The 144,179-nt window shown below is 34.3% G+C and overlaps 1 protein-coding gene across 1 annotated transcript; it reads right to left on the reverse strand.

Moving 5' to 3' along the window:
* Nucleotides 1-27,941: 27,941 nt before the first annotated feature.
* On the reverse strand, nt 27,942-81,431 carry LOC101887838 (leucine-rich repeat-containing protein 15). The gene is made up of 12 exons (XM_011292476.3): nt 81,296-81,431; nt 77,741-77,938; nt 70,967-71,094; nt 63,171-63,314; nt 62,966-63,070; nt 62,737-62,863; nt 59,446-59,642; nt 55,851-56,006; nt 41,626-41,772; nt 40,465-40,627; nt 35,205-35,336; nt 27,942-29,427 (listed from the first exon to the last, which is right to left on the reverse strand). The coding sequence occupies exons 1-12, from the start codon at nt 81,429-81,431 to the stop codon at nt 28,667-28,669; spliced, it is 2,394 nt and encodes a 797-aa protein (XP_011290778.1). The 3' UTR covers nt 27,942-28,666.
* Nucleotides 81,432-144,179: the final 62,748 nt, after the last annotated feature.

Genomic DNA, 144,179 nt, shown 5'->3' on the forward strand with positions numbered 1-144,179 from the left:
GTCCATATAACGATTTTCGGTATTTTGATGATTTTAGCCACATTTTTCAACGGAATTGTCTGAAATTCTTCACAAAGAATTCTTTGTAAGTACTTTACCCCTAGACAGAGCTTTGTCTATATAGGTCCACAATATTGTATATCCCCCCACATATCGGCATCTTCCGATATTAGGTATTTTAAAAATTTTAACAGAATTTTTTAAGGATTTTATTTTTTTGAAAATTTTATAATTCTTTCCAAATGGTGGAGGGTATTGAAAGTTCGGACCGGCCGAACTTACTCATTTTTTACTTGTTAATATGACCTTTGATATTTATTATTTATGTTTTTGCTCTTAGCCCTGTATAGTTGAGTCCATAACAATGTATTATTGTGTTGCTATTTGCCATTAACCTGGATCCTCTTATCCGTAACATTTTTTCAAATATACTTGAGCGTAGGATGTCCAAGGTTTGGATAGATGTGTAAGTAAGACCTCCTATGCATAATATTAATTATGTTTTTTTTAAAATACAAATGAGAATTAGTTTTTGATTTTCCAAAATAAAATAAATATAAGTAAGTAGGGTTTTTGATACTTTTATTTTTAATATTTTCCAAATGACCAATCGATCTTTAATTGTGGATTTTTAAAATATTTTTAATAGTACTAATCTTGTTTTTTTTTTTTTTTTTGAGATTTTAAGTACTGGTAGAGCTAAAATTCGAGCTTTGCCTGTTTATAAAATATCACGGCACACATTACATTTAGCACATTTAATTACTTTTAGTACCACATCAATAACAATTTTCAAACATGCTACCGTATTTCATTCCTACTCAATAAGATCGATCGAGTCAGTGTTTAAGTCCCTCAAATTCGCAATATGCACTCCGAAACAATGGTAGAGCCCAGAAATACCTCACTCAAATGTTATAGAGATCTCTTTAGATCAGAATATAGCTTTCAATATATCTTCAACCGTATATGTATAATCAGCCCCAATTGTGTGGATTTTTGCACATTCAACCTAATTTTTCCATTCAAAATTTTTTCCAGAAGTGACCTGTATTCCGAATTTCAAAATTTCTGCTCTAGCTTTATGCAAAATAGCACTGCACATCACCATTACTTTCGAATTGCGAAAAATATAAAAAAGAGTGACCAGGTCTCCGTATTTCCGAATCCTATCTAAATACCATGACACAGGATTTGGTACATTTTGGTACTGGATCACCGTTTTTGAGTACCTCAACCCTACACACCAGCAATTACGTACCTAATGAATTCAAGAAAAACAAGTTTTAAAGAATCGTTGACTTGTTTCGCAAGTTATGACAGATAAAAGTATTGAAAATTGTGACCCTTGATAGGTGAGGTACCAGAAGAGGTTCACATCATCTGCACAACAGATTTTGTGTTGGCTAGAATGTTTGTATGTGTTAAATCGCTTTCTTTGAGCGTTTTGTTTTTGTAAATTTTGAACCCCATTGGGGAAAGGTACCAGAAGAAATGGTCCGATCTCCAATATATTTAGATATTGCTTTGATGGAAATATTTAGATGTACCAAGTCTTAATGGCATCGGATGTTAATTTTGCATTTTATAAGCTTCATGCATACTCAAAATTTTGACTCTTTGTGGGGGGTTTTGTATAGGTACCAAAAGGTGTGGATTGATATATTCCATCTGCACAGCAGATTTTGTGTTGGTAAAAATAATGGGATGTGTGAAATATAAAAAACACCGGATTCTTATTTCGGACTTTATAAACGTTGTGGTTATTCAAAACATTGACGACGTACCAGAAATAATGGTCCGATTTCTACCATCTTTATACTAGACCTTGTATTGATATAAATATTGGCAAAGTTTGAATGTAATCAGGTATTAATTTCGCGTTTTGTGAAATTTATGGATACTCAAAATTTTGACCCTTTGTGCGGTGGTTATCAGAAAGAGTGGGCCGATGTATTCCATCTTAACACCAGATCTTGAATTTATAAAAATATTGGGATGTGTGAAATCGGATTTTTACATCACATTTTATAAGTGTTGTAATTATTCAAAATTTTGACCATTTGTGGGGGAGGTACTTGATGGAGTGGATCAATATTATCAATTTTTGCACCTGTCCTAGAACTGACGCAGGTATTAGGGTTTGTAAAGTTGGGACAATATCGGATTATCCTTTTTCTTTCTGTGCAAAAAATTATTTTCTTTTAAAATGTTGACATTTTGTGTGGTAGGTACCAGAAGAAGTGGACCAATGTATTCCATTTTCACACCAGACCTTGGGTTAATAAAATTATTCTGATGTGTAAAAATTAAAGACAATCGGACTCTTACATCACATTTTATAAGAGTTGTAATTATTCAAAATGTTGACCCTTTGTGGGGGAGGTACCTGATGGAGTGGACCGATATTGTCCATTTTCGCACCTGACCCATTACTGATAATAATATTAGGATTCGCAAAGTTGGAGCAAAATCGGATTATTCTTTCTCTTTCTATGCAATAAATTATTTTCTTTGAAAATTTTGACATTTTGTGTGGGATTTACCAGAAGGAATAGACCGATTTTACCCATCTTCTAAGTCGATCTAAGTTTGACAATAATATTACGATGTACCAATTTTGGATCAAATCGGATACTCCCTTCGAGAGTTATCGTGCGAAACAGACAGCATGACAGGTGGACGGAGGGACACCCCTAGATCGATTCCAAATATCCTGAAACGGATTTGTTCCAAAGAGACCAAGGGTTTAAAATTCTTATTTCGATGAGTCACGTTTTGGCCGTTTCAAATGATTTATACCTACTGTGGCCATATGCCGGAGGGTATAACAAATCGTTTCTAACTCTTACCTATACATTAAGAATGAGCCACTTTTAAGATTTATATATGTCCACTTTCCTAAGTTTTATGGAACATTATTAAGTATGTTTTACTTTTCACAACCTTTTAGTGCGAATTTCCGAAAATATTTCCTATGAAATTCCTAACACTTCGTGGATTTTTTAAAGATTTTTTTCTACATTTATCCTAGACTCCTACATGGCCTAAGGCGTGGAATTTTGAAAGATTTTTTCTAGACTCCTACAAATGTCCAAGGCTTGGATTTTTAAAGCTGTTTTCTACACTCCTGCAAGAGCCGAAGACACGGATTCGAATTTGAAATTTCTATCCTTACCCGTCAGCTATATTCCATGACACAACATCTTGTACTTTTTCGTATTCTTTTTGTACGGAACTCCAAAAATACTGCCATATTTAACAACTTTGGACCTAAAGTCACCCTCACTCCATATTTCAGAATTTTATCTTCAACAATTTACTGTGTTACAGTTTTTGGTACATTTTAGTACTTTTCGTATCCATATTTGGCATAATCCTCATAAAACGACAACATTTAATTTTCGGTTATTTTAAATGTCCTTCACCCTACATTTACAACATATAGTTCATCTACATTGTGTTGGCCATCAAGTCAGTCAAATCGCGTAACCCTTTCCACTCTGCAAAGGATTTAAACGTTTCAAATATATTACCCAAACGGAAACAATGCTTAAATTCTTCTCATCTATTCCAAGCATGTTATAATGCACAGAGTACATTTCCAGCAGAACGTGTACATGCTTCGATCTCCGAATATGCTAGTTACACTAACAACAACAACAGAAGTACACTGTGATAAGTCACCTCTTGCTACATCCTTTATTTATTCATTTCATTGGATGTGGGGAGCCGTGGCATGCATCTCAATGCAGGATATTTGCACTGAGCGTACAAGGGAATTTGAAATTGTTGTTGCTGTCGCTGTGCGCTTTTGTTTTATTCGCTATTTCATAGCTGATTCTAGCTGCAATCGTGTTTGGTCTTATTACCAAGTCATTCTTCTTTGGCTGTTGTTGCTTCTTTTTCCATTTCGCTCGTTTTCCTAAGACTTTGCTTGTTGAACGTGTCAATTTGCATGTGGCTTTTAGCTTTTGGCTTTTCCCCTCTGAGACAGCTACAGATGTACGTACAATTGTGTGTGTGTGTGATGTGTTTGTACATATGTGACCTGTCATTGTCGATATGTCATGAATGCTTAGTTCACATCTTTATTTTCGCCGTCTTTATCAATGTTTATTTTCCAATTTCCAAAAAGGGAGATCCATTGATTGTCATAAACAAGAATTTAGTCTTAAGAAGGAGCTACGAAATGCGAACAAGGAATGGAGCAATTTCTGGCAAGAATCAAACAAAGAAAAGGATTTGTGAAGAAATTGCTCAGGCAATTGGAAGACATTCACATTCTTTTTCCCAAAAAAATAAAAATGCATGCTTTGATGTCAACTGAAAGGAGTTATTCGGAAAAAATTACAGTTCAAGTGGTCTATTTTTTGGAAGAGAATTTTATTCTTACTATAAATCTGGCTAAATATTTCCCATGAAATTTCTTAGCAAAGAATGCCTTGACTTATCTTTGATTTTTATATCAAGTAATCCTTGGGAAAATATCATCTACCATTCCCTTGTGGACCATCAGTTATAACATAATACCCTGTGATATCCTGGCATGAGAGCTTATCTCCGTCCCTCCCCCCTTTCTCAATATCACCCCTATAGAAAAGGAAAATACAGAAATGCATTCGATTTTTTCCCTTGTGTTTGCAATATTGGAAAAATTTATTTCAAGGATTTGTAAAAAAAATGAAAACTAACCCCATCATTTTGCGATTGGAATTCAAATGGCATGAATGAAATGCATTTTTAGAAATTCGATACGTACAGTTTTGGCTCTGTAAACCAACAACCACAATGGTTTTGTTAAGTACATAAAATTATTGCAGTTGTTGTTCTTGTTGTTAGCGTTCTGCTTTTTAATGTTACTGCAGCCCCAAAAACCAATAGTAAATTCTGTTTTATTTTTTCCCCATTTTTTTTTTCGAAAAAAAAGTAGAATGTGCGAAAAAAAACGTTTATATCCACAAAATTGCATCCACGAGGGTAGTTAGAGTTTTGAAGGAAAGTCGAAGATCGATTGGTTCGTTTTTAAATGCAATATCAACATGTTTTGAGAAAAATACATGTTAAAGTTCGGTTTGCATGGAGATGACTAAAAATTGTCGCATTTTTTTGATTTTTAAGAATATTAAGGGTCCGAAATTTAGATTTTAATACCCTACACCACAAGGTGGTCAGGGTATTATGTCTTTGTGCATTTGTTTGTAACAGGCAAAGGGAAACCAGATAGACCCATAGTTCCTTTTGATGATCTGCATAGAATCACTTTCTGAGTTGATTTATGCATGTCAGTCCGTCTGTCCGTCCGTCTGTCTGTCCGTCTTTCCATGTATTCTTGTGAACAAAATGCAGGTCGCATTTATTATACTATTGAGATGAAATTTTGCACAAATCATTTGTTTGGCCCAAGGACGAACCCTATTGAAATTGGAGATAATCGGTCAAAATTTAGATATAGCTCCCATATATATCTTCGTTCGATTTGTCTTTTATTGTGCACCAAACGTGTAATATCAGTCCGAATAGTATGGAATTTTGCACATACAACCAAATTAGTATGCCAAATTTGATCGAAATCGGTTCAGATATAGCTATAGTTCTCATATATATTGTTCATCCGATTTGTTATTTTTGTCCTCCGCAGCCGTAATATGCACTCTGTAGCAACAATATTTGGGGAAATATATCAAATGCAGCTCAGAAATACCTTTGCTAAATTTTATCGAGATCGGTTCAGATTTGGATATAGCTCCCATATATAACTTCGTTCGATTTACCTTTTATTGTGCACCAAACGTCTAATATTTGCCCAAATGGGATGGAATTTGGCACATGCGACCGAATTGAGTCTAGAAGCTAGTATGCCAAATTTGGTGAAGATCGGTTCAGATATAGCTATAGCTCCCACATATATTTTTCATCCGATTTGTTATATTTGTTACCGACAGCCGTAATATGCAGTCCGTAACAACGATATTCAGGGAAATATATAAAATACAGTTCAGAAATATCTTTGCCAAATTTTATCGAGATCGGTTCAGATTTGGATAGAGCTCCCATATATATCTTTATATGATTTCAAATTAATTTTTCACCAAATGGGCAATACAAGTCCGAATTTAAAAGATACAGATGCTTCGGCATATTTAGTCCTTTGAACTTTAAATTACAATTAGAGCGTGTATGATTGAATTCTACTATAAGAACTTTTAATTGCTATGCGGAGCTCTACTAAATTAGCAAAGTGGTGTAGGGTATCATAAAGTCGGCCCCGACCGGCTTTACGACTTTCTTTACTGGTTTTTAATTTACTTCATAAACGGCAACACTCAGCTCGTGGCTGATTTGAGAGACAATTAGTTGTATCCAACTCTTGAAGAAAGGCGTGAATTGTTGCGAATATGTGCGAAAATTGCGTAAGGGTTTTTAAAACGAGAAGTTCTACTAGTTTCTTATATAAAGAAGTGAAATTGTCGCATATGAGGAGCAGAAACTTGGCATGCATACAATGGAAATCCGATGCACCCACAACGACTGTTTTGTTTTGTATTTTGGTCTAGAAACGAATTTGGGCCACTTTCTTCGAAAATGAGCAATGAGTTGCCGTTACGTTATCGAGATATAATGAACGAATTTTCCGGTGAATATTTATGAAAAAATTAATATTTACAAAAAAAAAAAAAAAAAATACATTTTGAAGTTTTCTCTAGGCACCCTCTACAGGGTGAGATTAAAAATTAAAGCAATAAAGTGAAACGCCATAATTTCTACATTTTTTACATTTTTTTAATACATTTTGAAGTGTTCTCTCGCAGGAGACCATCTACAGGGTGACATTAAAAAAGCAACAAAGTGAAACGCCATAATTTCTACATTTGTTTTTTAATTTTATTGAATGGAAGCAAAAAATGTCGGAAATAGCATCAAATTTTAGAATGCATTTAGATTTGTTCGGATAGGTCACCTTTGGCATGAATTATGGCCTTCAAACAAACCGTCACACGCTGCTCGAACGTTGCTCTGCGGTATTTCGGCCCATTCCCGGCGAAGCGCTTGCTTGAGGTGATCGACACTTTGGTATTTTTTAGTGCCAAACTTGCTTTCCAAAATACTCCAGACACAATAGTCCAACGGATTGCTATCCGGAGATTTTGGTGGCCATTGTGCGCTGGAAATGAAGCGAGGAACCTCCTTTTGTAACCATTCTTGGATGGTGCGTGTTGAGTGCGATTGTGCTGAGTCCTGGTGGAATGTCCAAGGTCTGCGGCCAAAATGTTTGCGTACCCAAGGCTTTAATACTCCCTCCAGAATATTTTCGCGATACTATTTGGCATTTATTCTGATGCCACGGTCGATTAATAGGAGCGGAGAACGACCATCGGCTGTTTGGCGGCTTTTACCCTCACCATGGCCGGCGCTTGAGTTTTGGTGGCTAACCGAAGGTGCAAATTTTCAGCTGACCTCTTTTGTAAGTAAACACGATAATTTTGTTTGTTTACAAACTGCTGGACAACAAACTGCCGGAGATAAACCAAATTCGACAGTTTACCACTTTCGGCCAAGCGAAGCAACTCTTTAGCTATTTTGAGTCTATTTTCTTTCTGTAGCGGTGTAAGTTCTTGTACTTTTTGGAATTTCAATGGCTTTAACCCGAGCACATTTTTCAATATTTGCGGAATGGAATATTGCGATATATTCAGCTCACAAGCCATTTTTCGGCCTCTTCGACGCGGGTTTCGATCATGTCGCTTCTTTACTTTTCGAACCATTTCTGCTGATGTTGCTGTTTTCTTCCGTCCACTTCCTTGACGACGGGCTACGCTACCAGTATCACGATAACTAGCGATGGTACGAGACACAAAAGATTTATACACATTTAAATGCTGAAGTGTATAAATGAAATGAACTATCACGCTTGAATTCCATCACGAATAACTATTTTTGGAAAATTCTCACCAAAATCCTTTTTTACGCTTGTAAACAATATAATGAGCTGTCACTGGAATAATTTTAACAGCTGTCGGACGAGTAGCTTAGAAATGAAAGCAGTCTGAATAATTTGCAGTTTTTTCATTTCACCCTCTTTGTGCTAGTCTTGAAAACTTAGGTATATATCAGAAAACTGACTAAAAATGAAGTTAGAGCATGTCCAAAACCTTAGAAATTATCTTTATCTCAAAAAATCAAAAATTACGTATGAAGCCATGCATTGCATCGGCCATGTGTGGTATTGCATAGATTTGGAGTCAATATGGTTGGGGTCATTGAAAGGAAGAACATTCATAGGCGTGGATCAAAAGTCCGTCCTGCTTAACTGCAAAATACAAGCGGGTTTATTGGATGAGAGAGAGAGAGAGAGAGATAGAGGGAGAGGGAGATAGAAAGAAAGCGATTAAAACTAAGCCGTTTAAAAATAAGAGTAAGCGTCGAAATGTTCGAAGTGTTCGTAAGAGGTTTCTCTAAAAGTGAAATTGAGTGGTAAATGTATAGCAACGAACCGGTGGATTTTATGTACAACCGGGCAATTTTCAAAAAATAATAAAGAAATAAATCCGTTAAAAATTCTGTTAAAATTTAAAAAATAACCAATGTAGCCGTTATATAAGGGTCTATACGACGACGTGGACCTGCATAGGCAACTTTTGTCATAAGCCAATATTCAAATGCGAAACTTAAAAAAAATCGGTGAATAATGTAGCTAAAATCATCAATAAACCGAATGTCGGGAGGTACCGTTATATGGGGCTATACGAAGACGTGGGACTGCACAGACAATTTTTCGTCATACGCTGAAGTATCCATTACAAACTTGAAATACCAAATTTGAAACAATTCCGGCGAATAAAGTCTCTTAAATCATCAAAATACCGAATATGGGAAGGTACTGTTATATGGGTGCTATACGAATACGTGGACCTGAACAGACAATTTTCTGTTTAAGGCTGTAATATCCACTACGAAATTCAAATACCAAATTTGAAATAATTCCGGTAAATAATGTCGCTTATATCATCAAAATACCGAATATCGGGAGGTACCATTATATGGGGCTATACGCCGGGATTAAAAATATTCGTGGTTTAATGGAAAATTTGACTTTTTTTTAACACAAATGTTATGGCCTATTCCACCCACTAAATCTTACCCGATGACCATCAAAGTTTGAAGGCTTCTGGCCAGCCCTAAGCTCTAACCCCATGCTAACTTCTGCGTGGAGTGGCCCATAATTGCGACCTGTAGAGCAACTGCAAATTCAAGAAATTTTTAATTTTTTGGGACGAATATTTTGAGGTGTTACATAATTTTTGGCTCAATCAAACTTATAATAGCCCCAACAAATAATGTTGTAGGGTATAAAAATCTGTTATTTCCCATATTATGACAATTACCTTCGTTATCAACAACCGAAATCTAAATCGAAAATATATTGTAGAAAATTATATTTTGTTCTGATACCAAAGATGTACGTGCTTTAAATGCCACAACAAACTATTTTTATTATTGCACATACGGTTTTGCGCGGTTTTCAAATCTAAATGTTTTCCCCTCCTCCCATCCTTCTTGTTCACTAGAATTGGGAAAGACCCCCACCCAAACAGTATACTTGAAATAAGCTACATATCTTCACAGTAATGGTGGGTTTTGGGCTACCAATACCCCAATCCACATCATCATCATCATCATGATTTTGACCAGCCAACCAAGTAGCGAACAAACGAAGGAAGGAAACGCTAAATTATGGCAAATTCCACATTACATCCAGGCAACATTAGTGGCAAAGAATGAATTGCATGAAATAGCGCTCGTTCGAACTACCTCCCTCCCTTCCATTTGGCCAAGAAAAGGGTTAGCGTCTTGTTCTTCTTCCCTCTACTTTTAAAGAAGACCTTTGTGCCATTGCAAATGATGAAAGTGTACGTGGCGTTTTGTGGCGTTACCCGTGGCAAGTCCTTTAAAGTGGTCACTGTGTGGAGAACAAAACTAATGGTTTCTACACTTACAATCGCATTAAGAACAAGCTTATTGAAAATGAATGTTTCATATTATGTCCGTGGATGCCAAGGCAGCAACAGCCCAAGAGCTCAATAAGGCCAGCTGAGAGAGAGCGAGAGAGAGAGAGGAGAATAATGGCCACATGGTTTCATTTTCATCTATGGAATAAAAGGGAAACACACAATTTGGTCGAGGAAAACATACAAACAAACACACACAAACATTGGTACAGCAGCAGAATGACATTTAACAATTTTCGACAGGAGTTATTGCCAACAATCAAATTTATTGCCATCAATGTTTTCGAGCAAATAACCTAAGACGCGATAAATTAGTTTATAGCAAATACAATAATGCTGATCGTTTAAATTGTTTATAACTGGGGATTGAGAATTCGATATTGTGTTAAAAGGGTGAAGGGTTGTCCAACCATAATGGAAAAAATTAATTGATATCGTTTATATTAAAAGGATACCTTGCAGGGCCTTAAATGTTCTTGGATTAAAGGTCTAGGTATCTGTCTCTTCCAAAGATACAGCTACCGAGATATGGGTAAAATTCGAATTAACAAGCTGTTTTTTATACCCTCCACCTCCATATACCCTCCTTATATTAAATTTGTCATTCCGTTTGTAAATATTCGTCGTAGACCCCATAAAGTATATATATACATAATTAGCATAAAATTCTAAGTCGATTTAACGATGTCCTTCAGTCTGTCTGTTGAAATCACGATACAGACCACATTATTTGACGTAGAGCGCCAAAATTTAGCAGAGCAATTTGTATTGTGTCTAGGATAGTTGGTATTGAAAATGAGATATACCGGTCCACGTTTTGGTATAGTCCCCATAGAACGGTACCTCCCGATATTCGGTATTTTGATGACTTATGCCACATGTTTTCACGGATTTGCCTGAAAACGGGTTCCAGTTCTTGTGGCGAGACATTGCATGCGTAGGTCCACGCTTTGGTATAGCCCCCATATAAAGGTACCTCCCGATATTCGGTGTTTTGATTGTTTTTGCCACATTTTTTCACAGATTTGAAAATTGGTATTTGTTGGTCATAATGGGTTCCAGCTCCGGTGGCGAAACATTGCATGTATGGGTCCACGATTTGGTATAGCCCCCATATAACAGTACCTCCCGATATTCGGTATTTTGATGTTTTTTGACACATTTTTTCACGGATTTCTCTGAAAATTGGTAGTTGTAGGTCATAATGGGTCCCAGCTCGTGTGGGTCCACGTTTTGGTAAAGTCCCCATATAACGGTACCTCCCGATATTCGGCATTTTGATGATTTTTGTCATATTTTTCAGGGATTTGTCTGTAAATTGGTATTTGTAGGTAATAATGGGTTCTAGATCCTTTGGCGAAACATTGCATGTATAGGTCCACGATTTGGTATATCCCCCATATAACGGTACCTCCCGATATTCGGCAATGGTTTTTGCCACATTTCTTCGCGGATTTGTCTACAAATTGGTATTTATTGATCATAATGGGTTCTAGCTCTTTTGGCGAAACACTGTATGTATAGGTGCACGTTTTTGTTTGGCCTCATATAGTCGTATTTCTCGATATTCGGAATTTTGATGATTTTTGGCACATTTTCCCATGAATATGTCTAAAAATTTGTATATCTGGGTTATAATGGGATCTAATGTTTCCTTTACCCTAAGGTGGAGGGTATTAAAAGTTTGTCCCGGCCGAACTTAATGTTTTTTACTTGTTTTTATACCCTAAAACACTATTTGTTGGAGGTATTATAAGTTTGATTGGGTCAAAAATTATGTAACACCTCGAAATATTGGTTTCCCACAAAGGGAAGGGAAGATCGACTCGCCGAGCTGAGTCGATCTAGCTATGTATGTCCGTCTATCCGTCTGTCCATCTTAATTTGTAATCACTCTACAGGTCACAATTATGCCCAGATCTTCACGAAATTTAGAATGGAGGTGGGTCTAGGGCCAGAATAGAAGCCTATTGCTTTTGGAGATGTTCGCATAATATTGAAAATAGACCTAAAACTGAAAAATTTCCTGATTTTTCTTTTGCTCTACAGGCCACAATTATAGACCAATCGTCGCGGAAGTTAGCATGGGGCTAGAGCTTAGGGCTGGACAGAAGCCTTCCAATTTAGATGGTCATCGGGTAATATTTAGTGGGTGAAATAGACCATAACATTTGTGTTAAATAAAAGTCAAATTTCTCATTAAGCCGCGAAATATTTCTAATCCCGTCAAATAGACGAAATGGCCAATTCTGACCGTTACGTAGATGCCGATAGTAAATATATAGAAGGGGAATATTTTTCCACCTTACAACACAAAATTTTCATAAGGGTAGGGTTAGGCTCAGAACGGCTAGGCCTATTGACTTTAAAGATCTACACAATATATTTAAGGGTAGAAATGGACCAACAACTAAAAATGTTCCTGATTTTGCAGCCGTTATAAATGTCACAAATAAAAGCCAAGGGATACGAAATCTCGCATTAAGTTAGACTTTAGGAAAGCGAGTAAAATGGACCACTACTTCTGTGTGAAAAAAGTGCAAACATTTCCATTCTATCGAAACGCTGAAATTAACTTACAAGCGAACTCCGAAATACATAAAAGGTGAATATCTGGCTTTTTTATGCTTAATTTGTTGACGAATATAGCCAAATATTGTAGACAAGTAAATCATAGAAATGAGTCTACATTTGGAAATACAGATGGGCCTCTTGCATTTGGAGATGATCGCAAAATATTTAGGTTTTAAAATGAACAAAAAACAGAAAAATTTTCCTAATCACACAATTGAAACCAATCGACACCAAATGTTGCATGAGAAAATACTTAACATTTAGAAGTCAAGCATTTTGGATGATCATTGGATTATATTTAGCTGTAAAATGGACCACAGCAACTAACAGCACGACAGAATGCTAAATATTGGGCAATTTTTTCTGATCAAAAAGCTAAGGGAAATATCTGAGCAATCCTCTATGACATAATTTCAAAAGCGAAAATACAGGAAGAGGTGAAAAAACTGCAACCAACTTCAGACTGCTGTCATTTCTAAGCCACTATTCCGACGGCTGTTAAAATTATTCCAGTTACAGCTCAAGCGTACAAAAGCATTTTGGTGAGAATTTTGCAGAAAAAAAGTTATTCGTGATGGAATTCAAGCCTGATTTCTTTATATTTGGCTGGAAAACCACAAGTGGCTATCGTTGGAGCACTCCAGCATTTTATTGTGAATTAATCTTTTGTGTCTCGTACCATCGCCCGTTTACGTGATACTGGTAGCGTAGCCCGACGTCAAGGAAGTGGACGGAAGAAAATAGCAACATCAGAAGAAATGGCTCGAAAAGTAAAGAAGCGACTTAATCGAAGCATGTGTCGCAATGGCCGAAAAATGGTTCGCGAACTGAACATATCGCAATATTCCATTTGGAAAATATTGAAAAATGAGCTGGGTGTAAAGCCATTAAAATTCCAAAAAATGCAAGAACTTACACCGCAACAGAAAAAAACAGACGCAAAAGAGCTAAAGAGTGCCTCGCTTGGCCGAAAGTGATGAACTGCCGAATTTGGTTTTCTCCGATGAGAAAACATTCGTTGTCCAGCACTTTGTAAATAAACAAAATGATTGTGTTTTCTTGCCAAAGAGGTCAGCTAAATATGTGCATCTTCGGTTGGTCAACAGAACTCAAGCGCCGGCCCGGCCATGGTGATGGTGTGGGTCGCCATAACAGCCGATGTTCGTTATCCGCTCGTATTAATCGACCGTGGCCTCAGAATAAATGCCAAATATTATCGCGAAAATATTCTGGAGGATGTATTATAGCGTTGGCCATACAAACATTTTGGCCGCAGACCGTGGACATTCTAACAGGACACAGCACCATCGCACTCAGCACTCGCCACCCAAGAATGGTTACAAAATGAGGTTCCTCGCTTCATTTCCAGCGCACAATAGCCACCAAAGTCTCCGTATACTAATCCGTTGGATTATTGTGCCTGGAGTATTTTGGAAAGCAAGGTCGGCACTAAAAAATACCAAAGTGTCGATCACCTCAAGCGAGCGCTTCGTCGGGAGTGGGCCAAAATACCGCAGAGCAACCTTCGAGCAGCGTGTGACGGTTCAATTAATTGGCCGTTTGAAGGACATAATTCGTGCCAAAGGTGACCAATTCTAAACTTATTCTAAAATTGTATGCTATTTCCGACATATTGTGCTGTCATTCATTAAAATTAAACTAAGAATGTAAAAATTGTGGCGTTTGACTTTGTTTTAGTTTTTTTTTTTCATCTCACCCTGTATTTATTTTTTATCAGCATAAAATTCTATATCGATGTAGCGATGTCCCTCCGTCTGTGAAAATCATTCTAGCTTCCGAACGAAATGAAGTAGGTTGATAAAATTTTACTCAAATGTGTATTATGTCTGCAGGACTGTTGGTATTGTAGGTCCACGTATTGGTATAGCCCGCATATAAGGGTACCTCCTGATATTCGGTATTTTGATGATTTTAGCGACATCATTCAACGGAATTGTTTAAAATTTGGTATTTGAAGTTCGTAGTGGATACTACAGCCAACGACAGAAAATTGTCTGTGCAGGTCCACATCTTTGTATAGCCCCCATATAACGGTACTTCCCTATATTCGGTATTTTGACGATTTTTGCGACATTATTCACCGGGATTGTTTCAAATTTGGTACTTGAAGTTTGTAATGGATACTTCAGCCTAAGACAGAAAATTGTCTATGCGGTTCCACGTGTTCGTATAGCCCCCATATAACGGTACCTCCACATTTTCGGTATTTTGATGATTTTAGCGACATTATTCGCCGGAATTGTTTCAAATTTGGTATTTGAAGTATGTAAGGGATATTACAGCCTATGACAGAAAATTATCGGTGCAGGTCCACGTTTTCTTATAGCCCGCATATAACGGTACCCCCCGATATTCGGTACTTTTAATGATTTTATCGACATTATTCACCGGAATTGTTTCAAATGTGGTGTTTTAAGTTCGTAATGGATACTACAGCCTATGAAAGAAAATTGTCTGTGCAGCCTCAATATAACGGTACCTCCCTATATTCGGGATTTTGATGATTTTAGCTACATTATTCACCGAATTTTTAATCAAGTTTCGCTCTGAATATTTTAATGGTTTATAGTAATATAAGATTAAGATTTTAACAGAATTTTTAACGGATTTTATTTTTTTGAAAATTGCTTAAATCGTTTCAAATGGTGGAGGGTATTCAAAGATCGGCCCGGCAGAACTAACAGCTTTTTACTTGTTTTTTCTTGAAAATTGCCGCTCCAAATGGTGAAGGGTATTCAAAGTTCGGCCCGGCTGAACTTACAGCTTTTTTTACTTGTTTTTTTTTTTGTCTAGATTGCAAGCCGGCTCTACTCTGGCCTAACGTATAAAGGGTCGTATTACATAATCACATTTCTATATTTTCAAAATTTTGGAGCTTGAAATCAGGTATTTCCATGAACTTGTTGTTCCCACCAAAAATATTAAAATGTTTTGAAACACGAAAATGCAACTTTTCCAAAAATCATGGGAAAAAGAACTTTGAAAATTGTTCGGCATGGCACTTGGGACTTTTGATGTCACACCATTACCTCATTGTAATTTGTAAGTGTTGGTGAACGCCTGAGCTATAATGTGGCTGGCACGGTGCTGCAGTGATACCAACACTTGTTTTGTTCCTTCAGGAAGACTTTTGTGCCATGGTCTGCATTTTGTTTTAAGTATTCACTCATCGTCCGTTCATTTTTCTATTTGACGCTGAGCCGCTGTGCGGCACTTTGTCAATTAAAACTTTTCATAAGAACAGGGACTAAGACTGCCAAAAACAGTAACGAACGAACGAACAAACAAACAAGCTCACCAGCATCCAACATCCAGCATCGCCAGGCATCCGGCACAGGATGTATAAACTAAAAAAATGTTCCTGGTGTTTGGAAAAGTGTGTGAGTGTGTTTGAATATGTTCAGGGCTTTTTTCTCATTCTATTTTTTCGGGTTTGGTTTGCCATCTTAATTGAAGGCAGCACGAAAAAAAATGGAGAAACAAAAACCGAAACCATTCTGAAATGAGTCTCTTGAAATGAAAGTAGAAAATGTTAAATAAATGGCTGCCGCTGGAACAGCCGACACGGAAAACGGAAGTCATTTCAGCAAATAAAAGGAAATTGCACTTACGGCATTCAACGGCGACACACAAAATGAGAAAAAAAATTCTCCAAAGACTGGAACTCACTAACACACGCACATACACCCTCACACTAAGAGGAAAGTGGGAGCAAATGCTTGCTGCCATCCGAAATTGTAGGAGTTGCCCTGGGTGGAATGGTCACAACAAATGCAAGAAAATTTAGTAGTAAAAATTAATTTAATTTTAACATAACGATTATTTTTATTTGATTATCATATATTTGCCTTCTCAGCTGGAAGTCATTGAGTTTAGTAATGTCTTTCGGGTACTTATTAAATAAAATATATACAATAGAAGCATAAAAAGTTGACAAAGAGGAATAAATGCAAGTTAAGGTATATTTACATAAAAAATATAAAATTAACAAGTAAAAAAGCAGCTAAGTTCGGCCGGGTAGAACTTTTTATACCCTGCACCTCCACCGTTCTATATTGGCTATACGATATCGTGGACATATATAGGTAATTTTATTTCAGGGGGTAAAGTGCTCACATGGAACTCCTTGTGTAGAATTTCAAATAATTCCATTAAAAATGTGGCTAAAATCATAAAAATACCGAATATCGGTAGGTGTCGTTACATGGGGGATATACTATATCGTGAACCTATATAGATAATTCTCTTCGGGTGGTGAAATACTGACAAGGAACACCTGATGTGAATTTTAAGACAATTCCGTTAAAAAATGTGGGAAAGATCTTCAAAATACCGAATATTGGGGGGTACCGTTATATGGGGGCTATACGATATCGTGGACCTACCAAAAGTCCTGCAGACATAATATACATTCGAGTAAAATTTTATCAACCTATTTCATTTCGTTCGGATGCTAGAGTGATTTCCACAGACGGACATCTAATGGTAACCCCCTATTTTCGGTATTTTTTAGCGACATTATTCACCGGAATTGTTTTACATTTAGTATTTGATATTCGTAATGGATACTACAGCCTAAGGCGGAAAATGGTCTGTCAAGGTCCACGTCTTCGTATATCCCCTATATAACGGTACCTGCCGATATTCGGTATTTTGGTGAATTTAGCGACATTATTCACCGGAATTGTTTCAAATTTGGCATATGAAGTTCTATGACAGAAAATGTTCTGTGCAGGTCCACGGTTTGGTATATAATAGTACCTCCCTATTTTCGGTATTTTTGATGATTTTAATAAATAAAATAAAAGTTTACCCTTTACACCAAAAAGTTTTCAACATCTTTTCCGAGAAGGACATTTGTAAAACCATAGAACAGTTGAACCACATCCAATTTTTCTGTCCAAAACTATTTCAACGCCTGCATATTCAAGCCCTGGAAACCAACAGTGGTCTCAACATACAATTTCAGATTTTTAGTTCTATATCTTCACCCAGTGTCAAATTTAGTAAAATTTAGTAAGAATATTCAAAAAAAAAAACTACACCTCTCCATCCTAGAGTGATCTACATCTCTCCATCCTAGAGTGATCCAAATTTAATACCATTTAGTTCTTTTCGGATAAGTATAGTACGCATTTGCAGAATCACCACCAGATCTCGATACAAAATACCTACAGAGACCTTAATATCAAATTTCGCGATTCCAGTTCTATACATTTACTCAATGCCAAATTTAGTACCATTTAGTACTTTTCGTATAATTATAGCACTCATCGGAAAAACCGTTCCATATCTCAATCCCACCAACACCAACAGTTATCGCATTATAAATTTTCACGGTTTCAGCTCTATCCATTCACCCAATACCAAAAATTTAGTAGCATCAAGTACTTTTCGAACAAATATAGTACGTATTTTCAAAACAATCTCCACCTTAATATTATATTTCAACTCTTTTATCCCCCTTTACCAAATTTAGTATTTTCGCATTATTATAGTATTTCCAACACTTCCAAATCTGAATTAAAAATACCAAAAAAAAGTCCTCAAAATCCAGATTTTTTCCATTACTAAATTGGATTCCATTTAGCACAATTATAATACACAAATCCAACATCAGATCCTTCTCTCAACCACATACGCCAACAGTGACATCCATATCAAATACCAAATTTAGTTCTTTTCGAACAACTATAGTACACATTTCCAGAACCACCTCCTTAATATCAAATTTAAGGATTTCACCTCTTTTATTTCTCCCATTACCAAATTTGGTACCATCTAGCATAATTATAATACGAATATTGAACACCAGCTTCTTCTCTCAACCACAGAAAGCAACAGTGATACACACATTCAATTTCAGCATTTTAGCTCTAACCCTTCACCCAATACAAAAATTCGTACAATTTAGTACATTTCGCACAATTATAGTACATATTTCCAAAACCACCTCAATTTCTCAATTTCAGGATTCCAGCCTTGTAATTTCACCCAATATTAAATTTAGTACCATTAAGTACTTTTCGTACAAGTACACTAAATTTCAATATATTTAGTAATATGAATATCATTGTATCATTAAGTACTTTTTGAACAATTATAGTACAAATTTCCCAAACCCACTCCAGGCTACAGTTGAACAGCGGCCCCACTACCAAATTTCAGATTTCAAGCACCATCTGTTCACCCAATACGAGTATTGTACCAAATACTGTACTTTTCTCGCACTTCTAGCACACATTTCCAAAGACCACCTCTTGATTACAAACCTTCCATCAACGGGGACCCGTTTTAGTACTATCTAGTGATACCATTTTCAAAGTTTAGAACTTTGCGTAACCTTAAAATTTCCAAAAATCCTTTGATACAACGATTGTAGACCATAGGTCTCTTTGGACCAAATACGTTTTAGGACATTTGGAGTCGATCTAGGGGTGTCTGTCCGTCCGTCTATGTGTTTGTCTGCCTGGTGCGACGATAACTCTCGGACAGAGTCTCCAATTTGGGCCAAACTTGGGACATTGTTATATTATTGTTAAATTTAAAACAAGTTCGGAGGTGGATACTTCCACTCTTTCTGATACCTCCCCCACAAAAAGTAAAATTCCACAGAAAAAAATTACCGTATAGAAAAAGAAAGGGCCATTCGATTTTATGCAAACTTTGAATATTCTAATATTTTTATCAGTGTGAAAATGGACAATATAGGCCCACTCCATCAAGTACCTACCCACAACGGGTCAAAATTTGGAATAATTAAAACTCTTATAAAATATGAAATAAGTGTCCGATTCTCTTCAAATTTCGCACATCTCAATATCTCTGCAAACACAAGATCTGGCCCACCCCATCTGGTACCTCCCCAACAAATGGTCAAAATTTTCAACAGTTATGTCTCTCATAACTTCCGTAACAATTCAGTGATTTTTTCAAACTTGGTATGTCTAAATATTTCTCTTAACCAGAGATCTGATGTGAATATGGAATTTTTCGGTCCAGTCGAGTACTTCACCCCAAAAAAAATTTTTATCACAGCTCAATAGTCATCTTTATATTAAAAATTTCCCAACTAACTAAAGCATATGGATCATTAGATACATTTCGATACGTGCAATGAACTTGAATGTTCTTAAAAAGAAAACGTTATTTTCTTAATGTCCCTCCTTCTCTACTCGAATTGGACTTTAGAGAGCAATTAACTGCAATCCAAAAAATATTTCTGTATATGTGTGTGAACACTTCTCTCTAGTAATATGCTTGTTCTAATTTCCAGCAATTACAATTTAATCACATCACAACTTCCATAATTATCCACACCCTAGCCGCCATCCCCTTGCTATCACCCCATGTTACCAGGCAACAGAAAATACGTCACTCTCAGCATTATCGTCATTACTAAATTATAAGTAAAGTCAATGCAATCAAATCATAGACACCTCAAACTCTCTGTCAGCAGATACAGATTCTTCAGACGTCCACGATGTTGCTGATGATGATGAGGATGATGCCGACGATGACAAGCCATATTCCTAACTTTGACTGTCTGACTTTGGTCGATGACTATGTAGGTGGGATTTCAGCTACTATGGCTTTATTAATTGCTGCTGCCACATGCTTTCGATTGTAGAATATTTTGTGGTTTCGAATTCAACACACACACACACACTTGCACACACGACCCACCTACCACATTGATAAAGATGTTCAGGGCGCAAAATTAAGGCGAATCATCAGACAAATGCTAAAAGGGAAGATGATACCTCGTTACTCTTGAAATATTTATGTCTCTTCTGGTGCGGGAAGAGAGGGGGTTGAGGTTGGAAACGAAATCGTGGCCAAAATGGAAGTCAGCAAATGCCAAATACAAAATTTGTGTCAGTTCGCTAATGGCCATTAAGTGGTATTTACATCGAGGTTAGGATGAGTGGTAAATTAATACCTTTTAACTAAGAATCGCAGTGATGACGACGACAACAACAACAACCGCCGAAACAGCAACAGAAGTGGCAAGGACAACAACAACAAAATATATGGTTGATAATTTAACGTTAGCTAAACAGTCGAGTATATTTTTATGGGGTTACGAATGTAGTTAATAAAATGACAAATAAAAAATGTAAGTAGATGGACTATAAAAAATATGTATTTTTTAACTGTTTTAATTGAGATAATTGTTGATGAAAATTAAAAAAATAAGTGAGAAGAAAAAGGCATGTTTATAACTAAAATATTAACAACAATGTGAAAAATGACAAATTAAGAAAATAATGGATAATACATTAAGTTAAACAATTAAAAAGCTGTAAGTTCGGCCGGGCCGAACTTTTAATATCCTCCACCATTTAGTACAAATTTGGCAATTTCCAAAATATAAAATCCGTTAAAAATTCTGTTAAAATCTTAAAAATACCGAATGCTTATACGGATCTGCATAGGCAACTTTTGTCATAAGTTATTACAATATTTAAATGCGAAACTTGAAGAAAAATCTGTTTATAATGTAGCTAAAATAATCAAAATACCGAATATGGGGGGTACCGTTAGATGGGACCTGCACAGACAATTTTCTGGCATGGGCTGAAGTATCCATTACGAACTTCACATGCGAAATTTGAAACAATCCCAGTAAATAAAGTCGCTAAAATCATCAAAATACCGAATATCGGAGGGTACGGTATATGGGGGCTATATGAAGACGTGGACCTATATGGCCCATTTTCTGTTTTATGCTGCAGTATCTATTACGAAATAAAATACCAAATTTGAATCGATTCCAGTAAACAATGTCGCTAAAATCATCAAAATATCGAATATAGGGGGGTACCGTTATATGGGGGCTACACGCAGACGTGGACCTGCACAGATCATTTTCTGTCTTAGGCTGAAGTATTCATTACGAACTTCAAATGCTAAATTTGAAACAATTCCGGTGAATAATGTCGCTAAATTAATCAAAATACCGAATATCGGGAGGTACCGTTATATGGGGGCTATATGATAACTTGGACCTACATGGCCCATTTACAAACTTAACCTGCTTACTGGCAAAATATACATGTGTGCAAAATTTTAGCCTTCTATCTCAATTTGTTCGAAAGATAGCGTGATTACAACAGACGGACAGACAGACAGACGGACATGGCTAAATCGTCTTAGAATTTTACGCTGATCAAGAATATATATACTTTGTTGGGTCTGACATGAGTATTTCGAGGAGTTACAAACGGAATGACAAAATTAATATACCCTCCATAGTATGGTGGAGGGTATAAAAACAGGAATGTAGGTCTAAGTTAGAACGAGCCGGCTCTACATCTTCCCACACGGGCTAGACTAACGACAGATGTCTACCTTCAGCATATAATTATGTATGTGTATATATCACTTGCGGAGAGTTACCAAAAGAGGTGGAGCAACATATCCCGCCTTCACTTACGATGATTGGCAATTTTATCATAATTCATTTCCTATACCAGAATGGAAGATCATCAATAGTTCCTTTTGATGATCTGCATAGAATCACATTCGGAGACGATTTATGCATGTTAATCCGTTCGTCAGGTTGCATTTATTGCCAGGTCAAGATGAAAATTTGCATAAAACATTGGTTTGGTCCAAGGTCGAACCGTATTGAAATTGGAAATAAATCGGTCAAAATTTAGATATAGATAATACTAATTGCTCTGCTAATTTCCAAGGTGGCGGGGAAAAAATGTTTGCATGTTTCCAAATTTGTGAGAAAACAAATAGGTCCAGGTTTTGGTTGAATATTCTATTTAAAAGCTGTTTTGAGTTGTACATAGCCAGACAAAATGACGTTTTTAGATCGATATCAGATTCTCTGAAAGAAAAATAGGGTCTAGAATCATATTTTGAGCGTACTATATGATAGATATTAACTCTGAACGTGTGTTATGTGTTATGGTATTAACATTTACAGAATTCCCATGTTTGAAATCACAATCGAGTTCATGTGGCAACAATTCCTTCCTTAGCTAGAGAATATGTGCCTGAAAGTATGCTTTGAATTTTAATATGTGGGCAATTTGGTCCAGGAACGGATGTGCCAAGTTAAACATTTTTCACTCACATACTTTTGATCTTAACGTATACTTGTTATTAATTCTGTTTGCCTGGTATTTGTGTATTTTCAGTAAAACGACACTTTTTTCGGCGAGAAAAAAAATCAGCCATGCCAGACAGACGCCAGACGCTTTGTGGTTTAATACTGATTCGGAGTTAAATTTTTTAACATATCCCAAACTTTTTGGTATTGTATTGAATCTATTATATATATATTGTATTATAATTATATATATATATATATATATTTATTGTATTATAATTATTTATTATTTTATATTAAATATTAATTAATTAACTCTATTTAATATTTAAATACTTTTTTCTATGACAGCACATTTAGATATAAATAAACGGGTTAACCCGCTGGATTTGGATTATATTGTCATATCCATTATCTATACCTCATATAAATCCTCTTTAAGTAGGTTAACCCTACAAAAAGCTCTAACATATAAATATGGCATGAGATCATATTCAATGATATATATTTACACCCAATAGTGTTCTGGTATAAAAATACACAAAATTACCTAATCAGAGATCATAATCGAGTTAGTGTGGCATCATTTTTTCTGTATCAACTAAATATGCGCCTAAAAGTATGCTTTGAATTTTAATATGAAGTCAATTGAGTTCAGGGACGGAAGTGCCAAATTAAACATTTTTCACTTACATACTTTTGATCTTAACGTATACTTGTTATTAATTCTGTTTGCCTGGTATTTCTGTATTTTCAGTAAAACGACACTTTTTTCAACGAGAAAAAAAAATCAGCCAAGCCTAGACGAAGGAAGCCGTGTTTTGTGTGTGATTCGTACTTTATATTTGAAAAACTGCTTCGGAGCTAATTTTTTAACATATCCCAAACATTTTGGTATTGATATTTATTTGTTTTATTTAATATTATATTATTTATAATAAATTATTTATTATTTAATAATAAATAATTAAAACATTATTAAATATTTAATATTTAAAACAATTTCCAAATGTGGAAATCTTCTCCCTCCTTATTCATTTTATTCCCATTCTAATTTTTTATGTTTATATATATTTCTGGACCTTTAAATATTGTTGTAGTTCTATTAAAAAAAACTGTTTTTGCACAATTTTCCATTTGATTTTATCTAACTAACCATTAAAATTTTTAATTTCCATTTTTAAAAGATTAAAACTTCAGACCTCAATTTTTTGTAAATAAAACATTTGTTTTTTTATTTTTTATAAAATTTGATTTTATTGATTTCTTCTCTCCCCATTTGGGGGATTTCTGTTAGTTATTTATTACAAAATGAAATGGTTTAATATTATTAAGTAAACTATATAAATATGATTATTGATTACAAAACATATATATAAATTAATTGAAATTATCATCAAGTCATTGTAAATAACTTCATTAATAAACGATAAATAAAAGTCATACATGAAATTGTTTTATATATTTAATGGTGAAAATAATCGATATAATGTGAATAAAATTATTATATATTACGAACGGAGTTTTGTTTTTTTATATAATTATTTTAAATATGAAACCAATTAAGCCGTTTTTGTAATGACGACCGCCATTCGGGTTGTTGTGGGCTTTGGATTCTTTTAAATTGCCTTCAGTGTTTTTTTTTGTTTTTTATTTGTTTTGTACAATTTTATTGTAATTAATTTTTATTTTGTATTGAATATTATTTTTTTTTCTCTTCTGAAGTTTAACTAACTATATAAATTTAGGTATATAATTTTGTGTTTATATGTGTCTGTGTTGGTGTGAATTGTGTTAGTATGTATGTTTACATAAGAAGTCAATTATCTTATTTGGAATTATGCTACATATATATGCATATGTATTTGTGTTTATATATAAATTTTAATATAAATATTTATTATATATAATTGTTTGTATTTTTTTTCGTTTCAGTGTATCTATCTTGTTTATATAAATTAATTGTATCTTACATTTAATTTGTTGTGGGTTTTCATGTATACAGGGTGTCCCAAAGTGAATGTATAATTATGAAAATTCATGATAAATTTCACAGTGTGAAGAAAATGTAATTTATAAATAAATCCAATATTGTAATATTTTATTGTAATATTTATTTTTTAATTTAAATTTTCAAAAAAAAAAAAAATAAAAAAATTAATGAATAAATAGAAAAGTTATTTATTTCCATATCCATTTTTTAAACGGGATTTAAAAGAAATATATTTTTTTATAGTTTGAGGTTGAAAATAGTCTCCATCTACCATTGATGGAGTCATAAAGCCCGATGTTCGAAATTTTGAAAATTTTTGCAAAACTAATGTAGACATCAGCGTCTTACGCTCTTCATAAATTTCTTGCATTACCATTCACTTTTGCCACACTCTGTAACAATTCATTTACGTTAACCTATACTTAACCAAAATCGTTTACAATATCCTAATTCATATTTTTTTGAAAATATGCATATGTATTGTGATGTGAACGGTAGAAAAGAAAATAAATTGCAATAATTTATTTCTATATGTATAATTTTTGAACAGGTTAGCTTAATATCGAAAACAGAAATTTTGTTGTTGCCCACATAACTTATACAAATTTAATTTGCATAATGAACACTTGAGAGATTTTTTAAAGAAATAGTTTTACATTAACTCTATGTTTTTCAATTCGTTTTTTTATATTTTAGAAAATATTTACAGATTTTTTTTATTATTTTTTTTTTTTTTAATTTTTGTCTCGATTTTTTTTATCAAAATATCACATTGAGAAATGTGTTTGTGTGGGTATTTGACATATTTTTATTGCCAATTTGTTTAAAATAATGTTCAAAGTTATTTAATTATTATTTTTGTTATAAATACCACTGATGTAAAAATATCAAAAAAAAAAAAAATAATAAAATAAAAATAATTAATAAATATTTTTTTAATTAAAATAAAATTAATTGTTTATTTTTTTCTTTTGCAAAAAGAAGAAAAATTATATTTAATCGATATTACCAACGAAATTCCAATTTCCATGTATTTCACACAAATCTTTTCAGGGAATGTAAAACGTATGCAGTTTCTAAATAACAGAATACAAGTTTATATGCAGTTCGGGTACTTTCTTTCGCCACAATTTTTATACATTACTTCATCAAGTGGAAAGATTTTAATGTACCCATTAACGGCTCTGAATATCCAGCATGTCCGTATCACCAAAATACCGAAAATAGGGAGGTATCATTATATGGGGGCTATACCAAAACGTGGACCTACATGGCCCATTTTCAATACCAACAGTCCTGCAGATAATATACATTTGAGTACAATTTCATCAACCTTCATAAATCGACATTTTATGCTGATCATGCTGTTGGGTCTAAAATGTATGTTTCGAGGTGTTACAAACGAAATGACAAACTTAATATAGCCTCCATACTATGGTGAAAGGTATACAAATGTATTTGAAATAGATTGATGTAAATTCTGTTAAAACACAACTATGCTGAAGACTACGGATAATTTAATTTATATTGAGGTTAAAATGTGAAAAGTTCATTCTTACTAATTCCTTCCCCACAAAGGGCCAAGGTTTTAAATTATCAGAATTCTCATAAGACGCGAAAAATACATTTATTTCCTTCAAATTTCATATTCGACTCCGACTTTTGACTTTATTGTGGACTTTGTATTATATACGATTTAATTACCGAGTGGAGTCCAAGATTAAGTTCGATGTCAGCATATCCTAATATTTTTTGTCAAACTTGGATTAGTAGCTCTCCAATAATGGTTTACAATTTTGGAATGTTTTCCTACATTTCTTTAAACTTCTTTTATCCTAATAGATTTGACTCTAATACCTCCCTCGCTTACGGCTGAAAAGTTGAATCCCATGTAAGATGAAAACATTACCACGTTGATCAAAACAACAAAAGTAAGTTTTAGTCTGAAATAGGTCAATTTTTTAATGAAATACGTAGGCCTATTAGTTGTGATACCACCCCACGAAAAATTAGCATTATTTTCGTGTTATACTAACTAGGTCTCCGATATTTTGATAGTTTAACTTCGACCAGGTTTCTAGAGTAATTTTGAAGGTCTTCTTCACAAAAATTAGTCAATTTGTCAAAAGAAAATTTCAAGGTTTTCCAAGGCGAAAATCGTTGAATGCTATTTTTTTAATGTTTTTAGGATAATCCTTTTTTCAACAATATTTTTTTTTAATATATTCTGAACAAACTATTTGAATTTGCTAAGAAAATTTGGGAACTTCCTGCATAAAATACTGTATTTTTAAAATTTTTTACGACCTCAGACACAACCTAGTAAGAAAGCTAATTTCGGCCATGACTAACCTTTAATACCCTCCAAAATTTAAAGGAAATAACAAGATGTAAAAAAGGCCGTTGAAAAATAATATAAATATTGGGAGGTACTGTTTTATGGGTGTTATACGAAGACGTGGACGCGTACAAGCAGCTTTGTTAAAAAAAAAAACTTGAAGACGTGGATCTGCTTACGAAATTTTCTCATGTAATACCCATTATGAACTTCAAATACGAAATTTGAAACAGTTCCAGAGAATAATGTCGCTAAAATCTTTAAAATATCGAATATCGGGAGGTACCGTCATATGAGGGCTATACGAAGACGTGAACCTGCACAGACAATTTTCTGTCATAGGCTGTAGTATACATTACGAACTTTGAATACCATATACGAACTAAAAACGCAAAAATCATGAAAATACTAATTATCGGGACGCTCTTCTATTGAGTTTACGATCTTGTCACTTGAGTAAAAAAGATTTTTTTTTTGTGCGAGGAATATCGCAGACAAAAAACAAGGTATTCCCTGCCTTACCCTTGGTAAACATTACCATCGTTCTCCATTAATAAACAAACGTTGTTTTTATAAAAGGGATAAAGGTATTAAGCCTGACCATTTTGAAACAACAAAATACTATGGTATCCCGATCAAACATGCCAACACTGTTCTGTAGAATTAATTCAAATATATAGTTAATATTCGGATCACAACAGGGCCCAGGTAGCAAATCTTAAAAACCTTCTGTTTTAAGAAATGTGTGAGGATCTAAAACGGACAACTATTTGTTTTTCCTGTAATAATAATGGTTATTGGAATTTCGTTGGTAATATACATTTTTCGAAATCATATAAAAATTCGTTTCGATATTTAAATTAAAAATAATGTGTTTTTCTCATTTTACTAAAATTAAAATTTCATTTGAAATTTCATCCCTCTTCTTTTGGTTGTACCAAAAACTCATTTCAACATAATTACATTGCAATTATTTGATTGTTGTATGTATGTATGTGTAATGTTGCGGTTAGTTTAGTTAATTTGTGAGAATTTAATTTGAAATTTCTATTGACACTAGACCAACCGACATTTTAGTTTAATATCCCGGATTATAAACACTCACAGTAATTTACAGTAATGAAGAACAGCATCGATGGATGTATGTGGCTCCATGGGCCATGCCACATGTGCTGAAGTTGCGCGTTTCTGTTTTTTTTTTTTCGTTATATTCACATGTTATTAATGTTTTATGATAACGATGACGATGTGTAAGAGTGTGTTTGGGTGTGTTAGTGTTGTATATATGCTTTAATTGTATTATGGCTACAATGGTTGCAACGAAACATTTATACGAACCGTTGATGGCGATGATGATGATGACGATGTTACTCTTTGTACAATGTTATGATTTTTTGTTTGCTCTGTATCAGAGCTCAGAGAAAGTGTGTGTTGGTGTGAGAGGGAGAGAGAGTGAGAGTTTAAGTTGTAGCATCTCTTCCCATTGGGAAAAGTCTATTCATTATCTATGTATGTGAGATGGTGGTGTGTTGTTGTTGCTGTTGCTGCTGGTGTTGCGAATGATAATCTCCGCTTAAATGTGATGGCATCAGTGTCGTTGTTGCCATCAGTCCTGTTGTGTTGCGCATTGTATTGCCGGAGTGGCCCATAATGCCCTGGGGTCAGTTAACGCTGACCAATGGTTCAAGTGTGGTTAAGTGCAACAATTGCTGTTGTTGTTGCTGCGGCTGCTGACGTTGATGCTGTTGCTGTGGCAGTTGTTCGGATGATATTATTGTGGCGGTTGGTGGCGGCAGTACTACAACTATTGCCTCCGGTGGCATTGTCTTGCTGCTGCTGCTGCTGCTGCCACTGCTGAGCTGGTGATGCGCTGGTGTTAAGGGCGTACCCAGCATTGTGGTTGTCCCTCCAGCAGATGGTGCCCCCGGTGGTATAACTGTGGCGGCAGCAGCCACAGCAGCCTGAGCTGTGGTACTGCCACAGTTAAGAGGTGTTGCTAAGTATCTTAAATTTAAGTTACTACAACTTGAAGATTCCAATGCTGACATTGCAACTCCCGAGGGATTGGAGGAGTTGCCGCCAGTTGCAGATGACATCATCATCATTGTTTGTGGTGGTGGTTTTGTGCTGGGCAACTGTGGTGCCGTTGATGGTACAACTATCAGTTCATCAATGGTACAGACGCGATCATCAATGGGGAATTTGAAATTTATTTCATTTGCCTGGGCCTCCACGTTATCGTTGGTGCTCTTGCTGGGATTCAGTGGCTCCGAGGCCATACTTTCATAGCCGTTCCCGTTGGCATTTAGGGGAGTCTTTTTCATGGTGCCATTTGTGGGTGATGCTGTGGCCGAGCCATTGCTATGGGCAGTAATGGATGTAGTGGTCGTTTCCAGATTCTTTTCCAGGCATTTGTCTTCACCTAAAGGTTTCGGGAGAAAAGAAAAAGGAAGAGATGAAAAAAAAATAAAATCAGGAAATAAATGTTTTCTATTCTTTTTAGAAAAACAAAAAGTTTGCAATTTGTTTCATGAAGGGAAAACATACAAGAATTTCCTTCACTGGGTGGGTGTCGAATATTTGTATGGTATTCATTCTATTTTATTCCTAGAAAGAAGGTTAAACATCAACCAACACGTAAAACATTTCTTTGGGGAATTCCGACAAAACTCTATCCAAATTTTCAGTAAAATTAAGTTAACATCCTCCTGCTGGGAAATGCAACCAACGTGGCAACATAATATTTCTCTAAAGTTATTGCGATGATTCCACGTGTATGTGGATATTCCATGGAAATGTGGTTACTTTGATTGTGAAGATTTTTGTTCAACTTGTTGCGAGAACTTTTCAAATGAAAACATTTTCCGGGAAGTATGTATATGCACACATACGTATATACATATGCAGATGTATAAAAATATTTCCTCGAATTAAAATTTCAAAATATTTTCAGGAAGCCAATGCGTATGCATAACATACAGCATTTCATATTAATTATACGCCACCGTTCACATAACTTGAATTAGTCTTAGTGTGAATTTTCGGGGAAACGAGGTTTTGTAGAGTAACGTATTTTCCTGAGAAGAGAAGTAATTCATTTTAAGTTTTGAAAATTATGGCTCTAATACAATATTAGTTTGTTTGAGTAGAGTATTGGGGGTTGATTCGGATTTTTTTTTTTTTTTTTTTTGTGAAAATTTTGAGCGGCTTAACCAACGGCGAACACAATATATACTGTTTATACGTGGGACTTCGCTAGATTCCAATTATCAATGTAATCTCCTAAGTTCATTATTAGATCAACTCGAAAGAGAAAATTACGAAATTTAACAATGTTTGAGGAAGCTGTTGCGTATACATAATGCATATTATTTCATATAACTTATACGCCACAATTCACTCAAATTGAATTAGGCTTAGTACGAAAGTAAAAGTAAAACAAGTTAAATAGTATCAGTCGGTTTTGTCGACAGATGTACGAGTATACCCCCAGCCTTGAGGGGTTTCGAAGCAGTTGGCCAATATTGTCCAATTCGTATCTGATATAAGTCTGATGTAAATATTACAACGTGCCATATTATATATACTATACCGTCTACTTCCTATATATGAGATATGTGCAAATTTTTGGAAAATGTGGAAATATGCGTCAGATATGGCGGACCGAAATATTCCACTTTATCTAATACAGATAAAAATATTGGTGTGTGCAAAATTTGAAGGAAATCGAATATTTATATCCAATTTTATGCGAAATCACAAATTCCGATTAATTATTCATATCAGATTTCTGGCTAAGAGAAATATTTAAATATTGCAAGTTATATAGAATTGCCGACTTGTTTCGCAATTATAACCGATATTAGATTTGGAAATTGGGACCCTTTGAGGTTGAGCTACCAGAAAGGATTGGCAAATATTTATCATCTTCATCTTCGTTAGCAAAAATGTTTGTATGTGTGAAATTTGAAGAGAATTGAATGATTATGCCGCCTTTTATAAGCATTTCGTTTTTCAAAATTTTTAACCCTTTGTGGGGGGAAGTACCAGAAAGAGTGCGCCGATTTCCACAGCAGATCTTGTGTTAGTGAATATAATGACATGTTTGAAATTTGAAGAAAACCGGATACTTATTTTGGATTTTATGGCCGTTTTGATTATTCAAAACTTTGACCCTTTGTGGGGAAGTTTTCAGAAGAAATGGTCCGATCTCTAACATCTTTATAACAGATCTTGTGTTGATGGAAATATTGAGATGTATAAAGTCTGAATGGAATCGAACGTTATTTTCGCGTTTTATGAGCTTCATGGATACTCAAAATGTTGAACCTTTATGGGGGAGGTGCCAGAAGGAGTGGTCCTATTTATCCAATCTTCACACCCTACCTTGGATTAATACAACTATTGTGATGCGTGTACTTTGAAGACAATCGGACTCTCAATTCACATTTTATAAGAATTATAATTATTCAAAATATTGACCCTTTGTTGGGAAGATACTTGATGGAGTGGACCGATTTGTCCATTTTCGCACCTTGCCCAGTGCTGATGCAAATATTAGGAGTTGCAAAGTTGAAGCCAAATCGAATCATCCTTTCTCTGTGCAGTAAAATATTTGTTTATTTTTTGAAAATTTTCTGGGGGGGAGGTACGACTTTTATCATTTGTTAGAAAATATTGGAATATGTTAAATTTGTTATTGTTATTCAAAATGTTGACCCCTTTGTGGCGAGCTCCTAGAAGGAGTGCTCCGATATCTACCATATTCACAACATATCTTGTGTTGGTAGAAATAGTGGAATGTGCCGAGTTTAAAAGATATGGAATGGTCATATCGAGCTTTATGAGCTTCATGGATTTTAATAATTTTGACCCGTTGTGGGAAAAGGTACCAGAAGTAGTTCTTCAGACCAGATCTTGTGTTAGTAGATACATTAAGTTATACCAAACTTTATGACATTCAAACTCTTATTTCACATTTCATCCTTCTTGGGGGAGATATGAACGGAATTTGAAGATAGTCGCACTTTTATTTCATTTTTTTGCTCTTTTTTGTACCCTTCACCATAGTATGGAGAGTATATTAAGTTTGTCATTCCGTTTGTAACGCCACGAAATATACACTTTAGATCCCACGAAGTATATAATCTTGATCACATAAAATTCTATGTCGATATAGCTATGCCCGTCTGTCCGCCTGTGGAAATCACTCTAGCTTCCGGACGAAATGAAGTAAATTGATAAAATTTTACTTAACTGTATGTTATGTCTGCAGGCCTTTTTGTATTGAAAACGGGCCATGTAGGTTCACGTTTTGGTATAGCCCCCATATAATGGTACCTCCCTATTTTCGGTACTTTGTTAATTTTAGCGACATTATTTACCGGAATTGTTTCAAATTTGGTATTTGAAGTTCGTAACGAATACTGCAGCCTATGACAGAAGATTGTTCGTGCAGGTCCATGCCTTCGTATAATCCCCATATAACGGCACCTCCCGCTATTAGGTATTTTGATGATTTTACCGACATTATTATTCGGAATTGTTTCAAAGTTGGTATTTGAAGTTCGTAATGGATACTTTAGCCTAAGACAGAAAATTGTCTGTACAGGTCCAGGTCTTTGTATAGCCCCCATATAACGTTAAATCCCGATATTCGGTATTTTTATGATTTTAGCGACATTATTCACCGGAACTGTTTCAAAATTGGTATTTGAAGTTCGTAAGGGATACTTTAGCCTAAGACAGAAAATTGTCTGTGCAGATCCAGGTCTTTGTATAGCCCTTATATAACGGTACCTCCCGATATTCGGTATTTTGATGATTTTAGCGACATTATTCAGCGGAATTTTTTCAAATTTGGTACTTGAAGTTCTTAATGGATACGGAAGCCTATGACAGAGAATTTTCCTTGTAGGTCCTCATTTTGGTGTAGTCCTCATATAATGCTACCTCGCTATATTCGGTATTTTGATGATTTTAGCTACATAACACCAATTTTTTTTTTTAGTTTCGCATTTAAAAATTGTATTGGCTTATGACAAAAGTCCATGTCGTCGTGCAGACCCTAATATAACGGCTACATTCGGTAAATTTAAAATTTTAACAGAATTTTTAACGGATTTTATTTTTCTGAAAATTGTCAAATTCGTTCCAAATGGTGGAGGGTATTCGATGTTCGGCCCGGCTGAACTTACAGCCTTTTTTCTTGTTTAAATTACTTTGTATTGTCCGTCCGTCTGTCTGTGGAAATCACTCTAGCTTCCGAACGAAACGAAGTAGGTTAATAAAATTTTACTCGAACGTATATTATGTCTGCAGGACTTTTGGTATTGAAAATGGGCTAAATAGACCCATGTTTTTGGTTAAGCCACCATACAGCGGTACTTCCCTATATCCGCAATTTTGGTGATTTTACGACATTTTTCATCGAAGATTTTTCCAATTTCCTATTTGGATTTTGTAGTGGCTACTACAGCCTATCACAGAAAATTGCCTATGGAGGTCCACGTTTTTTTTAGGCCCAATATAACGGTAGCCAGCATTTTGATTATTTTAGTGAATTTATTAGCTGGAAAAAATTCAAATTTCGTTTTTAACAAATATATAAAAAAATTAGCTTAATTTAGAATATGAACTCTCTTCTGTAGAAATTAGTTACAGGTACAGGGTTGCCCATATTCGACGGATCCATGTTTTTTTCGATGACTCTTTGGGCCCATTCCAATCGACGAGGCTTGTCCGCAGGCAACATTCTGTATTGGTTTATGGTAAAAATCTGCTTGGACTGACGCTTCAAACGCGGTGTGACATCTCTGTCAAAAGTTATGGCGTTGCCAGATGGGTCTGTCGAATATGGGCAACCCTGTATATTACCTTTTTATACATTTCAGTTTATTTGAAATTAAAGCTTCTTTAAATTTATATCTACCACACGATAACAATAACATTTGGAACTAGACTTTTGTAATAACTACATCAAATTAATTTTAAATCATTTTTTATATATCGATTGTACTAAAAAGTAGTTTTCCCTTTCCTTAAATTACACATCAATTCCCCTGGAATGACATTATCAAATACCACTAACATGACCACACTTGCGTTGCGAAAAATGACAATAAATTTTATTTCATTTTCTTTTCAATTTTTTTGGTCTACACATTTACGCCATGAATTTCGTTGTAGTTTTTAATTGCTCCAGAATAAAAAAGACCAGCAATGAAACAAAAGAATGCCAAAAAAATCAGTAACTAACAACCACAAGCCATTCGTTCACTTTTACTTGCTTGCCGGCAAAAATGAGGAAAAAAAAATCGAAACTCTGCACCATAATTTCGCCAACAATATGTTGCGGAAGAGAAAAAACTTTGGCTTTTAAAAAAGTTTGGCCTTCCTCTTTGGGAACAGTTTTAAGTACCATTAAAAGTAAGAAAATAAATTTTGACGGTTTTGCTGGGTGGCTGGCTGGCTGTTTGTTTGTTTGTTTGCCGGCCAATTGTTTGTTGAGCGGAGTTTTGCTATAAAAATCACACCAAAATATAAAGCAGAGCAGCAGCAGGGCAATTCTTCAATTTATGCAATGCAATGGCATTGGGTTCGTCTCGGTTCGTTTCAGGGGAGGTTGGCTTGAAAGGGGTGTCATGTTCGATTCGATGCTTTGCCAAAATGAATTTCTTTCTCAGAATTGATTGTAGTGTTGCAGTAGTGGCAAAAGTTAACATGTTATGATGTACAGACACATACACACACACACACTTACACTACTACATAAGAAAACAAATTTAATTGAGGAAACAAACTGATGATATTATTTGACTAAAAACTTTCCCAAACAACTGGGTCAGGCTATTTATAACAACAAATATTTTGTATTATTGCCAATTTAATTTCCAATGCAATTCAAAGGGAAATTTTGGAAATAAATAAAAACCCTTAAGGCTTTTAGGCACGTCACAATGTCGGAGTGTTAGGTGAGAGTGGAAAAATTAGTATTTATTTCAAAATAAAATTTCCCATCATGCCTTTTTTGGAACCGCCTTCAGTGCTTTTATTAGCAGTTTCTGCCAATAAACAATAGTTGAATTAAAAACTTTTCTCTAAATCAAACTTTGTTTTCCCTTCATGATTCCTTTTTTTTGGCTTGGAATTCGACTGGAATTCCATGTTTGTTTTTATTACTCAAGTTTCGTAACTTACTTCCATTAAGATGATCCTCTCGTGTATAGTACCGTGCACGATTTCTCGAAAAACAGATTGCCACCGAGATTATTATGATGGCAATTAGAACAAATATAACACCGCCCAGAATGGCAAGAGTGTTGAGACCACCTGCAATAAAATTGAAGAAAAGAAACAGTTGAAGGGATTATTTTGTATTTTTTTATATTATGATATTTTTGAAAAAAGTAGGATACTTATTGTTGCTATGGATTAATTTGGGATATTTTTATACCCTACAACACTATGTGTTGGGGGTATTATAAGTTTGATTGGGCCAGAATTTATGTAACACCTCGAAATATTGATTTCCCATATAGGAAAGTATATATGGATCTTCCTAGCTCGCCGAGCTGAGTCGATCTAGCTATGTATGTCCGTCCGTCCGTCTGTCCGTCTGTCCATGTTAATTTGTAATCACTCTACAGGTCGCAATTATGGTCCGATCTTCACGAAATTTAGAATGTAGGTGGGGCTTGGACCAGAATAGAACCCTTTTGCTTTTGAAGAAATGTTTAGGGGTTGAAATGGACCAAATACTGAAAAAATGTCGGATTTTGCAGTAGCTATATAGGTCGCAATTATAGACCAATCGACGCGGAATTTCGCATGTAGCTGGAGTTTAGGGAGGGGAAGAAGCCCTCCAATTTGGGTGGTCATCGGATAATATTTAGCGGGTAAAATAGACCATATCTTTTGTGTTGAAAAAATTCAAAATTTTTCATTAAACCGCGAATATTTTAAATCCCGGCGAAATCATAAAGCCATGGCATGGTTACTTCTGATCTTTACATTGATGTTAACATCCAACAAATCGGATATTTAGCAAAATATGTGCGATATATATGTCTATCAAAGAAGATATGCTTGAAAGATCTCTTATATGTCGAGAACGGCTGAACTGATTTCGACAGTTCTCATTAATTCAGAATGGCCTCTTGGCAGGAAACAAAAAACGTCTAAAAAAATCGCATAAAAATATCTCTCTAAAGATGAAAATATTGATTTTGTAAAATTTTCTCATATTTTTTCAATTTTGTCATATTTTTGGCATATTTTAATTTTGAATTAAACATTTGGTAATATTTCTACAGCTAACAAAACTAAGTAGTTAGAATATCAGGATATCATATACAGATCGCATTTATGGCCCGATCCTTACGAAATTTTGCATGGGGATAAGATGAGGGTCAGAATAGAAGCCTACTCTTTTTGGAGATGATCGCCATATATTTAGGGGTTGAAATGGACCAAAAAACTGGAAAATTGACAAAATACGAAAATGTCCATTCCAGAGACTTTTTGGAGAATTCACAAATACAGGAAAGACGCACTTCTGACTATTTCGTTGAAGAATATAGTCAAATGTCTGTATCTCAGTCAAAAACCAATAATAAATGTTAATCTTTTGCCACTTCTGAGAGATTATAGGTCTTTGGGAAATAGTGGTTCCAGATCTAGGAAGACCATTTAAGTGCAATATCTACCAATAAATTGGAAATGAGCAAATTAGTTTAAGTTGTTATTTTTTCGAAAATTAGAGAACGAAACCTGATAGTTTCCTTTAATTATTTGTCACAATATCTTGTGGAATTCTGTCGAGTACTTCGCCTATATAAACTGTATGGTTTATTATAGTGTTGTAGGGTATTCAACGGTCGGCCCCGCTCGACTGTAGCCTTTGCTTACTTGTTTATGGATATTTTTGAAAAAAGTACTTATTGTTGCTATGGATAATGCGAGGATTTTAAATATTATTAAGTGTACATACAGAAAAAAAATTTAACGACGCATATTATAAATGTATGTTTTGATATACCCTACACCAATAAATCTGCATCGCGAATTAAAATATTTTGAGTTCTAAGTTTTTTTACTTTCATATAGCAGTACCTATCAATAGATTTTAACGTCAGCAAAACAAAAAAAGGAAAAAACCAATATTTTTATTCCCTCCATCATACTTTTCTTAATCAGTGTAAACTTTTAAGTCGTTTTAGCGATGTGCGTCTGTAATCGTAATTGTAATCACGCAGAAGGCTTAAATTTTTGCACACATGTACATTTTCCCAGAAGGCAGGTTAAGTTCGTAAATGGGCTATGTCGGTTGAGGTTTTCAGGTAGCCCTGATAGGTACTTCGTAATATTCCGTACCGGAATTGTTTCAAATTTCGTATTTAAAGGTCGATATAGATACATATAGTCCAGTCACTCGTTTTCGTATAGCCCCCATATAACGGTACATCCCGAAATTCGGTAACTTGATGAGAGAGAGTCTATGATAGAAAAGTTTTCAAGTTTCGCATTTTAATATTGTAATGGCTTATGACAAAAGTTGCCTATGCAGGTCCACGTCGTCGTATAAACCCTTATATAAAAGCTACATTCAATCTTTTTAGGATTTTAGCAGAATTTTTAACGGATTTTATTTATTTTTGAAAATTGCCAAATTCATTCCAAATGGTGGAGGGTTCGCTCGAACTTACAGCATTTTTAAAAGCTTTTTTTTATTAATATATATTTTTTTAAATCCATGTTAATCTATATATATTAATAAAATAGTAAAATTATTAAATATTCATTAAAGCCAAGACGAAACGGCTAAAGCCAGAATCTTATAATTTTGTATGAGGGTCACTCGTGGTTCGAAGGGGTCAGGTAAGGATTGTTTTTTGGAAACTTACGTACGAAAAGTTTTAAAATGTACTCTAAATATGGTAACCTCTGTATTTGAGGAAGCTGTAGTTAAAGCAGTGTTAAATTTTGGAATGAGGGTCACCGATGGAGCGTTTGATAGAAGTACTAATTTTTTTTTTAATTCGCACAACGAGTTTAGGAAAACTACAAAAATGTACTACATTTGGTACCATTTTTTTCGACGTGAACGGCTAGAGCTAAAAACTTGAAATTAAGATATGAGATTACCATTACATTTTAGTACTGAGGAATGTAGCTAGTATTGCAAATTCGTACTTATGTGTACTAAATGTTACAAAATTTGATACAATTTAAATTTTGGGAGAACCAAGAGAGTTGGAATCCTGAAATTTGAAAATAAAATTTGTATTGTCATTGTAGAACTAATTTATTAACGTATTTTTGGAAGTTCATATTTATGTGTGTTTTTAAATTTTGGGTGAATCGGTAGAGTTGAAATCATGAAATTTGAAAATAAGATTTCTTTTCAACTGTATGATGTAGGTAGTTATGGGTAGTTAATATGTCCTCTAGTGTACTAAATTTGATACAATTTGGATTTATGTGAACCGATAGAGACAGTCCTGGAATAGGATTGTGTTATGTAAGAAGTTTTGGAAGTTCGTACTTATCTGTACTATATGGAACTGAATTTGGTACAATTTGTACTTAGGCGAACCGATAGGGTTAGATCCTGAAATTTAGAATTGGGGTTTCTGTGGAGTGGAGGATTTTGGTATTTAAGTTGCTTTCAAAATTCGTAATTATGTGTACTAAATACTACTAAATTTGGAAAAATAAGGATTTAGGCTGGAACCCAGATTTCTATTGGATTGTATGATTATGGAAATGTGTACTAACGTATACTTATTTCTACAAATTGGAATTATGGTGAAACGATAGAGATGAAATTCTGAAATTTGGAAATGATATTTCTATGGGATTGTATGATTGAGGTATGGTGGTATTTTTGGAAATTTGCAGTGTAGTATTGGGGTATGTAGGAAATTTTGGAAATTCGTTCTTATGTGTACTATATTTGGTATAATTTGGGTTTGTGTGAACCGATAGGTCTGAAATCCTCAAATTTATAAAAAATACATATTGTTAAAATGCACTACATTTGGAATTATCAAAAAATCAATTCATATAATTGATGTTTATGTAAGGAGACGGTTTTAAAGAACTGTACTAAATTATACTAAATTCAGTAGCTGGTAATTTCAAATATTGGTATTGAGATCCCTTGATCATTGAAAAATAGTTCGGTTTAGAAAATATGTAGTACAAGTGCACGAAATGTACTAAATAGTACTATATTTTGTACAATTGGGTGAACTGATAGAGCTTAAAATCTGAAGTTTGATGGTCGCAGTTCATGTGTAATCTAAGCATATGGTGGTGGTTTCGGAAATGTGTACTATAATTGTACGAAACGTACTAAGTGGTAGAAAATTTGGTATTGCGTGAAGGGACAGAGATAAAATTCTTAAATTTGATATTTAGATTACTGATGGCATTTGCTTTTGAGGCTAGGGTCTGGTTTGGAAAAGCTGTTATGCTGTTACGAAAAGTACTACATTTTATTAAATTTGGTATTGAGTGGATGGATAGGGATGGAATATCCGAATTTGATACTGAGATCTCTGCTGGTATCTGGAATAGGAATATGGAGGTGTTTTTGAAAATGTTTAATATAATTGTAAGAAAAGTATTAAATTGTACTAATTTTTCTACAATTTGGTATTGGGTGAACAGATAGTGCTTGAAATCTGAAGTTTGGTGTTAAGGTCGCTGTTCATGTGTAGCCTGGACACATGGAGGTGGTTTGGGAAATGTGCAATATTATTGTACGAAAAGTACTGAATGGTACTCTATTTGGTATTGGGAGATAAAATTCTGAAATTTTATTTTTAGATTACTGATGGTATCTGTGTTTAAGAGTTGAAATGCGTCATAGATTTCTTCAAAAAGTACTAGATGACACTAAATTGGGTATTACTGAGGTCTCTGTTGGTATCTGGTGTTGAAGTCTAGTGGTGGTTTTGCAAACGCACACTATTATTGTTTGAAAAGATCTAAATAGTACTAATGTCGAATATGAGATTGTCTTGGATTAATGTTGCAAAATTTGTTATTGGTTGCAGGAATATTGCTGAAAGTCACTGTTGGTTTCTAGGGTTTACCTATAGAGACGTAAAAATATTCTTGGACAGAAAAATTGGATGTGGGTCCATTTTGCAATAGTTTTACTCATATCCTCCTCGGTAAATTCAAAATGAATGATTTTTAAAACTTTTTAGTGAAGAAAGTTAAATTTTACAAATTTATAATAAATAAATACCTAAATTTGTTACAGGTCAGTCAGGATCAGTCATTCCGGTCTTCATATTTGACGCCTTCAAAAGCATTAAGGCATACATATAAGATAATCTAATATTTTATACTTCCTATTTATTGTCTAGGCTTAAAAATAATGTATCCCAGCTACCTATATTCAAATAGACCCGCTTATTGAAATATCCTCCAACATTTCACTTACCCGCTTCAAGAAAATTGTGTGATGTACTGGCTGCATTCTGTTCCTCATCGGTAATGTATTCCAAACAGGAATCCAAGCCATTTGCATCCAAGTCCGTTATCTCGGCACCCCGTAAAGTTTTTGGTAGAAAACAAATCGGATATGTTTCCCATTTCCATTGTAACTGAAAAGAAAAAAAAAAAACAACAACACCAAAAAATATAACAAATTCTATGAGAAATGGCAAAAGGAACAAACACCGTGTACAATAACAATAAAAAACGACAAATTGTAAATCATAATAACTGCAAAAAAAATGGAAAACTATACAACTTAACTACAAAATATAAAAATGCTAAAGGAAACAAATGCACTGCAAACACTCCCATGAACTGTAAAGAAATATGTAAGAGTGCGGGGGAGAAAAAGAAAACTAATATTAGATAACTTCCATTCACAAAGTACTAGCACAACCCGCAACAATTGCATGGCAATGCAGTGCACGGCAACAGGAACAACTACTATGACAAATAACTGTTTTCCTTTGGATATTTTTCAAAAATTTATTTTGATCTCGCAAAACACAGGAAGCATCATTTGCATATGAATTTTATGTTTCTTCATTTTTCTTCAGCGTTTTTTCTTCTTCTTTTATTCTTTTTACCTTTATTCGATTTTCAAGTTGAAAAAAAAAAAAAATGCACAAGACAAATAGTATTAGTAGAAGAGAGAGAGAGAGGAAGAAAAGGGAATATCACCCCATAATGAATTGCAGATTTTTTGTGCGTGGTATGCAATTTCTTTGGAAAATGCATTTGAATTATAAGAACATTTTTGTAAATAATGGAAACGGAAAAAGGAAGTGCACACTTTTCCCCAGGGGATTTAGGAGAAATCACTTTGTATTATAAATCGCGGTTCATTGCAAAAAAACTAAATTTAATATTTTATAACTCAATTGCTTTGTAATCTAAAAAAAAAAAAAAAAATAATGAAGAAAAAGGTCAAAAACTTTAAATGAAATTAAAAAAAAAATAATAATACAATTAATATTTAATTATCATCAATTATTGTCGTTGTAATGGAAGCAGTTGATAATAAGCTTCTTAGAAGAAATTAAATTTCAATTTGTGTGTTTGTAATTAAGCACTCTAGAAAAATGAGAATTCTTTTTGAACTCACCTGTCGCACAACATCGATTAATTTGCCCATGTGACATTCATCACATATCAGAGGGTTGTTATCCAATCGAACATTGCGAATAGCTTTGATACGTAACACGAGCTCTTCATTAATTCCATGCAATTGATTGCGTGAGAGATCTAGGAACTGGAAATAAGAGGAAAAAAATATAAAAACGCATTAGAAAATATACGAGATTCTAGAAATATTTCTGAACAATGATATCATGTGAAATAATTTGATACAATTCAAGGTTAAAATAAGACAAAAGGCAAAAATCTGTTTCAAACTGTAAAGTTCAGGAAGGTTGTTAAAAATGGGAAATGTTTGACACATATTAAAAAAAACGAAAGGTCTATTATTTGTAAAATAGTTAAACATGTCGTATAAGTTTCATAAGCTAAAACGGACTGCAACGTTTGCACCCATAATTGCTTTGGGCTATTTGGAAATTGTATTTGAGATGTGATATTTAAAAGCTATAGGGAAGCTTTTCATAAAAAACACAAAAAAGTTCAGAACAAGTAAAAAAGCACTTGTTTTAGAACCTTCTACCATTTGGAAGAACCTAGAAAAACTAAAAAAAAAAACGTCGAAAAATACCGCTTAAAACCGATATTTAGGGGTTATACGACAACAAGGACCTTCAAATAATAAATTTAAAACAATTCCTTTGAATAATCTTGTTAATATTAAAATATCGAAAAAAAAAACGGAGGTACCTTTACATGTGGGGTATACGAAGACGTGGACCTGCATAAACAATTTTCTGCCATAGGTAGAATCATCCATTACAAATTTCAAATACGAAATGTGTAACAATTCCGGTGATTAAAGTCGCTTAATTCATCAAAATACCGAATATCGGGAGGATTTTTTATATGGTGGCTATAAGAAAGCGTTGACCTGCATAAGCAAATTTTTGGCAGAGGCTGTAGTATTAATTCCGAACTTCAAGTACGAAATTTGAAACAATTCCGGTTAATAATGTCGCTAATATCATCAATATACCGAATATTGGGAGATACCGTTATATGGGGGCTATACGAAGACGTGAACCTTCATATGTGATACAGGGTGAGATAAAAAACTGCCACAAAGTCAAACGCCATATTTTTTAAATTTTTTTAAATTTTATTGATTGGTCGTTTTGGCACGAGTTATGACCTTCAAGCGGCTAAAGAAACCGTCACACGCTGCCCTAATGTTGCTCTGCGATAGTTTGGTCCATTCCCGATGAAGCGCTTGCTTGAGGTGATCGACACTTTGGTATTTTTTAATGCCAACCTTGCTTTCAAAAATACTCCAGACACAATAGTCCAACGGATTGGTATCCGGAGATTTTGGTGACCATTGAGCGCTGGAAATGAAGCGAGGAACCTCATTTTGTAACCGCTCTTGGGTGGCGCGTGCTGAGTGCGACGGTGGTGATTCCTGTTGGAATGTCTAAGGTCTGCGGCCATTGTGTGCTGGAAATGAAGCGAGTAACCTCACTTTTTAACCATTATAGGGTGGCGCGTGCTGCGTGCGATGGCGATGAGTCTTGTTGGAATGTCCAAGGTAAAATGTTTGCGTGCCCAAACACCCTCCAGAATATTTTCGCGATAATATTCAGCATTTATTCTGATGGTCGATTAATACGAGCGGAGAGCGGCGGCCCACACCATCACCATGGCCGGCGCTTGAGTTCTGGTGGCCAATCGAAGGTGCACATTTTCCGCAGACCTCTTTGGCAAGTAAACGCGATCATTTTGTTTGTTTACAAACTGCTGGACAACGAATGTTTCCTCATCGGAGAAGACCAAATTCGGCAGTTCACCACTTTCGGCCAAGCCAAGCAACTCTTTAGCTCTTCTGAGTCTATTTTCTTTCTGTTGCGGCGTAAGTTTTTGTACTTTTTGGAATTTCAATGGCCTTACCCCGAGCTCATTTTTCAATATTTGCCGAATGGAATATTTCGATATGTTCAGCTCACGAGCCATATTTCGGCTACTGCGACACGAGTTTCGATCATCAAATGTTCTTCAAGCTTGCTGCGCATGCCAACACTGCCGCCCTAAAGGGGATTATCGAGAAAATAAAACCGCCGTGGGAAAAGGGCAGCCTCAAGTTGGTGAGGTGGAACGAAATTCCTCGCCTAACTAAAACGACGGTATACGTTAGAGGATTTGGTAGCAAATTCGGTACGGAACGTATGCTCGAAGTCTTTCACAGGGAGAAGAAGGAGGATGGCACACTCCTTGTGATTGGAATTGACGATCTCTCCATGGCCAGTTTTACAAAGATTAAGGGCATGGCATTCTATGTCTCGAACGCTGTCAGGTTCAAAAATAATAAGGTGAGGATCGGAGACGAGGGCACCAAGTATACGCTTGTAAGCAATATAATATGCTGTCACTGGAATAATTTTAACAGCTGTCGGACGAGTGGCTTAGAAATTACAGGAGTCTGAAGTTGGTTGCTTTTTTTTCGTCTCACCCTCTATATATTCCATTTAATCCAAACAACTTTTGATCTATCCACCAATACATGACCACAAGGATATCATTTTTATACTTCCTCTATGTTATTAAAAATACATTTCCAAATGCTCCGAACGCACTTCAAGCAACATAAAAATATGATTTATTACTTCTTCCCGGCACCAGATGGGAATTTATATTCTCAATTCCACAATGTCACTTACTTACTTAAGGCCCCCACTAAATTCAACTTCAATTACGTAATAGCTTTAAAGCAATAAAAATGTATTTTCTTTATATTTACTTCCTATTTTACGAAGAAAAATACTTTGAAATCCTTAAGAAAATAAAAAAAATTACAATTAGAAAAAAGCGAGAAAGTGCACGAGGAAAGAAAATATTTTTTATAGCCATTGCAGCAGCACAAGTAAATTTGTAATAAAAACTGGTCATTATCAGTCCGGTCAGCCAATGCAATATTACTTTGGCCGGCATCCTCCCCTGGGCAATGTTATAGTGGCAAACATTGTCGGAAAAGTTCCATGACCAACCAAACATACCAACCAATGCCTTGTGGCAATAACATCAGTGTCAGTTTCGCAGGAAGCTACTGACATCTTTGGTCATTCAATTTAGAGGACTTACCCCTTTACAGTAGCTGGACAGAGGCAAAAAACGGGAGCTTCTTCACATATTCGAACGTACATACGTGTGTCTGTATAGTTTCGGCCAGCGGAGATGTATTTGTATTCGTTTTTACTACTCATAAAATTTATTGCTTACTCCCACCCAGTGGTATTGGTTTAATAGTAACAACAACAGCAGCAAACGGACTTGTTCTACATTGGAGATATTTTATCCCAAGAGACTATAACGGAGGATTTTTTGCTTTGTTCGTATAACACAACATATCTTCGCTCTGTATCTTAACCCTACATATGATACTGGCTAGCAAGCAAGCAAACGAACAACAGCTGTAAGCACTTGTATTTCCTGTTGGTTGTACAGCTTTCAAACCGAACCAAAGATAGGAAAAGAAAAACAGAAAACTGCGGTAATACTGTCCGAGATGTTTTCAAGTTGAAATGTAAAACCACCAAACTGTAGTAGTGGGTTGCGATGCAAAAATTTTTGTTGATATATAGCATTGTTGCCAGAAAAATCGGATGATGTTGACATGCTCTGCAATAAGGCATATATATGTAAATAATAAGGCAAATTTCGGGTTCTTAAAAACCTTTTTTTGGAAATTTGTATTTTCAGATTTTGGAGAAAAATTAAAAATTATGAAATATAACAAGTAAAAAAGCGCCCAAGTTCAGCCAGGCAAAATTTCAATATCCTCTACCATTTCGAAGGAACTTAAAAAAAATATCGTGAAAAATACCGTTAGAATCATATTGCTAGAATCATTAAAAAAACGAATATTGGGAGGTAATATGGGTGCTATACGAAAACGTGGACCTGTATAGACGATTTTTTTGTCATAGGCCGAAGTACCTATTACGAACTATAAATACGAAATTTGGAAAAAATCCTGTAAATAACTCGTTCAAATACCGAATATCGGGAGGTATCGGTATTTGGGAGCTATACGAAAACGTTTTCGAAGTTAGCCTGCATAATGACAAAATACACATGTGTGTAAAATTTTGGTCTTCTGTCCCAATTCGTTCGGAAGATAGCGTAATTATAATAGACGGACATCGCTAAATCGACTTAAAATTTTACGCTTATCAAGGTTATATGTACTTTCTTGGGTCTGACATGAGAATCTCGACAGGAGTATTTGAAATTTTGCGCGCTGGTCTGTCTTGGTGTGTAGGCCTATGATAAGACTGCATTTTTGGAAATTCATACTAAAAGGGTACGTAAAGTATTAAAAATTTAATACGTTTTATTGGACAAACAGAACGTTTTAGAACTCTGAAATTTGGAGTGACTCTCATCATTGAGAGTGCGGTAAAGATGTACCAAAGAGTTTTTGAGAAATTCGAAGCCTGAAGTTACGAAAAGTTCTAAAATGGTACTAAACTTTTAGAATGGTACCATTTGCCATTATGTGAACGGATAGAGCTAGAAACTTGAAATGTGGTATGAGAATCAATGTTAGAAAGTAAGTTTGATAGATGAAGGTGGTTTTGAAAATTTGTACTAAGTGTGCGAACTGTACTTAATGATACTAAATTTGGAACAGTTTGGTTTAAGGTGAACGGATGAAGCTGGAATTTTAAAATTAAGTGTTGTTGTCCCTGTTGGTGGCATGGTTGTGATAAAGTGGTGGTTTTGGAAATGTGTACTGCAAGTGCACGAAAATGACTAAATTGTACTAAATTTGGTACAGTTCGATTTGAACTGAACCAACCGATAGAGCTGGAATACTCAAATTTAGAAATAGGATTAGTATTGCACTGTAGGACTGAGGTATTTAGGTAGTTTTGGAAATTCGTACTTATATTAAATGGTAGTAAATTTAGTACAATTTAAATTTTGGCAGAATCAATAGTGTCGGAATTCTGACAATGTATTGTAGGACAGAGGTATCTATGTAGCTTTGAAAATTCATACCTATGTTATGGTTAAATTTAAATTTAGGAAGAACCAATAGAGCAGGTATACTGTCGGAATGTAGGATTGTAGCTTATATTTAGTCTTGGAAATTTGTACTCATATGTACTAAATAAAGTACAAATCGGAATTGGCGCGAACGAACAGGGGTGGGATCCTAAAATTTGGAATTGGGATTATTGCGGGAGTGTAGGATTGGGATGTGTAGGAAGCTTTGGAAATTCGTACTTATGTGTAATAAGTGGTACTAAATTTAGTACAAATCGGATTTGTGATGAACCAAGGGAGCTGGAATTCTAAAATTTGGAATGAGAGGCACTGATGGAGAGCAGCATAGATGCATCAAAGGGTTATTAGAAATTCGAACTTTAAATTTAGGAAATATTAGGTTAAGCTAAAAACTTGAATTTTATATGAGAATCATGGTTGGATAAAATTCTGAAATTTGAGTTTTAGATTACTGATGGTATTTGTGTTTGAGATTTGGCGGTGGTTAGGAAATTCGTCCTGTAAAGCGCTATATTTGGTACAATTTGGTATTGGATAAACAGATAGTACTTGAGATCTGAAATTTGGCATTAGGATTGGTGTTCATGTGTAGCCTGGTCATATGGAGGTGGTTTTGGAAGTGTATACTGTAATTGTGCGAAAAGTACTTAACGGTATTGGGTGAAAAGATAGAGACACTACAGAAGGAAACTGTGTTTGAAATTTGGCGGTGGTTTGGAATTACGTCCTATACTTGTACGAAACGTACTAAACACTATTTAATTCATTATTGCTTGAAAGAATAGGACTGGAATCCTCAAAATTTATTTTGAGATCACTGCTGGTATATTAGGTTGTGATATGGAGGTGGTTTGGGAAACGTGTGCTATAATTGTACGAAAAGTACTAAATTTGATATTGGTTAGAATTTCAATATAGATGTCACTGTTAGTATCTGTAGGTAAAAGATATGGACGTGGTTTTGGAAAGGTGATCTATATTTGTACAAAAAGTACTAAATGGTACTGGTGTTGGTATTTGGGTGAAAGAATAGGTCTGGAATCCTCAAATTTGATATTGAGGTCTCTGTTGGAATCAGAAATTTAGATATGGAAATAGTTTTAAATTTGATATTAGAATAAAATTTTGAAATTTGATATTTAGATTAGGCGGAAATTTGGAAATGCGTCCTTTATTTGTACGAAAAGTACTGAATGGTACTAATTTTGTATAATATGGTATTGGGTGAATATATAGTGCTTGAAATCTGACATTTTTTATTAGGGTTGCTGTTCATGTGTAGTCTGGACATATGGAGGTGGTTTTGGAAGTGTTTACTATAATGGTACGAAAAATTACAAATGGTACAATATTTGGTATTGTGTGAAAAGATAGAAATACAATTCTGAAATTAGATTTTTAAAGGTATCTGTGTTTGAGATTTAGCGGTGGTTTAGAAATGTATACTATGTTTATGCGAAAATTACTTAATAGGTACTAAATCTTAAATTGGGTGAAGGAATCCTCAGATTTGACATTGAGGTCTCGGTTGGTATCTGAAATTGAGGTATGGAAGTGGTTTTGAAAATATGTTCTGTAATTGTACGAAAACTACTAAATAGTACTAAATTTGGCATTGGGTAAAGAGATAGAGCTAGAATCCTTAAATGTGGTATAGATGTCACTGTTGGTGACTGTAGTTAAGATATAGGGGTGGTTTTGCATATGTGTGCTATAATTTTTCAAAAAGTACTAAATGATACTGATATCCTCAAATTTGATTTAGATGTAACTGTTGGTGTCTGCAGTTACGATATGGAGGTGGATGGAAAATATGTCATATAGTTTTTCGAAAAGTACTACGGAATACACAATTTGGCATTGAGTGAACATACGTTCTGGACATACGAGCTAGAATATCGAAATTAGATATTTAGAGTTCTTTTGGTATCTGGTGTTCAGATGTCGTGGTGGTCTTTAAATGCATACTATATTTTTTTCGAAAAGAACTAAATAGTACTAATTTTGGATCCCTGTTGATGTCTAGGATGGAGAGATGTAGATTGTTGTGGATATACGTATTTAATGTTACTAAATTTGGTATTGGGTAACGGGAAAGAGCTGAATTACTCAAATTTGATTTTGAGTTCACTGTTGATTTTAAGGGTATACATATGTAGGCATTGAAATAGTTTTGGACAGAAAAATTGGATGTGGGTCCATTGTGCAATTGTTTTACTAATTTCCTCCTCGGTAAACTTCAAAATGAAAGATTTTGAAGACTTTTTGGTATAAAAACTAAACATTTTCCTATTATTCATTCCGAAAAAGGGAAAATATTAAAAACCTTAAAAGTCAGAAAATTTAATGCGCTGTATGAAGTTTTGATGAAAAAAATTGTCAAATTGAACAAATTGTAAATTTTGAGTACTAAAAAATCCGAACACGAACTTTTGGAATGAAGCTAAAATTTTAAAGTGATGGTTTCGCTGTCGAATTAGCGGACACTTGCTGGAAAGTACAGACTGTTGTTGGCATATATATACCCTCAGCATATTACCATTTGTTTATATATACTCTTTTTCGGTAAGGTACCCGAAAGGTATTCTAATAATGATAGCCAAGGACAGACAGGGTGACATTTTACGCTAATGTTTTAGAATTTTAGGTTGTTCAAAAACATATACTTTAAAGGGTCTTAAATAACTATTTCGAAAAAAAGGAATGCCAGACTCAATATACCATCTTCTGTGTGCATCGGAGATTTTATCAAAACAAGTAAGAAAGTTCAATCTGTTTGATCGTCTAAGCTATTAGCAAATAAACAACAAACAAAAGAACTTTTTCAATTTTTTTTTCTTTTACAAACTCTTCTCATTCCCCAGATATTTTCTTGTAATGAAGAAATCTTTCATATGATATACAGTATCACAAATTGCAAAAAAAAAAAAAAAAAATTTTTTTGAGCACACAATGTCTATGTAGATTTTATATCCAATTCATATTAAATTTTTTGGTTTCCAATATTTTTCGATGTCTGCATTTTCATTGTCGAGCCTTCTACTTGACACGTATATATGTCTGGATTTCAAATATTTATAAATTTTCTCAGAAAAAGTACACATTGTTTTATTTTGTCATTTACAACTGTCTGGCAGCACAAAACAACAACATTGGATCCCACAAGACCCCAAAGAAAGGCTGTTAAAAATTTTATATGACCCATGAGTTTTTTTTTAATATCCCATCAAAAAATGTCTTAAGTCAATGAACTTGGGAGTAAAAAACAAAGACACACACTGGCCGGAGGCACGTTTATTTCTTCAACAGTTAATACTTCATTCAGATGTTTCTTTTAAAGTCCGAATTCTTATAAATGTCAATATATTTTTGGTCCACATCTTTAATTTAATATTTTTTCCTTCGAAAACCAATTCACTCTTAAAACCTTGTCAAAGTTTTTTTTCCTTTTCATCTTTCAAGGTCCTACAACACACCGTCGTTCACACCAATGTCCTTTGTGTTGGTAAGTTTTTATGTATTTGTGGCTTGCATTCTTTAAGTATTTGTCGACAGTTTTTCAAATAATGTTGACAATTGCTTAAGTCCTGCCATTGTCCGACGCGTTGTGGCATTGCATTGTGTCGTGTCGTGTTTGGGATGTGAAAAGCTTTGTAGTCTTGGTCATTGAAAAAGGAACACAGACGATAGAATTGTAAACATCAAACAAATGCACACACACACATACACGCATCGGAGGACACAAAATCAATTTTCTAAAGTCGAACTGAAATTTATTTAATCTTGCTCACTGGATTTGTTTGTTCAACAAATCCCTTTAAATCAATGATAAGTCTAGTGGGTGGAATTAAATAAAAATGGAAGAGGTAGAATCTCTAGTCAACTTCGTGTGTGGAATAGTAAATGAATGGAGAGAATACGAGTTTTTAAATGATAAACCCCTTATCTCTTCGGACGTTTTAGATCCTTATCTGTTTGGACGACTTTAATTTTCGGATATTTTAAGATGATCCACTTTTGTCAGAAGTTTAACCCTTTTTAACTGGTTACCCCTTTACGAAATTTCCAGATTTGTAAATTGTTATATTTTGACAGATTCATATATAAAGATAAAAGTTCAAATTTTGTTCCTACTAAAAAATTACGAAAAGTTTTGAAATGGTACTAAACTTCTAAAATGGTACCATTTGGTATTATATGAATGTATAGATTTAAAAACTTTAAATCCGGTATAAGAATCAATGTTGGAAAGTAAGTTAGATATATGAATGTGTGCAAACTGTACTAAAAGGTGTTCAATTTGAAACAGTTCGGTTTAACGTGAACGGATGAAGCTGGAATTTTGAAATTTTTCATTGGGGTCCGTGGTTGTTGTGGTAGGTTTTGTGGTAAAGAGGTGGTTTGGGAGATGTGTACCAAAAGTGCACCAAAAGTATTAAATAGTACTATATTTGGTACAATTTTTTATTGTAGCTGAGTAGATTTATTGTGGGCGAGTAGATACTGTTTGAAATCTTAAATTTTGTATTAGGGTCACCGTTCATGTGCTGCCTGGACATACGAAGATGGTTTTTGGAAAGGTGTTCTATAATTGTACGAAAATTTGTAAATTGTACCACATTTGGTATCAGGTGAAGAAATGGCGATACAATTCTGAAATTTGATGTAGATGTCGATGTTAACATCTTCGATTAAAATATGGAGGTGGTTTTGGATGCGTCATATGTTTGTACAAAATGTACTAAAAGGTACTCAATTTGATATTAGGTGATGGGATAGGGCTGGAATCCTCAAATTTGATGTAGAGGTATCTGTTAGTATCTGAAATTGAAGGTGAACTGAAGGTGGTTTTGAAAATGTGTTCTATAATTGTACGAAAAGTACTAAATTTAATATTTGTTGAAATGATAGAGATACAATTCGGAAATTTAATATTTTGGTAAATGTGGGTAATATATGGAGGTGGTTTTCAAAATGCGTTCTGTATTCATATGAAAATACTAAATGGTACTTAAAATGGTATTGAGTGAAGGCATAGGGCTCAAATTTGAAATTAAAGTTGGTATCTGGAATTGAGATTGTACGGAAAGTACTAAATTTTGTATTGGGTAAAAGAATATAGTAAGAATCTTGATATTTAATATAAATGTCATTGTTGGTGGAAGTACCTGACAATTTTGAAATTTGGTATTGAAGTATTTGTGCCGGTTTTGCAAATGCGTTATGAAATGCTAAATGATTCCGAATTGGGTATTGGGTGAAAATTTTTTGGTGTGAAGGTAATTTTTTTCTTATTATTCTTTCCGAAAAGGGAAAAACTTGAATAATATATAAAATATTGTTAGTCTAAGAAATTATTATATAAAGTTTATATGAAAAATTTTTGTCAAACTGCATTTTATCAAAAAGACCTAACACGAATCGTTGGAACGATTATTAAATTTTAATGTGGACTTTTTGCTCACGAAGTTGTAGATATTTGCTAGTAATCGTATGTAGGAGGCATGAAAACAATATTATCGTGTAACATTGCGTTAAAAAGAATTTTGAAAATTCGCAACATGTTGGTCCGACAAGTAGAATTGTTTGCAAATTAAGTTACAATCTTGAACACTTGAATAGGTGGATTTGGGACTTTTAGAATAAAATATTGAATTGAAGAATATTGGTCCATTGGTTTTTGAGAAAAATTCTTTCAAAAATCCATTTTAGATGTCCTTGAAAAATTTCTTTAAAAACCCATATTTGATGTCCTTGAAAATTTTCCATAAAAAATCCAAGTATCCACTTTTGATGATTCTTGAAAAAATCCACTTTTAATGGTCTATTGGTCCTTAAAAAAAATTGAAAAATCTACGTTTAAAGTTCTATTGGTCCTCGAAAACAATTTTTGAAAAATCCACGTTTGATGGTCTCTTGGTCCTCGAAAAAAAAAAATTGAAAAATCCACGTTTGATGATCTATTGATCCTCGGAAAAAATTTTTGAAAATCTAAGTTTAATTGTCTATTGGTCCTCAACAAAAAAAAAAAAAAAAAAAAAAAAAAAAAAATATATATATATATATATATATATATATATATATATATATATATAAAAATAATATAAAAAAATAAAAAAAAATATAAAAAAATATATAAAAATCCACCTTGTATGGTCTACTGGTCCTCAAACAAAAAAAAAAAAAAAAAAAAAAAAAAAAAATAAATAAATCTATATATATAAAAGAAAGTTGTGTTAGTTACTACGCTTATAACTTAAGAACCGCTGGACTGATTTTAACGATTCATACAAATTCGGAATTGTCTTCTGTCCGAATAGGATAATATTCAAAAAAATCGCGTAAAAATGTGATATATTAACATTTTCATTTTGACTTTTGAAATGTACAATAGTAATGTTTTATTTTGCATGATTTTTTCCATTTTGACTTACTTTTTTCTAATGTACATTTGTAGTGTTTTTTATATTTTATTTTTGAATTCAAATATTAATACCAATTTATTAAATTGACTTGATTTCTTGAGAACTGAATTTGATGGCGGGTTACATGGAAGTGTAGTACCGAATTATGTGGTGGCGAAACGGAATAGAGGATATCGAAACAATTTAACGCGGTCACACCAAAGTTAAAAGATAATTACTTTTTCAAAATCGCTAAAAAATCACGAAAAAGAGATCTCATTGCAAAAATTCTCAAATCGGGAAAAAATCGAAAAAAATTTTCAATGGAATCGAATTTTAAAATAATAGTACATTCCATTGACAAACGTTGTAAGGATCTTTAAACATTTGCTGTAAAAAGTCAGCGAACAAGTTGAAGATTTTTTCAATTTGTTATTCTTCTTTTGTCAATTTGTTTTTCAATTTGTATTATCATATTGAATTCAATGAATTTTTTGTGAACAAAATAAAGAATAATTTTTCACTATATACAATTTTTTTACAAAAAAGTAAATAAGTGCGAAATAGGATGTTAACTGACATCTACCTTTCAACTCCAGGGCCTACATCGTGGTTCAGCTGGAAGATGCGAACACATTTAAACAATCAAAAATGACCGAATAAGCCTAATTGGGCTCATTTAAAAGCGTGGACCTACTTCTTTCATGTGACAATAATCCGTTCAATGAGAGCTCAAAATGCAAAATTCTTTGGGAGTACAATCAGTAAAATGCCAAATTTAAATGGTGCAAAATAGTAGAGCGAATGGGACTTTTAATAAGAAAAGGATTTCTATCCTTCCAGAAATTCTTTCCAAACATTCAAGATACCTTAAATCGCTCTTGCAGGTCATGATATCGATCATAACTCACGGAATAAGGTACAACCCGATTTCATATTTATATAACAATCGTATGATTAAAGCTATTTTTGGGGTCTTGGCCACTTTTTTTTCATATTTTGGCTCTTATTTGGCATTTTTGTTTCTAAGTGGGTAGAGAACCTCTTCGCATAAAATTTTAATTTTTCAGAGTAGGGCCCATTTTGGTCTTGACCACATTCATTTATTGATTTGGCTAAAAATTGTATTTATGCTACCCTGGAGTAGGGAACCATCATACAGATAATTGCCACATCGGAATTTATTTAAGTAAAGTCCCCACATTGGAGTATCCCCAAGTCCACTTTCACATCTAATGTGTGGTCAGAAAAGGAAATTTTGTATTCTATTGAATTTGTAACTCCCCAAGAGAATATTGGTTGGGTCATGTTTTGGTATAACCCTCATATGAATGTATCCCTGATTTCAGCTATGACCGTGGTCTTGGCCACGTTTTTCAACTAATTTGGCCTTTATTTGGCATCTTGGCTTTTCTACTTCGAGGGTCTTGACCACATTTTCCAATCTATTTTGCTGTATTTAGGCTACTTTGTGAGTAGAGGACCATCTTACAGAAAAATGTCAACATAGGTAAATATTTTGGTACAGTCCCCATATAGATCCCAGGGCCGCCGATCTATAGTAATTTTTACCGATTGGCGGACAACAACATGGACACTGTTGATTCGTCATTGAATTTTAGTATGAACAAGAACATAGACTTCTTCGGGACTCTAAAGCGCAATCTGAGGTGCTCTGGTAATGGGTGTAAAAGCGTAATTAACTTTGACTATTCAGAAATTATTTTGTCCTCCTTCCATAGGTATTTATTTCTATTTAGTCGGATAAATATTTATGTTAAAATTTGTTCACCTATATGAGCCAGATTTGTGAAAAATTATGCTATACAAAATTTGCATTAAAGGCTAAAACTACGGGCCGGCAACGCGGACCGGGCCAGCTAGTAAATAAATAAATAAAATTAAAAAGACTAAGCTTGATGGTCTATTGGTCCTCGAAAAAAAAAATTAAAAATCCAAGTTTGATGGTCTATTGGTCCTCGAAAAAAATTTTTAAAAATCCACGTTTGATGATCTATTGGAAAAAAAATTAAAAATCCACGTTTGATGGTCTATTGGTGCTTGAAAAAATTCCTTAAAATATGCATATGTTTGATGGTCTATTGATCCTTGCGATAAATTCTTTAAAAAAATCCACCTTTGGTGGTCTATTTCTAAATTTTACACAAAAAAAAAATCGAATAAAAACAACCTCAAATTGTGTGAAACCATCTCCCAAAAACAAATTGTTTTTATACGATTTTGAAATATATAATTTGCATATTATGGCTGTGATGCGATTTATGGCCATAACACTCAGCACTTCTGGTCTTGGTCTTTGGGTCACATTTACAATTTACAATATCAAGAAAATAAGTGACTTTAATGGCGGGAGAGGAATACACGATGTGCTGCTTGCAGAAAATGAGAAAAGATATCGGTTAAGTTGAGAAGGAGAACAGACAAAAAAAATGTTTGCACGTATCTCAAGTATTTTATGATTGCATTTTATTGTTTTCTCTCCATCTTCTACTTTTTCGTCCAAGGCCTTATGTTCGAATATTTTGTATCTGTGACGTACACGCACAGCCTCAGACAACGGCCATACAGATGAGTGTTGTGGGTGGATATTCATAAAGTTTGGGTTCTTTATATGCATGAGCACCTCCACCACAATCTCCGCCAGCATTCACCGTGACTTTATGATTATTCATATGGCTACCATTGCTGTCGAAGATGGTAATGGTGTGTGTTGTGGTGCTCTGGCTGCTCATGGCATTGTGCCTTCTGGCCATTAACTTACCTCCAGCTCCTGGCAGGGCTCAATAACTTGCAAGGACATAACATCCAAATGATTACCGGATATATTCAAATAACGTAAATGCTTAAATGGATTTAACAAACCAACCGGCAATATATTCATATCGGCAATCGAGAGATGTGTCAGGTGCGGCAAAAGCTGTAAAAAGACAAGAAAGACCACAAAAATGGCAGAGAGATGAGCAAATAAAGGAAAAATTGGTAAATATCCTTAAATAAAATAATAAAAAATATGTGAAAATATTGTGTAATGGATGATATCGTTTGGTTCGCTTAGGCTTACAAATCTTTGAAACCTTGCAAAGAGATTTAAAATAAAATGTTGGTATTTTTTAGGTTATGGGATTTTATTCCCTTGTTGGTGGGAGGGGTAGGTGTGTTTTTATGAATCCACATGGGCTTTTAAAAAAGTTTACATTCAGCTTTTCTCCCCACAATGTAGATTTTTTTTTATTTTATCCCAAAAAGGTTCATTTGTTTGTAGTTGTTTTGAACAGGGATAACATGTTTATGTTTCAATTGCTTAAACAATTTGAAATTAAATTGAGTCAATTTTTATTATTGCGACCACACACATACACACAAAAAAGGTCTTATGAACACTTTTGTGGTTTCAGCTTATCATTGTTGTTTCACACATATTTATTTAATTCGGTGGCGGTAATCAATTGGGATTTGGGGATGAAGGTATATTACAAAAAAATGGCTTATATAAATATTGTGTTTGTTATTTAAATGAATAGAATTAAATTTGACACCAAATCTTTCAAGAATTTAATTTCACGTCTACGCTGGCAATCGTGACAGGAATAGAATATTTTCACAAAATTTGCTACTGAAATAGAAAATTTTACCATGTCGTATTGTCATGAGATGGGTATGAGTAAAGATCGCACGCTTTTAATTAAATATGAACGTAAGTGTGAAATTTGATTCCTATAAATTCTTAAGAGAAGGAAGGTGAGGTCTACTTGAGATTTTGAAATAGAGAATATTGAATTAATAAAAATGATATTCTAATTTTCCAGCTTAAGATTGGACCCTTATTACGAAGTCAGGCGATTTTAACTCAGGTTTGAATAAAATTTCCGTCTATAGAAATTCATAAACTTTATTCTGTGTTATTATTTTTATTGGATATTCAAGAAAATTCACACTAAAGTTGTTGTCCATTTTACAGCTAAATACAACCCAATTGTCATCCAAAATTCTAGATTTCTTTCCTGTCCTTAACTCTCTTCTCATACAAAATTCCGTGTCGATTGATTTTCAATTATGACCTAAAGAACGACTGCAAAATCAGGAAAATTTTAATTTTAGATGTAATTTTTAAATTCAGAGGGTGAGATGAAAAAACTTCAGCCAACTTCAGACTGCTATAATTTCTAAGCCACTCGTCCGACAGCTGTTAAAATTATTCCAGTGACAGCTCAGTATATAGTTTACAAGCGTACAAAAGCATTTTGGTCAGAATTTATTCGTGATGGAATTCAAGCGTGATAGTGTGATTTCTTTATATTTGGCTGGAAAACCATATGTGGCTAACGTTAGAGCACTCCAATGTGAATAAATCATTTGTGTCTCGTACCAACGCTCGTTGCCGTGATACTGGTAGCGTAGTCCGACGTCAAGGAAGTGGACGGAAGAAAACAGCAACATCAGCAGAAATGGTTCGAAAAGTAAAGAAGCGACTTTATCTAAGCCCGCGTCGCAATGGCAGACAAATGGCTCTTGAGCTGAATATATCGCAAAATACCGAAGTGTCGATTACCTCAAGCAAGCGTTTCGCCGGAAATGGACCAAAATACCGCAAAGCAACATTTGGGCAGCGTGTGACGGCTTCATTGGCCGTTTGAAGGCCATAATTCGTACTAAAAATGACCCCAGCTACCCCATGTAATTTCGTGAGGATCGGACAAGCATAGTGTTGAGAGGTGTAAAAATTTAGAAAATTTTTAATTCAAAATTGTAAGTCAAATTGAAAAAATCGCATGCAATAAAAAATATGACATAAATTGAAAAAAATGGAACAAAAGATATTCAATCATTTATTGGTATATTTTTCCGCGATTTTCTTAGATTTTATCTTGTGAAAATCGGCCCGGCGGTTTTTGACTTTTAAGCAGAATAAATAAGATCTCTTTCTTTTAAATATATATTGTTCCTATTTAGCTATATATACAATTTCTTGGCTATCAGCATCGTTTAAATGGTCAGGAGTGACTTTTAATGTATTTGTAATTTGGCTGGGGTTTAAAATATTCGCGGTTTAATGGAAATTTTCCTATTTTCTTACATTAAAGTTAGGGTCTATTTTACCCGCTAAATATTGTCCGATGGCCGCCCAAATTGGTAGGCTTCTGTCCAGTCCTAAACTCTAACTCCATATAATTTACACGTCGTTTAGGGCATAATTGTGACCTACAGAGCAACTGCAAATCAGGATTTTTTTTGGTCTATTTCAACCCCTAAATATTATGCGGTTATCTCCAAATGCAATAGGCTTCTATTCTGGCCCTAGCACCACCTCCATATTCAATTTCGTGAAGATCGGGCTACAATTGCGACCTGTAGAGTGATTAAAAATTAACATGGACAGACGGACATATATAGCTAGATCGACTCAGTTCGGCGGGATAGGAAGATCCATATATACCTTCCTATGTGGGAAACCAATATTTCGAGGTGTTACATAATTTTTGGCCCAATCAAACTTATAATACCCCCAACACATAGTATTGTAGGGTATAAATACCAAATATCGGGTGGTAACATCCGACCAATATATTCTGACATCGGTAGTAGAACCCATTATGAACTGCAAATACCGAACAACAAATCCAATAGAAAAACGTCAAGACTTCGAATATCTGGAGGTGCTTTTATATGGACTCTATGGAAAACGCGGACCTATATAATGTTCTACCACAGGAACTACTAAATACGAAATAAATAATGTGACACACTTCGGGGTATATTATTGTATGATCAGCGTAACATTCTATGTCGATGTAGCAATGTCCTTATGTCTGTCAATCTATCGAAATTGATACATATGTTGATATTAGCCCTATTTCAAGTATATTTCAAATCAAGTCCACTTCTTTTGATATTTTCAAGCTGATGACAATCATCTTCATCAAGTTTATTTAAAATTTCCCCCAAACAAAAACCCCAACTGATAACCCAGAAATCATCAGCAAGTGTTTTCAACATTTAAATGACCACAAAAGTGCATCTCATATTTCTTGATTTCTAAGGATATTTTTTCCCCCCGAACAATAGTTCTCGAAAAATTTTTCCTTTTAATTTCTTTATTCCGGTGACATTAGATTTTTATATCGGATTTCTGGTTTTTCAACAACTGTCTCTTTGATTTGTTCTTTCTCTTCTCCAAGTCTTATGTTGACGCCGAAGGACAATGGGTGAAAGAAACGGTTTGTATGGTGATTTCTGTGTGTGTGTGTGTGAGTACATGGTAATGGTGAATCGGTGTGTGTGTGTGCAAAGTTACTTAGTGTGGCGTTGATATTTTGGCTCTTAACTTTTCATGTTTTTTTTTAGTTTTTTTTACTTACATCAAATGTTTCTCGTATTTCATGGAGATTCATGTGCACGTTGCCACTTATATTCAGAGTTTGCAAATGGCTAAGACGCCTCACTGACTGCGGTTCTAAACGCACCAATTTGTTATACGACAAATCCAGAAAAGTCAAATTAGTCAAACTTAGAAACGAATCGCTGGGAACTTTGGCCAACCGATTGTAGGACAAATCTGTAAATGAAGAGCAACAATGAGCGAAAAAATGAAAAGAAAAATAGAATTAGAATATGAATTGAATGTGGAGGGGGGAGAAAAGTGTGAAACAATGTAAGGAGGCAAAAAGTGAATTTTGCTAAGTAAATTTTGGGAGAAATTGTAAAAAGTGGCAGAACATGGTCGTGGAACAAGGCACAGTGGGCTTTAAATTGAAAAAAAAAAATGCATTTTTAGAAAATCAAAAAAAAAAAAAAAATAAATAAATAATAATAATAAAAACGGGTTAAAAGTGTCAGTCGGTTTTGCCGACAGTTGTATACCCTCAGCCAATGTTCGATTATTTAAATATATTTTGACTTCTGTTATGAGGTTCATTTCAGGTTTCTGGTTGAGAGAAATATTTAGACATAGCAAGTGGTGAAGAATCGCTGACTTGTTTCGCAAGTTATGACAGATAAAAATATTGAATGTTGTGACCCTTTGTGGGTGGGTTTCCTAAAGGGGTCCGCTGATATATATCATATTCACAACAGATCTTGTGTTAGCAAAAATCTTTGTGTGTGTGAAATTTGGATGCTTGGATGGATGCTTATTTCCATTTCTCTGAGCGTTTTGTTTCCAAAATCTTGAACCCTATGTGGGGAAGGTAGCAGAAGAAATGGCCCGATCTCTATCATCTTTATAGCAGATCTTGTGTTGATGGAAATATTAAGTGTACCAAGTCTGAATGGATTTGGATGTTAATTTCGCGTTTTATTAACTTCATGGATATTCAAAATGTTGACCCTTTCTGGGAGAGGTACCAGAAAGAGTAGACCTATATATCCCACCTTCAGTGGGATGTGTGTCATATGAAATGGATGCTTATATCGGATTTTATGTTCGTTTTGGTTATTCAAAACTTTGACCTTTTGTGGGGGAGGTACCAGAAGGAATGGTCCGATCTCTACCATATTTATAACAGATTTTATGTTGATGGAAATATCGAGGTGTACCAAGTCTGAATGGATTTGGATGTTAATTTCGCGTTTAATTAACTTCATGGATATTCAAAATGTTGACCCTTTCTGGGAGATGTATTAGGCAGGAGTGGACCGATATATCCCACCTTTACTGCATATATAATGTCAGTAAAACTAATGGGATGTGTGTCATAGGAAGGGTACCGGATGCTTATATCGGATTTTATGATAGTTTTGGTTATTCAAAACTTTGACCTTTTGTGGGGGAGGTACCAGAAGGATTGGTCCGATCTCTACCATCTTTATAACACATCTTGTGTTGATTGAAATATAGAGGTGTACCAAGTCTGAATGGAATCGGATGTTAATTTCGCGTTTTATGAGTTTCATGGTTAGCCAAAATATTCACCCTTTGTGGGGGAGATACCAGAAGAAATGGACCGATATATTCCATCTTCACACCAGACCTTGGGTTAAGAAAAATATTGTGATGTGTGTAATTTGAAAGTATCGGACATTCACATCATACTTTATAAAAATTATTATTATTCAAAATATTGACCCTTTGTGGGGGAGGTACTTGATAGAGTGGACCGATACTGTCCATTATCGCACCTGATGTAGCACTGATGTAAAGATAAGGATTCGCAAAGTTGGAGCTTTCTTTGCAGTAAATGGTTTTTTATTGGAAATTTTGACATTTTGTGTGAGAGGTACCAGAATCCGAACTTGATCTAAGTATGATAAGCATATTACGATGTACCAAGTTTGGACCAAATCGGATACTCCCTTCGAAAGTTATCGTGCGCACCAGCCAAAAAATACAGACAGACGGAGGGACATCGTTAGATCGACTACAAATGTCCTGAAACGAATTCCAAAGCGACCTAGGGTCTAAATCTGTTATTTCGATGAGGCAAGTTTTGGCTGTATGAAATGATATATACCCTCTCTAGCCATATGACGGAGGTATAAAAATTGTTCCAATTTCCAAAATTTCAACCTTTTTTATACCCTAGCTGTCAGCTTTTATGGGGGAAGTACACGAAGGAGAGGATCGATACTGTCCATCTCTGAACTCGATAAAAGCTAGATAATAATATTAAAATGTATAAAGTTTGGATCAAATCGGATACTCGCTTCGCGGCCAGGCGGATAGACAGACGGATGGACAATCCTAGATCGATTCCAAATATCCTGAAATGGATTTGGTTCAAAGAGACCGATGGTGTACAACCATTATTTCTATGAGGTATGATTTGGCCATATCAAATGATTTATACGATGTTTTAAGTTTGGACCAAATCAGATACTCCCTTCGAGAGTTATCGTGCGCACCAGCCAGCCAGGCGGACAGACAGATGGACGAACAGAGAATCCTAGATCGACTCAAAATGTCCTGAAATGGATTTGGTCCAAAGAGATCGATGGTGTACAACCATTAAATCTATTAGGCATTTTTTGGCTGTATCAAATGATATATGCCCTGTCTGGCTGAAGGTATAAAAAATCTGATTCTCAGTATTACAAGAGAGCCATACGACTGAGGTATAAAAATTGTTCGAATTTCCAAAACTTCAACCCATTTTTGAATCTATTAGACATTTTTGGCTGCGTCAAACTATGTCTGAGGGTATAAAAATTCAGATTCTCAGTATTACAAAAGAGAAATATTTTGAATCCACAATTTTTCTACTCAGAATATTACCATCTGCCAATCCTCCTTTATAATTTTTATTCTTTAAAACTAAAAAAAATTTGCATATCGTATTTAAGTGCCAAAAATTAAAATAAAATTAAATTTAAATTTTTTTTATAACATTTTTTTTTCATTTAAGGCCCACTGTGCACTGATGAATTGATGCCACAACCACAATCCTAAAACCCAATAACCAACCCAAAAACTAACCGAATATTTAGCAAAGCTAAGAAAAAAATTATTTAAAAGTTTCCCCTAAAAATCTCTTAAAATAATTTCTTATGCGAAAACTTTGTGTCAACATAAAAATTTTGTTGTTTCAATGTTGACTTGAGGAGGAGTCGGGGTAAAAATGGTTGGTTGGTTCTTGGGTCAAACAAATTGGTCATTGGGTTTTCAATATGTATGAGAGGGTGTGTGTGTGTGTGAATGTTCTCCAAAAACTTACCCAAATGCTGGAGATTTTTCTGTGAACGAAATAGTTCATCGACAACCACAGACAATTGATTACCATCCAATTGAAGTTTCCTCAAATGTTTGATGTCACGAAATTCATCTTTGTCAAGAAATTTAAACTGTTCAACCAAAAGGGAGAGCAAAAGAGACAAGAAAAAAGAGAATTGCAAAAAAATGTTCACATTAAAAATCCATCTAAATCTTTTCGTAACATTACATACCTCATTTCTTCCCAAATCGAGCTCAGTCAATTGCGGCAATAAATTGTATAGCTGAGGATTGATTTTCTTCAACTGACAGTTGCGGCATTTGAACACTTTCAGTTGCTTTAATAATAACGAGAAAAAAATGATGAGAAGAAATATTACATTGTCATTATTGTGGCATGGCGTTAAGAATTTTTGTGAGCGTTCTCCGAAAACTTACTGGCACATCGCGAAAGACATCTGGCGGCAGCTCTTGCAGGGGATTACCACTCAAATCTAAATATTTCAATTTGCTCAACATGAAAAATATGCGTTGAACCAATTCACCAATTGAATTGTCAGCCAAATTGAGACGTCGTAATTCCTGGAAAGATGGAGGAAAGAGTTTTTATAACAAATTGGTATTAAAGAAGAATTACAAAAATGTCATGAAAATCATTTAAAAAATATGTCGGATAAAATATATTAATAATTTAACCAAAGTATATATTTGGAGTTAAAATTGAGTGGCTTTAAAAATGTTTAATATTTCAGAGATATTTTTTGGAAATTAAAAATTAATCTATTACTGAATTTTGTTAAATGAACTAAAGTTGAAGAATATACTTTATACCCTTCACCATACACGGTATGGAGGGTATATTAAGGTTGTCACTCCGTTTGTAACTCATCGAAAGAATCGTTTAAGACCCAACAAAGCTTATATATTCCTGATCAGCGTAAAATTCTCTTAACCTAAAGAAATCCTTCCGTCAGTCTATTGCAATCACGCAAAAGTCCAAACGATAAGATGAGAATCTGAAATTGTGTACATAAGTGTCGTTGGTCTGCAGCAAGGTCAAGTTCGCGGATGGGCAATATTGGTTGCACCCCTACAACGGTATCTCCCAATATTGGGTATTTTGACGATTTTAGACACATTTTCTACGGAATTGCTTCAAATTATGTTCCCTATGTTCTTAATATACACCTGCAACAGAACATTGTCTATATATGTCTCCGTTTTTTATAGCCCCCTATACAACAATACCTCAGGATTTTTACGATTTAAGTCGTATTTTCTAGCGGATTTGTTTCAAAATCTGAACTTAAAGTTTTGTAATGGAAATTAGACCTAGTGACGGAACATTGTTTACATAAGTCAATTTTTATTTTAACTCAGCATAGCCGTACCTCCTAGGATTTTTAGGTCTTTACCCACATTTTCAACGGAATTTTTTAAAATTTTGAGTTAAAGTTTCACAATAGATAATATCCTTGTAGTAGAAAATTGTCTACAGAGTTTCACGTTTTTATGTTACACTTTCATAACTGTATAGTCTCACCCTGCAATAAAGTCAAAAGCCATAGTTTTTACATTTATTTCCTAAAATTTGTTGGCCCGAATTATGGCTTTCAAACGGAAAATGAAACTGTCACACGCTGCCCGAATGTTGCTCTGCGGTATTTTGGCCCATTCCCGGCGACACTTTGGTATTTTTTAGTGCCAAACTTGCTTTCCAAAATACTCCAGACACAATAGTCCAACGGATTGGTATCCGGAGATTTTGGTGGATATTGCGAGCTGGAAATGAAGCGAGGAACCTCATTTTGTAACCATTCTTGGGTGGCGCGTGCGCTGGTGCTGAGTCCTGTTGGAATGTCCAAGGTCCGCGGCCAAAATGTTTACGTGTCCAGAATATTTTCTCGATAATATTCGGCATTTATTCTGATGCCACGGTCGATTAGTACGAGCGGAGAGCTACCATCGACTGTTATAGTGGCCCACACCATCACCATGGCCGGCGCTTGAGTTCTGGTGGCGAATCGAAGGTGCACATTTTCAGCTGACCTCTTTGGCAAGTAAACACGATCATTTTGTTTGTTTACAAACTGTTGGACAACGAATGTTTTCTCATCGGAGAAAACCAAATTCGGCAATTCACCACTTTCGGCCAATCAAAGCAACTCTTTAGCTCTTTTGAGTCAATTTTCTTTTTATTGCGGTGTAAGTTCTTGCACTTTTTGGAATTTCAATGGCTTTACCCCGAGCTCATTTTTCGACATTTGCCGAATGAAATATTGCGATATGTTCAGCTCACGAGCCGTTTTTCGGCCACTGCGACGCGCGTTTCGATCAAGTCGCTTCTTTACTTTTCGAACCATTTCTGCTGATGTTGCTGTTTTCCTCCGTCCACTTCCTTGACGTCTGGATACGCTACCAATATCACGATAACGAGCGATGGTACGAGACACAAAAGATTTATTCATATTTAATGCTGGAGTGCTGTAACCATAGCCACTGGTGGTTAACCAGCCAAATATAAAGAAATCACACAATCACGCTTGAATTCCATCAGGAATAACTTTTTTCTGGAAAATGCTCACCATATGCTTTTGTACGCTTATATACAATATAATGAGCTGTCACTGAAATAATTTTAACAGCTACCGGATGAGTGGCTTAGAAATGACAGCAGTCTTAACCTACCTATAAAACTCTGTCGGAGTCCGTTGAATTCAGTTGAGTAACATATGGGTCCACACTTTGTCGTTACTACCTCGCATTTATAATTTGTGACAATATTCACAGATTTTCTTACAATTTTTCGATTGTCGAAAATAACAGTATTTGAAACGAAATTAAATAAAATGCGTCAAACCTTCAGAATGAAATAAATAAGATTGATAATCTTTTATAGAGGTCCACGTTTTGATATAGCACTCATGTGACTGTACTGGCAGTTTTAAGGTGCTTTGGAAGTTTTGGTCTCCATTTTATACCGAATTTACTGTAGTTTGGCAGATTGCATTACCAGTATATAAGAAACATCTTTGCAGAGAACTGTCCAATTTTTAGTATAGCCCCAAATAAAGCTGTACCTCTCGATATTCGGTATTTTCAAGACTTTCACCTGACTTATTTGAAATGTGGTTGTTGGAGATCATAATAGATGCCCATTTCTATGACAGAGAGCTGCCTGTACAAATCCAGATCTTCGTATAACCCCCCTATAATGGTGCCTTCCGATGTTCGTTATTATCACGATTTTAGCACATTTTCGTCGGCATTATTTTTAAATTGGTATTTGGTGTTGATAATAGGTCTATATTCCCTGACAGAAAACAATGCATATGAGCCAACCTTTTTATATAGCCCCTATCTGTGCAGGTCAACGTCTTTGTATAGACATTATTCACCGGAATTCTTTCAAATGTCGTATTTGAAGTCCCTAATGGGTACTACAACCTGTGTCAGAAAATTCTCTAAGCGGGTCCACGTCTTCGTATAGATTCCATTAAACAGCACCTCCCGATATTCGGTATTTTGATACTGATAAAATTTTGCTCAAATGTATGTTTTGTCTGCAGGACTTTTGGTATTGAAAATGGGCCATGTAGGTCCACCCCCCATATAAAGGTATAAAGGTACCTCCCAATAATCGGTATATTGATGATTTTAGCGACATTATTCACCGCATTAGTTTCAAATTTGGAATTTGAATTTCGTAATGGATACTAGAGCCTATGACAGAAAATTGTCTGTACAGATCCATGTCTTCGTATAGCCCCCATATAACGTTACCTCCCCATTTTCGGTATTTTGATGATTTTAGCGAATTTATTCGCCGAAATTGTTTCAAATTTTGTATTTGAAGTTTATAATAGATACTACAGCCTGTAACAGGAAATTGTCTGTGCAGGTCAACGTCTTCGTATAGTCCCCATATAACGGTACCTCCCGATATGCGGTATTTTGATTTTATCGACATTATAACCGATTTTTTTAAGTTTCGCATTTGAATATTGTAATGGATTATGACAAATATTACCTACGGAGGTTCATGTCGTCGTATGTACCCTAATATATAGCTACATTCGTTATTTTTAAGATTTTAACAGAATTTTTAAGGGATTTTATTGTTTTTGAGAATTGCCAAAATCGTTCCAAATGGTGGAGGGTATTCAAAGTTCGGCCGGGCCGAACTTACTGCTTTTTTACTTGTTTTTTTTTTTCTCTAAAATTATAAAATATTTTTTTCTGATCTTTCAACACAGTTCATTACTAGCTCCATTAGTTTTAACTTGTATATAACCCTAATATTCGCTGATACCATTATATGGCTTTCATCCTCAAAAGGAATTTTCAATTTCAGACTCCTTGTGTTACAAGATTTTGCATTTATCAAAGCAGCTTGGAAATCATAAATCATTATAAATGTTCTACGAAATGCCTAGGCCAGTGACCATCTTGTAAATGTAACAATCAAATTAAATTGTTTCCCTTAAATCACGTTGTTCGTTATCATCTCTTCATGTTTTCTCTTTCTTCACAAAATATATAAATATGTAGTTTAAATTTACCAAGTTTCCACACACACGAAGAAAAAATATATATTTTTTAAACTTCCACTTATGTACTTTAATTGGGTCATACATTTACCAAAAAAAAAAAAAAACTTGTTTGTGTGTGCGTGCAAAAAAACGAACAAAGCATCAACTACTTTCTTTCGTTTTTTTCTCCTCGACATTCCTGGTGCAAAGTGCACAACATAATCTGAACATTTTCCCCAGAAGCTTTACTCATAAATAACACAAAGAAAGAAGAAAATTGAAAAAATGCCCTTAATATACTTGAAAGTTTTCAACATACACACAATAACACACTCACACATGCTCATGCATGAAAACTTTTTTGTAAGGATTAAAATTTGTTTTCCACCTCCACGTCGCTCGACCCCCTTCCCAAAATAAAATTGAGACCATCCTTGCCGAGAGTGTGCGACAATGTTATGAAGATAAACGAGTATGATTTAATATTGTCAGTAAATTGAAAAAATCCCTTAGTAGTTGCATTAAATCTCATTTTCAGAAAACAATATCAAGATATTAAGGATATGCTGTTTTTATCTCTCTTAACCGCATTGAATTATTTTTATGCTACTGCAGCAAAGGACTCACATGTTGGTCTTGTTGGGTCCTGTTGTGGAATGCATCAAAGGACATGTGCATAAGAATATGAGTGTGGAATTTATATAGGTGGCGTGAAGTGATGTCATTGGCAAATAATACCCTCCCCGCGTTTGACCGACTCCAGGGACATGAAGAATGCAGTTGATATCATGTTGAGATTTTTTTTCTCTGATTGAATTTCGAAGATTAATGGAAGATTACGAAGGTTGTTGCGCAATGCATGCTTGCGAAGGGTGATTATTTGGGAAGATTTGTTTTTCATAAAATGCTGATTTATTCGTAACTAAGGAGGTGTTTCAAAATAACAACTATGAGCGGAACCTGTGCCAAAAATCTATATAAGACAGAACATCTTCTATAGGAGTTGTTATTCCAAAAGGCCTCCTATGGGTCTTGTTGAGAGAAAAGACCTTTTATGGAGCTTGCATATACCGAACACTTTAGATAGGTCTTCTTCTGGAGACAGAAGACCCCTAAGCCCCTTTCTGGATGGAAAAATTTGGAGGGTTAGTGTTTTTAAATATTTGGGAATTTTTTTTCATGAAATGCTGATTTATTCGGAACTAAGAGGGTGTTGAAAAATAACAACTATGAGCGGGACCTGTGCCAAAAATCTTCATAAGACAGAACACCTTCTATAGGAGTTGTTGTTCCAAAAGGCCTCCTATGGGTCTTGTTGAGAGAAAAGACCTTTCATGGGGCTTGCATATACCGAATACTTTTGATAGGTCTTCTTCTAGAGACTGAAGACCTCTGAGCCCCTTTCTGGATGGAAAAATTTGGAGGGTTAGTGTTTTTAAACCCTGAAAAATCGTATTTATAAAAATCACAAATTTACGGTTTTTATCATGGATACCTAAAAATCTACAACTTTTGATATATAGATCTCCTAAAAAAATTGGAAACAATCCCGCTTGAGGATATATTTTTATACCCTCTAAAATGGGTGATGTAGGCTTTCGGTATTTTTGTGATTTTAGCGACATTATTCAACAGAATTGTTTCAAATTCTGTATTTGAAGTTCGTAATGGATGCTACAGCCTATGACAGAAAATTGTCTGTGCAGGTCCACGTTCTTCTTATTTTGGAATTTTGGTTATTTAAGCGGCATTATTAAGTGGAATTGTTTCAAATTTTGTATTTGAAGTTTGTAAGGGATGCTGCAGCCTAAGATAGAAAATTGTCTGAGCAGGTCCACGTTTTGGTATAGCCGTCATATGATGGTACATTCCGATATTCGGTATTTTGATGATTTTATGTGCCGAAATTGTTTCAAATTTGGTATTTGAAGTTCGTAAGGGATACTACAGCCTAGGACATAAAATTGTCTGTGCAGGTCCACATTTTGGTATATTCGCATATAATGGTACCTCCCTTTATTCGGTATAGCTACATTATTCACCGATTTTTTTTTTTTAAGTTTCGCATTTGAGTATTGTAATGACTTATGCCTATACAGGTTCACGTCATCGTATAGCCCCAAATATAATGGCTATATTCGGTATTTTTAAGATTTAAACAGAATTTTTAACGGATTTAATTTTTTTCAAAATTACTAAATTCATTCCAAATGGTGGAGGGTATTCAAAGTTCGGCCCTAGATCGACTCCAAGTGTCCTGAAACGGATCTGGTTCACACAGATCAAGGGTTTAAAACAGTTATTTCGATGAGGCAGGTTTTGGCCGTGTACCCTCTGTAGCCATATGGTTAAGGGTGTAAAAACCAAGATTATTTGTCTGTTGATCATTGAAAAAATATTTTTAAAAAATCCGCTATTACAGGTCTAACTATTGGTCCTTGAAAAAATCCTTAAAAAAATATTCTTTCAAAAATTCACGATTATTGGCCAGTAGGACCTTGCAAAAATATTCTTTGTGAAATCCATGCCTTTTATGGTTCTAAAAAAATATTATTTCAAAAATCTACATTTATTGGTCAGTTTGTCCTTTTAAAAATAATCTTTCAAAAATTCACGATTATTGGGCAAATGGACCTCGCAAAAAAATGCTTAAAAAAATCTACGTATCTTATGGTCCTTGAAAAAATATTCTTTCAAAAATCCACCATTATTAGCCAGTTGAATCTCGCAAAAAAATCTTAAAAAAATTCAGGCCTCTTACAGTCTTCGAAAAATTATTCTTCTAAAAAAATATTCTTTGAAAAATCCACGCCTCTTATGGTCGTTGAAAAATATTCTTTCAAAAATCCACGACTTTTATGGTCCTTGAAAAAATATTCTTTCAACAATCCACACCTTTATGGTCCTTGAAAAATTTTTTTCAAAAATCTACGCCGCTTATGGTACATGAAAAAATATTCTTAAAGAAATCCACGCTTATATGATCCCTGAAAATATATTATTTAAAAAATCCAAGCCTCTTATGATCCTTAAAAAAGTATTATTTAAAAAATCCACGCCTCGCCTCTTATGGTCCTTGAAAAAATATTCTTCCGAAAATCCACACCTCTTATGGTCCTTGCAAAAATTTAATTTAAAAAATCTACACCTTTTATGGTCCTTGAAAAAATATTCTTTCAAAAATCCACGCCTCTTTTGGTCTTTGAAAAAATATTCTTTCAAAAATCCACACATCTTATGGTCCTTAAAAATATTCTTTCAAAAATCCACACATATTTTGGTCCTTGAAAAAATATTCTTTCAAAAATCCTCGCATCTTATGGTCCTTGACAAAATATTCTTTCAAAAATCCACGCATCTTATAGTGCTTGAAAAAATATTCTTTCAAAAATCCACACCTTTTATGGCCCTAAAAAAAAATATTCTTTAAAATTCTACGATTATCTGTCTGTTGGTTCTTAAAATATATTTTGGAATTTTTTGAGGTAAAATACTTTATAAAAATCCAAGACTATTCGTATTATGGTCCTTAAAAAATGTTCTTAAAAAATCTTTCCTTAAAATTTCTTAATTATTAGTTTGTAGTCCTTGTTTTTTTTTTTATCCCACGTTAAATTCCCTGCTTCTCTATTGTAATTTACAAAATTTTTACTCAGTTATTTTGTTGTTGCTGTTGTTATTTTGTTTCTTCATACCACTTACCGTTAAATTACAAAATACCGAACTGGCCATGGTAATTATTTTATTTTTCGATAAATCCAATTCCAGCAAGTTATTTTGTCCACGAAAATGACTCTGTTGTACCAGTGAAATGTTATTCCGGGAGAAATCTGCATTTTTTCAATTGTATGTTGTTGTTATTCGTCATTTCCAATGAGCAGCAGCAGAAGAAGAAGAATGGTAATCATGACAACAATGATGCCAACGGACACGTTAAATCAACGCCATACAAAACCACAGCAACCATAAAGATGATGAGGCGTTGATGAGGACGACAATGTTGGTGGTATTTTAAATAACGTCCAGGTCCAGAATGCCAACAACGACAACGATGATGACGACGACGATGATGGTAATGATAATGGTGTTGGTGAATGGAGATCATGAAGAAAATGTGCCACAGTTAACAACGACATTGACGGTTTGGTTTTCATTTATTTTAACGCACAAAAATAACAAACATTCAATTGTGTGTGTGTTTTTTTTTTCAGATTCCAATACAGATGTACAATTATAAATCGGCCACACATGTATGCGTTGAAATTATTCGTTCGTATGATTGCCAGATCCATAACCACATTTATATCCAATTGGGCGGCATTACATGAAAATAGAGAGGAAAAGGAAAAAGAAGAATAAAGAATATACGTTAATATCCATTGAGGAAATGTGGAAATACATATAATTTGTATTAAGTTAAAGAAAAGGGGATTTCCAAAGGATTGAATGTTTTTGTTTAAGCGATTTTATGTTAATGCAGTATTCATTAAAATTAATCTAAGTAAATATAAAAACTACTTTAAAAGACTCTACGATTATAGTTAAAAAAAATTCTAGAAATTGCATATGAACTGCATTATTACTCCTTGAAAAATAATTTTCCAAAATCCGAGTTTAATACCCTTATAGCCCTTGAAAATGTACTCTTTTAAACTTTGTGAGAATAGTCTTTTGAATATAAATTTTTAATGGTCCTAGAAAAACATTATTTAACAATACAGGATCATCCTTTTTATTGAGCTAAAAAATATCATAACAATTCTAAATTCAGTGAATCAAATATTGGTTCTTAAAAATATTTTTAAAAATCCGAATTATAGCGTTGATAGAAATTTATGTAGCCACAGTGTTCCTTAAAGAATACTCTGAACCAACGTAGGATTATACTTTTCATAGTCCTTAAAAAAAATCTTAGCAAATTCTAATAGCATATATTTGGTAGTTCACAAAAGTTAACAATTAACAAGTAAGCAAAGGCTACAGTCGAGCGGGGCCGACCGTTCAATACCCTACAACACTATAATAAACGATACAGTTTATATAGGCGAGATACTCGAAAGAATTGCACAAGATATTGTGACAAATAATAAAAGAAACCATTAGGTTTCGTTCTCTAATTTTCGAATAATAGCAACTTAAACTAAATTGCTCATTTCCAATTTATTGGTAGATGTTGCACGTAAATGGTCTTCCTAGATCTGGAACCAATATTTCCCAAAGACCTATAATCTCTCAGAAGTGGCAAAAGATTAACATTTATTATTGGTTTTTGACTGAAACGTATCTATATGAGATACAGACATTTGACTATATTCTTCAACGAAATCAGCCTTAACGAAATAGTCAGAAGTGCGTCTTTCCTGTATTTGTGAATTCTCCAAAAAGTCACTGGAATCGACATTTTCGTATTTTGTCTACAAAAGTTGGCAAACTCCTTCAGACATTGAATATTTTTGGATGGCCATCCAAAACTGCTTGGCTTTTGCAATGTCCGGTAATCCCTATCCAAATGTGCGTGAGGATCGGACGATAATTACGACCTGCTGACAATTTTGCAGTTTTTTGGTCAATTTCAACCCCTAAATATATGGCGATCATCTCCAAAAAGAGTAGGCTTCTATTCTGACCCTCATCTTATCCCTATGCAAAATTTCGTAAAGATCGGGCCATAAATGCGATCTGTATATGATATCCTGATATCCTAACTACTTAGTTTTGTTAGCTGTAGAAATATTACCAAATGTTTAATTCAAAATGAAAATATGCCAAAAATGTGACAAAATAGAAAAAATATGAGAAAATTTTACAAAATCAATATTTTCTTCTTTAGAGATATATTTTTATGCGATTTTTTAGACGTTTTTTCTTTCCTGCCAAGAGGCCATTCTGAATTAATGAGAACTGTCGAAATCAGTTCAGGCGTTCTCGACATATAAAAGATCTTTCAAGCATATCTTCTTTGATAGACATATATATCGCACATATTTTGCTATATATCCGATTTGTTGGATGTTAACATCAATGTAAAGATCAGAAGTAACCTTGACATGGCTTTGTGATTTCGCCGGGATTTAAAATATTCGCGGTTTAATGAAATTTTTTGAATTTTTTCAACATAAAAGATATGGTCTATTTTACCCTCTAAATATTATCCGATGACCACCCAAATTGGTAGACTTCTTCCCCGCCCTAAACTCTAGCTACTTGCGAAATTCCGCGTCGATTGGTCTATAATTGCGACCTGTATAGCTACTGCAAAATCAGACATTTTTTCAGTATTTGGTCCATTTCAACCCCTAAACATTTGGCGATCATCTCCAAAAGAAATAGGCTTCTATTCTAGCCCTAACCCCACCTTCGTGCAAAATTTCGTTAGGATCGGGCCATAATTGCGACCTGTAGCGTGATTACAAATTAACATGGACAGACGGACAGACAGACAGACGGACCGACGGACATACATAGCTAGATCCACTCAGCTCGGCGAGCTAGGAAGATCCATATATACTTTCCTATGTGGGAAACCAATATTTCGAGGTGTTACATAAATTCTGGCCCAATCAAACTTATAATACCCCCAACACATAGTGTTGTAGGGTATAAAAACCAGTAAAGAAAGTCTAGTCGGGCGGGGCCGACTTTATGATACCCTATACCACTTTGCTAATTTAGTAGAGCTCCACATAACAGTTAAAAGTTTTTATGGGAGAATTCACGCTATGATTATAATTATAATTTAATGTTCAAAGGACTAAATATGCCGAAGCATTTGTAACTTTTTAAAATGCCGAAGCATTAGTAACTTGAATATTTGGTGCACAATTAATTTGAAAACGGATAAAAATATTTATGGGAGCTATATCCAAATCTGAACCGATCTCGATAAAATTTGGCAAAGATATTTCTGAGCTGTATTTGATATATTTCCCTGAATATCGTTGTTACGGAGTGCATATTACGGCTGTGGGTAACAAATATAACAGATTGGATGAACAGTATATATGGGAGCTATAGCTATATCTGAACCGATCCTCACCAAATTTGACATACTAGCTTCTAGACTCAATTCGGCCGTAAGTGCCAAATTCCATCCCATTTGGTGAAATATTAGACTTTTGGTACACAATAAAAAGTAAATCGGACGAAGTTATATATGGGAGATATATACAAATCTGAACCAATATTCATAAAATTTAGCAAATGTATTTCTGAGCTGTATTTGATATATTTCCCCAAATATTGTTGTTACAGAGTGCATATTACAGCTGTGGAGGAAAAAAATAACAAAAAAAAAAAAAAAAAACAAATTCTATGAGGCTTCTATTCTGACCCCAATCTCACCTCCATGCTAGGATCGGGTCATAATTTCGACCTGTAAATTAACATGAACAGACGGACGGACATACATAGCTAGATAGACTCTGCTCGGCGAGATAGGAAGATCCATATATTCTTTCATATGTGGGAAACCAATATTTCGAGGTGTTACATAATTTTTGGCCCATTCAAACTTATAATACCCCCCACACATGGCGTTGTGGGGTATAAAAATCTTAATTGTAGCCTTAATTTGTTTATTTATTTTTTTTATTATTTTAAGAATTAAAAAATTCAGTCTTTTTGGATTTTAAAAAGTCTACGATAAAAATATTAAACAATTTACTAATATTTGTTAATTATTCCTTTAATATTTAAAAAGAATTTAACAGTCTTCTAAAAATTTTCCATTTTTTTATTTTTTTAGGTACAACAGATAATTGAATACACATGAACTACATATTGACGCACCCAACAATGTTTAAATGCAAATTGCAAACCATTTAGACGGCAACAGCCTTAATTCTAAAGAAATGCAAAATATGTAAACGTTGTTTTTTTTATTTTGTATTTCAATGATAACATTTTGGTATTTCAATAATCTAAATTCCAATCTGCAAATACAATCCTAGATGGAGAGCCAGAATTTTACTATATGATATCCAACAAATGTAATCAAGAATAGCAAAGTTTATGTCTATGAATAAAAACGACTCCCACCTAGACTAATCATTTCTGACAGTTTATTGACATTTCGAAATGACAAAACAAAATTTAGAAATTTAAAATCAAATTGACAATTTAGCCAAGAATGACAGCAAAGAGGCCGGCAGGTTGTAAACAAATGCAATAAATAGAAGAACAGTTTGTTTGTCTTGCCTCCCCTAAAATGCAGAAAAAAAGACGACAATGTTCCGATGATTGCCTTTAGATTGTAAAATGGCCTAGATTTGGATTATTTGTTTACTTTTCATTTTGTTTTTTTTTTCTTTTCTTAAAACGAGGAAGAACTTTAGCTAATACGGACTTGGTGATTGCTTTCTGAGAAAAAGAATAAATAAATTCTATGAAAATAATCGAAAGCAACAAAAGTTAAATAAATAAAAAACACCGTGAGCAAAATCAAATACCATAATATTTGATTTTTTTTTATTGCTGCCAAGCGAAAATAAATGGCAGGACCATAAAAAAGTTAGTAACTGTTTATAGTAGATAATAAAGCCATAATCAGTATAATAAACAGTAAATTCTGTTGTTATAGAATATTAGTTGGTAATGAAGTAGGAAAAAGATGACGATTGTCAGAGGAAACCTTTTTACAATGTCTGGAAAAAAATATAAATTAGGAAGCGAAATTATAAAATGAATGAATTTTTTGGTTGAGTGGATATAAATAATATATAGGGTGAGATAAAAAACTGCAACAAAGTCAAACGCCATAATTTTTAAATTTTATTGAATGAAAGCAAAAAACGTCGAAAATAGCATTTAGAATAAGTTTACACTGGTTCGAATTGGTCACCTTTGCCACGAATTATGGCCTTCAAACGGCCAATGAAACCGTCACACGCTGTCCTAATGTTGCTCTGCGGCATTTTGTCCCATTCCCTTGAAGCGCTTGCTTGAGGTGGTCGACACTTTGGTATTTTTTAATGCCAACCTTGCTCTCCAAAATACTCCAGACACAATAGTCCAATGGATTGGTATCCGGAGATTTTGGTGGCCATTGTGCGCTGGAAATGAAACGAGGAAGCTCATTTAGTAACCATTCTTGGGTGGCGCGTGCTGAGTGCAATGGTGCTGAGTCCTGTTGGAATGTTCAAGGTCTGCGGCCAAAATGTTTGCATGCCCAAGGTCTTAATACACCCTCCAGAATATTTTCGCGATAATATTCGGTATTTATTCTGATGCCACGGTCGATTAATACGAGCGGAGAACGACCATCGGCAATTATGGCGGCCCACACCATCACCATGGCCGGCCGGCGTTTGAGTTCTGGTGGCCAACCGAAGGTGCACATTTTCAGTTTACAGCTGATCTCTTTGGCAAGTAAACAGGATCATTCTGTTTCTTTACAAACTGCTGAACAACGAATGTTTTCTCATCGGAGCAAAAAACCAAATTCGGCAGTTCGCCACTTTCGGCCAAGCGAAGCAACTCTTTACCTCTTTTGAATCTATTTTCTTTCAGTTGCGATGTAAGTTCTTGCACTTTTTGAAATTTCAATGGCTTTACCCCGATGAAATTTTTCTATATTTACCGAATAGAATATTGCGATATGTTCAGCTCGCGAGCCATTTTTCGGCCACTGCGAGGCAGGTTTCGATCAAGTCGCTTCTTTACTTTTCGAACAATTTCTGCTGATGTTGCTGTTTTATTCCGTCCACTTCCACGACGTCGGACTTCGCTACCTGCCTCACGGTAACGAGATTTATCACAAAAGATTTATTCACATTTAAATGCTGGAGTGTGCTAACGATAGCCATTTGTGGCTTTCCAGCCAAATATAAAAAAATCACACTATCACGCTTGAATTCCATCACTAATAACTTTTTTTCTGGAAAATTCTCACCAAAATGCTTTTGTACGCTTGTAAAAAATATAATGAGCTATCACTGTAATAATTTTAACAGCTGTCGGACGAGTGGCTACGAAATGACAGAAGTCTGAAATTGGTTGCAGTTTTTTCATCTCTCGATGATCTATTACCGAATATGCCAAATTTGTATAAAAGAGATCGAAAATTTCCAAAAATATTTATTGAGTTCTAATTTCCTAGATCTACAGCTCCTTATTCATGCACAAAATACAGCCCTGACATAAAAGTAAATATTGCCAAAATTTGAAGCTTGATTTACAACTATTGCTTATTCTGAGATTTTTATAAAGGCTATGATATTTGTAGGTATACTTTTGAAAAAATCAGGTATAGCTGAGTTTGTCTTTGGATATTAATTTAAGAAAATCAATTTCAGCTGAATTCTTCGCACTTTGTTATTAGTTTAGTAATCATTTCCCATTTCAAACCAGCTTTTTAAAAAGTTTAAAATTCTTTGGGTTACATTAAAAATTTGAACCGGTCTTTATCGTTCGCAGTTAGTTTCGTATCGGCGACATATAGACATAGCTCATTAATATTTCCCTCTAAATATTACATACCCAGAATTTTCAAATGCTGCAGACCCCATAAACTTTCCGGTCCAATAACGGGTACATTGGAATCGGTTATACGCATTTCTTCCAACTTGAGAAAATTCCGCAAGAATTGACCAATCGTTACGGAATTTCTTGGTCCTTGGATAATAATGACCTGTACATCCTTGTCAATATTTTCGAAGGGAAAATGTGAAAGGCCACCTGCAAGAAAGGAAAAAAACATAAATGTTTAGTATCAGTTAAAAGTTAGTAAGATAATTAATGCAGGAAATATTAGGCAACTCAGTATCTACGTAGATATCACTCATTTACCAGAGAGTATCATAACCCTGTGTTTTTGAGTTAGCAGTATCTAATTGTTCTAGGAATTTTATTATGCCTTTCAACACTATGTGTTTGGAGTATTTTAAGTTTGATTGGGCTTATATTAGCCATAAACCTGATATGGCATAATGATAAGATCTGAACCGATCTTAACAAAGTTTTAAACACATTTTTTCTGAGCTGTATTTCACATCTGATAAGAAGCGATTGTGAGGGACTTAAAACCATAAATCGGATGAAACCGATTTTCTCCAAATTCAAAATACTTGCCAAAATTGAGGCCACTTGAGCTGATATTAGCCACTTTGTGCACAATAAACCTGACATCGGATAAATATATATATATGGCAGCTTTATCCTAATCTTTTGCGATTTCGATAAAACTTGACAGAGATATTTTTGAGCTCCATAAGTTATTTGGTACCAAATATTATTTTTGCGAAGGCATTATTATGTATGTGACGGACTTAAAACCACAAATCGGATGACACATATATATGGGAGCTATAGCTATATCTGAACCGATTTTCTCCAAATTTGATGTCTTTGCTTTTAGACTGAATTCGGTCGGATGTGAAAAATTCAGGTCATTTCAACTGATATTGGCCACTTAGTGCACAATTAACCCGAAATCGGTAGAAGATATACAGGGAGAGATGAAAAAACTGCAACCAACTTCAGACTAATGTCATTTCTAAGCCACTCGTCCGACAGCTGTTTAAATTATTCCAGTGACAGCTCATTATATTGTTTACAAGCGTAGAATAGCATTTTGGTGAGAATTTCCCAAAAAAAAAGTTTTTCGTGATGGAATTCAAGCGTGATAGTGTGATTTCTTTATATTTGGCTGGAAAACCACAAGTGCCTATCGTTAGAGCACTCCAGCATTTAAATGTGAATAAATTTTTTGCGTCTCGTACCATCTCTCGTTACCATTAAGTGGTCGGAAGAAAACAGCAACATCAGCAGAAATGGTTCGAAAAGAAAAGAATCGACTTAATCGATTGTGGCCGTCGCAGTGGCCGACAAATGGCTCGTGAGCTGAACATATCCATTCGGCAAATATCAAAAAAAAAGAGCTCAGAGTAACCCTATTGAAATTCCACAAAGTGCAAGAACTTGCACCGCAATAGAAAGGAAATAGACACAAAATAGCTAAAGAGTTGCTTCGGTTGGCCGAAAGTCTTGAACTGCTGAATTTGGTTTTCCACGATGAGAAAACCGTCGTTGCCCAGCAGTTTGTAAACAAACAAAATGATCGTCTTTACTTGCCAAAGAGGTCAACCGGCCATGGTGATGGTGTGGGCCGCCATAACAGCCGATGGTCGCTCTCCGCTCGTATTAATCAACCGTGGGATCAGAATAAATAAATGCGCCACCCAAGAATGTTTACAAAATCAGGTTCCTCGCTTTCTTTCCAGCGCACGTTGTTCACAAAAATCTCCGGTTACCAGTCCGTTGGACTATTGTGTCTGGAGTATTTTGAAGAGCAAGGTTAACACTAAAAAATACCAATGTGTCGATCACCTCAAGCAAACGCTTAGCGAGAATGTACCAAAATACCGCAGAGCTATATTCGGACAGCGTGTGACGGTTTTATTGTCCGTTTGAAGGCCATAATTTATGCCAAAGGTGACCAATTCGAACAAATATAAACTTATTCTAAAATTTGATGCTATTTCCGATATTTTTCTTTAATTTAATAAAATAAAAAATTAAAATGTAAACAATATGGCATTTGACATTGTTGCAGTTTTTTTATCTCACCCTGTATATGGGAGCTATAGCTATTTCTGAACCAATTTCCAATTTGGTCGGATGTTCCAAAATGCAGATCATTTAGAATAATATTGGCCATTTGGTGCACATGGGAACTATATATAAATTTGAACCGATTCTCACTAATTTCAATAGGGTTCGTCCTTCGGCCAAACAAATAAAATTTGGAAAATTTCATCTTAATCGGATAATAAATGCGACCTGCATCTTGGTCACAAAAATACATGGACAGAGGGACGGACGGACTGGCATGCATTAATCGACTCAGAAAGTGATTCTATGAAGATCCTCAAAAGTAACTATGGGTCTATCTCTTTTCCTTCTCAATTTTACAAACAAGTGCACAATAAAATTGCACCCTTTACCACAATGTGGAGTAGGGTATAAAAATCGTCCACACTCCTGACAAAAAGTCATGGCATGGATATGCAATTTCATAATTCCTGTCTATAAATTCATTGATGAATAAATTCCACAGCAATAAAACCAAGTTCCTTTTGAAGAACAGATCAAAACAATTTCCACGAAAATAAAAACATATAATGCCAGAGAACAAACATTGGCGCTGCAGGGGTTTCACTTAAAAAAAGTCCAAAAGGCTTTCCATGGAAAAAAACTACATCCATTTTTTGTCAAAAGCCAACAGTCTTCCTTTGAAAAAAATATTTTTTGTCGAGATTTACCCTGAACAACCCATCCATTTTTTATGAAACTCAAATGCTGGGAATGAGTTTTATGGTGGCATTGAGGATTTAAATTTATTTATTTATTTATTTTTTTTTTTTTTTTTTGTAAAAAAAATTTGATGCTTTGAATGATGTTGTGCCACTTTTTACATTATTTTACAAGCTAACACCTTCAATGTTAAATAGCTAAAAAAAGGAGATGCATAAAATTATCATTAGTTGTATTTGAAGACGGTCGGTGGGAACAAAAAACTTTGGATTTCCTTTTAAACATTGACGTGGCCCTTGTGATGGGTTTCAATTTTTTTCTAGGAATGTTTCTATGTTAAATAAAGTTTCTTGATGTACAGCCTTCTTCTTAAGCTAAATGGTCTCCTAATACACTCCTACCTCCTGACCATTGTTCCCTTGCTGTTTTATTTTCCCCCATCACTGTTCATTTTCCGTTTGCCATACAAATAATTATCCATTTAAAACGTTTTATATCCTCTGCTTTTCTCTTCTTCTTCTGCTTTCTATTTTACTTTTGTTTGTTCCGTTTCCGTTTGTAATTGCTTTATTTTAATGTCTTTATTTTACCAAGTTCTTTCATTCTCCTCCTACTTCTCTACTCTATGCCCTACATTATTTATAATCACATTTTCCTTTTACACTTTGTTGTTTTTGTTGTTGTTGTTGCTGCTTTCAAATATAAATTATTTGCTGGTAATTATGGCTAATATTGTAGATGTGGGCGGGTGAGTGTAAATGTATTGAAGGACTCGCTTACCTTTTGTGCAAACAGTTTGAAAGCGTTTCTCCTCATCCAGGCCACACGTACACTCCACCGGGCATTTTCTCTCACTTCCATGGGTCACTATTAATAGTATTGCGACGAGGCAAATCGTAAACCAATTTACCAGCATCTGAAACGGAACAAAATGGAAAACAAATTGATGAAGAAAACGTATTTAGCTACATATCAATGGGAGGTATTTTTAAGTGCTAAAACTAATAAAATAAAAAAATCAAGTTATAAAGTATAGGCCGGGTTTGCCGACAGATGTATATGCTCAGCCAAATGTCGATTATTTAAATATATTTTGACTTCTATTATGATTATTCAAAATTTTGACCCTCTATGAAGTAGGTTCCAAAGCAATGGGCCAATTTTGACCATTTCATATCAGACCTAAATAAATATGATATAAATATTGCGACGTGCCAGGTTTGGTCTATATTGGCTACTTCGTTCACTTTATATGAGATATGTGATCTTGAGGTACCAGATATTGTCGACCGGAGTGTTCCATTTTCATATTTCATCTAATGCAGATAAAAATATTGGTATTGGCGAAATTACAACGAACATTTATATATAATTCTATGCGAAATCATAAATTCCGACTAATTCCATATTCGTATCAGATATATGATTGGACAAATATTTAGATATAACAAGTTGTAAAGAATCGGTGACTTGTTTCACAAGTTAAGACAGATAAAACTATTGAAAATTGAGTGAGGTCCCAGAAGGAGGAGACCGACATATTCCATCTTCACAGCAGATCTTGAGTTAGCAACAATGTTTGGATGTGTGAAATTGGAAGAGAATTGGGTGTTTATTTCGTTTATTTCTTTGAGCGTTTTGTTTTTCAAAATCTTGAACCCTATGTGTGGGAGATACCAAACGAAATAGTCCGATCTCTACCATCTTTATAACAGATCTTGTGTTGATGAAAATATTGAGATGTGCCAAATCTGAACGGAATTGGGTTAATTTTGCGTTTTATGAACTTCGTGGGTATTCCACCTTTAATCTTTGTGGGAGAGGTACCAGAAGGAGTGGACCGATATATTCCATCTTCAGAGGAGATCTTGTGTTAGTGAAAGTAATGGGATGTGTGAAGTATGAATAGATCAGATGCTTGTTTCGGATTTTATAATAGTTTTGGTTATTCAAAACTTTGTGCCTTTGTGGGGGAGCTACCAGAAGGAAAGGTCCGATCTCTACCATATTATAAGAGAACTTGTGTTTTTGGAAATATTGAGACGTACCAAGTCGGAATGGAATCGGATATTAATTTCGCGCTTTACGAGTACAGGAGGTACTAGAAGAAGTGAACCGATTCCTTCACCCAGCACCAAATTTAATGCTATTTAGTACTTTTCGTACAATTGTAGTGTTTGAAATTTTTCAATTAATTTCTAAATGGTGGAGGGTGTTAAATGTTTGGCCCGGCAGAACGTATCTGCTTTTTTATTCGTTTTGGCTTTATCCGTTCACACAATACCAAATGGTACCATTTTTGTAGTTCCGTACCATTTTAGAAAATTTTGTAACATTAATTTCGAATTTCCAAAAACCCCCATGGTACATCTATCGTGCACTCCATCAACGACTCTCATTCCAAATTTCAGAATTCTAGCTCGTTCCGTTTGTCCGATACAAAATACTCAATTTTTAGTACATTATTCGTACGCGTTTATTACAAATCACATCCCTAAGCACAAACACTGGCAAAATTTTAAAATTCTAGGTTCAGCCGTTTTGTCTAGTCGTAGTCAGTCAGTCACTACCCATTTATATACAGGGTGGGATAAGAAACTCATTCTTCAATATTTGCTCACGAGCCATTTTTCGGCCACTGCGACGCCGATTTAGATCAAGTCGTTTCTTTATTTTCGAACCATTTCTACTGATGTTGCTGTTTTCTTCCATCCACTTCCTTGACGTCGAGATACGGTACCAGCATCACGGTAACGAGGGATGGTACGAGACACAAAATATTTATTCACATTTAAATGCTGGAGTGCTCTAACGATAGCCACTTATGGTTTTCCAGCCAAATATAAAGAAACCACTCTATCACGCTTGAATTCCATCACAAATAACTTTTCTCTGGAAAATTCTCACCAAAATGCTTTTGTACGCTTGTAAATAATATAATGAGCTGTCACTGGAATAACTTTAGCAGCTGTCGGACGAGTGGCTTAGAAATGACAGCAGTCTAAAATTGGTTGCAGTTTTTTCATATCACCCTGGATATAAGTTTTAATGTGAACTGTTTAAATTATTTTTGTAAAATATTTTTTCCTAATTTTCGCTTAATTTTTTAATAACTTATATTTAATTTTTTATTAACATTATCAGTAATCCATAATAATTGTTTTTGCCTGTTATTCTGCCATTATTCTGGCTTTGATTGTCATCGAGTTTATTCAAGAATTTTCATTTAATACATTTTTAATTAATATTAATAACATCATAATTTAATTTTGACCCTTTTTTATTTATTTGTGAGTGAGCTGTTGTTGTTGTTATTACTTGTAAATGACAGCCACGCTGTGTTAATGAATTAAAAATTTCTGTTATTGTCAAACATAAATCCAAAGATATCATAAATTTTGCGCGGCGTTAATGCAATAATAAATGGGTTGCTGGTTGTAAATTGTGAAAACAAATTGAAATCTGATAAATTTTAATTTAACGTAATAAAAAAGGTTATGGTATGGAAAATCTAAAACTTTAAGGGCAAGGAATAATTCGATTAAAAGGCAAGAAAAATTTTAATTTTGGTCTAATTCAGGCGATGCAAGAAAAATTTTAATTTTCGTCTAATTCAGGCGAGTTAAATTCGATAACTTAAGTGGAAATTTAAATGTTTCTTATAGTCTTAGTTTTTAAATAATATTTAAATTTGTGCCACCTTATCGATTTAATTAACGTTTTTTCTTTTTGGTTCCAGGAAACGTATACCTTATATGACAATTTTAAATTTAATTTTTTTCGTATTGGCCACCATTTCTATGACTCGTTTAAATACAGGGTGAGATGAAAAAACTGCAACCAACTTCAGACTGCTGTCATTTCCAAGCCACTCGTCCGACAGCTGTTAAAATTATTCCAGTGACAGCTCATTGCATTGTTTACAAGCGCACGAAAGCATTTTAGTGGGAATTTTCCAGAAAAAAATTATTCGTGATGGAATTCAAGCGTGATAGTGTGATTTCTTTATATTCGGCTGGAAAATCACAAGTGACTATCGTAGAGCACTCCAGCATTTAGATAAGAATAAATCTTTTGTGTTTCGTACCATCACTCATTACCGTGATACTGGTAGCGTAGCTCGACGTCAAGGAAGTGGTCGGAAGAAAACAGTAACATCAGCAGAAATGATTCGAAAAGTAAAGAAACGACTTGATCGAAACCCGCGTCGCAGTGGCCGAAAAATGGCTCGTGAGCTGAACATATCGCAATATTCCATTCGGCAAATATTAAAAATCAGCTCGGTGTTAAGCCATTGAAATTCCAAAAAGTGCAGAAAGAAAATAGACTCAAAAGAGCTTAAAAGTTGTTTCGCTTGGCCGAAAATGGGGAACTGCTGAATTTGTGTTTCTCGGATGAGAAAACATTCGTTGTCCTGCAGTTTGTAGACAAACAAAATGATCGTGTTTACTTGCAAGGGAGGTCAATGTGCACCTTCGGTTGGTCACCAGAACTCAAGTGCCGGACATGGTGATGGTGTGGGTTGCCATAACAGCCCACGGTCTTTTTCCGGTCGTATTAATCGATTGTGGCATCAGTATAAATGCCGAATATTATTGCGAAAATATTCTGGAGGGTGTATTAAAGCCTTGGGCATGCAAACATTTTGACCGCAGACCTTGGATATTCCAACAAGACTCAGCACCATCGCACTCAGCAGGCGCCACCCAAGAATGGTTACAAAATGGGGTTCCTCGCTTCATTTCTAGCGTAAAATGGCCGTCAAAATCTCCCGATATCAATCCGTTGGACTATTATTATTATGTCTGCGGTATTTTGGAAAGCAAGGTTTGCACTAAAAAATACCAAAGTGTCGATCACCTCAAGCAAGCACTTCGCCGGGAATGGGCCAAAATACTGCAGAGCAACATTCGGGCAGCGTGTGACTGTTTCATTGGTCATTTGAAGGCCATAATTCGTGCCAATGGTGACCAATTCGAACAAATCTAAACTTATTCTCAAATTTTATGCTATTTCTAACATTCTTTGCTTTCATTCAATAAAATTAAGAAAACAATGTAAAAATTATTGTGTTTGACTTTGTTGCGGTTTTTTATATCACCCTGTACACTTCTTCCTCACTTCCATTTCATTTGGAAAACATTAATTCATAGTTTAAAAAATCCCCTTTTTGCAAAATTTATAAATAAATTTTCGGAGAAAGAAATCCCAACACTGTCCCTTTAAATCTCCCCAATCATCTGTTGCCAAAACCATGCCAACACCATTTTCCCCGAAAATCGGAACACAGTACAAGTTTTAACAGGCGACTGTCGTGTCGTGTTTTTTTTTTCTTCCTTTTTTTCATTATGCCTGCGTCCTTGTGTTTCCCAACCGTACAAATTTTTGTTAATAAAAAACCGGACATAAGGCTTGAAAGTTTTGTTCGTTCGGTTGAAGATACAAAAATGGAAAACACACACATTTTCCACGAACACAGGCATTGGACATTCGTCCTTTTCTTCTGCAGCACATATTGTGTGGATTTCGTGAAAATTGTATTATTGTTTTCCGGCCTATCCTTCGCCGTCTCCATTTTCCATTTTTTATATTTCATGCCTTCAATGCGTAGTGATTGAATCCTTTCTTTACAATATTTTAATTGTGTAACCGAATAGAGGAGAGGCAACCGAATTTAAGCTGATGTGGAAAAGTTGTATGACTTGGATTTTTGTTTGTTTTGAGTTTTTCCCTTTTCATCTTTAATCATCCAGTTGGATATAAGACAATGTTGTCATTGTTCAATTAATTTATGTAACACTCATTTGCACATTGACAACATGACGTTGATGGATAATTTTTACAACTTTACAGACAGGTATTTAGTTACTGATTACGAATTTCCCCTTAAGTTCTACAAAAAATACATGTACAGAACATATACACCGACTATCTGGAATAGCTACAAAAAAATTACAAATTTGGTAAGAAGACTGGCAAGAGTATCTTCTAAGAAGGGACAAAATATGAGAATTTTTAAACAAAGCTTTAAAAGATACTTTAAAGGTTATAAAGACCTCTTCAACTTTCCTTTAAACCTTCACTGGTTATTAAAAACAAAGTTAAAACATTGACCATTTGTAAACAGTTTATACTCTACACTATATAGTGGTAAGGGTATTATGTCTTTGTGCATTTGTTTGTAACAGGCAGAAAGAAGCAAGATAGACCAATAGTTACTTTTGATATTCATAGAATCAATTTCTAAGCCGATTTACGCATGTCAGCTGGACGTCCGTCCATGTATTCTTGTGAACGAAATGCAAGTCGCAGTTATTATGCGATTGATATGAAATTTTGTAAACAATATTTGTTTGGCCCAAGGACGAACCCTATTGAAATTGGTTATAATCAGATCAGATTTAGATATAACTCCCATATATCTTCAACCGATTTCGGGTTACTTGTGCACCAAATGGCTAATATAAGTCCAATGACGTTTTGTTTTGGTACATCCCAACGAATTCAGTCTAGAAGCAAATAAATTAAATTTGGAGGAAATCGGTTCAGATATAGGTATAGCTTTCATATATATGTTTCCTCCGATCCTCCCGATTGGGTTTTAATTCTCTCACATGCGTAATATGCACTCCAGAAGAATGATACTGCTCGAAAATACCCCTGTTAAATTTTGTCGAGATCGGTTCAGATTAGGATATAGCTCCCATATATATTTTTATACGATATCAGGTTTATTGTGGAAGTCCTGGAAGAAAACATTTTTTAAAATTTCGGGATTATTGCTCCTTGAAAACATTTTCTTAAAAAATCGACGAAAATTAGTCTGTTCGTCCTTAAAAAAATATATTTTTTTATTTGGTCTCTTGGTCCCTACTAATTTTTTTTTTATAAAATGTAGGATCTTTATATATACAGGGTGAAAAAAAACTGCAACAAAGTCAAATGCCAAAATTTTTACATTTTTTTTTTTAAATTTTATTGAATGAAAGCAAATAATATCGGAAATAGCATCAAATTTGAGATAAGTTTAGATTTTTTCGAATTGGTCACGTTTTGCATGAATTATGGCCTTTAAACGGCCAATGAAACCGTCACACGCTGTCCGAATGTTGCTCTTTCCCGGCGAAGCGTTTGCTTGAGCTGATCGACACTTTGGTATTTTTTAGTGTCAACCTTGCTTTCCAAAATACTTCAGACACAATAGTCCAACGTATTGGTATCCGGAGATTTTGGTGGCCATTGTGCGATGGAAATGAAGCGAGAAACCTCATTTTGTAATCATTCCTGTCGGCCGTGTTAAGTGTGATGGAATGCTGTTGGAATGTCCAAGGACTGCGGCCAAAATGTTTGCATGCCCAAGGCTTTAATACACCCTCCAGTATATTTTCGCTATAACATTCGGCAATTATTCTGATGCCACGGTCGATTAATACAAGCGGAGAGCGACCATCGCTGTTATGGTGGACCAAACCATCACCATGGCTGGCCGGCGCTTGAGTTCTGGTGTCCAACCGAAGGTGAATATTTTCAGCTGACCTCTTTGGCAGGTCAACACGATCAGTTTGTTTGTTTACAAACTGCTGGACAACGAATGTTTTCTCATCGGAGTAAACCAAATTCGGTAGTTCACCACTTTCGGCCAAGCGAAGCAGCTCTTTAGCTCTTTTGGGTCTATTTTCTTTCTGTTGCGGTGTAAGTTCTTTTTTTCTTTTACCATGAGCTCATTTTTCAGTATTTGCGAATATGGAGTATTGCGATATGTTCAGCTCACCAGTCATTTTTCGGTCATTGCGACGGGGGTTTCCATTAAGTAGCTTTACTTTTCGAACCATTTCTGCTGATATTGCTCGGTTCTTCCGTCCACTTCCTTGACGTCGGGCCACGCTACCAGTGTCACGGTAACGAGCGATGGTATGAGACACAAAAAGGTTATTCACATTTAAATGCTGGAATGCTCTAACGATAGCCACTTAAGGTTTTCCAGCAAATATAAAGAAATCAAAATATCGCGCTTGAATTCCATCACGAATAACTTTTTTTCTGGAAAATTCTCACCAAAATACTTTTGTGCGCTTGTAAACAATATAATGAGTTGACACTGTAATAATTTTAACAGCTGTCGGACGAGTGGCTTAGAAATGATAACAGTCTGAAATTGGTTGCCGTTTTTTTATCTAAACCTGTATGCCTGTTTGTATGGGCGTCTGCTGCGATGCATCGTAATTTTACTAACTGCTAAAGACTTCGGAGTTGGGCAACATATGTTCACTCTTTTCGGAAGCTCCTCCAAAAAAAGCGTTAACATTTTACAAATAAAATTCAATTTTGGTATATCGTAATATCAAGGTATATCATAGATCAATTGTAATTGGACAATATTGTCCCAATTGTTCTAGTACTTCCCAAAAAATAGATCAACATTTGAAATAAAGATTATAGTTTATAATGGAAAATCCATGTCGGATTTTTTTTTTAATTTGCACCACTTATATTATCACGAAATGGAATATATCGGTCCAGTCCTTCTGATCCTCTGCTTAAAATGTGTAAAAATTTTCAATCCTCAAGCTTGTGTTCAAATACTGTGTTCCGTTCTTATATAGTCCAAATTAGGGGAGTAGTCATAAGGTCATAAGCAAAAATGAAAAAAAAAAAAAAAACGGCCTAAGTGGCTTTGAGGAGCAAAGAGCTATCCACTTAAAATTTCAGATTTACAAAGTATATCCGCAATAGATCCATTATTTCAAAAATATCGTGGTTTGCTGAGAATTCCGTAAAAAGGCTGTGAAAAATATAAACATATAAAGTATCGAGAAGTATCGGTATATGCCGGATATTTTTGGATACTAAAGACTACTAAAGAAACTTATTTTGAATGTTAAATTTTAAATATATTTAAATTCTGTTTTAAATCATTAAAAAATTGAATGAAGGGAGATACTTTTTTATGGAGGCTGTACAGGATCTTAGGACAACATTAATCAATTGTTGCAAATGGTTAGATACACACAACATACTTTTATATGATTCCTTTTATCGTTAGGAACATTTATAAAAGGAGTTCAAAGAAAACGGGCTTTTTTCGAACTTGTTATGTTTTTATGTTTTTTTTTTTACCGATTACAAAGGGAACATTTATTATGGTGAAGTGTTGGACAAAATATATAAATGGTTTTTTTTTAAAGACCCATAATAGGAATATTTTGTGCAATGATACCCCTAGAATTTTTTTCTTAATATCGAAATTAATATTACCCCTTTTACTTCTTATTAAAGCCCACGACACAGTTCCCATTTCGTCAGACCAATACTAAAAAATATAATACGTTTTCATAATCCTTTCATCAAAGGTGAGCTAACGCACTGCAGATTCATGAAAATATTAGCTGCTTCAATCCAAATAAATTTCAACACGAAAACGATTTCCTGCGTATAAAAAGCGAAATAAATAACAATGTCAATATTATTCATATTAATCCCTTCTTTCGCTCGCACAACCGTATCAGAGAACAGAAATTGGTTTCATATCACATGTCCAACCTTGTTCTATCGTGAATCGCTGCCGTACCTTATCATTATTTGTATCTGGGTTACCGGTGAAATATCACATCAATTTATTATCAACTGAATCGTGTTTGTCCCCAATTCATTTTTTGCAAAAAACTTCATAAATCAATGCCAAACAACTCTTTTACTCTCTCTCTCTCTCTCTCTCTCTCTCTCTCTACTGAACTCGATGGCCAAGGACATAATATTTACAGCAACCTGGTGCTCCTGTCATATTTCAATGTAATCCCAAATATTAAAACAAAAACACACACAAAAGCAGAAAAATAGGGAAGTTGGCCCCATGAATTCAATTCAATTTCCAGTCAACCACTCAGTCAGTCTATAACAGACTCATGAAGTTGAAAAAAATACAATATTTTTTTTTTATTTTTCATATAAAATTGTAACTCCCAGTTTATATTCTCCCACCAGTCTCCATGGAATTATGCACTGATTTTCATCATCAATTCATTCCAAAATGAAAACATTTATAAAATTAATATTCTTCTTTTTCGGTGGGTTTCGGTTTTTCATTTGTAGTCGAAACTCGTTGTAATTGCCTGGGATTTGTTGTTTTTACTTGACTGGATTTTTTTCTTCGTTTGGTCAAATGTAACAAAAAACATGCATCCCGAATTTGCTTTTTTCGCTTCACTTTATTCATGACATGTTTCATTTGCCAATTATTGAAATCAATATCGTGCGAAAAATGGAAATTTATAAAAGGTACTGTACAATCGAACAATGGCATCAAATGGAGAGGGGAGCAATGGGCGAAATTCATAGAATCGGGTTGTTATTATTCGTGCTTTGTTTTTATTTATGTGTATTCGTGTGCTGTATCAGTGAGTGGGTGTGTGTGTTTGTGAGAGTGTACGTTTTGCAAAAATAAATGTTTTGATATCAGATAATATATTCATACCAGGAAATTTCATGAATACCGAAAAAAACGAAAACAGTGAGTTTGAAAAGTTTGGATTTTTAAACGTTGGGAATATCTATTGATTCTTGAAAAATTAAAAAAAAAAAATCACATTTGATGGCCTCTTGTCCTTGAAAAAAACTCTTTAAAATTCCACGTTTGATGGTCTATAGATCCTTGAAAAATCCACTTTTGTTAGCTTATTGATCTTCTAACCTATGTTTAATGGCCTATAGATCCTTGCAAAAAAATCAAAATTCTTTAAAAAATCCGCGTATGATGGACTTGAAAAAAATTCTTTAAAAATCCACGTTTGATGGCTGATCCTCGAAAAAAATTCATTAAAAAATCCATATTGATCCTTGAAAAAAATTATTTAAAAATCCACGTTTGATGGCTGATCCTCAAAAAAAAAATTCTTTAAAAAATCCATGTTGATCCTTGAAAAAAATTATTTAAATAATCCATGTTGATCCTTGAAAAAAGTTATTTAAAAAAAACCGCGAATGTTGATCCTTGAAAAAAAATCTTTAAAAAAACCGCGAATGTTGATCCTTGAAAAAAATCTTTTAAATATCCACGTTTGATGGTCTATTGGTCCTTGAGAAAAATTCTTTAAAAAATCCATGTTGATCCTTGAAAAAAAAATCTTTTAAATATCCACGTTTTATGGTCTATTGGTCCTTGAGAAAAATTCATTAAAAAAATCCATGTTGATCCTCAAAAAAAAATCTTTAAAAACTCCACGTTGATCGTTGAAAAAAAATCTTTAAAAAAATCCAAGTTGATCCTTGGAAAAAATCATTAAAAAACACGTTGATCCTTAAAAAAATACTTTAAAAAAACACGTTGATCTTTAAGAAATTCAAGTTGAATTTTTAAAAAAATCCACGTTAATTTTTATTTTATTAAATACACGTTGATCCTTAAGAAAATAACACTTCTTTAAAAAATCCACACTTGATGGCCTATCGGTCCTTGAAAAAAAATTTTTAAAAAATCCACGTTTGATGGACTATCGATCCTTGCAAAAATTCTTCAAAAACATCCATGTTAGATGGCCTATTGATTCTTGGATTTTTTTTTTAAATCTACTTTTGCAAAAAATTCAAAATTCTTTAAAAAATCCAAGTGTGATGATCTATTGGTCCTTGAGAAAAATTCTTTAAAAAATCCACATTTGATGGCCAATTGGTCCTTGAGAAAAATTCTTTAAAAATCCAGGTTTGATGGTCTATTGGTCCTTGAGAAAAAATTCTTTAAAAATCCAGGTTTGATGGTCTATTGGTCCTGAGAAAAAAATCTTTAAAACGTCCATGTAAGGTGGCCTATTGATTCTTGCAAAATTTTCTTTAAAAAATCTACTTTTGCAAAAAATTTAAAATTCTTTAAAAAATCCAGGTTTGATGGCCTTTTGATCCTTGAAAAAAATTCTTTAAAAAATCCACGTTTGGTGGCCATTTGATCCTTGAAAAAATTCTTTAAGAGCTCTACGTTTCGTGGCCTATTAATCCTTTGGAAAAGTTCTTTAAAAATCCACGTTTGATAGCCTATTGATCCTTTAAAAAATCCATGTTTGATGCCTTATTGATCCGTCCCTTGTTGGCTCGATTTCCAATTGTTCGTTAATAACGAACTTTTCGAACGCACTGTCTGCGCTGATGGTTTACCTTGAATATCTCTTCACTACCTATATTAAAAAAACAAATTGCTTTATTGTATTTTTCGAAATTGTTTATGCGGAATTCGTTTGTTATATTTGTTGTTGTTGTTTCTACTGTTTCACTGTTTGTTACCCGAAATACCAAGCTCCCTTTCCCATTTAGTCAAAACTGAAATTATCAGGAGAATTTTCCAAAGCATGAAAAAAACGAACAACATTTGCATGATAAATTGTTCGAACGCATTGAGAATTTGTATTATTTCTCACTGGTCAAAGTTTTCAACCAAGAGAATATACAAAGTACAATATTTAAATAGATATTGAATCAAATGTTTTTAGCTAAAATATTGTTAAAATATATCCTGCAACTTCCTTGAAGTGACAGCAAAATAATTTCAATATTGAGGGAAGATATATGTCAGTTATAAACTTTAATGAATGTTACACCAATTTTTCATGACGAACGAAAAAGGAATTGAGAACCAGCTTAATCACCCAACAGTTGTTTCTAATATTCTGATGAATGTCGAGGACAGTTAATCAAAACTTTTATCATTGACATGCAGATGAATACGGGAGTTTTCTTTTTTTTTTGGTAAAAATATTATTAAAAGTTTTGGAATATTTGCAAACATGGTTTGGTCATTTTAATGAATATGTAATTGGAAGCTGGACTGACGAACACATCAATGCCGAAAAGGAACAAAAAAAGAGAAATACATGCATCTAAGGTACGGATTTGCTGTTGGTAAAAAGGACTTAAATGTTAGGGAAGTCTATTCTAAAAGTGCCAAAAAGCGTACTCAAATTAGTAAATATTGCACAAATGCTGTGAGGTCCAAAGCAATTTTTTTTAGGAATGACGTTGCAAATGAAAAATTTCTAATTTTGGAGGCCTTGTGAATGTCGATTAAAACGGTGCAAAAAGTCCTTGAAGAAAATATTAAAATAATCCACGTTTGATCTATTATTGGCCCTTCAAACAATTTACATTCGATGATTCGTGAAAAAAAAAATTAAAAAATAAATGTTTGATGGAGAAATCTTCTTTAAAAAATCCAAGTTTGATAGCCTATTGGTCCTTGAGAAAAATTCTTTAAAAAATCCACTTTTGATGGTCTATTGGTCCTTGAGAAAAATTCTTTAAAAAATCCACGTTTGATGGTCTATTGATCCTTGAGAAAAATTCTTTAAAAAATCCACGTTTGATGGTCTATTGGTCCTTGAGAAAAATGTTTTAAAAAATCCACGTTGGATGGTCTATTGGTCCTTGAGAAAAATTCTTTAAAAAATCCACGTTTGATGGTCTATTGGTCCTTGAGAAAAATTCTTTAAAAAATCCACGTTTGATGGTCTATTGGTCCTTGAGAAAAATTCTTTAAAAAATCCACGTTTGATGGTCTATTGGTCCTTGAGGAAAATTCTTTAAGAAATCCACGTTTGATGGTCTATTGGTCCTTGAGAATTTTTTTTTTTTAAATCCACGTTTGATGGTCTTGTAATCCTTGAAAAGAAATCTTTAAAAAAATAACGTTTGATGGTCTATTGGTCCTTGAAAAGAAAAATTCTTTAAAAAATCCACGTTTGATGGTCTATTGGCCGTTGAAAAGAAAAATTATTTAAAAAATCCACGTTTGATGGTCTATTGGTCCTTGAAAAGAAAATTTTTTTTAAAAAATCCACGTTTGATGGTCTATTGGTCCTTGAAAAAATTCGTTAAAAAATCCACGTTTGATGGTCTTGAAAAGAAAAATTCTTTAAAAAATCCACGTTTGATGGTCTTGAAAAGAAAAATTCTTTAAAAAATCCACGTTTGATGGTCTTGAAAAGAAAAATTCTTTAAAAAATCCACGTTTGATAGTCTTGAAAAGAAAAAATCCACACTTGATGGTCTCTAGGTCCTTGAGAAAAATTCTTTAAAAAATCCACATTTGATGGTCAATTGGTCCTAGAGAAAAATTCTTTAAAAAATCCACATTTGATGGTCTATTGGTCCTTGAGAAAAATTCTTTAAAAAATCCACACTTGATGGTCTCTAGGTCCTTGAGAAAAATTCTTTAAAAATCCACATTTGATGGTCAATTGGTCCTAGAGAAAAATTCTTTAAAAAATCCACATTTGATGGTCTGTTGGTCCTTGAGAAAAATTCTTTAAAAAATCCACTCTTGATGGTCTCAAGGTCCTTGAGAAAAATTCTTTAAAAAATCCTCTTTTGATTGTCTATTGGTCCTTGAGAAAAATTCTTTAAAATATCCACGTTTAATGTTCTATTGGTCCTTGAGAAAAAATCTTTAAGATTTTGAGAAAATTACTTTAAAAAAATTCCCGTATGATGGCTTATTGGCCCTTCAGAAAAATTATTTAAAAAATCCACATTTGATGGTCTATTGGTCCTTAAAAAATCCACGTGTGATAACTTATTAGTCCTGGAGAAAAGTTCTTTAAAAAATCCACGTGTGATCACATATTAGTCCCGGAGAAAAATTATTTAAAAATTCAGGTTTGATGGTCTATTGCTAAAAAAAATTAAAAAAAAAACAACTTTAAAGGTCTTTGAAAAAAATTTTTTAAAAAATTTAAGGTTGATGGTCTATTGGATCATGAACAAATTATTTAAAAAATCTATGTTTGATGGTATATTTTTAATTCACAGAATCCACGTTTGAAGGTCCGTTGGTCCTTACAGGTTTCATAGTCCAATTGTCCATAAAAAATCTATTGGTCCTTGAAAAATATTTTTTAAAAAGTTTGTTGGGCAATAGATTCTATAAAAAATTTTCTTTAAAAAATCCACGTTTGATAGACTATTGGTCCTTGACAAAAATTCTTTAAAAAATCTACATTTGATGGTCTGTTGGTCCTCGAAAAAATCTTTAAAAATCCACATTTCTTGAAAAAAATATTTTAAAAATCCACGTCTAATGGTCTATTGGTCCTTGAAAAAAATCTTTAAAAAATCCACTTTTGGTGGTCTATTGGTCCTTGACAAAAATTCTTTAAAAAATCCACGTGTGATGACATATTAGTCCCGGAGAAAAATTATTTAAAAATTCAGGTTTGATGGTCTATTGCTATTTGAAAAAATTATTTAAAAAATGCAACTTTAACTTGAAAAAAATTTTTTAAATTTAAAAAATTTTAAAAACTTAAGGTTGATGGTCTATTGGATCATGAACAAATTATTTTAAAAAAATCTACGTTTGATGGTATATTTGTCCTTTACAGAATCCACGTTTGAAGGTCCGTTGGTCCTTACAGGTTTCATAGTCCATTGGTCCATAAAAAATCTATTGGTCCTAAAAAAATATTTTTTAAAAAGTTTGCTGGGCAATTGATTCCATAAAAAAATTTCTTTAAAAAATTCACATTTGGTCTCTTATTCCTTAAATAAATCATATTATGTTATTCCTTACGAGAAGGATTACTTATTTATTCATTCTTCCAGATTAATTCCAAAAATTCCTTTCGATTTCAATTCATATTCAATCACACTTAATGCTGAATTTTATCCCTCACCATGATGACTAGGACAAAAATGTCTTTCCCGCCTCAAGCTTTTTCGGTTTTCCTTTAATGAATTCCGAAAGCAAATTGTTGATATGCTTTTGTCAAAAACATGCACACATACTTCTACATGTATCTACTTTGCCTTTCAAAAATATACGGAAGAAACATACACAATACTTTGGGAAGGATTCTCAATTTTTGCATGTGGTTGTTTTTTTCTTTTTGTTGCTGTATGTTTGCTGGGCGGTTTCCTGACAATCACCTTAGCCATGTTTATGTTTTAGTTTTTATTTCAACTAGACACGTGCAGACAGGACATGTACTCGAGCACCGAACATTGCCATGAATAACAAACAAAACGATTAAGGCATTCGTACCAAGTGTTACAGGTGAAACCTCCGCATCAGGAACAATGGCAATAACTATAAAGCAGGAAAACCGAAAAACGGCAACAGCAAAAATAACTGAGATTTCTTTTTATTTTTTTTGTGGAGAGGTATTGTTTGTTCTAGTCACGCATATTTTTGAGGTTAAAAATAATTTTTGGAAAGAAATACCGGAGGCATATTATGAATGCTAAAAAGGCTAAAGGGGATAAAAGCAAAAGAAAACGCTTAAGGAATTAGCACAAATCATTTAAGGGGATAATTGATAAGAAATTGAATTGGCAAATGTATTTATACGAAATTGTGGAGCATTTTAAATCATTTTGGGTAATTGGGGTTGAGCAGCTGGTGTCGAGTGGGCATTTACGGATTGTTCTTTTGGAATTATGATTTTTTCAGTCTAATGATATCTTAAATAAATTGATTTCTTTCAGCCAAATTAAAATTTATAATATTTATATTTTATATAAATAATTTTTTTATAGTTTGTAATGTAAGTGGAACTTGAATAGAGAGTAGTTATTTATTTGCTTGGATTCAAAATAAGATTATTTTCACTGTCAGAACCTCCATACAACGGTTCAGAGTAAATGTAACAGTTTGAGGATATTCATGAGAGTAAATTTATCTAAACGAAGAATGCATTACAAGGTAAAAAAAAGGGTAAAAAATGAAAAATAAACAATAAAATTAATAAATAAATAATTAAAAATATAAATAAAAGTTAAAAAAATAATAGAATAATAAATAAATTAATAATTCAATTTCATTATTTTAATTTTTTTTTTAAATAATGAAAACTTTTAAGAATTGAACGTCTTTTATACTCTTTGCATAGAAACTTTAATTTACATATCTGTTCACAGCAAGATTGTGATGCATTCAGTCATTGCAATTTTTTATACCCTCCACCACAGTATGGAGGGTATATTAAGCTTGTCATTCTTGATCAGTATACAAGTCTATGTCGATTTAATGATTTCTGTCCGCCTGTCAGTTAGTGAAATCACTCTAGCTTCCGAACAAAATTAAATAGGTTGATAAAATTTTCTCAAATGTATATTAAATCTGCAGGACTTTTGGTATTAAAAATTGGCCATGTAGGTCCACGTTTTGGTATAACCCATATATAATGGTACCTCCCTATTGTCGGTATTTTGGTGATTTAAGCAACATAATTCACCAGAAATGTTTCATATTTGGTGTTTGAAGTTCCTAATGGATGTTACAGCCTAAGACAAAAACTTCTCTGTGCATAATGGTACCTCCAGATATTCGGTGTTTTGATGATGTTAGCGACATTATTCTACGGAATTATTTCAAATTTGGTATTATAAGTTCGTAATGGATACTACGGCCTAAGACAGAAAATTATTTGTGAAGGTCCACGACTTCCTATGATAGAAAATTATCTTTTCAATATTCAGGTTCAGTGCAGGACTTCGTATAGTAACAATATAACGGTATCTTCCGATATTCGGTATTTTGATGAATTTAGCGACATTATTCACCGGAATTGTTTCAAATTTGGTACTTGAAGTTCGTAATAGATACTACGGCCTAAGACAGAAAATTTTTTGTGAAGGTCCACGTCTTCGTATAGCACCATATAATGGTACCCCCAGTATTCGGTATTTTGATGATGTTAGCGACATTATTCTACGGAATTATTTCAAATTCGGTATTATAAGTTCGTAATGGATACTACAGCCTATAAAAGAAAATTATCTGTGCAGGATTCAGGTTCAGTGCAGGTCTTCGTATAGTCCCCATATAACGGTACCTCCCGATATTAGGTATTTTGATAATTTTAGCAACATTATTCACCGAAATTGTTTCAAATTTGGTATTTAAAGTTCGTAATGGATGCTACAGCCTATGACAGAAAATGGTTTGTGAAGGTCCACGTCTTCTTATAGCCCCCATATAACGGTATTTTATATTTTGTATTTTGATGACCATAGCGACATTGTTCACCGGAATTGTTTAAAATTTGGTATTTGAAGTTCGTAATAGATAGTACAGTCTCAGACAGAAAATTGTCTGTGCAGGTCAACATCTTCGTATAGCTCCCATATAATGACACCTACCGATATTCGGTGTTTTGATGATTTTAGCAACATTATTCACCGGAATTGTTCCAAACGTGATACTTAAAGTTCGGCCTAAGACAGAAAATTATACGTGCGACCTGCACATATAGCCTCCATATAATGATACAGACCTATATTCGCATTATGACGCATGGCTTATGACAAAATTGCGTATACAGATCCACGTCGTCGTATAGACCCTAATATAACGGCTACATTCGGTATTTTTAAGATTTTAACGAAATTTTTAACGGATTTTTTTAATCCGAAATAAAATGGATTTTAAGCGTCGTTTCATAACTGTTGATGTGACATTGATCCACCATTATACAAGTACTTAAGAGATAAAAGAACCATCCATACAATAGACTGAAGCTGAAGGAAGTGCCTCAAAGAAAGCAAAAACAGTTCAATCGGCTGGCTTACAAAAAAAAAAAAAAAATCATCAAGACAACGCACTAGAGTGTTTGACCACCCACCTTATTCTCCAGTGACTTTTATTTGTTCCCAAATCTAAAAAATCCTTGCTGGTAATTGTTTTACCCCAAATTTAGATGCAATTGCAATTGTAAACCACTATTTTCAAGACCTTAAGGAAAACTATTTTAATCAAGGGATATAATTGCTAGAGAAGCTTTGGGCGAAGTGTATTGAAGTTTAGGGAGATCAATTAAAAAAATAAAAATATTTTTGAAAAACTAACTATTTCTCTTTCACTGATAGGCTAAGAAGTTTCCGAACAGCCCCCGTATGTGGATACAAAAACTAAATTTTTTGGAGGTACCTACGATTTCTCTCCAGTTCAATGTATTCTTTAAAAAAATTATAATACTATGTTACTTTCAGGCGATGCTGTAGAAAGTTTGGATTTTTTTTTTTGCAAACAAACAATTAAACACACAAAGAATTAAAGAATGTGTTGATAACGCGCGAAATTTAAAGGCAATCGGACATTTATTTCACATTTTATAAGAGTTAAAATTATTCCAAATTTCTACCATTTGTGAAGAAAGTACTTGATAGAGTTCAAAGAGAATTCAACGCTACTTTTTATTTTATTAAATTTAAAATTGATATTGTAATATGCATGGCTTCCATGAGTTCCTTCCACTTAAATTGAGCAATTTCCAGATACATAAACGTGCCACAATATTAATCGAAAATTTTCCACAAAAATAAACATTTCTCCTTGTTTGTTTTCCCCTGGAAAAAACAAGTTCCTTAAAGTGAACTACTAAACCATAACCAGAACTTTAGTTTTTCTCAATTTATTTCCCTTCCTTCCATGCACTTTTGTTTTTCTTGCTGCTGCTGCTGCTGCTAAGAAATGTAAAGTGTTTTTGAACTTTGCATTACAGGTTTTCAAGGATACTTTGCTTATTGAACGTGTCAGCAGTGTTGATGTTGTTTGCTTTTTTTTCTTCTTCACTTCACTTCAATATTGCTGCAGTAAAGCACCCACACACACATGGAGACGTAAACAAAAGTAAATTTTTAGAAAAAAAAAATCCAACGAAATTAGAAACAAAAAGTGAGGAGAAAAAAATCTACATATGTAAAAACAAAAACTTTGAAAGTAAAAACGATATCCAACACCCACAGAATTGGCCAACTAAGCTAGCATGAAATTCAGGGGTACATAATTTTGAAATTTAGTTATTCAAAATGGAAAAAAGCTAAAATAAAAAAAATGCATCTTGCAAGGGCAAAATCTGAAAATATTAGGAGGGATCAGAATGAAAATTTCGTGGCTCTCGGATGGGAAAGAAACATTGCACTACTACTATGGAGTTATATTCGCATCTATAAAACAAGTTAAAAATCATTTGTCGGTTTTGCCGACAGATGTATACCCTCAGCCAACGTTAGATTATTTAAATATATTTACACTTCTGTTATGATTATTCAAGTTGTTGACCCTCTATGGAGAAGGTTCCAAAGGAATGGGCCAATATTGTCAATTCCCAGTAGGACCTAAATAAATATGATATAAATATTGCGACGTGCCACGCTGGGACTATATTCACTACTTCCTTCACTTCGTTTGAGACATATGATAATTTTTAGAAACTATTAAAATATAGTCGACCAAAATATTCCTTTTTCATACTTCATCTACAGGGTTGCCCATATTCGATGGACCCATCTGGCAACGACATAACTTTTGACAGAGATGTCACATCGCTTAATGACATACCGCGTTTGAAGCGTCAGTCCAAGCAGATTTTTACCATGAACCAATACACGCCACGCGAGCGCTCTGAAATAGTTGAAACTTACATTCAACAGAAGAAGTCAATTGTGAAAAAAAAATGTGAGAAGTGCGCCTTCTAAGAACACCATTAAGCGTTTATACGAAAAATTTTCGACTCGTAAGGCTCTTTCTAATCCGAAGAGGCCATATAAAAGTCGACCAAGGCGATCGGCCGAGAATATTGCTGCCATACGAGCCAGTGTTGAGAGGTCCCCAAGAACAACCCAAAAACGCCGTTCTCAGCAATTGGGCATGGCTCGGTCCACTTTCCAACGGATTATTCGCATTGATTTGCATTTGTTCCCGTACAAAATTCAATTGACGCAAAGAAAGTTGCCTGCGGACAAGCCATAAAGATAAGCCACTAACATGGGTCCGTCGAATATGGGCAACCCTGTAATACAAATAATAATATTGGTGTGGGCAAAATTACACAAAAATCGAACATTTATATCCATTTTTATGAGAAATTATAAATTCCATATTTATTTCAGGTTTCTGATTGAGAGAAATACAGAGTGAGATAAAAAAAACTGCAACAAAGTCAAAAGCCATAATTTTTACATTTTTCTTTTAATTTTATTGAATGAAAGCAAAAAATGTCGGAAATAGCATCAAATTTGAGAATAAGTTTATATTTGTTCGAATTAGTCACTTTTGGCACGAATTATGGCCTTCAAACGGCCAATGCAACCGTCACACTCTGCCCGAATGTTGCTCTGCGGTATTTTGGCCCATACCCGCCGAAGCACTTACTTGAGGTAATCGACACTTTGATATTTTTTAGTGCCAACCTCGCTTTTCAAAATACTCCAGACACAATAGTCCAACGGACTGGTATCCATTTGGTGGTCATGGAAATGAAACGAGGAACCTCATTTAACTAATCTTGGGTGGCGCATGCTGAGTGCGATGGTGCTGAGTCCTGTTGGAATGTCCAAGGACTGCGGGCAAACTGTTTAGGTGCCCAAGACTTTAATACACACTCCAGAATATTTTCGCCATAATATTCGGCATTTATTCTGATGTCACGGTCGATTAATACGAGTGGAGAGCGACCATCGGCTGTTATGGCGGCCCACACCATAAACATGGTCGGCGCTTGAATTCTGGTGGCCAACTGAAGGTGCACATTTTCAGCTGACTTCTTTGGCAAGTAAACACGATCATTTTGTTTGTTCACAAACTGCTGGACAATGAATGTTTTCTCATCGCAGAAAACCAAATTCGGCAGTTCACCACTTTCGGCCAAGCGAAGCAACTCTTTAGCCCTTGTGAATCTATTTTCATTCTGTTGCGGTGTAAGTTTTTTCAATTTTTGGAATTTCGGCCCCTACGACGCGGTTTTTAATCAAGTCGCTTCCTAACTTTTCGAACCATTTCTGCTGATGTTGCTGTTTTCTTCCTCCACTTCCTTGACGTCGGGCTACACTACCAGTATCACAGCACCGAGCGATAGTACGAGACACAAAAGATTTATTCATATTTAAATGCTGAAGTGCTCTAACGATAGCCACTTTTGGTTTTCCAGCCAAATATAAAGAAATCACACTATCACGCTTGAATTCCATCACGAATAACTTTTTTGCTGAAGAATTCTCACCAGAATGCTTTTCTACGCTTGTAAACAATATAATGAGCTGTCACTGGACAAATTTTAATAGCTGTCGGACGAGTGACTTAGAAATGACAGCAGTCTGAAGTTGGTTAAAGTTTTTTCATCTCACCCTGCATAACAGATCTTGTGTTGATGTAAATATTGAGATGTGGCTTGTCTGAATGGAATCATGTTTTAATTTCGCGTTTTTTTAAGCTTCATGACTATTCAAAAAATTTTACCTTTGTGGAGGAGGTACCAAGAGGACCGATATATCCCATCTTCACAGCTGATCTTGTGTTAATAAGAATAATGGGATGTGTGAAATATGATGAGAACCGGATGCCTATTTCTGATTTTATAAGCGTTTTGGTTATTCGAAATGTTGACCCTTTGTTGGGGAGGTACCAGAAGGAATGGTCCGATCTCTACCGTCTTTATAACAGATCTTGTTTTGATGGAAATATTGAGACGTGCCTAGTCTGAATGGAATCGGATGTTAATTTCGCGTTTTATGCACTTCATTGTCATTTAAAATTCTGACCTTTTGTGGGGAAGGTACCAGAAGGATTGGACGGATATATTCCATCTTAACAAGAGATCTTGAGTTTATAAAAATATTGGGATGTGTGCAATTTGAAGGCACTCGGATTCTTACATCACATTCTATAAGAAATATAATTATCCAAAATTTTTACCCTTTGTGTAGGAGGCACTTGAAGGAGAGGAACGAGATTATTTTTGCACCTGACCTAGAACTGACGCAAAAAAAAACAAAGTTGTAGCAAAATAGGATTATTTCTTCTCTTTCTGTGCAGAAAACATATACATTTTTTTCGAAAACTTCGAGCTTTTTTGGGGAGTTACCAGAAGGAGTGGACCGATGTATTCCATCTTGGCACCAGACCTTGGATTGATAAAATGATTTGGATGTGTGAAATTTGTAGACAATCGGACTTTAAAATCATATTTTATAAGAGTTGTTATTATTTAAAAAGTTGACCCTTTGTGGGGGAGGTACTACTACTCCATGACCGCTACTGTCCATTTTCGCATCTGGTTTAGCACTAATACATTTAGTAGGATTTGCAAAGTTGGAGCAAAATCGGATTATCCCTTCTCTTTGTGTGCAGTAAAATAATTTTTTGAAAATGTCGACCTTTTGTGGGGGTGGTACCAGAATATAACGGTACCTCCCGATATTCGGTATTTTTGATGAGTTTAGCGACATTTTTCACCGGAATTGTTTTAAATTTGGTATTTGAAGTTCGAAATGGATACTACAGTGTATGACAGAAAATTGTCTGTGCAGGTCCTCGTCTTCGTATAGCCCTCATATAATAGTATCTCCCTATATTGGATATTTTGATGATTTTAGCGACATTATTCACCTGAATTTTTTCAATTTTCGCGTCTGAATATTGTAGTGGCTTATAACAAAGATTGCCTATGTAGGTCCACGTCATCAATATTTCATCAATATTTGGTATTTATATTATTTTAAAAGAATTTTTAACGGATTTTATTTTTTGGAAATTTGCCAAATTCGAACCAAATGATGTAGGGTATTCAAAGTTCGGCCCGGCCGAACTTACAGATTTTTTACGTGTTTTAGATTCATTGACTGATTCTCAAAATGTCCCCATTCCATAATACCATTGAATCCCTCCACCCTAATATCGCATATTTTTTCGCCAAAACATGTTATATTACGGTAGTAGTTAGTGTCAGTCCTGCAACTAACACCAAATCCATATAGTCTGTGGCTTAAGTTTTATGCCACAGAAAAAAGAGCGGGCACATGCACACATACACACACACACACATAAGCATAAGCATAAGTAGACCAACGTACGTAGCTACGAAAAGACCATGAGCCAACATAACGAACATAAAAAAGCCAAAATATGAATGAAACATGGCTTTTAATGGTGGCTACATTGTGCATGCCCCAGATTACATTCGATGGACGAAAAGAGATGCGACTGAGAACGGGAGGGGAGAGGAGAAAAAAAAAGCATCTAACTATGAAACCAAACAAAATACCTTTAAATTTTCAACAAAAATACCAAAAAATACAACTTCACATAAGTTGGTCCATATCCGAACAGAACGTGTGAAAACTGCAGAGAACTTTAAAAATGCCATGGCTTTCATGCAGCATCAGTTTCACTCGAATGCCAATTAAATGTTCTTAAATATTTTGTATATAACATTCGGGGCGAAAAAAACTAAAATGGATAATTTGTTGTGGAAACATTTCTGGGTTTTGGTAGCTTAAGTTTGAAGGATTTCGGTTGCATCAGTATGGCATTTAATAAAATTTTAAATAAAAGCTGTAAAGTTATGTATAATTTTTACAAATATTATTTATTTAGTTGATTTTTTTTTACATAAAAAATACTAAATAGCGAAGGAGAGATAGACTGGAATTCTTAAATTCTGAATTTTTGTCACTGTTGGCACCTATGTGTTTTTGTCCTCAATACTATTCCACAAAAAACGAGCAAAACTATAATTTCGATTTGGGCCTCTATTCAATTGTGGTGTTTTTAAATCCCTTCTGGTTTTTGAAAATATGAAATAAAAGTGCTAAAAATATAACAAAATCTCGTATAATTTTGTTTAGGGAACGGATTAATCTGAAATTTCAATTTTGTTTTATTTTTTCACATTCGGTATGGAGGACTGAGAAATTTTATGTCATGAGAAATTTTATGTCATGGTATTTAACAAATGAGTTAAGCTAGATTTCTGTATAGGGATGATATAGTGCTATTAAAATATACTAAATGATGTATCACGGTATTAGGCCATAGTATGGAGGGTATATTAAGTTTGTCATTCCGTTTGTAACACTTCTAAATATACATTTTAGACCCAACAAAGTATATATATTCTTGATCAGCATAAAATTCTATGTCGATTTAGCAATGTCCGTCCGTCTGTGGAAATCATTCTAGCTTCCGAACGAAATTAGGTAGATTGATAAAATGTTAATCAAATTTATATTAGGTCTGCAGGACTTTTGTTATTGAAAATGGGGTCCACGTTTTGGTATAGCCCCATATAACGGTACCTCCCGATATTCGGTATTTTGATGATTTTAACGACATTATTCACTGGATTTGTTTCAAATTTGGTATTTAAAGTTCGTAATGGATACTGCAGCCTAAGGCAGAAAATTTTCTGTGCAGGTCCACGTTTGGTACAGCCCCGGTATAATAGTACCTCCCTATATTTGGTATTTTAATGATTTTAGCTACTTTATTCACCGATTTTTTTTAAATTTCGCATTTGAATATTGTAATGGCTTGACATAAGTTGCCCATGCAGGTCCACGTCGTCGTATAGACCATATAATAACGGCTACATTCGGGTTTTTTAAGATTTTAACAGAATTTTTAACGGATTTTATTTTTTGAAAATTGCCAAATTCGTTCCAAATGATATTCAAAGTTCGACCCGGCCGAACTTATAGCTTTTTACTTGTTTTTCCGTTTTTCATATTTCAACAAGTAATAAGGAATTAGTCTGTTTTCGACAAATATATATTTTCTCAGGCGATGGAAATATTATTTTTTGGTACGATAAAGTTTTAATAAAAAAACCTGAAAGAAACTCTCCTTGAAAATAGCTTGGCAAAATAGTCCTAAAAAATGTTTGTTCATAATTAAGAAGGTCTTAAAAAATATTAAAGAATACATGATATTGTTTCAGAAGGTCATTTAAAATTTCAACGGTTTTGGTCAGGAAGACTTGCAATCAGGAGGAAATTGAAATAACTGTTCTAAAAGAAACTTTTAGGAATGACGTAAAATATTCTTTAAAAATTCACAATTTCTTTAATCAGGATTAAGATCTTGGAACGGGAAAATATTTTTTTTTTTTTTTAAAATATCAAATTTTTGAAAAATAATATTTTGAAAAAAATCAAACTTTTTAGGTAAGTCGATTTTTTTTATTTTTCGGTTCGGTTTTCGGTTTTTCGGAAATTGTTAAAAAGGTATTGTTAATCTTTAATATTCTTAAAATCTTGATTTTTTGTAAGGAAATATTTGAAGCTTTTCACGATTTAAGGTTAGGAGATTTGTCAATATTTTAAAAAAAATCTATTTTTTTTTTTCAATTAATTTGAAGGCATATTCTTAAAAAACACACAATTTTCCCACAACGTTCACGAGGGCGAAATTTTAAAAAGTCTACTTTTTGCAAAAAATATTCTCTAAACAATTATTTTCAAGGAAGTCCTAAAAATAATATTATTAAAAATGTCGATTTGTAGGCAGGAAATCTACAACAGTGTTTGGAAAATCTTCAATTTTTCACCCATTTTTGTCAGGATTTTTTTCGTCAGGATGTCCTTCCACAAATATTTGGAAAAATATACATTTTTGTGTAAGAAATTTGGAAAGTATTCTTAAAAATTTCGAATTTTGCGCAGGAAATCTTAAAAATACCTTAACGATTTGAAATCAGGAAATCCGTGAAAAATATTCTTACAAATCCACTATTGTTCTGCTCTTCACGATTTTTGTCCAGGAGGGCCCTGTATAATATGTTGTTTAAAAATTCATGACTTTTATACAGTAGAAGAGTATTTGAAAAATATTTCAAAATAAGCCATAATTTTTGGACCCAAAGGTTCTGAAGATATGAGTTTCCAAAATCAGTTCGTTTTGCCAACTGCTTCTTATTCATAACAGATTTTATCCAATCTCTCACGTTCACTTATTACTTTTATGTGTCTACGTTTCATTCATGATTTTTCAGATTTTGAAGCGTGAAGTATCAGAAAAGTTAACCTGTAGTATCACACATTGAGGCTAGATTTAATATTGTATGAAATGTCGAGATGTACTAAAATTTTGACGATTTATGGGTGGGGGGAGGTGCCAGCTAGGCAAGTGTGATACTAATGTTTTCAAAATTTTGCGGATGAGTAAGGCCCTATCAAGGGTGGATTGGCATATTCCATTATTGTGCATGAAGTATGCAGAAAATCTCCTTATTTATAAATAATGCCATGTTTCAACATTCACTTTCCACAAAAAATTGGCCGTTTGTGTTGGAGATATTTCTCTTATTTGAACCCGATCCAAGTTTGATGGAACTTTCGAAGAAAGTTTGGATTAAATATTCCCACCGAAAGTTATCGTGAGCCAAGTTATGGACATCGCCAACCCGACGTCATATGTTCTGAAACGAATGTAGTCTCAATAGATCCAATAAACCGTTATTTCTTTGGGACAAATTTTTGTCAGTACTCTTTGAATATATGTATTTGGTCAACACATTCGTTAGACGTAACAAAATGACACAATTCAAACTTATAGTTCTGTCTGTTAATATGAAAAACAAAATTTGCTGCATTTTGATTCCTCTTTTAAAGAATTTCCAAAATCAACCTAATTGCAAGTCTTTGCGCCAATAAGGACCTGAATCCAAAATTTTAAGATTCTATTTTGGGCTGTTTTTGTCTAGGCATTGGCCATCCGTCCATCTATCAAAAAGCGTATACCTCGAAATTCATTCCCAATAAACCCTCTCAAATTTCAAGTCTTCAAGCACTGTAAGCACAATTGAGTTTAAATAAATATTTACAAAATTATCTACATTTTTTTCCTTTGATTGTGCAATTTAAATTGATTTTACTGATTTTTATCGATTTCTACAAAATATACATTAAAAGAAATATTTACACACACACAAAACTTTCTACACAACATTTCTTATTTTTATTTCTTCTCTCTCGCTCTGTCGAGAGAGAGAAAAAAAAAAACAACAACAAAGAATATAAAACAAACTATTTTGTGAATTTGCATCTTACCTCATTCCCTTTCTCCATCCCTGCTTCCATGTTATTTCACTACTATCTATACTATTGGGTCATAAAAGTTTATGTGGGTTTTCTCATTTACCATTGGCCGTTGTGTGCTATTCAGGGTGAGTGTGAGCGACTTTGACCAAAGTTTAAATTGAAATTGAAAGAAGAAAGAAACAGAAACACAAACACATTTTCTCTGAAAATTAACAAATATGAAAAAATAATGAAAAAAACGAAAATAGTTTTTTTTTGCGATATTTTTTCAAAAGTAGAAGAAAATGGAAATGAACGCCGTAGTTGTAAACAACAAAGTCAAGGCGAAACTGCGGATGCTGTTGTGCAAATGCAAAGGTCATGGGAAATTATTTCGAAATTCAATGTTATTTTTCCAAGTGATAACAAAGGAAGAAATATTGGAAATTGTGGGTTTGTTCCAAACAGCGGTTTATTAAAAAACTAACAGAAAAATATAAAAATATAACAAATTTCAATTTTTTGAATGATTACAGAGAATATCCAGAGGATTGTGAAAGTAGAGCTAAAGAAGTGAAGACACATGTATCGATATTTAAAAAAGTTCACATCGCAAAGTAACCTTAATAGAGGAGGCAAATTCCCACTCTTTTACACCATTAGAAAATTTTCGATTAAGATTTCTCGGAATTCGTGCTTTTTAGATATATATAGTGTCCTCGGCAATATTGCAGATAAAAATACAACAAAATTTTGGTTAACATTTTCAAGCAAGCCTAAAAAATTGAGGTCTTTTGGCCCTTTTTATACCCTACACCACGTAGTTGTAAGGGTATTATGTCTTTGTGCATTTGTTTGTAACATGGACCCAGATAGACCCATAATTACTTCTGAGGATCTTCATAGAATCACTTTCTGAGTCGATTTATGTATGTCAGTCCGTCCGTCCGTCCATGTATTCTTGTGAACAAAATGCAGGTCGCATTTATTATCCGATTGAGATGAAATATTTGTTTGGCCCAAGGACGAACCCAATTGAAATTGGTGATAATCGGATCAGATTTAGATATACATTTTTAAGCTAGCCTAAAAAATGGAGATCTTTTGGTCCTTTTTATACCCTACACCATATAGTTGTAAGGGTATTATGTCTTTGTGCATTTGTTTGTAACATGGACCCAGATAGATCCATATATATCTTTAACCGATTTCGGATTAATTGTGCACGAAATGGCCAATATCAGTCCAAAAGTTCCGAATTCAGTCTAGAAGCAAGTGCATACAATTTGGAGAAAATGAGATCAGATTAAGCTATAGTTCCCATATATATGTTTCATCCAATTTGGAATTTAAGTCCCTCACAGATATCTTATAAAGCTCGAAAAAATGTTTGCCAAATTTTATCGAGAACGGCTAAGATTTGGATATAGCTCCCATATACATATATACTTAATCCGATTTCAGGTTTATTGTGCAAATAATGGCTAATATCAGACCAAATGAAGGGAATTTCTGGACATACGTTTCCATTTTGTGCAACTCGGTTCCGATATACAGGGTGAGATGAAAAAACTGCAACTAACTTCAGACTGGTTTAATTTCTAAGCCAATCATCCGATAGCTTTTAAAATGTTGCCAGTGACAGCTCATTATATTGTTTACAAGCGTACAAAAGCATTTTGGTGAGAATTTTTCAGGAAAAAAGTTATTCGTGATGGAATTCAAGCATGATAGTGTGATTTCTTTATATTTGGCTGGAAAACCACAAGTGGCTATCGTTAGTGCACTCCAGCATTTAAATGTGAATAAATCTTTTGTGTCTCGTAAGATCGCTCGTTACCGTGATACTGGTAGCGTAGCCCCACGTCAAGGAAGTGGATGGAAGAAAACTTCAACATCAGCAGAAAGCTTTCGAAAAGTAAAGAAGCGACTTGATCGCTGTGGCCGAAATATGGCTCGTGAGCTGAACATATCGCTATATTCCATTCAACAAATATTGAAAAATGAGCTTGGGGTAAAGTCATTGAAATTCCAAAAAGTGCAAAAACTTACACCGCAACAGAAAGAAAATAGACTCAAAAGACCTAAAGAGTTGCTTCGCTTGGCAGAAAGTGGTAAACTGCCGAATTTGGTTTTCTCCGATGAGAGAACATTCGTTGTCCAGCAGTTTGTAAACAACAAACAAATTGATCGGATGTACTTACCAAAGAGGTCAGCTGAAAATGTCCACCTTCGGTTGGCCACCAGAACTCAAGGGCGGTGTGGGCCGTCAACACAGCCGATGGTCGCTCTCCGCTCGTATTAATCGACCTTGGTATCAGAATAATTGACGAATATTATCACGAAAATATTCTGGAGGGTATATTAAAGCCTTGGGTACACAAACATTTTGGTCGCAGACTTTGGACATTCCAACAGGACTCAGCACCTCACCATTCTTGGGTTACATGGTTACAATATAAGGTTGTTCGCTTCATTTCCAGCCCACAATGGCCACAAAAATCTCCGGATACCAATCCGTTGGACTATTTTGGAAAGCAAGGTTGGCACTAAAAAATACCATAGTGTCGATCACCTCAAGCAAGCGCTTTCCCGGGAATGGGACAAAATACCGCAGAGCAACATTCGGGCAGCGTATGACAGTTTCATTGGCCGTTTGAAGGCCATAATTCGTGCCAAAGGTGATCAATTCGAGCAAATCTAAACTTATTCTATAATTTGATGCTATTTCCGACCTTTTTTTCTTTCATTCAATAAAATTAAAAAACAACCAGTAAGGAAAGCTCAAAAGTCGGGCGGGGCCGACTATATGATACCCTACACCACTATGCATATTAAGTAGAGATCTCGTAAAAGGGTTTATACAGGGCATTTCAGAGCTCTATGAGATATTTGGTACAAAATCAAAATCTATCTAATTCTATCGTGCATTTTACGAACTATAGCTATCTCTGAACCGGGTTTCTCCAAATTTTACGTATTATCTTCTAGACTGGTGATTTGGGCTGATATTGACCATTTAGTGCACATTTAACCCGAAATCGGATGAAGATATATATGAGAGCTATATCCAAATCTGAACCGATTTCGATAAAATTTAAAACAGCTATTCCTGTGCTCCATCTAATACCTGGTACCAAATATCACGGTTGTGGAGTGAATATTACGAATGTATGGGACTAAAACTCTAAATCGGATGAAACATATATATGGTTGCTATATCTATATCTGAACCGATTTTCACTAAATTTGATATACTTGCTTCTAGGCTGAATTTGGTCCGATGTACTAAAATTCAGTCCATTTGGACTTATATCGGCCATTTGGTGCACAATTAACCCGAAATCGGATGAAGATATATATGGGAGCTATATCCAAATCTGAACCGATTTCGATAAAATTACAAACAGCTATTTCTGGGCTGTATCTTATATCTGGTACCAAATATCATTCTTGTGGAGTGCATATTACGAAAGTGAGAGGCTTAAACACCAAATCGGATGAAAGATATATATGGGAGCTATAGCTATATCTGAACCGATTTTCTCCAAATTTGATATACTTGCTTCTAGGCCGAACTCGGTTGGGTGTGCCAAAATTCAGGTAATTTGGACTGATAGTGGACATTTGGTGGTCATTTAACCCGAAATCGGATGAATATATATATGGGAGCTATAGCTGTTTCTGAACCGATTTCGATAAAATTTAAAACAGCTATTTCTGTGCTCCATCTAATACCTGGTACCAAATATCACGGTTGTGGAGTGCATAATAGGAATGTGAGGGACTTAAAGATCAAATCGGATGAAAGATATATATGGGAGCTATAGCTATATCTGAACCGATTTTCTCCAAATTTGATATACTTGCTTCTAGGCCGAACTCGGTTGGGTGTGCCAAAATTCAGGTAATTTGGACTGATAGTGGACATTTGGTGGTCATTTAACCCGAAATCGGATGAATATATATATGGGAGCTATAGCTGTTTCTGAACCGATTTTCTCCAAATTTGTTGTATTTGCTTTAAGGCTAATCTCGGTCACATGTGCCAAAATTCGGGCCATTTGGGCTGATATTGGCCATTTGGTGGTCAATTAACCCGAAATCGGATGAAGATATATATGGGAGCTATATCCAAATCTGAACCGATTTCGATAAAATTTAAAACAGCTATTTCTGTGCTCCATCTAATACCTGGTACCAAATATCACGGTTGTGGAGTGCATAATAGGAATGTGATAAAGATCAAATCGGATGAAAGATATATATGGGAGCTATAGCTATATCTGAACCGATTTTCTCCAAATTTGATATACTTGCTTCTAGGCCGAACTCGGTTGGGTGTGCCAAAATTCAGGTAATTTGGACTGATAGTGAACATTTGGTGCTCATTTAACCCGAAATCGGATGAAGATATATATGGGAGCTATATCTAAATTTGATCCGATTCTCACCAAAAAAAAGATTGTTTGGAAAATTTCATCTCAATCGGATAATAAATGCGACCTGCATTTTGTTCACAAGAATACATGGACAGACGGACGGACGGACGGACGGACGGACGGACGGACGGACGGACAGACGGACGGACATGCATAAATCGACTCAGAAAGTGATTCTATGAAGGTTCTCAAAAGTAACTATGGGTCTATCTCGTTTCCTTCTCCATGTTACAAACAAATGCACAAAGACATAATACCCTTACCACTATGTGGTGTAGGGTATAAAAATGTAAAAATTATGGCGTGTGATTTTTTGCAGTTTTTCTATCTCACCCTGTATATATCAGACTATAGGGGACCCATGGGATATAGTAAAAATTTTATAAAATGAATTGGAGAAAAAAGTGATAAGGTTTTCAAAAAAAAAATGTTTTTATTACTAAAAAAAACTGGCGATATTTTTTCATGCTCTTTCAACCGCTTCCGTCTAAAACGAAAGTTTATAGTATTTTCTGGCGTCTACTCAAAAAGTTTTTAAAAAAATAGCAAATATTTTCCTTTGTTTTCAAACATTCCTACCAATATTTTTTTCGATATCTAGTGCAAATACAATTTTTTTTCTTTGGTGGCCTATAGTGAAATTTAATAAAGAATATTTTTGTCTCTGACGTCATACGTCTAAAATTATTTTGACTATTCTGTTTGAAGGAAATTTTTTAACCATATTTAAAAAAGGACCAAAACAGACCATATTGTGAAACATTTCTAGTAAAAATCTCTCCTGTCTTTATCTGCAATGATGGATTATTTACCTTCATTAAACGGACTTAGAGGAATCTTACCTCAAAATTTCATAAAAAAAAAAAATAAAAAACGTGGTGGAAGGGGAACCTTTCACCTTTAATTAGGTTACTTTGCGATGTAAATTTTCGAAACGGCGATTCTCGTGTCTCCCCTCTTTTAACCTCGACTTTCATAATCTGCTGGGTTTCCTTTACAATTTTGTAAAAAATTGTGTAAAATAGTGTAAAAAATTAATAAATAAGAAAATAATTTGATAAATACATAAATAAATAAATTTTTAATATAATCTATAAAATCTTACATTCCTTTCGATTTTTTTTCAATATAATATTTATCCACTCATCTCTCCCATAGACCCTTTATACCACTTCTAATATCTCTAAGACCCATTATAGGTTTTCTCACAATTCTTTGTCTGCTTTTTACAACCAAGAAATAGCTGCCCATCATGGTCAGAACTACCACAAAGAACTAAGAGGACGATGAAAGAAAAAAAAACTCGAAATAAACAAGAAATGGCAGCAGAATGAAAAGCCATAAAACTAAAAGTTAAAAAAGGGAACACAACAATGGGAAAACATACTAAGTGAAAATTATACCTCCCCCCTCCCTGCTCCACCACCCTTCCAAGCCGTATATTGAATCAATCAATTGAAACGATTTGAAAAGAAGTTTTGCACATAAAAGGCATCGAGCATCGAGCCAAAGGAAGAAAGAGCAGAAAAACTAATCATGTTCAAGGAAATATGTTGGCTTTTATGGGTCCCAGTGTCAATCAACCCAACAGCGTTTCCATTGAACTATTGGACATTTTCAATATATTCGCCAGAGTCAAGTGACCAAACATAAGGAGGGGATCACGTAAAAATGTTACAGTTGAATAGCAGCAGCAGCAGCAAGGAGCAAAAATTAAATGTTTAAGTCGATATTTTGCATATGGCATGGAACAGCGAACATATTTAAATATCCCTTTAAACATTTTGTGCGTTTTTTTTTTCTGCAAAATTTTGTATCACTTTCCATTTTTTTCCAAGTTTAGCTTAGCTTCTCTATTTTATTTTTTTTTCTTTAGAAAACTTTTCTGGAGTCTTAACTGTTTTCATCTCGACTACTGCACGTTATTGGTAAACTTTTGTCTGTCATTTGTATACTTTAGTCGTCCTTTTGGTCATTTTTTTCGTGCAAAAGAAAAAAGTTTTAACAAGATTATGGGATTTTCTTTTCCCATAAATCGCATTGAAAATACTTTGTGTTAGAAGTTTTATTTGTTTATTTGTTTTTCGTTTTTTCTCATTTGCTTATATGCTGACTTCAATTTCAATGGAATACTGAGAATTGAGGATTTTCTTTTATAATATACGAAATAAATCTCAGGTGGCTATGGATATTTAAATTTTGTTTAAATTGATGAACTATTTATAGAATGACCCACCATATGGACTGGGTAATGTGATTTGTTTTAATTGTTTGCCAAATGTTGAAATGATTAAGATTTATTTTTACCGCATCTCAAGATTATCCTGAACATCCTTGCAACACCTTTCGTCATTTTGAGGTCCTTAGAACTAAAAATGTCGAGTGGCTCGAAAATTAGTGGAAGTTCAGAAAATGTCAGGAGATCCATAACTATTACTACAAAAATAGTCTTAAAACAAGTAAAAACAAATTAAAAAGTATCAGTCGGTATTGCAGCCAGATATATACTCTCAGCTTATGTTCGATTATTTAAATATATTTTGACTAGTGTTAAGATTATTCAAACGTTTGACCCTCTATGGAGCAGGTCCCGAAGGAATGGGCCAATATTGCCCATTTCCTATCGGACCCAAAAATATGATATAAATATTGCGACAGATGTGCCAAGTCTAAATCGAATCGGATGTTAATTTGGCGTTTTATGAGCTTCATGCGTACTCAAAATTTCAATATTTTTTGGGGGAGGTACCAGAAGGAGTGGACCGATGTATTCCCCCTTCACACCAGACCATGGGTTAATACAAATATTAGGATGTGTGAAATTTAAAGGCAATCCGACTTTTACATCACATTTAATGAGATTGTAATTATTCAAAATTTTGACCATTTGTGGGGAAGGTACTTGATGGAATGGACCGATATTGTCCATTTTCACACCTGACTTAGCACTGACGCAAATATTAGAATTTGCAAAGTTGGAGCAAATTCGCATTATTATTTCTCTTTCTGTGTAAAAAATATATTTTTTGAAATTTCGACCTTTTGTGGGGGAGGTACCAAAAGGAGTGGACCGATGTTGTTCATCTTAACACCAGACCTTGGGTTAATATAAATATTGGGACGTGTGAAATTTGAAGACAATCGGACTCTTAAATCACGTTTTATGAGAGTTGTAATTATTCAAAATTTTGACCATTTGTGGGGGAGGTACTTGATGGAGTGGACCGATATTGTCCAGTTTTCACACCTGAACTAGCACTGACGCAAATATTAGGATTTGCAAAGTTGGAGCAAATTCGGATTATTATTTCTCTTTCTGTGCAAAAAAAATATATTTTTTGAAGATTTCGACCTTTTGTGGGGAAGGTACCAGAAGGAGTGGACCGATATTGCCTATCTCCGAAGTCGATCTAAGTTTGACAAAAATATTACGATGTACCCAATTTGGACCAAATCGCATACACCCTTCGAGAGTTATCGTGCGCACCAGCCAGACAGACGGACAGACAGACGGACGGACGGACATCGCTAGATCGACTCCAAATGTTCTGAAACGGATTTGATCCAAAGAGACCCATGGTCTAAAACCGTTATTTCGACTAGACACGTTTTGGGCGTATCAAATGATGTATACCCTCTGTAGCCATATGGCTGAGGGTATAAAAACAGCCAAATTCGGCCGAACCGAACTTTTAATACCCTCCACCATTGGTAAGGAGCTTGGCATTTTTCAAAAAAAAAAAAAAAACCTTTATATGAGAACTATACGAAGACGTCGACCTTTTTGTCATATGGTGTGGTACCCATTACGAACTTCAAATAAGAAATAAACTCACTAAAATATCGAATATGGGGAGGTACCGTTATATGGGGGATATACGAAAACGTCAACCTGCATACGTCAACCTGATTTTTTTTTTGCATAGGCTGTAGTACCCCTTACGAACTTTAAATATGAAATTTTTTACAATTCTAGTGAAAAATGTCGCAAAAATCATGAAAATACCGAGTATGGGGAGGTAACTTCATATGGGGCTATACGAAGACGTGGACCTGCATACGATTTTTTTTGCCGTAGATTGTAGTACCCATTACGAACTTCAAATACGAAATTTGAAATAATTCAGGTAAATAATGTCGCTAAAATCATGAAAATACCGAATATCGGGAGGTACCGATATATGGTATATGGGGGCTATACGATAACGTGGACCGACATTGCCCATTTACGAACTTAACCTGCCTACTGGTAAACTATGCATGTATGCCTTCTATCCAATTCGATCGAAAAATACCGTGATTACAACAGACAAAGGGACAGACGGACAGACAGTTATGAAAGACAGAAGTCTTTAAAATTGTGAACCTTTGTGAGTGAGATGTCAGAAGGGGTTGGTAGATATATATTATCTTCACAACAGATCTTGCAAAAAAATATTTGGATGTCTGAAATTTGAAGAGAGTTGGATGCTTATTTCGCTTTCTCTGAGCGTTTTGTTTCTCAATATCTGGAACCTTATGTAGGGTAGGTACGAGGAGAAATGGTCCGATCTCTACTAACAGGTCATATGTTGATGAAAATACTGAAATGTACGAAGTCTGAATGGATATTCAAAATGTTGACCCTTTGTGGGGTAGGTACCGGAAGGAGTGGACCGATATATCCCTTCTTCGCAGCAGATCTTGTGTTAGTATAAATAATGGGATGTGTGAAAGATGAAGAGAACCGTATGCTTATTTCGAATTTTATATGCAAAGTCTGAATAGAATCGGATGTTAATTTCGCGTTTTATGAGTTTCGTGGATATTCAAAATTTTGACCCTTTGTGTGAGAGGTACCAGAAGGAATGTACCATTAAATCCCATCTTCACAAATCAAATTATCCTTTGTCTTTCTGTGCAGTAAAATATTAATGTCAAGCTTTTGTTTGGGAGGTAGCAGAAGGAGTGGACCGATATTGCCCATCTCCGAATTCGATCTAGGTTTGATAATAAGTTCCGAAAAAAAAAATTATGTAGAAATTCGCTTTTATCGCCATTAATGTGCATAAAAATCAGAATTTTTTTGTTAATAACGAACTTAGTTTCAACTGCTCATTATTGGTAATTTTTGACAATTTCCGGTTATTGATTGATTTATGTTCTTACAAAAGTTATTTTCCCAAAAGTTATATATTTTCCCATTCAGGATGAAAAATTTCCGCATTGATTTCCAACTATGTTTGCCAATGAGGGTACAATGACCCCGCCATAAACTTTCCACAAAATTTATTTAATGCTATTGACATTAACAATTTTAGTTAATGTGTTTATTTCGCCGTACATTAATCATAACTACCAAGTTTGTTTGTTTCTCGGTTGTTGTCGAAGCAAAACTGTAATTAATATTCCAGCTTTGTCATTGTCATTACTTTTCACAGAAGCTCTTAACTCTTTCCGGTCTCGATAACGGGGTGGGTGACAATGACTGCCTTCTTTGGTGTCATTGCATAAAACCACAAAGACTGAAGGCAATCGTAACTCTTATGGCGCCCCGCCGTCACCCCCTCAAATAGCCGAAAAACAAACACACGAAGAATTCGTATCATTTTGTGTTTGTTTATCACTTGAGGTTACTTTGTGCGTTTCCTTTTCAATGGCATGTTGTCAAAGTATAATTTATCATTTCTGAACATAACTATCCCTTCATCCACACCATCTCCCAAACCACCCCCACCACCTCCCACGCAACAACAACTGCAAATACAAATAAAGTAGATTTTTCAGTTTCAATCGCATTGCGAACTCCAAGCGACAATTGTGTCAACACACAAACAAAGCGAAACGGAACTTGGAGGATGGTGGACTATATGGCAGAAGGGGGAAGAGGTGATGAATACAACTCCTTTCATATTCTGTAACCCATTGATTTCGTTAAATTGATTGAACATTTTTTCATGGTAGTTGGTCAGCGGGGGTAATTCTCTCCACTACCAAGTTAAAACACTACTGCTTTGTTCGACTTCCCCGGGACCTGAGCCATCATTGGCTGGCTGGCTGACTGACTGCAGGATGGCTTGCAGCCATGTTGTTTGTTGGTGCCCAGTATTATTTATGGCAATATGTCATTGAATCTGATGATTTATGTCACCAATTGTCAGTGATTCCATTGCGAAAAATATGCATATGAAAAACTCGGTGGTATTTGCTTTGGTTATGACCCTCAGCGACAGCAGCAACAGCAGAATCGGAGATGCAAATAAAAAATGTATGAAAACAATTTTTGCTTGATTAAAAAATATCGGTTGGTTCTTTTACCACGGGCCGAAAAGAGAAAACATTTTATGGCTTTTTCAATAATTAATTAAGTTTGCTCTAGACTCGATTGTGTTGTTATTGTTGTTGTTATTATTGTTGCTGCTGCTCTTTGATATTCCATTTCATATTGTTTGTGTGTGTGTGTAGCATATGATTAAATTAAATAAGGTCTAGTGACCGATATTCAGAGTAGGGCGTATGATTAATGAACTCAATAAATATTAATTATACGCCACTGCAAATGATAACCGGTGTGAGTTTACTTAGGCTATATTGGCCATACAATAATGCAGTTTATCGGGCATGCTCGTGCATGAACTTTGTGAAATCGGTTTTGGCCTGAGGTAAAGGTTGTGACTTAAAATGATCTGAAATAGTATGGAAATTATGATTTTGTGAGACCCAAAATAATTGTCTTGAAGAAAGGCGATGACTATTTTCCTGTATACTCTGAATTCTGATTACATCAATATTTTGTATAAATGAGTAATTTTGTTAAGAAAAATGATATGAAATTCTTGTAACCATATTTTGTAGATCTATGAAATTTTCAATTAAAAAATTACTGAAAATGTCTTTGTTTTCTTGGGGAAAGAAATATTCTTGAACATTTTCCCATGAAAAAAAAACAGTCTTCGAAAATTTGACATTTTAACCCTTTAACTGATATACGGAAATATTTTTGAAAAATTATAATTTTTATGGATATATATTTAAAACGAAAATATTAAAATTCAATTGTCATTGAAAAGAATCTTGATATTAAAGTCAAAAATATTTTTGATACAAAAAATCAAACCAAGATAACCTTTTTCAATACCACAAATTCAAGTTGGTGTGAAGGTTCAAAAGTCTATAGGAAAAATATGTGTAAAAACAGAAAAATATGTGTAATTCCGAATTGTCCTTCAGACAACGACTTTAAAAATTCCGTTATTTAAGTCCAATTAATCATTCACATATTGACTGTAAAGAATAAATTCTAAACGTCTATACATTATTATTATAGAAAAATTCGTTCTTAGTCTATTTAGTCTCTACAAATCCAACAATATTAATTTGAACTAGTAAAAAAGCTGTTAGTTCGGCCGGACCAAGCTTTGAATAGCCTAAACCATTTGCAATACATTTGGCAATTTTCAAAAAAAAAAAAGATCCTTTAAAAGTTCTGTTAAAATGTAAAAAATACGGAATGTAGCCGTTATATTAGGGTCTATACGTCGACATGGACCTGCATAGGCAACCCTTGTCATAAGCCATTACAATGTTCAAATGCGAAACTTGAAAAAAAAAATCGGTGAATAATGTAGCTAAAATCATCAAAATACAGAATATAGGGAGGTGCCAAAAACGTAGACCTGCACAGACAATTTTCTGTCATAGGGTGTAGTATTCATTACGAACCTCAAATATGAAATTTTAAGTAATTCTGGGGAATAATGTCGCTAAAATCATCAAAATACCGAATATCGGGAGGTATCGTTGTATGGGGGCTCTAATAAGAGGAGGACTTAAAATACTCTCCATTATAAGGGAAAGAAATTCTTTAAAAATGAAGGTATTTAGATTGAAAACTGTGCCCACTTCCATTATTACCATAATTTACCGTAAAGTCGATGGCAGCTATTTCCTTATTCATTGCGAGTTCTTCTGTTAAAAATGTGGCTAAAATCCCAAAACCACCAGAAATTCAGAGGCATCGGTATATGGGTGATGTAAGAAATCATAGAGGTCCAGCAGTCTTTTTCTACAGAAAAAATAACCCATTATAAACCTTACATACATTCCGCTGAAAGTGTAGTTAGAATTAACAGAACATCGAATATTGGTAGGAACCGTTATATGGGTGCTATAGGAAAACGTGGAGCTTTATAGATAATGTTTTACCACAAAAGATACAACCCACTACACACTTTTAAAATAAATTGTTAGAATATGGGACCTTAATCGCCCAAAAGCTTGAAAGCTTGAACCAAAATGATCGCTTTACGAACTAAACCTAAAAAATGCAGATGTGTTCAAAATTTTAGACTTCTATCTCAATGCGTTTAAGGAAATCGTGACTAGAACGGGCGTAGGTAAATCGCCTGAAAAATTAAAACAAATTCTATAATTTTTACCTGAAAGTCTCAACAATGTTAATGTACTACAAATTAAACCTGCAAAAAGCGCCCATTTGACTTACAAAAGGACCTGTGAATTTACTTAAAAAATCCACGACGGCCCGCACTTAACAGGAAAATTTCTTAAAAAAGTGTTCAAAAAATCCAATTGTGTTGGAGTCTTCCTGAATTAAAAAAATTGACTATTGTAGAAAGTCCCATAAAAATATTCTTCATAAGTTTATGATACCGAAAGTCTTTAAAAATTAAAGAGGAAATTCCACTGATATAAAAAAAGAAAAAAAAGATCCAGTAAAAATCCAGAATATTTTTAAAGGATAATCAGTACCGTGGATTTTTTAAACAATATTTTCTCAAGGATAATCAGGAACGTGGATTTTTTAAACAATATTTTCTCAAGGATAATCAAGAACGTTGATTTTTTAAACAATATTTTCTCAAGGGTAATCAGGAATGTGGATTTTTTAAACAATATTTTCTCAAGATCCAGTAAAAAATGCACAATTAATGAAAATCCTTTTTTCAAGAAATATTTTCTCAAAATCCACTACGTTTTGTCAAAACAGGAAAATAATAATCCATTGTATTTGCAATTTTCAACAAAAAAGTTTTGTAAAAAATTTAACCAATTAAATCATGTCATACCCTACAACAATTCAATTCGCGGTAAAGTTTCTAAAGACTTGAAACCCTTGAGTGAAATAAGCGAAACCTTAAGGTTTATTTAGAATATTTTCTTTGTTTTTTTATTATCTTTCCGATATCTTAACTTTCAGGATCCATGTAAGGGTTAGAAGTTATCTTTTCATGTATTTGCGATTTTCCTGGGTTAAAAAATTCTAGGTTTAATGGAAATTATGACATGGTTTACACAAAAGCTATGGTCCATTTACCCTCTAAATATTATCCGATGACTATCCAAATTGGTAGGCTTTTGTCTTGCCATAAACTCTCTCCCCAATTCAAATTCGATTACTCTATAATTGTGAATTGTTGGCGGACTTCAAAATATTTCCATAATATTTTGCGTTCATCTCCGAAAACAATCAATTCTGACCCTAATCCCAACTCCATGCAAAATTTCGTCGAAATTGGATCATAAACGTCACCGGTACCGTGTTTACACATCAACATGGACAGACGAACGGACGGATGCACATAGTTCGTCTCAGCTCGGCGAGATGGGAAGATCCCTATATAACATCATGGATCATGGACCAATATTTCGAGACGTTACAAACCTTTTGGTCCAACCAAATGCTCACAACACATAGTGTTGTTGAGTATAACAGACCCTCACAAATATTCCACTCAAATTAATTATTATATAAATCATTGATATTTGGGAAAATATTGAGAAAATGTGGTAGTAGCATTTATTTAAAATATTGTAACTATAACCCATTTCTACAAAGAGGATATCAGTATTTAGAAAATACTAAACTGGATAGAATTTATTTTACATTATATTAGAAATTTATAAAGATATCGCCTACTAATTTCTTGTTCACACCTTTAACTACAATTTCATTTATTTTGGGTACAACGTGGCGTATGGACAATATGAAATCACATAAAACAACTCATACGCAGCCATGTCCACCACATTTCTCTCTCTTTTCAGGCACACGAAAAAATACATGCTAATGAATTAATTTCGTTCGCAACAGCAATAACAACCTATAATGAACCGATAATTGAAATAAATTTCCTTTAAGACCCCAATGCTTTTCTGTTCCAAATACATATGTACTCATATGTGTGCATATTCATTAGGCACACAAGGTCACTTGTAACATAAATTTATACATGCTGTTTTTCTACTCGTTGTGAATAACCATAACTCTAATGTGAATGTTCATTTAGAATGTATCTATATTTAGATGAACAAATATGTGCGTGTGTTTGTATACATATTGATATATATATGTAGAATTGCGGGGCTACAAATAATGAAGGCTTGTATTTTGTCAATTTGCCTTTTGGCTTGGTCGCATGTTTACACACAAACACATGGGTGTGTGTCTGTGTGGTGCTGGGATTTTTCTTTTGTAAATATGTATGCTATATTTATTAGATGGGCTTTTGGGTTTTTATCTATATATTAATATTTGTATGTTTGTGGCGACAAATTAATTCATTAATTAAAATGATTTGTTAAAATAAATGACATGATGTCATGTGACCGACCGACCATCAAAACAACAACTACAATAGGAGAATAATAAATGTTCCACAAAATCACAAATTTCAATCAAACACATTGGTCATGCTTAATTGATCTACTTAACAAGGACAACATATTTTGGGATTATATTTAGGGGACCTGCGGAACTATGGTCGGGGGCCTTTAATATATTATATTAAAATGGGCTTGACAGCTATGACCTTAGTTTTTTATAGAATATTTTTTCCAAGAACATACAGCATATAGAACTTCAGATGATTGAACGTGGATTTTTTAATGAATATTTTTCAAGGATAACCATAACATTCTCAAAGATAATCATGTTATTGAAAGTGGATTTTAAAAGGAAAAAATTTCAAGAATAATTAGGAATATGGATTTTTTAAAGAATATTTTCTCAAGGATATTCAGGAACGTGGATTTTTTAAAGAATATTTTCTCAAGGATAATCAGGAACGTGGATTTTTTAAAGAATATTTTCTCAAGGATAATCAGGTGGATTATTTAAAGAATATTTTCTCAAGGATAATCAGGTGGATTATTTAAAGAATATTTTCTCAAGTATAATCAGGTGGATTTCTAAAGGATATTTTCTCAAGGATGATCAGGAACGTGGATTTTTTAAAGAATATTTTCTCAAGGATAACAAGGGACGTGGATTTTTTTTTCTCAAATATAATCGGGAACGTGGATATTTTACATAATATTTTGTCAAGGATAATCAGGAATGTTATTTTTTTAAAAAACATTTTCTCTCAAGGTTAAAAAGGAATGTTATTTTTTTAAAGAAAATTTTCTCTCAAGGTTAATCAGGAACGTCGATTTTTTAAAGAATATTTTCTCAAGGATAATCAGACCATTGAACGTGGATTTTTTAATGAATATTTTCTCAAATATAATCAGGCCATTGAATGTAGATTTTTTAAAGAATATTTTCTCAAATATAATCAGGCCATTGAACGTGGATTTTTTAATGAATATTTTCTCAAATATAATCAGGCCATTGAACGTGGATTTTTTAAAGAATATTTTCTCAAGGATAATCAGGAACGTGGATTTTTTTAAAGAATATTTTCTCTAATATAATCAGGCCAATGAACGTGGATTTTTTAATGAATATTTTCTCAAATATAATCAGGAACGTGGATTTTTTAAAGAATATTTTCTCAAGGATAATCAGGAACGTGGATTTTTTAAAGAATATTTTCTCAAGGATAATCAGGAACGTGGATTTTTTAAAGAATATTTTCTCAAGGATAATCAGGAACGTGGATTTCTTAAAGAATATTTTCTCAAGGATAATCAGGAACGTGGATTTTTTAAAGAATATTTTCTCAAGGATAATCAGGAACGTGGATTTCTTAAAGAATATTTTCTCAAGGATAATCAGGAACGTGGATTTTTTAAAGAATATTTTCTCAAGGATAATCAGGAACGTGGATTTTTTAAAGAATATTTTCTCAAGGATAATCAGGAACGTGGATTTTTTAAAGAATATTTTCTCAAGGATAATCAGGAACGTGGTTTTTTTTAAAGAATATTTTCTCAAGGATAATCATGAACGTGGATTTTTTTAAAGAATATTTTCTCAAGGATAATCATGAACGTGGATTTTTTTAAAGAATATTTTCTCAAGGATAATCATGAACGTGGATTTTTTTAAAGAATATTTTCTCAAGGATAATCATGAACGTAGATTTTTTTAAAGAATATTTTCTCAAGGATAATCATGAACGTGGATTTTTTTAAAGAATATTTTCTCAAGGATAATCATGAACGTGGATATTTTTAAAGAATATTTTCTCAAGGATAATCATGAACGTGGATTTTTTTAAAGAATATTTTCTCAAGGATGATCAGGAACGTGGATTTTTTTAAAGAATATTTTCTCAAGGATGATCAGGAACGTGGATTTTTTTAAAGAATATTTTCTCAATTTCTTTAAGGACATTAGAGCTGAAATTCCATAAAAACTACGTCACCAATTCGAAGTATAAAATTATGTGTGACTTAAAGCTTTAAATTCAGCCTCAATAAAATATTGTAATATAACCCATTCTTTACAGTACCACAAAAACCACCAATTTTTTTTTCCCTTTAACATTTTCATTCGAAAAATGTCTTAAGTTTGCAGACATACAACATTGAAATATGATAAATTATTTAAAATTGTCTAATGCAGGCTAATTACAAATGTCTCGCCCACGCATGTTGTGCTATATGGAAAAACAGAAGACCTTGAACTTGACGCCATGGCTTTAATATAGTTTCACGCATTAATATTCAAATGTGTAATTTATTTTTATCGCCAAATTTTTAACAATAAAATGCTTATCTTAAAAGCTTTGCCAAATAAAGTTCATTAGAATGTAATGCTGTTTTTGAGACAATGTCTGAAAAATTAAAATGTAATAAATATAGAAATTAAGCAGAAGAGCGTAGAACCAAAATGAGGGCAGGCAATGAGTTTGGAAAACATTTAGCCTTGGCGGTAGTTAATGATTTTTAAATTCTCTTATCTTAAAATATGATGTGCGACATTTGAATATGAAATTATACAGAGCCATTGTTTTAACATTTTCAAAACGGTGTGTCGTTTTCTGTGTATGTGCTAAAAATGAAGAAGAATTTTTATTAGCCAAATCTGATGTTATTTTTTCATGGTAGATATCGCATATACAAATATCTTTTATTTAGAGTCTCACAATGAAATTTGATCTAGCATAATTCTTCCTTTGACACTTATCCTAAGAAATGAAGTATAGAGGAAGGAAGGATGAAGTTTTCGACTTGAGTTGGTTAGGTGTTAAATTAACAGTAAAAAAGTAAATACATAATTTTCATTTTTGGTATATAAATTTCAAATCTTATTTTCATAAAACTATTATACCTACATGTATTGTTTATTCCGAGATTTATAGTAAATTTTTGTCTAAAATATTCCTTCTTTTGACACCTTTAAACAAAAAAGAATTTTTATGTAAATTTCAGGCATCAACGCGAAAAAAGTCCGTGGGAAAATTGATGTAAAAATTTTGGAAATGTTTTCCATTTTTATACTCTCCACCATAGTATGGAGGGTATATTTAGTTTGTTATTCCGTCTCTATTACCTCGAAATATATATTTTAGGCCCCCAAAGTATATATATACAGGGTTGCCCATATTCGACGGACCTTTGTGCCCATCCCAATCGACGAGGCTTGTCCGCAGGCAACATTCTTTGCGTCAATTGAATTTTGTACGGGAACAAATGCAAATCAATGCGAATAATCCGTTGTAAAGTGGACCGAGTCATGCCCTACTACTGAGAACGGCGTTTTTGGGTTGTTCTTGGGGACCTCTCAACACTGGCTCGTACGGCAGCGATATTCTCGGTCGATCGCCTTGGTCGACTTTTATATAGCCTCTCCGGATTAGAAAGAGCCTTACCAGTCGAAAATTTTTCGTATAAACGCTTAATGGTGTTCTTAGAAGGCGCACTTCTCACATTTTTTAATGTTTTAAAAGCACGTTGAGTTTTCACAATTGACTTCTTCTGTTGAATGTAAATTTCAACTATTTCGGAGCGCTCGCGTGGCTTGTATTGGTTCATGGTAAAAATCTGCTTGGACTGACGCTTCAAACGCGGCATGTCGTTAAGCGATGTGACATCTCTGTCAAAAGTTATGGCGTTGCCAGATGGGTCCGTCGAATATGGACAACCCTGTATTCATGATCAACATACAATTCTATGTCGATTTAGAGATGTCCGTCCGTCTGTCTGCCTGTGGAAATCACTCTAGCTTCCGAACGAAATGAAGAAGGTTGATAAGATTTTACTCAAATATATATTATGTCTGCAGGACTTTTGGTATTGAAAATGAGCCACGTAAGTCCACCTCTTCGTATAGCCACCATATAATGGTACCTCCCGATATTCGGTACTTTGATGATTTTTGCGACACTATTCACCGGAATTGTTGATTTGTTGATTTTAGCTAAATTATTTACCGATTTTTTTCAAGCTTCGTATTTTAATATTGTAATGACTTATAATGTTGTAGTTACCTATGCAGGTCCACGTCGTCGTATAGATGTTAAGATTTTAACAGAATTTTTAACGGATTTTATTTTTTTGAAAATGGCCAAATTCGTTACAAATGGTGTAGGGTATTCAATTTTCGGCCCTTCTAAACTAACAGTTTTTTAAACAATCGAACATTGGCCGAGCGTATGCATCTGGAAAACCAAACCATTTAAAGGGAGATTTTTACCACATTTGAAAAAAAGACCAAAAAGACCCATGGATGTTTAAAATTGTCAACCTAAATATTCCTCGTATTTTGATCTACAAATTTGCCGAAGACACTATATACCCAAGTTCAATGGATTCAAAGACATCTAGTCCCAATATTACAAAAGGTGTGGAAGAGGGGAGAACTTGTTCCCTCTATTTAGGTTACCTTTAGGTTACACCTATCTTTTTCATTTTTTAACTCTACTTTATAATCTGCCGATTATGGCTTGTGTTGCACAGTGTTATTATAATTTTTGTTTTATTGAAAATATATGTTTTTATTCAGAACATCATTCCCCTCACTGACATCAGTATTTAAAACATTATGTTAGTTGTTGTTGTTTTTATTTCCAAAAATTTTGTGAATTACATTTATGCTTGTTATCAGTTCTTATGTACTTATAATTAATTACACACTGTTACAGATCGACAATATATTTCCATGAAATGAGCTGCTTACCTGCAAAGAATACAAAAGAAAAGTTGTTGCATAAATTCCATAGAATATTGAAAATTGTATAAACAAATAAATAAACAAGTGATTTGTTCGTAATTATGAACAAATTTCATAAAACAATACAAACTAAATAAATTATTTAATGCCCTTTTGTTTGAGCTTTGAAAAGGGCAATGATTTTTAAATACATTAATTATTGTATTTAAATTATGATTGAATAGTCCTGGCAGGGTTATTGCAGCAATTTTTAATTTTAAAGAATGTTTTTGAAAACACAACAGGACTTTTTACGTGCAATTTTAATCATATATGTTTTAAGAAAGGTCAAGAAAAATGAAGTTACTTTTTCTTTTAATATATGTTAGAAAATCGGAAATGTAAAATGCATTTTTTATGCATAATTTGGACTGTAATTCTAAAGGAATATCAGAGCAATAAACATTTATCTTTGAGAATGTTTGTTGAGGGTAAAATTGGGATTTTTCAAAGCAGCTGTTTGAAGATCTATCACGGCTATTAAGGTGGATTTGAAATTATACTTTGCAAAGGACTATAATAAGAATCTTTGTTAGAAAATTTTGTAAGGAACTATAAGAGCTTTAATTTAGGGTTTTTGGAAAATATATTGTAGAAAATTGGGAACATAAACGTGGATTTATTTATTTATTATTATTATTATTATTTTTTTTTTGAAAAAGCAATAATTTTTTAGAATGATTTTAGAAGGTTTATGATGGTCATAGTTATAGACTTTTGAGAAAATTCAAGGCTATAAACGGCTATTATTAAATTTTAACTTAAACTTTTGAATCGATAAAACTTAAAGGAAAGGCAAGCAGGTCTACTAAAGTGGATTTTATAAGAAACTTGCAAAGTAAAATTAGGGATTTGAGCATAGATCTGGATATTTTTTAAGCATCTGCAATGCCAAAAAATGAATTATTTAAGATTTAAATATTTCTTTAAGATTACTTTTTCGCAGATTATCAGTACATATAACATAGGAATTCTTAACTGATCTTTCTCAAGAACTGTCAAGGTTTATTAGAACTAGAAACATGGCTTTATAAGCATATTATTTAAAACTTTTCTCAAGATCCTTTAAAACTATAAACACGCATTTTTAAGAATTTTTCAATATTAGTTTAGAAAGGATCAGGGGGATAATTGCCCTATATATACCCTACAACGCTATGTGTTGGGCGTATTATAAATTTGATCGGGTAAAAATTGAGTAACATCTCGAAATATTGGTTACCCACATAGGTCTTCCTATCTCGCCGAGCTGAGTCGATCTGGCTATAATTAGGGTGCAACAAACTTCAGACTGCTGTAATTACTAAGCCACTCGTCCGACAGCTGTTAAAATTATACCAGTGACAGCTCATTATTATGTTAAAAAAAAGCATTTTGTTGGGAATTTTCCAGAAAAAAAATAATCGTTTGATAGTGTGATTTATTTATATTTGGCTGGAAAACCACAAGTGGCTATGGTTAGAGAACTCCAGCATTTAAATGTTACCGTGATACTAGTAGCGTAGCCCGACGTCATGGATGTGGACGGAAGAAAACAGCAAGATCAGCAGAAATGGTTCGAAAAGTAAAGAAGCGACTTGTTCGAAACCCGCTTCGCAGTGGCCGAAAAATTGCTCATGAGGTGAACACATCGAAATATTCCATTCCGCAAAATATTGAAAATATTGAGGAGGATATATTAAAGCCTTGGGCATGCAAACATTTTGTCCGCAGACCTTGGACATTCCAAACGGACTCAGCACGCGCCATCGCAATCAGCACGCGCCACCCAAGAATGGTTAAAAAATGAGGTTCCTCGCTTCATTTTCAGCGCACAATGGCCACCAAAATCTCCAGATACCAATTCGTTAGACCATTGTGTCTGGAGTATTTTGAAAAGCAAGGTTGGCACTAAAAAATACCAAAGTGTCGATTACCTCAAGAAAGCGATTCGCCGGGAATGGGCCAAAATATCGCAGAGCTACATTCGGGAAGCGTGTGACGCTTTCATTTTGAAGGCCATAATTCGTGCCAAAGGTGACCAGTTCGAACAAATCTGAACTTATATACTTATTTGATGCTATTTCTGAAATTTTTTGCTTTCACTTACTAAAATTAACAAAAATAACAATGTAAAAATTATGGCGTTTGACTTTGCTGCAGGTTTTTTTTGTCTGACCGTACTTTTGGGGAGGAGCATCAACACAGTAAAGAAAAACCAAACATTTGTGAAACTTATTTGCTCCGAAGTGACCGATTTGACTTGGAATTCAACATGTATTCAGCATTTTTAGCTGCATCTTTAAATCAATATCTAAATTATAGTCATGCCGTTAGAAGATCATCAAATCAAATCCAATTTTTAATCTAAAATCATTGTTTGGGGAGAGTATTTGTTAATAATTTTTTGAGTATAGGGAGAATACGGAGAGGGTATAAAATATATTTTATATAATTATTTTCAATCTCATCAAAAACTTGTTCTGGTTTACAATGAATTGACAATTAATATTTTCTCTCAAAACAAACTTTGTCCGCAGCTAACAATCTACTCATTTCCCCATCCTGCAACGCAGCTAAGCGATACGAACCAGCTTGACAGCTAATTCATTTTCTTGAAACTTATAAAATATTTAATTCTGATATCAAAGTGTTTTGTCATTTTAATCGTCCTCGAATTTAATCGAATCAAACCCAAAATAACTTGTCAATCAAATTTCAAGTGTCAAACAAATCTACCACAAAATCAGTTAAATTCATTGTCAACACCTCGCCAAATGCCAGAAGACGTAGCTCCACCACACACAGCCAACGTCTTCGTCATCGTCATCGCCATTGTCAACGTCATCGTCCAACCCACCATGACAGGCGTAATTCAATTCAATTAATTACATTTGAATTATTAATCCAGAAATGATAAATTTGTCAAGAAACGTGCCTGTGGCTTCTGTCATTTTCTCTAATGGCGGGCTGGTTGGCTACTGCGCTCCACTCAGTTTGGTTATCGGCTCATTATAAGTCCCTTCAATATTTGTCATTGTCATAAACGAAGAAAGAATTCTGGCTGTCAAGCCACACACACACACAAACACGCAGAGAAAAAACAACAACAAGGAACAAAATCAACGACAGGAAATAAAATATTGAAATTATGCTTTGTGTGATATAAATTTTACTGTAAATGACGTATTATTGAATGAATGAAATGAATGAGCGACTGAACTAACAAAATGAACGAAAAAGTATCAACGCTGGGTAATTTACAACGGACTGACAGCTTAATGAGATTCTGGCGCATAATGAATATTGAAAATGTTCATTTCATTTCTATGTTATTATTGTTGTTGCTGCTGCTGCTTTTGTTGCTGTTGAAAGGCAATGAGCTTTTCAAGAGTGGAATATGAACTCTGTCTGTGTATGTGTGTGTGAGTAGTGTGTTTGTTCCCATTTACGTCTCATTTAATTTGATGAAGTGAGAACAATTTTTGCTATGAATAGTGCGTGACGCAACGTGGAGAACGTTGGAGAGGGCATAGAAGAACAAATATTAGTCTTGTGATGGTAATAATCGGAGTTCAAGACTGCTAAGGATAATGGTGTATATGAAGAGCATTTCGTATATGAAGAGCATAAAAAAATATTTTAAGTGAACCATCAGGTCTATACTCGAAAAGCTTTTAGGATTTTTTTTAAAGTCTGCCGTGATTTTTAAATATTTTTTTAAGCAGTATCAGGATGATAATTTGGGATTTTTATAACCTCCACCATAGTATCGTGGGTATATTAAGATTGTCATTCCGTTTGTAACACATTGATATATAAAGTTTTAGGTTTGATATTAAAGTAGATTGGGTTTGATATCAAACTAGTTTGGGTTTGATATCAAAATAGTTTGGGTTTGATATCAAAGTAGTTGGAGCTCGATATCGAAATAGTTGCGGTTTGATATCCAACTATTTTGGGTTTGATTTTAAACTAGGTTGGGGTTTGATATCAACCTAGTTGGGTTTTGATATCAAACTTATTTCGGTTTGATATCAAACGAGGTTAGGTTTGACTAGATGGGGTTTGATATCAAACTAGTTGGGGTTTGATATCAAACTAGACTAAGTTTGATATCAAACGAGATTTGGCTTGACATTAAACTTGGCTTGTCTGATGTCAGACTGGACTCTTGAATCAAACTAGTTGGGGTTTAATTTCCAACTAGTTCGGGTTTGACATCAAACTAGTTCGGGTTTGACATCAAACTAGTTTGGATTTGATATCGAACTGGTTGGGTTTGATATCGAACTAGATTGGGATTTGATATCAAACTAGTTGGGTTTTGATATCAAACTAGTTTGGGTTTGATATCAAACTAGTTTGGGTTTGATATCAAACTAGTTTAGGTTTGATATCAAACTAGTTTGGGTTTGATATCGAACTGGTTTGGGTTTGATATCAAACTAGTTGGGTTGATATCGAACTGGTTTGGGTTTGATATCAAACTAGTTCGGGCTTGATATCAAACTTGTTTGGGCTTGATGTCGAACTGGTTTGGGTTGGATATCGAACTGGTTTGGGTTTGATATCATACTAGATTGTGTTTGATATCAAACTAGTTGGATTGATATCAAAATAGTTGGGGTTTGATATCCAATTAGTTCGGGTTTGATATCATACTAGTTCGGGCTTGATATCAAACTAGTTTGGGTTTGATATCGAATTGGCTTGGATTTGATATCGAACTGGTTCGGGTTTGATATCAACCTAGTTGGGGATTGATAACAAACCAGTTTGGGTTTGATATCGAACTGGTTCGGGTTTGATATCAAACTAGTTGGGTTGATATCGAACTGGTTTGGGTTTGATATCGAACTGGTTCGGGTTTGATATCAAACTAGTTCGGTATGGATATCAAACAAGTTTGTGTTTGATATCAAACCAGTTTGGGTTTGATGTCGAACTGGTTAGGGTCTGATATCAAACTAGTTGGAGGTTTGATATCGAACTGGTTTGGGTTTGATATCAAACTAGTTGGGGTTTGAAATTCAACTAGTTCGGGTTTGATATCAAACAAGTTTGGGTTTGATATGAAAATAGTTGGGGTTTGATATGAGAATAGTTGGGGTTTGATATGAAAATAGTTGGGGTTTGATATCAAAATAGTTGGGGTTTGATATACAACTAGTTGGGGTTTGATATCCAACTAGTTGGGGTTTGATATAAAACTAGTTTGGGTGTGATATCAACCTAGTTTGGGTTTGATATCGAACTGGTTTTGGTTTGATATCGAACTGGTTTGGGTTTGATATCAAACTAGTTGGGGTTTGATATCAAACTAGTTGGGGTTTGATATCACACTAGTTGTGGTTTGATATCCAACTAGTGCGGGTTTGATATCAAACTAGTTTGGGTTTGGTGTCGAACTGGTTTGGGTTTGATATCGAATTGGTTTGGGTTTGATATCGAACTAGATTGGGGCTTGATATCCAGCTAGTTCGGGTTCGATATCAAACTAATTTGGGTTTGATATCAAACTAGTTGAGGTTTTATATCAAACTGTTTGGGTTTGATATCGAACTGGTTCGAACTAGTTCGGGCTTGATATCAAACTAGTTGAGGTTTTATATCAAACTAGTTTGGGTTTGATAACGAACTGGTTTGGGGCTTGATATCCAGCTAGTTCGGGTTCGATATCAAACTAATTTGGGTTTGATATTAAACTTATTCGGGTTTGATATCAATCTAGTTGAGGTTTTATATCAAACTAGTTTGGGTTTGATATCAAACTAGTTGGGTTTGATATCAAACTAGTTGGGTTTGATATCAATCTTGTTTGAGTTTGATATCAAACTAGTTTGGGTTTGATATCGGACTGGTTCGAACTAGTTCGGGCTTGATATCAAACTAGTTTGGGTTTGATATCAAACTAGTTTGGGTTTGATAACGAACTGGTTTGGGTTTGATATCGAACTGGATTGGGGTTTGATATCAAACTAGTTGGGTTTTGATATAAAACTAGGTTAGGTTTGATATCATACTAGTTTGGGTTTGATATCAAAACAGTTGGGGTTTGATATAAAACTAGTTGGAGCTCGATATCTAAATAGTTGGGGGTTGATATCAAACTAGTTGGGGTTTGATATAAAACTAGTTGGAGATCGATATCCAACTTGTTGGGGTTTGATATCCGAATATCTGGAGGGGCAGCGCACAAGATTACTGGCTTATATATGTACATGCTGTTTGAATTTTGCGCTGATGAAGAATATCTATACATTTTCTGTGGCCTTAAATTTGTATATCGAGGTGTCACGCAACAGAATAACCAGCCTTAGATACCCTCCATACTATGGTGGAGGGTATAAAAATATAGGAATATTATTTTCGGTGCATGAACGGAATCCGATTTCGTCAAACATGACCTTTTAACATCATTCTTATATTATCAATTTAACAAAACGTCGGACATTAAAAATAATTCCTAATTAAAGCAATTAATTAGCATTCGATGACTAGACATTTTGTATAATACTATAGGCACATATTATTTGGTTACGTGGAAATTAATATATTTTTTATTTATTCCATTGCAAATGTATTGGTCTGTCCTCTAGCTCGATTTATGGCCTTGGCCATTGCGAAGCAGAATTATTATGAATTAGTATTATTATGACAAATTACCAAGAAATCAATTTCGAGATTTCTGGCCAAAAATAAGAAAAAAATCAAAACCTAATGTCAGTCACAAGCCTGTCAGAGTAAGGAGAATATACCGCAAAACAAACAAAAATAAAAACAATAATGTACCTAAATGACGAACGTAACAACAAGAAAATAAAACAAATTTCGACTAATTAGGGAAATTACTAAACGTGACAAATACAAAAAATACAGAAACATAGACACAACAAAAACGTTTCTTACTTTATTTCCGACAAGATTATGACATGCATGTGCTTTTTATGCGACTTTGTTGTACGAGAGAGCCACATGTGTGTGTACGTGTATGTGTGTATGTCGTGTGCTTCTTGGCTCCTATTATGGTCTTATATACTTTGCACGCTTTACTTTAGTAAAGTTTTGTATTTTGTTGTTGTTATTTTTTTTTCTTCTTCGTTTTCATTCCCTTTTTGTAACGATGTTAGTCTTTGTTTCGTTGCTGTTGCCATTTCTTGGAAAAAGTAATCAAATGAAAGAAACAAAACCTTTTCGCAACATGTGAAGAAAACAACGACGTCATGCTGTGCGCAACAACAAAAAAAAAGTGGTTACAAAAACAGAAAGAGCACACAGCCCGAAACGAAGAGTGACATGTCATGTTCAATGAAAATGTAAGATTGTAAAAGTGATGGTCTTATATGGAGGGATGGATGTGAGTGTGTGTGTGTCGAGTGAAAAGTGAATGAGGATAAGAAGTTTTCTTGTCACACTCTTAATTAGGCGAATAATAAATGTATTATGTGCGGATTAAATGCGTATTAAAGTAATGTAAATTAATTGTTGTTGTTTTTCTACTGAAAATGGTAATGCATTTATTGAATTCAAAGTAGTTAAGCCATGTTAAAAAAATTGATTAAAATGTAATTATGTAAAATTATATGTCTGATATAAATAGAGGAATTAAATAAGACAAGCGGCAGATGCCTTGTCGATATTGTCCATTTTCGACCCTGACCTAGCACTGATGCCAATATTTGGATTTGCAAAGTTGGAGCATAACCGGATTATCTCTGTGCAGTAAAATAAACATTATTTTTTTAACTTTTCGACATTTTGGAGCAGGTACCAGAAGGAGTGGATCCATATTGCTGAGGGTATAAAATTAGAAAACAGTTCAAAGATTGTCAGTGTCTAAGAAATAAGAAAATTTAAAGTCTTTCAAAATATGGAATATAATGGAAGACCTTTTAAAGCCTTCAATAAAAGGAAAAATTTCATAAGATCTACTGTAGATGGTAGACCTTCCAAATTTATTTTTGTTTATCGAAGAACCTAAGAAGATCTGAAAAAGACTTTTAGAAGCTCTCCCATATACAGAGAGCAGAACTTTTGGAGGTCTCTAATTTTTAAAAATCTATGAAAGGTGCTTTCTTATAAGACCTTTAGATGGTATTCAGAATATCATACATCAGAATATCCTAGCAAAGGACTCGACGGATTCTATCTTTAATAGGCATACAGAAGATCTTCCATTCTTACAGGTCGATCTTTACCCATAGCCTTTCATCGTAATAATATGGAAGATATTTTAAAGTCTCCTATAAAGGGTAACACTTTGAAAATCCTTCTATAGAAGAAGATCTTCTGAAATTCTTTTTATATATCAAAGAACCTTAGAAGGTGCAAAAGGCCCATATACGGAAGAAATTTTGGAGACCTTTAATTTTTAAAAATGTATAAAAGATAATTATTTTATAGAAGACCTGCAGAACTTATTCTTACATCTATTAAAGATCTTCAAGAGGTTTTCCATTTATTGAAGACCTATAGAAGATCTTTTAGCTATAGAAAACCTTGTGAAGGTCCTCCATCTTAAAGAGATATTCAGAATATTTTTTATACGGCCCCAGTCCTTCTGTATCGGACCTTTGTAGGATTTCCATCTGTAAAAAACATATGGAAGATCTTCTATACATAAAACTCCTAATGTTATGTTGGCCGATATTAATGAAGTAGGGAATATCCCCCACCATTTGGAACAGGTCTGCAAATTTTCAAAAAAAGTCCGTTTAAAAATATTGCTACAATTATAAAAATACCGAACCTATTGGACCTATACGATGACATGCACCTGTATATGAAATTGTTGTCATGATCCATTACGACATTCAAATACAAAACTTGGATCAATGCCGGTGGACAATGTTGTTGAAATCATCAAAATACCGAATATGCAGAGGTACGGTTATATTGGGGCTATCCGAAGTCGAGGGCCTGTATGGGCAATTATACAGCAAACTCGGGTTACATTTGCGACTAAAACACCCAAAAAATCTGTCGGTATAGTTATATTGGAGTTACACCAAAACGTGAATACATGTAGCCCATTTTTAATACAAAAATTCCTACAGACCTAACACATATCTGAGAAAAATATATTAACCTAGTTCATTTCTTTCGGAACCTAGAGGCATTTTCATGGACGGAAGGACGGATTCGATTCGCATAGAATTTTACGCTGATCAAGAACATATACAGAGTGAGATAAAAGAACTGCAACAATGTCAAACGCCATAATTTTTATTTATTTTTAAATGTTATTGAATGAAAGCATAAATGTCGGAAATAGCATCAACTTTTGGAATAAGTTTAGATTTGTTCGAATTAGTCAACTTTGGCACGAATAATGTCCTTCAAACGGTCAATGAAACCGTCACACGTTACCCGAATATTGCTCTGTGGTATTTTGGACCATTCCCGGCGAAGCGTTTGCTTGAGGTGATCGACACTTTGGTATTTTTTAGTGCCAACCTTCCTTTCCAAAATACTCCAGACACGATAGTCCAACGGATTGGTATCCGGAGATTTTGGTGGCCATTGTGCGCTGGAAATGAAGCGATGAGCCTCATTTGATAACCATTCTTGGATGGCGCATGCTGAGAGCGATGGTGCTGAGTCCTGTTGGAATGTCCAAGGTTTGCGGTCAAAATGTTTGCATGCCCAAGGCTCTAATACACCCGCGCTAATATTCGGCATTTATTCTGACGCCACGGTCGATTAATACGAGCGGAGGGAGACCAACGGCTGTTCTGGCGGCCCACACCATCACCTTTCGCCGGCGCTTGAGTTCTGGTGGCCAACCGAAGGCGCACATTTTCAGCTGACCTCTTTGGCAAGTAAACACGGTCATTTGTTTGTTTACAAACTGCTGGACAACGAATGTTTTTTATCGGAGAAACCCAAATTAGGCAGTTCATCACTTTCAGCCAAGCGAAGCTAATCTTTAGTTTAAGTTCTTGCATTTTTTTGAATTTAATAGCTTATTTTTCAATATTTTTTCGGCCACTATAATGAGCCGTCACTAGAATAATTTTAAAAGCTGTCGGACGAGTGGCTTAGAAATGACAGCAGTCTGAAGTTGGTTGCAGTTTTTTCATCTCACCTTGTATAGCAATCTATATGTAAATGAATTTGATGTTAGTTATTCCGCTTATAAGTCAATAACCGCTGACTGATTATCTCAATTTTCATCAATTCGGAATGGTCTCTTGTTAGAAAATGATAAAATCTAAGAAGATCGAGTAAAAATATGTTAATTGAAATTGAATATTTTTTGTTATTGTTTTCAATATTTTTCATTATACCCTACACCACATAGTGGTAAGGGTATTATGTCTTTGTGCATTTGTTTGTAACATGGAGAAGGAAACGAGATAGACCCATAGTTACTTTTGAGAACCTTCATAGAATCACTTTCTGAGTCGATTTATGCATGTCCGTCCGTCTGTCCGTCCGTCCGTCTGTCCATGTATTCTTGTGAACAAAATGCAGGTCGCATTCATTATCCGATTGAGATGAAATTTTCCAAACAATATTTTTTTGGCCCAAGGACGAACCCTATTGAAATTGGTGAGAATCGGATCAAATTTAGATATAGCTCCCATATATATCTTCATCCGATTTCGGGTAAAATGGGCACCAAATGTCCACTGTCAGTCCAAATTACCTGAATTTTAGCACACCCAACCAAGTTCGGCCTAGAAGCAAGTATATAAAATTTGGAGAAAATCGGTTCAGATATAACTATAGCTCCCATATATATCTTTCATCCGATTTGATCTTTAAGTCCCTCACATTCCTACTATGCACTCCACAACCGTGATATTTGGTACCAGGTATTAGATGGAGCACAGAAATAGCTGTTTTAAATTTTATCGAAATCGGTTCAGATTTGGATATAGCTCCCATATATATCTTCATCCGATTTCGGGTTAATTGACCACCAAATGGCCAATATCAGCCCAAATGGCCCGAATTTTGGCACATGTGACCGAGATTAGCCTTAAAGCAAATACAACAAATTTGGAGAAAATCGGTTCAGAAACAGCTATAGCTCCCATATATATGTTTTATCCGATTGGTGTTTAAGCCTCTCACATTCGTAATATGCACTCCACAAGAATGATATTTGGTACCAGATATAAGATACAGCCCAGAAATAGCTGTTTGTAATTTTATCGAAATCGGTTCAGATTTGGATATAGCTCCCATATATATCTTCATCCGATTTCGGGTTAATTGTGCACCAAATGGCCGATATAAGTCCAAATGGACTGAATTTAGTACATCGGACCAAATTCAGCCTAGAAGCAAGTATATCAAATTTAGTGAAAATCGGTTCAGATATAGATATAGCAACCATATATATGTTTCATCCGATTTAGTGTTTTAATCCCATACATTCGTAATATTCATCCCACAACCATGATATTTGGTACCAGGTATTAGATGGAGCACAGGAATACCTGTTTTAAATTTTATCGAAATCGGTTCAGATTTGGATATAGCTCCCATATATATCTTCATCCGATTTAGGGTTAAATGTGCACTAAATGGTCAATATCAGCCCAAATCACCTGAATTTTCGTACATAAGACCGAATTCAGTCTAGAAGCTAATACGTAAAATTTGGAGAAACCGGTTCAGAGATAGCTATAGTTCGTAAAATGCACGATAGAATTAGATAGATTTTGATTTTGTACCAAATATCTCATAGAGCTCTGAAATGCCCTATATAAACCTTTTTACAAGAGCTCAACTAAATATGCATAGTGGTGTAGGGTATCATATAGTCGGCCCCGCCCGACTTTTGAGCTTTCCTTACTGGTTTTTTATAGCATGCGATTTTTTCAATTCGACTTAAAATTTTGAATTGTAAATTTTCTAAAGATTTTACACCCTACAACACTATGTGTTGATGGTATTACATACAGATCGCAATTATTGTCCGATCTTCACGAAATTTTGCATGGGATTATGGTTAGGGTCAGAATTAAGGCCTATTGTTTTGAAGATGTACATTTAGGGATTCAAAAGGACCAAAAAAAAAAAAAAAAACAATAAATAAATAAAATTTTCATGATTTTGTAGTCGCTCTATAAGACACAATTGAAAACCTATAGCGGGTAAAATGGAATACAACTTTCGTTGAATTTATTTCGAATACATATCCACACGGCGGAGTAAATAAACGTAAATGCAAGTGGACGTAAAATTTCGTCTAATATATTGCAGTGTTGTAGAGTATAATATGGTCGACCCCACACGACCATAGCCTATGCTTACTTGTTAATTTGAAGTCCCTGTTTTGTGATAAAAAGGTGGTATGAGGGTCACAGTTTATGTTTAGTAAGTAGTGTAGTAGTAGTGTAATGGTTTTACTTATGTCCTCCTCCGTAAACTTCAAAATGAAATGATTTTGGAGACCGTTTGAAGTAAAAGGTATATTTTTTCCAATTATTTCTTCTGAAAAAGGTCGGTATTCTGATGATTTTAGCGACATTATTCACCGGAATTGTTTCAAAATTAGTATTTTTAAGCTCGTAATGGATACTAAAGCCTATGGCAGAAAATTGTCTGTGCAGGTCCCCGTCTTCATATAGCCGAGCCATCCTACAACGGTACCTCCTGATATTCGGTATTTTGATGATTTTAGCGACATTATTCATCGGAAATGTTTCAAATTTATTATTTGAAGTTCATAATGGGTACTGCAGCCTAAGACAGAAAAAAGTCTGTGCAGGTCCACGTCGTGGTATAGCCCCCATATATATCAGTAACTGCCTATATTCAGTATTTTGACGATTTTAGCTACATTAAACATCGAAATGTTTTGAAATTTCGTATATAAAGTTCCTGATAGCTACTACAGTCTGTGACAGAAAATTTTCTATACAGGTCCAGCTTTTCGCATAGCCCTGATATAACAGTGCCTCCTATATTCGGTATTCTGATGATTTTAGCTACATTTTTACCGGATTTTTTTTTTCAAATTTCGTATTTCAATTTTGTAATGGCTTATGATAAAAGTTGCCCGTGCAGGTCCATGTCTTCGTATGGATCCCAATATATCGGCTTTATACGGTATTTTTAAGATTTTATCAGAATTTTTTTTTTTTTTTTTTTTTTTTTTTTTTTGAAAATTCCCAAATTCGTTCCAAATGCTAGAGGGTAATTAAAGTTCGGCCCGGGTAAACTTACTGATTTTTTACTTGTTATATTTAGTGTAACGGTTACATATATTGGCAATCATTTTTCATCATTATTTATCTTAACTATTTCCAAGGACACTACACTAATTGAATATCAAATAACCCCCGTAATATAAGGACATATATTCTTCTGAATTCTGCTACTCCTCCTTTGACTAGTAATTTGAATGCAAAATAACCAACACAATGAATAGATAATATAAAATCCTTTCATTTCCCCAAATAAGTTCTCACCTATCACGAATTCCTTTTACTTGCTGAACTATCCTCAAATGGAACTATTGAATTCCCTTTCGACTTTTATTAACATTAACTTCCAGAATAACATGTACTTATGCCCTCCTGGAATTACATCACATATTCGAAACAAATAAAATCAATACGAGTATTCATCTCGTCTTATTAACCCACATTTGAAGAACCACAAACTTTACTTTCATTCGATACTATTTGTTCATAAAATAAACTCTAATTAATTGAATTACATCAAAAATATATTTTCATCAATATGATTCATCATGATTCTCCTCATCTTCCTTTTCCTCATAATCATCATCATCATCCTCTTCTTCATCTGCAATCATGAGAAATAATACAAAAGCCTACTTGGTTACACCTTGCTTGATGTACAATTTATTTAAGTGTGTGTGTACAGGGTGAGATGAAAAAACAGCAACCAACTCCAGACTGCTGTCACTTATAAGCCACTGGTCCGACAGCTTTTAAAATTCTTCCTGTGACATCTCATTATATTGTTTAGAAGCGTAAAAAAGGATTTCGGTTAGAATTTTCCAGAAAAAAAGTTATTCGTGGCAGAATTCAAGCGTGATAGTGTGATTTCCTTGTGTTTGGTTGGAAAACCACAAGTGACTATCGCCAGAGCACCCCAGCATTAGAATGTGAATGAATCTTTTGTGTCTCATACCATCGCTCGTTATCGAGAAATTGTTCGAAAAGTAAAGAAGGTACTTGATCGAAACCCGCCTCGCAGTGGCCGAAAAATGGCTCGTGAGCTGAACATATCGCAATATTCTATTCGGCAAATATTGAAAAATGTGTTCGGGGTAAAGCCATTGAAAATCCAAAAAGTGCAAGAACTTACACCGCAATAGAAAAATTAGACTCAAAAAGCCAAACGGTTGCTTCGCTTGATTGGAAGTGGTGAACTGCCGAATTTGGTTTTCTCCGATGAGAAAACGTTCGTTGTCCAGCAATTTGTAAACAAACGAAATCATCGTGTTTACTCGCCAAAACGGTCAGCTGAAAATGTGCACCTTCGGTTGGCCACCAGAACTCAAGCGCGGGCCATGGTGATGTTGTGGGCCGCCATAACAGCCGATGGTCGGTCTCAGCTCATATTAATCGACCGTGGCATCAAAACAAAATGCCGAATATTGTAGCGAAAATATTCTGTAGGGTGTATTAAAGCTTTGGGCACGCAAACATTTGGCCGCAGACCTTGGACATTCCAACAGGACTCCACCACCATCGCACTCAGCACGCGCCACCCAAGAATGGTTACAAAGTGAAGTTCATCGCTTTATTTCCACAATGATCACGATACCAATCCGTTTGACTATTATGTCTGGAGTATTTTGGAAAGCAAGGTTGGCAGTAAAAAATACCAAAGTGTCGATCACCTCAAGTAAGCGCCTCGCCGGGAGTGGGCCAAAATACCGCAGAGCAACATTCGGGCAGCGTGTGATGGTTTCATTGGGCGTTTGAAGGCCATAATTCGTGCCAAAGATGACAAATTCGAACAAATATAAAAATATTTTACAATTAAATTCTATTGCCGAACTTTTTGGCTTTCGTGCGATAGCATTTAAAAAAATATAAAAATTATGGCGTTTGACTTTTTTGCATTTCTTTTATCCCACCCTGTTTTTCATTCATTTCTCCTGCACAGCCATTTGTTGTTGTTTATTTTGAATAGAGCCTGTTTTTGTTGTTGCTGCTGATGCTTCTGCTTTTTTGTTCCTCCACTCACTTTCCATAATGAAAAGTTAACCAGAAACCAAAGTGTATGATGGTCTATAGAAACTCATCACTCTTCCATTTCCTATAGCAACAAAAATGAAAATTCATTCATTCATTCAAACATACAAAATAAAAAGCTTCAATGACTGACTGACTAGCTGGCTGTTGGCTGGCTGAATAACCTGATGTGACTGACAAAACGACGCACATCTCAACACCAAGAACAGACACACGTACTCACTTTCATCCATCCATCCATTTAGTGCTTGGGCGCATTAATTCTGACATGCATTGTTGGGTTGGTTACAATGTCAGCATTAGCTTCACAAACAAGGATATTCTCTTGGAGCACATACATATGTATGTGTATGCTCATTTGTATGTGTGGGTGATGTGATGATGTGTAAGTACGCTCACTTCAACACAAAGCCTTCGTCACATTTGTATGCATACAATTCATCGACCCACATACACTCTTGAATACACACACCCACACACACACACACGCAACTTTGTTGTGTTAAAATGCGTACACACACATGTATGGATCGCTGAATATAAAAGGCACCAAGTACCCTCTCGTATATATATTTTATTTGTTAAGGAATTGTGCATTTCGTGTTTATGTTGTTACCTCAATGTATACAAATTATACTGTACAGAAATTCCTTATTCCGTATGCATGCCCTGAACCCAGAGAGACAACAGGGATTTAAGTCTATGAAATATTGGTAAATAAGCAACAACATTTTACAATTTTTACAAAAATATTATTATTCTTAATATAAATTCATGAAAAAATAGAATATATCTTTGCAATACTGTTTACAAATCAACATCAAAAAATTTTTACAAAATTTTCCTTAAAACAATCGTTAACAAATGCTTGTTTTTAAATCTTCAACAATTTCTTG

The sequence above is a fragment of the Musca domestica genome, unplaced genomic scaffold, assembly GCF_030504385.1.
Source record: "Musca domestica strain aabys unplaced genomic scaffold, Musca_domestica.polishedcontigs.V.1.1 26, whole genome shotgun sequence".
In the NCBI taxonomy this organism is placed as follows: Eukaryota; Metazoa; Arthropoda; class Insecta; order Diptera; family Muscidae; genus Musca; species Musca domestica.

What these genes read in the sequence shown, in the direction of transcription:
- LOC101887838 (XM_011292476.3), bottom strand. Translation starts at nt 81,431, where the DNA reads ATGCTGGTAAATTGGTTTACGATTTGCCTCGTCGCAATACTATTAATA. An exon ending in TCAAACTGTTTGCACAAAAG is followed by an intron (nt 77,939 to 81,295) that starts GTAAGCGAGTCC and finishes CCTTTCTTGCAG; the next exon opens with GTGGCCTTTCACATTTTCCC. An exon ending in TCGATTTGGGAAGAAATGAG is followed by an intron (nt 62,864 to 62,965) that starts GTATGTAATGTT and finishes TTGGTTGAACAG; the next exon opens with TTTAAATTTCTTGACAAAGA.